Here is a 144,179-nt window from a genome sequence, read left to right on the forward strand (position 1 = left end):
ATATATGGGATTTCAAAGGTCTTTTATTTTGAAACTCCACATCAGAATGTCCTGATTTTTTCCTGGGTGAGTAGATGGGGTGTCCTTCTATCACCCTGCAGTGAGATGAGTCTTGGATCAGGGAGAGATTTCGTTTTATTCTTATCTAAACACGGGGCTGATAGCTCATATATGGGATTTCAAAGGTCTTTTATTTTGAAACTCCACATCAGAATGTCCTGATTTTTTCTGGGTGAGTAGATGGGGTGTCCTATCACCCTGCAGTGAGATGAGTCTTGGATCAGGGAGAGATTTCGTATCTAAACACAGGGCTGATAGCTCATATATGGGATTTCAAAGGTCTTTTATTTTGAAACTCCACATCAGAATGTCCTGATTTTTTCTGGGTGAGTAGATGGGGTGTCCTTCTATCACCCTGCAGTGAGATGAGTCTTGGATCAGGGAGAGATTTCGTTTTATTCTTATCTAAACACCGGGCTGATGGCTCATATATGGGATTTCAAAGGTCTTTTATTTTGAAACTCCACATCAGAATGTCCTGATTTTTTCTGGGTGAGTAGATGGGGTGTCCTTCTATCACCCTGCAGTGAGATGAGTCTTTGATCAGGGAGAGATTTCGTTTTATTCTTATCTAAACACGGGGCTGATAGCTCATATATGGGATTTCAAAGGTCTTTTATTTTGAAACTCCACATCAGAATGTCCTGATTTTTTCTGGGTGAGTAGATGGGGTGTCCTTCTATCACTCTGCAGTGAGATGAGTCTTGGATCAGGGAGAGATTTCGTTGTATTCTTATCTAAACACAGGGCTGATAGCTCATATATGGGATTTCAAAGGTCTTTTATTTTGAAACTCCACATCAGAATGTCCTGATTTTTTCTGGGTGAGTAGATGGGGTGTCCTTCTATCACTCTGCAGTGAGATGAGTCTTGGATCAGGGAGAGATTTCGTTTTATTCTTATCTAAACACAGGGCTGATAGCTCATATATGAGATTTCAATATGAGATTTCAAAGGACTTTTATTTTTGAAACTCCTTACATTTTACATTTACTCGTGGTAGTTATACGTAGTTTGTTTTAAATAATTATTGATCACATTATATAGTACATACTTCTTAATTTAATATGTTTGGTTTGTTTTTATAGATGCTTTTGTTATTGACCGAGTAAGCGCTGGGATTTTACCGTAATGCTTCTAATATTCGCGCACCCCAATATCACGTGCGGGCTGGCTTGACTGTGTTTTCCCAAGTGGAGGCTGGCTTGACCGCAGTCAGTTAGCTGTGTGATCTCGCTCAAGGCTAACTTGCTACAGCGCTAGTGAAGAGAGTGCTTCCGCTCCCCTCTCACTACACACAGTTGGTTTAATACCCGTTCCATCTCCAGTTAGCAGAGTGCTTTCGCTCAGGCTAACTTGCTACGGTGCTAGTGGAGAGAGTATTCCCGCTCTCCTCTCACAGCATATATACCACTAACTGACCACTAATTTGTTCGCACCCCAGTTAGCAGAGTGCGCAGTTGGCGCTATGTTTAACGGCTGTAACACCTGTATGGCCTCTCTGCAACCAGAGGATGGCCATGACCTTTGCCCCTCTTGTCTTGGCCTCGAGCATCTGAGGGAGGGCCTTTCGGAGGACTCTGCATGAATTGCACCATCATGCCTCGTGCGGTAAGAGCTGCTAGACTAGCCGGGGTTGAACTACTGACTGAGGGTGGCCTTCCCCCTGCACAGTCGACTACATCCCAACCTACCCGTCCTAGGCGTCGGGCAGCAGAGGCTGCGGGTGCCCCGCCCAAGAAAAGGACTAAGCCTGATAGGCTGTCCTCTAGGGTGGACCTACTCACTACTGAGCTTGCCCAGATGAAGTCACTCCTCTTGGCTCTCCATTCTGGTGTCCGTACAGAGCACACCGCTGCACCCAGTCCACCCATGGCTGAACTGATTCCAGATGACGATGTGCTCTCGATGGCAGCTTCAGCCACTCAATTTAATGAGTATGACGGAGAGGGCCCGTCCCAGGCTTCTGGGCCTGGATCCTGTACCTCAGCTCATGCATCCTCGGAGGGGGCGGATGTCGGCTCCATGAGTACCGTCATCCGCATGGCACTGGCTCGCCAGCAGCTGGATGTACAGCAGCCCGAAACGGCGCCTGCCAGTGCGTTCTTCAGGCGCACTTTGGCACCCGCCACCCTTGCAGTTCCTCCCTCTTGTGAGTATCTGAGGGAGTTACATGCATGCTGGAGGGACACTAAGACTCTTTCCCGTCTTACGTCCGATGGCCGAGCCCTAGCAACCATGCAAGATGCGGCAAAGGTCGGTCTTGATCACATGCCGGCTGTGGAGCCTACCATTGCTTCCCTCATAGTTTCCACTGACGAAGCTCTGAGGTCGGATGCCAGGTGCCCTCGACCCCAATGTCGGGTCACTGATGACCTGCTCACTAAAGCTTACGATGCAGCGGCACGCATGGGCCGTATAGGCAATTCCCTCTCTCACCTCATGCTCGCCCTCTCGGCTTCCCTGCAGCAGGAGGCTCTTAGCGCTTCAGCTACCAGCCTCAGTGACGCCTCATTACATGCGTTTGCTCTGATGTCAAGAGAGCTTGGGCGCCTGATGTCCACTCTCGTCCAGACTCGTCGCCAGGTTTGGCTGGCACAGTCACCCTTATCAGAGGCATGTAGGAGGACTCTCCTTGCTGTCCCAGTGGAGCCCGGGGAACTGTTCGGTTCAGCTGCCGTACAGGTGCTCGAACGGACTGTCCAAGCTAGTCAGACCAGGCAACAGTTCTCAGCTCTTCGCAGAGACATGCCCCCCCCCCCCCCCCCCCTCGTAGGCCTGGCCAGCCTACGATCAATGTATCTGCCCGGAGAGCAGAACCAAGTCGCAGACTCCCTCTCCCGTCACAAGCCTCCACCTTGAGTGGCGGCTTCATCCAGAGGTGGTGGCCAACATCTGGGGTCTCTTCGGCAGGGCAGAGGTAGATCTCTTTGCCTCGAAGATGTCGACCCACTGCCTCCTGTGGTTCTCCTTGAGGGAGAAAACCAGCCCTTTGGGTCAGGACGCCCTGGCTCATTCATGGCCAGGGTGTCTTCTCTATGCCTATCCACCCCTCCCTCTGATCCTACCAACACTCCTCAGAGTGCTTCATCAGGGCCACAGGCTTCTTCTGGTGGCCCCCTTCTGGCCAGCCAGGACTTGGTTCTCCCTGCTGCACAGACTCTGTTGCGGGACACCTTGGCGTCTCCCCAACAGGAAGGACCTCTTGTCTCAGCTGGAGGGTCAAATATGGCACCCCGACCCCTGCCGCCTCCAGCTGTGTGTCTGGCCACTGGAGGGCCCGACCCACTGCTGAGCGACTGCATAGAGCCTGTCAGGAGGACTATTCTCAATGCGAGGGCACCATCTACTCGTAGACAGTACGAAAACAGGTGGAAACTGTTCTCTGACTGGTGCCAAGGGCGAAATGAGGACCCAGTACATTGCTCGGTGCCTACTACCCTTGAGTTCCTACAGTCCCTCCTGGATGACGGCCGGTGTCCCGCTACCGTCAGGGTGTATGTGGCTGCTATATCAGCCCAACATGCAAGGGTTGACAACAGCACAGTGGGGAGCCATAGGCTGGTATCCCTCTTTTTAAGGGGAGCACTGAGACTTCGCCCCCCGAACATCCCAAGGGCCCCTACATGGGATCTGCCCTTGGTGCTGGATGCCCTATGCTCGCCTCCCTTTGAACCCTTGTTAGAGGCAGATCTGAGGTGGCTCTCAGCCAAGACTGCTTTCCTTCTTGCCATCACCTCAGCAAAGCGTGTAAGCGAGCTTCAGGCCTTGTCGGTGAACAGCTTGTGTCTGAGGTGGAACTCAGATGGCTCAGGTGTCACCTTATGGCCGAACACAGCGTTCCTCCCTAAGGTGCTGGCACGCTCTCACTTTAATCGGCCTATCCAGCTGGCACGGTTTGACCCCCCATCAGGAGAGGGGGAAGAGAGGTCAAGACTCCTATGCCCGGTGCGGGCCCTTAGAGCTTATGTCCAGACTACCGCAGGCATGCGTCAGTCTGACCAGCTCTTTTTGTGTTACGGTGGTCCGTGCGCTCTCAAAACAGCGCTTGTCCCACTGGATCGTGGACGTCATTGCCCAGGCATACAGGGCGAATGACCGTCCCTTGCCACCCAGAGTAAAGTGCCACTCTACCAGGAGTGTCTCCACGTCATGGGCGACCTTGAGAGGTGTGCCCCTGGAGGACATATGTGCTGCGGCCACATGGGCATCTCCGAGCACATTCGCCAGATACTACAGGGTGAATGTTGCCGCCCCTCACCCGCTGGGTGTGGTCCTCCTGCAGAGTCCGCCTAGGCCATCCATATAGGGTGAGTATTCAGACTTCCTCGTGACTCTGTTGGTATAGGTCATCCAGTGCTAAAGCACCGCCTCTGGCGGTCAGTAAGGATGAAATAGAACGATAGTTACGTATGTAACTACGGTTCTATGAATACTGGATGACCGCCAGAGTTCTTGGTCACTCGGAATTTCGTGTTTCTGCGAGAAGATTCCATAGGACTGAACTCGTTGACGGCACCGGAACTTATGCCTTCCGGGGTCATACGAGGTCACACGTGACTTTGTTGATATAAATATTCGACCTGCGCATGCGCGAGACAGAAGATATCCAGTGCTAAAGCACCGCCTCTGGCGGTCATCCAGTATTCATAGAACCGTAGTTACATACGTAACTATCGTAATATGTAATGCAGCCGAACCGTGTACTACAATGCCGTTCATTATGTGATGACTTTCAAAGAGAAAAGCAAGCACACTCGGATTAAAGTATTATTTTCTTAAAAAATATATATATTTCGAATTTCATATCGCATAAACACCATATCCCAACGTGCATTTCGGCTAAAACAATCCAATCATCTTTGCTAAAGAATACAGCTTTAGATAGAATTAGCTAAGCTAAATGTTTGCCCCTGTTTTGTAATCGTTATGCTATGCTAAGCTAGCTGGCTGCTAGCCCAAGCACAGACAGACAGGTGGTACATGTTATTATTTTTCAAGTTTTTTTTAATCAGAAATCAGCATCTCATCAGAAACCTCAACAAAACAGCTGTGTGCTTTTTTGTAGTACATTGAGTGTCTTTTAGCCCTTTCCACCAGGCTGAGCTTTCCAGAAAAGAGGATTTCCTATTCAAATGAAGGAACAGCTTCATGCTATGTGGCCATGAAAACTGATTCAGTCCAGACTTAAGTCCCACGTAGCTGTGAGGGAACTCTGACTCAGGTGCTATGATGTGTCTCCCTTTACTTCCACTAATAATGATTCACTTGAATGATCTGACAATACAAACAGCTTACTGACATCAGAGGAACACTCATAGCTGTTGAACACATTAAATCAAGTTACAAATCCAAGCTGCCACGTTGTTCCATTAATATTATAACTAGAGCAACACTATTAAATATGATTTTTCTACTAAAACATTCTTATTTTCATCAAACCTATTTAATCTATTTCACTGATCAGAAATAAGCTATTTAAATCGTCAAAAAATAAAAATGACCTTAAAGCTGGCCCTGTGTGTGAACATATTTGGCTTATGTCGTGATATTTTATGCCAATTTAGCTTGCTTTTTTATTTATTTTTATCTTAATATCGATCAGGAAGGACACTCTTGGGCTTTGATGACTCAATTAAAAGGTTGTATGTTTTCAGTTTGAAATATGTGACCAAGCTTAAAGGTGGGGTAGGTCATTTTGGAGAAACCAGCTCGAGTGCGCTAGAATTTGAAAATACACAGCCGGAAGAAATCTGCTACTTCCTTACAGAGCCCCTCCTCCAACACACACGAATGCGCACATGACCAATGAGGGCACGAGATAAGTCTGTGCACAGATGGAAGGCTGACAGGCAGGTAGGCCATCCAGTTATTTTAGCCGGGCTGGCTAAAATGATTGGTCGTGCTCTTTACAGTACTACGGCTTCCATAGATGACATTTTTTTTATGGGTTTTTTGTCAAAGCACTTAAGATATTCATTGCTATCGGGATGTTAAGAGCATTCCATGGAATATAACAACAAATGTATCTCGAGCCGGTTTCTCAAATGTACCTACCCCACCTTTAAGGGCTGTTATAAGCATTGGGACATTCCCCTCAACACCCTGAACGTAATGCTGACCTCTGACCCTCTAGCGTTAAAATGTGTCAAATTATGATTACAAATACTACAGGATATTAATGTTAGGCTGCAGCAGAACACAATAAGAATGTAAGATGGGAGACCAAAGCCACACTATAGTATGATGCTTCATCAATCTGGGTTTGCCAAACAAGTGTATGTCTCCCAAAGTTATCCTCTTCTCAGAAATAAATTCCTTTATGTCTATAGGCATTACAATCCGTTCACCTGCTGCTCTGGGTGTATTTGGGTCACTAAGGGTTAAGAAGGGATATCTTCAGGGCGAGTATGTATGGAGAGGACACAGATTACAGAGATGTACATGTGTGGGAATGCGAGTATTGTATAAAACAGACTTGCCTATTCTCTAATGCAGAAATGTACGTCACATTTTTGCGTTACATACAGAACAAACAGCTGATACTGTGCTGCTACATAAAGATTAATGCACAGTCTGCATTTTATATGTAAGCCAACATTATTAAAGCTCCAGCCTGACAGACAAACAACATATTGAAGCTGTGGTGAGGGAAGTAACCTGCGGGCCTCCGTGGTGGTTATTAAGTGGATTAACCCCTTTAGATTAGTCTCAGCCATTTCTCCCATCTGTCTACTGCTACACCACAGATCTGCCACTGTACAACCACAGGACACACACACACACACACACATGCCGAGTATGTGAGCAGCAAATCTCCCACTGGCCTACTGTAGGAATACAGTATAGAGCGTACCGTACGTACTGTGGCCTCTGCCTCACATGCAAGGAAACCCGCACACATACACTAATCTATAATTAGTCGTTGATTATTATTCTCAGTTGAGTGAACAGTACACATGAAACACATGTTGCACGAATGCATGTTCCTCATTACAAACAGATTTAGACTATGAGTATATGTGTGTCTTTTGTAGTTGTTTTTGCGTCTTTGTAGTCCTTCTGTGGGTCTCTGTTGTAGCTTTGCCACTCTTTGTTTTGTCTTTTTGTAGATTTGTTTCTCTTTGGAGTCATTTTGTGACTTTGTTGTTGTTCTTGTGTCTGTGTGAAGTTGTTTTTGTTTCTCTGACTCTTTCTTAGATTGACTTCCATAGGATTATAAAAGTTTGTAAAATTGCATTTTTTTTCAAATGAATTCAACTGGTTTTGCCTTATAAAAAAAGTTACAAAGAGATGCATTTATTGTAAAAGAAAACAGAGGACAAGAGTACACATAGTCCTCGTGATTTGCAATCTCTTGATCAGCAGCAGAGTAAACCTCTCTCACCTGAAATACTCCTTCAGTCTCTCATACACAGATTTCCTTTAAACAATATTTGGAACTCCAGCAACATGATAAGTGTTGTTCTTGAAAACAAAATAATAATTGCTATTTCCTTTGAAAGAGAACCGTGATCGTTGGCCCTATGAAAGAAAATATATATATAAATTGACACGATCATTATTATAGGTTAAGCTACCCAGTATTGTAGCGTAACCTATAATAACCCGCCATTACCAAGTACATCATTGAAGTGATGAGCACATTAATGCACCAAAAATACAAAATAAAATAACAAGATGTTTAGATGTGCCTTTCTGCATAACAAGCACTTTAACTTTTGATACTTAAAGTCTATTTTGATGGTAATACTATTATACTTTACTTAATAGGTGTTTTGAATGGAGAACTTTTACTTGTAACAAAGTATGTTTACACTGCAGGATTGCTTTTTTACTTACTTCTTTTTTTTTTTAGTACTTCTTCCACCACTGTTTATATGTTATCTGGGAAGTCTGCAAAAATGTCGGTCACATACAAACATCAAAGCATGAGCTGTTACTAAACCAAACTACTGATGACTTGTTCTTTGCCTCAGGGCTTACTCCTGCCATTAAAAAGAACAACCGCTCCAGGAAAAACAAATCATGTAAACTCATTTCAGCAGCTCCAAATAAAACCTCCTTGAGTCAGACTAATTTATATTTGGATTCCACATGATACCAGTTGACTGAATGTTGGTCCGGCTATTGATTGATTGAAACAAATGCCAAGGAAGCGGCCTGATCTGACCTCTCGCACACTGGAAGGGCAGAGGGGGACAACAAGAAACCACAAGTGAGGAAAAAGATACTCTGCTCTGCCGTCAGGGGAAAACACACGATGCCTTTACTGCAATGTCAGCTGAGGATAAATAGAGCATGTGACTAAAGTGTCTCTTAGACATCCTGCACAGGTGGTGTCTGTCAAAACTAATAGGGTTCAGCAGACACATATGGACCATGGGTATGTTTTCCATCTGGAGCATATCCTTTAAAAGGTAGGTTACCTTCTTCACAAGTGACTTTAACACCAATCGTGTCCCACTCAGCATTTAGGAATTCTCTTTGAGTTGCACTGAACAGACTTCAGGTCCTTGCAGCTTTACCCTGAGGCACAGACGGGGTTCAGAGGCGGAAGATCTACTAGATGAATGATCTTCTGTCAGAGGCAGCTGCAGAGAGCAGAGGAAACCACTCTACATGGCCTTCATTGACCTTATGAAAGCTTTTGCCGTACGTGCATCCCCTTCCGGATTATTTGACCGGATACGTTGCCCCCCAGAACTCATCTGCATCCTCCAGTCACTAAACCATCATGCTAGAGACCATCAAGTTTGATTGGCGCCCACGTTGTAGGATATATTATTTTCTCTTCGTGTGTCAAGCCTTTAAATAACCAACAGAGTGTGTCTACCAAGGACATACGGTAACTTATTCAACTTTGCGCAACTCAGGTCTAAAAATTCCTACCCTCGACTTGGAAATGCTTCTCCTTTTGGGAAAGCTAACAGCTAAAGTTTGGGACAAAGGCAAACTCGAACAGTCCACATGAAGACAAAGGTGTAGAAGGCCTATGTCATCAGCACACCTCTGTACGGTGCTTTAGCTTGGACCCAATACTCACATCAAGAGCGGAGGGTAAACAGCTCTCATCTGCGCTGCCTGAGGCGTGTACTGGGCACCACCTTGAGGGACATGATCACACACACAGCTGTCCAGCAGAGATCAAAGCCTCCCAGGATGTATCTTCAGCGACATCCAGTTGGTTGGGCCATGTCTTGCTGATGGACGAATCCCAAAGACATTCATTAGAAGGAAATGTCATCCGGCAAGAGGACGACTGGCCGCCCATAGACACACTTTCAGGATGTTTCTAAGCAATCCCTGTAAAATCAAGCCCATCAGGATCAGGCCAGACTTCATTGGCAGAAGGGACTCGTGCACAGATGAGGGAAAGAAAGCCAAGAGGAATCACAACAACTGGACATCATCTACATCTGCGACCAAGTCTGTCTCTTGGATTGATCTTAAGAGCCACTGTCTACGGTTACAAACTAGAAAACAACTGCAAAATCCATTTCCTGGAGACTTCCCTTTACCCATTACTCTCCTTGCCTTAACCTAACTTTAACCAAGTCTTCACCTTAAAATGATTTATGACATATGGACTCAAAAGAAAGTTCCAAACGATGTGACTGTAAACAGATTTGTGTCACAACAACATGAGTAACAGAGTTGGGAAGTAACACAGTACATTTACTCAAGTAGGCTACTGTACTTAAGTAAAATGTTGAGGTATTTTTACATTACTTGAGTATTTCTATTTTATGCTACTCTTTACTTCTACTCCACTGCAATTCAGTGGTAAATCGTGTACTTTTACACTTATTTAATATCTTTAGTTACTTAAAAGATTTGGATTCATAATGTGAAATATAATCAACTCTTAAATCAGACTTTAGTTCCACATGGAGTAAATTCACAAGCTACCCTGCAGTATACAAAGTCATTCAAACTAGCTGCACCTTTATCCGTGATAAACACAATAATCCATCAATAATTATTATCAAAACATATCATATAGCCTATAGGCTATTATTCTGAAATGGACCAATCTGCATAATGACTACGTTTACTTGTTGTACTTGAAGTCCTCTCCAACTGTCAGTTAGGTTAAAGCCAGTCAGTGTTAAAAATATGGAAATTCGAGCTCCGACAACATATAGCAAAACCGGCCAGACAGGTCACAACCTCCCTCCCACACACACATCTGTCACGTGACCTCTGACCTCCCACATTGTTTAATGTTTCATCAGTGTCGAGGCGGGAAAACGACCCCCATGACCCAGCTCTTCTTTCCTTGCTCTTTTCAATACATTTCTGCAGATCTTTGGTCATTAAACTTAGATCTAAAATCTAGTTAGATAAAATATAAATAAACATGAATATAAATAAACAGATTATGTTTCACCTCTTTTTCTTACTTTTGAGAAGGACGAACATGTTGTTTATATCTTTGAACTTAAATCGGTGAGCAAAGCCAGACCAAGCATTCAAAGTGTTTGAGGTTGGCTCCCCCTGGTGGTCGGACACAGCCATGATGTTTATTCTGATTTTAAATTCTCGATGTCCATCTTGGTGACATAAAGCCAGAGCTCATGTACATTTTAATAAATAATAACTAAAAACGATAACCTACAATTTCAATGAACCACAACAGGATTTGATGGATTCCAACCATTTATTTTGACTTAAGAAATGACTTGAAGCAAAAAATAAAATAAAACAATCAATAGTAAATTGGCTTTATTAATACTACTTATAAAGAGCAAGTGCTTAGATTCAACTTTAAAAATAAAGAATCTGTTAAAATAAAATATATAAGGACATGTAGGCATGAATTACACATTTCATACAATAACGTTGATAACATGTTAAACATACTAAATGAGAGCATGTACATGAATGCCTTCTAATAATAACAATACAAATAATAATACAGACAGGAAGTCACTGTGTGGACCCCTCCTTCATACTTTATATTGCAGCAGCCAGACCCTCACTCATAACAAACCACAGCAGCATTGCATCTGCACACAGATGCTAAAAACTGAGGAGACACTTCACCAGTGTGTGTTTGATTCTATGCATTTTAAACATAATGTGAACCATTATTACATTTGTCTTAACCTTCAAACTCGCTTTGAGTTTTATTATTGAAAAAGCTGCCTTAGAGTTTTGGGGAGGATTTCACATCACTGACATCAACAATTCATTCACATACAGAGACACTTCATTTTCACGTTCATGAACGATTCTTCAGATGAATCTCATTCACATGCCGAGTGAGCTTCATACCACTCGATGCTCACAAACAACGTCTTCTTCCATTTATTAAAGCAGACGGTAAGAAAAACGTCAGCTTTCTCCATTCAGAATAATGCTAACTTGGGTTGACCTTCTGAGATACCAAATCCATTTAAGTACAACTTAAAACAGAAACACATTTTCCTAACAAACTTTATTTGGAGAGTTGAGAGTATTTGTAAAGTTTAAACCGCTTAGCTTTATCTGGAGATGTTTAGCAGATTATCTTTAGTGTATATGTGATAATATATGAACAGATCTATACAAAACTAATCCTGGTTATATGTAGGTCTGTTCAAGATAATCTGTTAGACAACTCCAGATGAAGCGAAACGGTAGTATTTCAACTAACATTTAAAAAGCACTCTCAATAGGCAGACTCTCCGAATAAAGTGTTTCCCACTTTTGCTCTAGAAGCTGAATACTGACATTGCATTAAATAATTTAAGGTGATAAAATGACATTAAGTTACATTCAAACATTTAAATCCTCCACTAGGAGACGACTGAATACTTATCACTGACTCTCCGGGCAAATGAAACCTCAATGCCTGGATTTCAAACACCATTTGATTCAGTGTTCGTTAGAACTGAAATGTTTACGCTTGGACTAACAGTGAGCACTTTGCGTCACTAAAAGTATGAGAGACTCGTTGTGGCAAACAGGCTGAAGAGAATATTCCAGTCTGCAGCCCCTTTCTCTCCTGAAGAATCACCCTCCCGTCCGTATCTCCACAGCTGATCCTCATCCAAACCTGAGGCACTACTCACTTTATGATGCACAATAATCCAATCCAACCACAGGTCCTGGTTGGTTCGTTCATCTGGTTTTTAAGATGTTCCAGATGATGGAGAACAACATTTGTTTCTCAGTGTCTCACTTCTGTGGAAACTCCTTCTCTCTCAAGTCACTCTTTTAACCTTCCAGTACAATTCCCGGTATAACACGTTTTCCCGTTGCAGACTAGGTCCTCATAAAAACTCCTTTTTTAATCCAAGCTCCGTTGCGGGAGAGTCTGAGATCACTGTACAGCAGATATGATCCGCTCTGAACCAATCGGCCTCAGACGTGTTGGGCTGTTTGCAGACGAGCAGCTCCTCTGTGTTTTAGAATAACTCCTATAGTCCTACAGGCTGTTCACTTGCCGTGGCGACTCCTGGGTTGGGCCCCGGGACTGAAAGAGGAGCCCAGGCGCCTCCCGTGGCTCCTCCAGCGCTGACGCAGCACAAAGTCGTAGTTGGCGGAGGTGCACATGGCATAAAATACGTTGGCTTTCTCAGGTATCTGGAGCTCTGAGGCGGAAAGAGGAATGAAGCGTTGCAATTTATTAAATGATATTTGGAATAAATGAAAGCCTGATTGAAGGCAATGAAGTTGTATTTACTGTTTCAGATGACATTTTTTGATTTGCCTGGCAGTTTATTAAAGGCAGTGCCATTGAAGGAGCTGGTTTTTAATTCCTTTGCTAGACAAGACATTAACTGCTTTTGCACAAATATTTATTTTTTGGTGCTCTCAAATTACTCAGGGGGTTATGGCAGTTTTAGGTCTGATGCTGCTTATCTGGCTGCTTTGTAATTCAGTACATAATGAGCCATATGATTACTATTTTTCCCTTTCTTTGAGTGTGTTCGACTGTGATTCACAAATAAAATCTGTAACTAAGTGGAATGCTTTTTTTTTTTATATGATAGGCAAAATGAATTAAAGACAATAAATCTATTCGTTTAAAATCTGCCGAGAGTACCGTAGAAATTGTGCAGGCACAGGACTGTGTGGTCCTGTATAGAGTACTACGCCATTGGCCGTTTGGCTTATGACTTGTATATGACCCCAAGTAACCGACAAAAAGAGAGACTAGGTGTACAAAAGAAAAGGAGGCTTTAGAAGTAATCATGTTCTTACTGCAGTAAGAAAACATAAGATAACTAGAGAAAAAACCTAAGAAGATTTTCATATTTTCACAAAGCGAAACATTTGAATTTCAACCAAAAAGCTGCTGACATATTACAAAAAGTAGCAGACAGACTCTTCAATTTAAGTGTTGCCCACTTTTCTCTAAAAGCTGAATACGGACATTGCATTAAATTATTAAAAGAGATAACATGACATTAAATTAAATCAAACCATTGAATGTTTGACTAGAAGACGACTGAATAAGACTCTGGACAATAGAACATCTCAAGGTCAGGAATCAAAACAGCGTTTGTCACTTTGTTCGTAAGTGCGCTCGGCATGACCAACAGCGAGCAGCTGGTCAATGTTGTTTACGTAGTTAAAAAGGAGGTAGCTCCTTAGTATTATAGCTATAGCTGCACTCAGAAAACATCAGACTGCTACAGGGAAAGCCTGAGAAGAAGATATGAACCTTTGCCATTGCTGAGCATCTGGCAGAGGTTGAAGCTGCAGCAGCTGACGTCCTCCATGTTGTGTTTCTCCACAGCTCTCTGGATCACCTGAGGCGTGTGGTCCTGACTGGTCAGCTGCAGGAAAAACACAACAAATTGGAATTTGTTAATATCTATACAACATATTATTGTAGGTATTCCTGCATTTAAGATAGTGATTATATTTTCAGAGGTAGCAGTGACTATTTTAACTTAAAGTAAAAGTTTTTTATAATTATCTATTGGTTTTTCATACAAATATGGAATTTAATGTATCTTATTAATTAAAATGTTTGTATGTGTATTAAACTGAAATGTAATCAAAAAAACTGTTAGTAGCAGCCTACATGATGAATTAGGGATGGGTACCGAGCCCCGGTATTAAACGGGCCCCGGGGCTGAATTATTAAAGTCCGTGGTACCGTTAAACTCTGACGTTAGCGGTCTTTTTATCGGTACTGGAGACATGTAAAAAATATGTCATATGTATTATTGCTACACAAACATTATATTGCAGTTTTAGTGTCGCCAACTCCGTTTCTAATATGCAAAAAGAGTCTATGATTATTTTTTGTATTTTTGATCTTTCCAATCCAGATGAGAGATCTCTCTCCCCGTCTGTGTGCGAGGGGGCGGGGCAGTTTACACACACGCTAGGGGTGGGCGATACCACAAAATCTGGATTCGATCCGATACCAAGTATTTCAGGGCCAGTATCGCCGATACCGATATCGATACTGATACTTTTTTAATGAAAAGCGTCTTATGTACTTTCATATAGGGGAGAGCTGCATGACATGATTTTTGAGCTGAAATCATCATAAATAGACTAAATCTGAATTCATTTTCATGAATAAAGACAGGACAGTTTTTATAGACAAATACACGTTTTACTTTTGCAAATTTAAAGTGCAAACATGAAAAATAACAATACAAAGTGGCCAAAGTAGCGAACTGTCTTCTTGCACACATCACAGTTCGCTAAGTTTTAATTGCCAGTTGTGAAATTGCTCCACACAACGCTGCTCTTTCTCTCAGCCATCATGCGCGTGTGTGTGTTGCACTCGCGAGTCGCTGGCTGCTGCTGTCCTGCCCTGTTGGCTGCTGTCAGTCAGCTTGATAATCGGCGTTCAGGCACTGAGCCTCGAGGAGAAGAGGACAGCAGTGGAGAGAGAAGAAAAGAGCATATACTTGTGTTCGTCTGCACATAGTTTTTTGAAGAAATTGACGAGTAGAGGAGACGAGAAAAAAAGTATAACAGTATCGATCCTATTGGCTCTAGTATCGATATTTTGAAACGTAACGTAATATCGGAGGTATCGATATTTTGGGATCGATCCGCCCACCCCTAACACACGCGGCTGCTACATGCAGCAACACACGGAGGAGATGGCGGAGAGAACGCGCTCCGAGGTGTGGTTAAACTTTACCCGTCTCGATGCTCGTTACCAAAAGTGCAATAAGAGTTTAGCGTAAGGGCGGTAACACGAGCAATTTGTCTAAACATCTTGCAAAAGTGCACCACATTCAGACGGAGGAATGCACCGGGTTCGACTGTTTTTCTAGTAGCTCTGTAGCCCCATCCACGAGTAATGTTTCCACGTCAGGTGTTATGTATGCTAGCAGCAACACACGGAGTTAACTACATTATACAAACATGGGTTAATGATTAGAGGAAACTGAGTTATTTAGTTTGTTAAAATTTCAGCTATTCTGTTTACAGTCTGTCATCAGATTATTTAAGACGATTTGTTAAAACGTTGTTGTTTCTTTTGATGTGAAATATTATGTATTTCATTTAAATAAAAAGCAATGTTAGTTTTGTTCACAATTTGTTTAGTTAGTTTACCTTCTCCAAAAGAACCGATACAAGTACCGTTAAAGGACCGATAAGCGGTATTGATAAAAGTAGTAGTAAAACCTTAACGATACCCATCCCTATGTATAATGTTTTCCTTATTCATAAAAGTAGTGCTAATAACATGGTGTCCCAGGAAAATAATACAAAACAAATGTAGAATTCCGATCATGCACAAATCTTATTTTAAAATAATCTTGTTTAGGTTTTCTTTCTAAGTAATATGGTGGACACAAATGATTAAGCAATACCAAGTCCTTCCTCTTCTTCTTTTGTTTTTTCCTTCTGTTTTGCTTTTTAGAAAGCCTTAGTCGACTATAAACAGGCCGGCTGACCTCAGAAACACTCATTATGAAAGCATTGTTCCTACCAGTATGCTTTTGTAGACGTTTCCATTGCTGACAGACTCCACGCTGACCCTGACGATGCACGAGTCTGCCACCTGTTTGTTGTAGACGGGCAGCGCGGCCAGAGGAGACGACTCGGGGCTCAGCCCCAGAGAAGAAGAGCTGAGGTCAGGGTGTGAGGAGGAGCTGGACAGACTGGGGGAGGACGAGGACAAGGAGCTGGAGGAGAAATCCTCCGCCACGTTGTGGAGAGAGCCGGACAGCGTCTGAGGGGAGACAGAGGAGGGGATATGAATGTGTATGAAAACTATTCCCCCAGATTTTAAACTAACTGGGTAAACCCCTGCTAAAATATCCTTAGTTGTTTTATGTTTTGAATTAGTGAACCATCAGGCAGTTTAACACTGGTCAATGTTCAACGTTTTTGTTATTTTGATTCCATGACATGTCTTCTTTCAGACAAGAGGTAATAAAACGTCTAAAATAAAGATGTTGGTGTGCATTTTACTGACTTTTTTGTGTCAGTGGATTTCTCCTACATTCACCAAAAGTTAGCATGCCTCAATTTTAATATAATATTTCAGACAACCCGTAATCCAAAACTAAATGTTCCTATTGTAAGTAAACTACTGGATAAGTTTTATGGTGATTTTTATAGTAATTTATTTACATACATATTGAATTTTACAGAACATTTCTTAAAGGCTGTTTTCCCAAAATGTGTTTTATTTCATACTCCGAGGCAATAATCTGCCCTTCAGTAGCACTTACACTGAACAAAAATATAAATGCAACACTTTTGTTTTTGCTCCCATTTTTCTTGAGATGAACTCAAAGATCTAAAAAATGTTCTATATACACAAAATAACCATTTCTCTCAAATATTGTTCACAAATCTGAAAAAATCTGTGATAGTGAGCACTTCTCCTTTGCCGAGATAATCCATCCCACCTCACAGGTGTGGCATATCAAGATGCTGATTAGACAGCATGATTATTGCACAGGTGTGCCTTAGGCTGGCCACAATAAAAGGCCACTCTGAAACGTGCAGTTTTACTTTATTGGGGGGGTCTGGGGGGGTCCGAAAACCAGTCAGTATCTGGTGTGACCACCATTTGCCTCACGCAGTGCAACACATCTCCTTCGCATAGAGTTGATCAGGTTGTTGATTGTGGCCTGTGGAATGTTGGTCCACTCCTCTTCAATGGCTGTGCCAAGTTGCTGGATATTGGCAGGAACTGGAACACGCTGTCGTATACGCCGATCCAGAGCATCCCAAACATGCTCAATGGGTGACATGTCCGGTGAGTATGGTGGCCATGTAAGAACTGGGATGTTTTCAGCCTCCAGGAATTGTGTACAGATCCTTGCAACATGGGGCCGTGCATTATCATGCTGCAACATGAGGTGATGGTCGTGGATGAATGGCACAACAATGGGCCTCAGGATCTCGTCACGGTATCTCTGTGCATTCACAATGCCATCAATAAAATGCACCCGTGTTCGTCGTCCATAACATACGCCTGCCCATACCATAACCCCACCACCACCATGGGCCACTCAATTCACAACATGGACATCAGAAAACTGCTCACGCACACGACGCCACACACGCTGTCTGCCATCTGCCCTGAATAGTGAAAACCGGGATTCATCCGTGAAGAGAACACCTCTCCAACGTGCCAGATGCCATCGAATGTGAGCATTTGCCCACTCAAGTCGGTTACGACGACGAACCGGAGTCAGGTCGAGACCCCGATGAGGACGACGAGCATACAGATGAGCTTCCCTGAGACGGTTTCTGACAGTTTGTGCAGACATTCTTTGGTTATTTAAACCGATTGTTGCAGCAGCTGTCAGAGTGGCTGGTCTCAGACGATCTTGGAGGTGAACATGCTGGATGTGGAGGTCGTGGGCTGGTGTGGTTACACGTGGTCTGCGGTTGTGAGGCCGGTTGGATGTACTGCCAAATTCTCTGAAACGCCTTTGGAGACGGCTTATGGTAGAGAAATGAACATTCAATTCACGGGCAACAGCTCTGGTGGACATTCCTGCTGTCAGCATGCCAATTGCACGCTCCCTCAAAACTTGCGTCATCTGTGGCATTGTGCTGTGTGATCAAACTGAACATTTCAGAGTGGCCTTTTATTGTGGCCAGCCTAAGGCACACCTGTGCAATAATCATGCTGTTTAATCAGCATCTTGATATGCCACACCTGTGAGGTGGGATGGATTATCTCGGCAAAGGAGAAGTGCTCACTATCATAGATTTTTTCAGATTTGTGAACAATATTTGAGAGAAATGGTTATTTTGTGTATATAGAAAATGTTTTAGATCTTTGAGTTCATTTCTTTAAAAATGGGAGCAAAAACAAAAGTGTTGCGTTTATATTTTTGTTCAGTGTAGATAGGACACTTTCAACTTGTTATATTTTGAAGGTTTTTACAGAGCTTTTTGCTCACATATCATTAATAGCCTGATTTTTATTAAATTGTATTATTTGAGACACATGGTGATAATTGATTTTATTATGTGTGGGTATTTTCAAATTGATACAGTAATAGAGAGGCGAAGTCCCTCCCCTTCCGGTGGACCTCCATGGGACCTTATTTCGGAAAAAGTATGTATTGAAGTCAATGGAGAGAGAAAGATTATCTTTCGATCCCGTTTGAATTGTGCCACGAATTACACATATGAAGTTTGTCAATCTAAAAGATAATTTTGGAAGTCAAACAAATTAAAATGTGTCGTAAAACTGTGAAGTAACACATTTTTTTGTGTGAACCGCTCAATGAACTACATCTCTGGTCTCGCACCAACACCAAGATGGCCGTCACGTTGGCACATTTCACTTCTTTCTTTCAGAATGAAGCGAAAAGTATTAAAAGAGGTGAAAATCACTACAAGTCTGGCCATGTTGAGAACTGTACGTACACACAAGGGGAGTTAGTCGGTTCCGTGAGAGCCAGCATGCGGGACCGGCTTTACAAGGTTTCGGTGAGTAACACGAGTGTAATGTGTAACGTTAATGACATCACTGACGCGACTCTGGGATTTGTAGTCTTTCTATTTGCGTATTTTTCATAGTCTTATATTTCAACAGTTTTACGACAAACTGTGACTTTTTTTACATGGAAATAATTTTTTAAGATTGGGTAATTCATGACACAATTCAAACGGGATCGAAAGATAATCTTTCTCTCCCCATTGACTTCAATACATAATTTATTGAAATAAGGTCCCATGGGGCGGAAGTAGATGGGCGGGACTTCGCCTCTCTATAAAACAAGATACAAGTTGACCTCAAATATGTATTCTTTATATGACAACGAAATAGCAGGAGTTTAGAAACAGTCTTAATCAACTTTTCAGATTTATGTTGAGGAAATTAGCATATATTCATTAAGAGAAAGCATAATTTGCTTATTTGAACATATCATTAATTATGCCACACTATACTGGGATATCACACAGGAGTGTGTCGGTGCTCACCTTGAGTTTGAGTCTGAGGGGGGAGGGCTGAGGGGCCGAGAGGTCCTCCATGTCCGAACTGCTGGAGCCAGAGGAAGAGACGCTGATCTGGTCAGCGTGGGTCTTCCTCAGGGAGCTTTCACTGGATGTTCGCAACCTGCACAAACAATACAAACACTGTTTAGTTGGGTTTTTTTCCCCCTGAAATATCCACCTAAATAAAGTTGTAAAAATTAAGCAACATAAAGATTTAGGAATTTTAGAGGATATTTGATATTGCCTCATTAAACTGCATATGCTTATATAAAAATACAGTTGATCTCATGTGTTTCATACTGTAAATGTGTTGCATCTATTTGTTCTAACATTAACACAACAAACTCAAGTGTTGTGGTTCTGACACATCTTACAAACAATGGGATCTATATTAATGTAGTCGATGTACAGTAATAACAGGGTTTTCCAGACTTACGAGGCGAGTTTCTTGGTGAGTAGACGGCTGCTCCAGGAGTTGGGAGAGCTGGGACACGGGTCCACCGGAGGCTCCAGCTCACGAGACAGCTCATAGCTTCAGGGGACAAACAAGAGATACATTAGCAAAGGATGCAATCGTCTTCCATTTTGCCTGATTGTATTGCAAGTGTAAAAGTGTGTGTGTTTCTCACCTCTCCTGGTCTGTGAGCAGTGTGTGTGCCTGCAGCCAGGCGGCGATAAGAGGGTTTACTGGAAAGCTGTAGTGGCAGCAGGAGGCCTGAAGCTGCCGGATCTGAGAGAGAATCTCAAACTCCTATAAGAGAAATACATAATACAGAGCACAGATTAAATTATAGTACAGCAAATAACATGGCAGAACATACAAACATTGAATTTACTGTAGAATTGACTAATAAAATAGAGAAATTATAGGCATTTATGCAAGACGCCACTAGGAGGCAGCACGTACCCGTCTGCGCTTCTCAAAGTTGATTAGTCCACCCTGTGAAACAAAAACAGTGTTACAAAGTACAACAACAAGTGTGTGTCTGTGTGTGTGTGTGTGTGTGTGTGTGTGTGTGTGTGTGTGTGTGTGTGTGTGTGTTCACCTCCACAGTATCGGTCAGTGCTGTATCCAGCATGGTGAGGACGGTCAGGTAGGTGCCGAGGTACGGCACGACACCACTGCTGGAGTTCTGAGGACACAAATCATTACGTTTTATTTTTTTGATAATTTTTACATTACATTTCACCTTGCCCTAAATGTACACATTTGGTTTATAGCACTAGCAAAGTTCAGATATAAACAGTACAAGATGTCCAAAATAAATCGTTGTTTTTAGAGGTATAGGGACGAGGAAGCGTTTGTAAGACAAATATAATAAAGCTTATCGTTTCAGTTACATTTGATTGACAGTGGATATTTTGGTTGAGTATACAAGCATTACGGTAGTTGTTTGAAATGTATATAAAGGATCATTACTGACTATTTATATTGCTTATGATAAATCGTATATTAAGAGATATCTTTAGGGCTACGGTTCATTTGATTTCATTTCCTTTTTTCCCTTTTTGTTACAAAATAAATTAAAAAATACTTGTTTTAGTATTTCATTTATTAAACTAATTTGATACATAGAAAACAAAGACAAAAAAAAAATGTATTTAAAAAAACATTACAAAACAGAATCAACTAATTGCCATTATGTATGATATATTTACACACCATTTACAATAATTAATTAAAACTCCTACATTTTGCAAATGAAATGAAAATGAACCCAACATTTGGAGGACAGAATGTTGAGCTACGTCATGTTTAGGAATATAAAATAATCTACAAAGTAGAAATGTACACAGACCATCACTACGTAAACAAAGGGAATATGGGGGTATAAAACATTTGACTCGCGGCCCCACCTTCACTAAGTAAACTGTCAAACTGTGACACAGACGTCAGCTTTATGCCGTTCACTAAAAACTACAAGTGATGGGATATGGACCCGTGGAAACTTTTCCATCGAGTTAACAGATTGAAAAAGAAGAGGGAACTGAAAATGAGGAGTCTATTTTAGCAAAGCTTTTGAAACATGTGACTTTTATGGAAGTAAAATTGATGATCAAGGCAGAGAAAAAAATAAACCTCTGCATTTCCATTTAATTTAAAAGCTGCACATTTTGAGGAAGCACGTTGTTATTTTGAAACAAAATGAAGACTTACAATGTGTCTGGACACTGAGCTCGGGGTGGCACTGCCATCTGGGTGAGTCCCATCCTGCAGAAAACAAACAACATGTCCAGTCAACACGGATAAAAACACCATGAATATAATGAACGTGACAGTGCAGGGTGTGCTGCAATGCGTCACACGTTTGTTATCTTCAGGGTGGAGCACCTGCTGACAGGGTGTTGTCTCCAGTTACTAATAGTGAGTGTCCAACCAACTGATTTTATTTTAAGTTTTATTTGTGTTGGCTGCTAACAATTACCTTTTTATTATGTCCCTGATAACATTCACTGAATACACATTCATATCAAGTGTTCCACAGGGAACAAAGGACACAGAGTGGCAGGTCAACTGGACATTATTTCAGTGTTGTAATAAAGACGCAAGATTGGCCCAGTAATAGGAAAGAAGAGAAATTCCCATTTGGGATTTTAGACTTTGCAAAACATTGACATGCACAAAAACCTATAACACACTACAGGAAAGGAACCCACACATAAGGCCCCTTTAATCAACAGTAAGATGTCATGTGTAGTATTTTCCTAATTATATTAACAAGTTTGTGGGATTCAATGGTGGAAAGTACCATTTATCATGCACTGTACTTAAGTACAATTTAGATGTACTTGTACTTAACTTGAGTATTCCCATGTTCTGCTACACTATGCATCTACTCCACTACATTCCTCAAATACTGTCATTTTAACTGCTGTTCATGTTTTGACTCCTTTACTTAAAGGTGGGGTAGGTAATTTTGGAGAAACCAGCTCGAGTGCGCTAGAATTTGAAAATACACAGCCGGAACAAATCTGCCACTTCCTTACAGAGCCCCTCCTCCAACACACACGAATGCGCACATGACCAATGAGGGCACGAGATAAGTTTGTGCACAGATGGAAGGCTGACAGGCAGGTAGGCCATCCAGTTACTTTAGCCGGGCCGGCTAAAATGATTGGTCGTGCTTTTTACAGTACTACGGCTTCCACAGATGATATTTTTTATGGGTTTTTTGTCAAAGCACTTCAAAAATGTATTGCTATCGGGATGTTAAGAGCATTCCATGGAATATAACAAGTGTTTCTGAAATAAATTACATACCCCACCTTTAAGGGATTTGTTACAAATGATAATAAAACACATTATTCTGGTTAAACATTAGACATAACTGTTATCCAGCAGTGTAAAAAGTGTATAAATTAAGTTATCTACGTGATAAAGCATCAATAATTATTATCCAATGATATCATGTAAGATATTCTGAAAAAGGACATAACGCATCATGATTACTTTGAATATTTTGATACTAGTTCTTTCATACTTTTACTTCAAAAGTATTTGTACATTGTTACATTGCTACTATTATGCAAGTAAAATATCCGAATACATCTAGTACAGGTGTGTTTATCACACTTTTCATAATACGGCAAAGTGGTCATTCTGGAGATCTCTTTTGATCAATTGGATGCAACATAATGTTTGCTTAAAGAAGAAATATGAATTCACCTCCACCAGGATCTCTCTGCTGGTTAGCACACAGTTCTCGTCAGGGAACGTCTCACACAGGTGGTCAAAGGTGTTCATGCCTTCCCTGAAAATAAACAGTTTGCAGTCAGTATTCACTAAGACAGAGGCTGCATGCTCAAAAAAACAGACCATCGATTTAGGGAAGCCCACTGTGCGATTATTTTGATCTTTAAATCACGCAGTTTTCAAGTAATGAGTGACTTGTAACAGCTTGCTGACCTGCTGACAGCAGCCCAGGTCTTCTTGAGGCGATACACGGCGTTGGACTGCAGGGCGGAGAGGATGGCCCTCAAAGAGGAGAAGTTCTTCAGCTGATGGCACTCCTGCACGGAGGAAATAAAAGAAATACATATATATTATGTCTTTGTTCATTTATATTGCTTGATGTAATGAAATTATTTGAATGTTTACGCTCTGACCTGAGCAATATGGATCCACCTCTCGATGATGCGTGCCCTGAGTGCAGGACTGGTGTGAGAGCAGCGAGGTGAGCTGGGGGCCGTGGAGGGGTACGGGAAGTCAGAGGGGGGGGGAGGAGATGGGGGAGGAAGTGGAAGGGCAGGGCGAGGCCGTCCAGAGGAGCGAGGTGATGACACGGTTGGTGACAGCGTTGAACTGGGAGATGGTGGCGCGGACGCTGGGCGCCAGGTTTCGGTTTTCCTTCTTGTCGCGCTGGGACCAGACGCAGCCCAGGCAGTGGAAGGGAACCACTCGGACAAACAGCTCCTGAGGAACAGAGGGTGGAATAATCTGAATAAAGTGACCCTCACAGAGTGGGGCAGTGATGATGGATTTGTGTAAGCCATAGAAGATAGCATTGCAAAGGGTTCCTGTACAAAAAGCAATTCGATTTTTTGAATATTTCAGGAAATAAGGTTTGTGGCAAACACACGTTTATGATACTTCCACGTTTTGTTCAGCAAAAGTGAATTCCACATATTAACACCACTTTTAAAATAGTTAAAGCAAAAATGCAATCAGACCAGAAGTAAAAAGCTAACGTTAGACTATTAGCGATCTACGTCATGGTCCCATGCCTCAACTTCAACACTGCTTAGCCAAAGGTGGACTTATGTTAGCAACTATTGTTTTTATTGTGCGTAAAAGCTTCAGACGTTCATCAGTGGGGTATTTACTGACATATTTTATGTCCTAGAACTAAACGTGAACACTTGTCAGCTTGTACAGATTGACTTTGGGACGAGGGGGTTTCAAAGTGCTAAAATGCTAACTCTTCCAGGTTTAGGACTCTTTCTGCACCACTCTATTGACACAGAAACTATCTTCTCAATGAAACCTACAGCGTCCAATCGGGTCAGCTGCTCCGCCACTTCTGTCACAGGGAAGTCCATAAAGTTGTGTTTGTCCTCCTCCTTAGCGGACGTGTCTCCTGCGTCCTCCTGATCTCTGAGCTCCTGCTGCGATGATTCACTGCTGTGTTCTGACGCAGCCTTGATGCAATCTGTCAAACACGCCGAATCATAAATGACAACGAAACAGGATGCTACAGAATTGTATATGACCCACAATCTATCATAATCACTTGTCCTATTCCCTCGTACCTTGATCCTGCAGCCTCTTGAGGAGAGTCTCTGCAGACTGGGCCAGGCGTCTGAAGCAGAGGCGATGGCGCAGGTGGACACACAGCAGCCGGAGGGCCGGGTACTGGGGGGGCTCGTGGAAGTCTTCATCGTATTCCTTCAGCCACAGCCGGATCACCGGGGGTAAGGTACTGAGGGGATGATCGAGACGTCAATGTGTTAATCATAAACAATATAATGCGGGCCATCGTAAAGTTCAGCTGAATCCGGCCCGGGACCATTTGCTGCCTGTTTCAATTCTGTCTCTAGAATAAAAGGCAATTATTTATGCAATATGTGGCAATAAACTGAGCGGGCAGGTACACAAATAACAATCAAAGACTAAAAATGATTTACTCCATCACACTATATTATAAAGAAACATTAAGGCACAGATCAACATGAGGCCATGAAAACATTATTTGTAGCAAACATATAATAATGTGGGAGTACACTCCAATGAAGTAATTACTCCATTACACCAATCATCTTCAATCTCAGTTCAAACTGATGGCAGATGCAAACTAATCGTTGCTAATGGAGTGAGCGCACTCACCTGCGTGGGCAGACAGTGTTGTCCAGGTTGGCGATTGAGTCCTCTCTGTAGGAGAAGATAAACACACAATAACATGTTAGCTGAGAACATTTCAGTGACAATCATCACATTATGAAGGGACAACATGGTGACTGAAAAGCTCCTGTAAAAAATACATGTCTATATTGGTTCATTCTGTGGAAATGTCCTGCAACACACTGTGACCTTATAGAGTGATGAGTGCAAACCTTTATATATAGTCTATGGTGTAAACAGATTCAAGTCTTCCTTAGGAATCCATTATTGGATCTTAAAGAAAATATATCCCTGGACTGCATGTGTAGGAAGATGGCCAAAGTTTTACAGCATGTTATTCTCTTTCATGCTTTAGAATGTGACAAAACGAGCAAATTAGAGATTGTGAAAGTGGAAAAAACATCGATGATGAACTGTACCATATATCAAAGTTGTTAAGTGGTTGATTAATGACAGCAACACAATGGTACATCCTGCACAGAATCCTTGAAAGAGCAAAAGGTTGCCCTGAGGCTGGCCTTACGTAAAGCTCACAGGAAACCTGTTGCCACAGCAACACAGATATCAGGGCGAGTGTTTGACAAATAATATATCAACTGAACAGCACTAATGGCCACAGTTTCACACAGGCAGACATTCAGCAAAGGTGAACTGAGCACCATAAAGAAGTCCAGACAAGTTATATATGGACCTGATCTCAGTCTGCAGCTTCATTATGTACATTTCTTCAGATTATGGAAAACATGACTTCTTTTTAAAGTATTAAATCCAACCCTGAAATATAATGGCAATATAATATCAGTCTAATTCAATCTCAGTGTTTTTAACATCTGAGCTCAGTCTGGTGGAGAAGCACCTCCGCTGGGTGTGGAGGGTGTAGTCGTGACCGCTCTGGAATGGAACAAAGCTCCTGAATGCTTTGTTTCCTTCATGTCGATGAGATTTGTCAGAGAAACTCGACACACGTCAACAGAGGTTTGCCTTAGCCGCACAGAGAGGCAACAGCTGTCTTCTTTGCAATTCGATGTGTGCATCTGGAATGCAGTTAAACCTGGTTATGCCCTGCTTACATTTTCATTACAGTGATGACTTTTCTAAAAAGCAGCGCTGATACAACAAATCAAAGCTGATTCGTGGTTTAGGAAATATTAAAGAAATCAAACGTGATAAGGAGTTGCAGAGGCCAAGAAGTTAGGGATTAAATGAACTTTTCAAGAGGGGTAATGTATATAGACAACCAGTCAAAACAGGGGATATCTCCAAGTGGTTGACCGATCACAACTGAGCTGGCCAGCTAACCAATCAGAGCAGACTGGGCTCTGGTTTCAGACAGAGGGTGAAAAGAGGTGCTGCAGCACAGGCATTATGAGAAAAATAAAGAGCTTTTTGAACATTAAAGCATGGAGACATGTCCCAGTAGAGGCACAAGCATATTAGGGCCCCTTTAACTGCGTAGATTCAAATGGACAAAAGTCAGCCTCACCTCTGAAACAGCAGCTCGATGAGGGTGCTGGTGGGGGTGAAGGCCCTGTAGGTGGAGAGGAAGACGTGCATGTAGTCCGGCTCCTGGTGCTCGGGGGCCACCAGGTGTGTGATCAGACGCTCCAGGGAGGCGGCCTTCAGTCTGCGCAGCTTCACCGTGTGGTAGTGGGCGAAGCTGAAGGCCGTCGGGGGCTCCGTCGGCTCCGAGCTGGGCAGCACGGGCTCCCTGCGCAGCGTGATGCCAAACACTGCCCCCTCCTCCTCCTCCTCCCCCCACTCCTGCACCTGATCCTGCAGCAGAGAGCAAGGTCATCAAGATCTGGCAAAAAAGAAATCACCAATGCAAACGATAGAGCCTTCTGTGAAGCTACTTTAATCTGATATGCAGGATTACAATGACTCCAATCTGCTTGGAACAGAAACACATAGAATATTTATCACACACATCCTTTACAAAATGTCATCACTGGCCGTTTGAACTATTGTAACAATTGAAAATGTATACAGTAATTATAGAGCTGCAACTACCCATTATTACTTTCTCAAGTCAAAAGGTAATATCTTAAAATGTCTTGTGTCAGTCCAAAAATCCAAGATCTTGGACTGACACAAAATCATCACTTAAATATAAGATTAACATAAAATACAAATGATGCATTAAGAATACTTTAAATAAATGTTTAATCAAAAATCGAAATAGTTAGTGGAAGTGGAATTTCAATTAGTCTTACTTTTTACTATATTATTTACTTTAAATATGTTTTTAATATTGAATCTCTCATGTTGTGACAGATATATTTGCACAAACAAAAAATAACTGATAAATTATAAACCAAAATTTGAGAATTATAATACAAAATATTATATTAAAAAAAGTGATTTTTACTGTAATTTAGTGGAAGAAATTATGTAAAAATATGTCATAGCGAAATGAGGGTAAGAACTATGTGTCATTGAAAATTCAAACCAATTTTGTTCTTAGTTGTCCCATTATATTTCTCTCTAATCACAGACAATTCAAATATAATTGACTTACTTAAAATAAGGGAGGACCTGTGGCTGTCACACTCAACAGTAAGTCATTGCTTTGAAATGAGACTTGTAGAAAACATGATGGTGGTTTGTCCTCACAGGCTTTATTTTGCCCATATGCAAACACAGAAGCATAGCATGCTTCAGAAAACCTGATGCCACATGGCTGAAACTCGGATAAAAACTCAGTGTGCTACAATATTACTAAAATGAGTCACTGGTGGATCCACATGAATAAATCCATTATGTCAATATGAGACAACCAGAGAATAATGTCCTTCTGAAGTTGACTACACACGTAGATAAATAATAATAACAACGTTTCACAAAATGACATTGTACAACGACACAAGTAAATTGCCTTCACAAACAATAACGACCACATTTAACTTAACCTACCATAGATAATTGCCATTTCCCCATATTTGTTGTTGAGAGAAAAATCCCAAAATTGTGTCTGTAAACTCCTTTTGATGCAGGCGTTAAACCCGCAGAAATTAAGGAATTAGCGACGACGTCCGACGGTCCACTTGGGTCTGAATAGTATTTTTCATGTTTGAGAATTCATGGAACGAATACCGATACAATTAAACAAAGTTTAGTAGTGCCCCGACGTCGGAGAGGAACGGCCGCAGAGAGTCTGCGGATGAACCGGTCGGACGGAGGGAGGAGGACAGGGAGAGAGCACTCAGTGGGCGGAGCTTATCGTACAGGTGTGGGCGGAGCTTTAGCTACTGACCAATCAAGGTAAGGAGAATAAAAACATCAGCTTTTAATATGCGGATTTGAAATATGAGTCTATCAACCATGATACTGTTATCAAGTTATTCCAGCCTGTTTATGCAAGTGAAAGATCAAAAAGCAGATTATATTTGTGAAGAAAAAAACCCTCCAAATAACTTAATATCTTAAAAGACTTAATATGACCTTTGAGAAACAAATTCATTATTTTGAGGGCTGTGTATTGGCCAGAATCTGACAATATTATATGCATCACGTGTAGTGATCACTAATTTACTCTATGTACATAATTCACTCATGGAACTACGGGTTGGGGGTATTGTTCCTCTTGTCTTCCCGGGCTGCGACCCAACAACATTTGCATTTCAGCTGCTCAATAAAGCCAGCTTTGTACCTTCATTGCACCGCCTCCGACTCCCTATCTCTCGGCACCTCACACGATACGATTCAATTTACTGATATATACTGAGATAATACAGTAAAAGCAAGTAATATATATATAGGGTTTCTTTTTAATCTTATTCTAGGAGATGTTTTTTTTCTCCATTAGTATCAGTATTTGAACACAGCTCCATACTCAATAAAATACAATAATATGCAATAAAGAAGTTTAAATGTGTTATGGACTTACAACAGTGGGATCTGCATCGGAATGTAATCTATTGTCTTTGAATGTAAAAAAAACAATTTAGCTTTTGACGAACAATAGATATTACAAAACATATTATTGAACTATTTGATCATTTCTTACACCCACGGGATCTTTTTTCTAATCACAAGGCTTTGTTTTCATCTTATTCTTTGTCACATTTACTGGCAGAAATTGAATTTCATAACAAAAAGTGGGCTACATAAAACCTAAATTAAAGAGAGCCACCTAAAAGCTCAAACCTATTAGTTAAAATATATTAACAAATCATTTACAGTAAAGTAAAACTTATATTTGTATCTGGTTTATGGGTTTTGGATTGAAATGAGTGCGATTTACAGATCTCACAGTACTGTGACATCTGGTGGCCACAGTGCAAACATCGAAAGATGAACTTTCCATAATGTCTTCTTCCTCACGCTCTCTGTCTGGACAAAGGGGGCTCGCCAGCTTTTAAACTTTAACCCCTCATTCATCAGGAAGTGTATTTTCAGTTGCATCAAAACTACAGTGATCATTTTACAGTAAAGATATGAAGGAAATATTCTGTCTGCTAGATGCAAGAAGCTGGTTCCAGGCTGACGTCAACATGGAACAGCTCATTTCAGAGCCACTGCCTCCAAAGAATCCAGTCGGGAGAGTTATTTTCTTGACGGCCCCTCACTTATGTTCCTGCCTATGGGCCCATGGTGTCAGGAGCGTGGTGTGACATACCACATAAAACAGATCTGTTCTGCTTCTAAATATGTACTTTAATGGAGCACACAATTAGGAAATATACACTTCAAGAGCCTGTCATACTAAAACACTGAATTTCATTACATCCAGAAATAATTTGACAGGCAGCAACACATTGTGGAAACAGCTGAATCAGGGTGTCCACTGGGCTTTCAGGTCAAAGAGAATAATGAGCTTTTTGTTTCTCTAATGAGTCTCTCTTTGAGCTGAAAATCTACCATCCGTTTGCCAATGCCAGCTAACCCTGCACAGAGGCTGAACAAAAGGAAGTGCCAGCAGACATCTCAATTAGTCCTCATTAGACACATGAATGGGTGATGAGCATGGGCGGATCAGGGGACAATAGGACCCTGGGCACAGGCATGCAAAAGGCCCCACCACCTCTCCTACAAACTATGTAGTTGTTTAGCCTTTTCTGTAGTCATTTTGTGTCACTTTGTTGTTCTTTTATAGTCTGGTCATTGCATCTCTATGTGGTCCTTTTGTTTATTTTTGGAGCCATTTTGTGTGTTTTTGTGGTCCTTTTGTTCGTTGCAGTAATTGTATTCATCATTTTAGTCTCAGATGTTGCTTTGTGTCTACCTGTGGCTATTTATTTGTTATCCTTTGTGAAGTTAAGGTCTCTTTGTGGTCTAATTTGGGTTGTTATTTTCTTTCTTTGCAGTTGCCTTGCATTGATGTGTGTTTGTGGGTGTCAGTTCGGTGCTATTGGTCTATTTGCAGCTGTTTTGCTCTCTTTTTTGTCCTTTTATGTTTCTCACTGGTCCGTTTTATTCTTTCCCTGGTTCTGCCTGTTTGAATTACATTTTGGGCTCCTGTCCCTAGGTTCAATTGGTCTGTTTAATAATCCATCCATTGTAATGAAGTGACAAAAAAATGGAATGTATGTCTTTTAAACCCCCACACGGTTAAACGGCTTATTTTAGCTGAAACATGATGCACTTCCTGGAGAGTCTGATCAGGTGACTAGTCAGTGTCACTGAAAGGCTACCTGTTGATGACCTAATGAGTGACAAATTATAGGAGCTGAACAGGAATGACAGCAAAAACTCCCAGAGACGAACAATGACTGGATATGAGACGGCTGTTCCGTCTTAAGATTGTTAATAGAACAAGTTTACCTAATAACTGATGGAAGACTTGCATAACAGAGTACACTCAATATAACAGTAAATCCCATCAAAGAGAAGAATGCAGTCAATCAGAACGAATTATTTTACTATCCACACACACCCAGTCACTTCAGACACATATTAGTCGGGAAGATATGTCAATAAATCGATTACTCAGCTGACCAGTACATTTATCAAACATTATTTAGAAAAATTGATCAAAAGTTGATTATCAATCACAATGTTAAATATTTGCTTTAGGGACAACATGCATTAACGTTAACCGATTTGTTTATTGACAGAAAATGAATCACCAAAAATCCTGACAATGGATTAAGTATTAATCTCAATGAGTTAATAAAATAATGTGACCACTTATTTGCTGGCTATAGCTTTGACAAAGTAAAGATTGGCTGCTTGTCATGCTAGTTTTGTTTTTTTTCCCTTTAAATTACTGTATATCCAACATCTCTGGATGGATGGACAAAACAAGGAATGTAAAGATAATGTGCTGAGCTCTTGGAAACTGTTGTTACAAAAATAAAAACCAAACAGTTAATGAAAGAGGAATACAGTTAAATCAGCACTGAAATTACAGCCATAGGATTTGGTGATGGGGACTCGTTGCTAACGCTGATGAGAAGTACATGCAGACAGAGTCGTACAATTGGTCTTTTCCCTACAATACAACAGACAAATATAGCCTCTGGCATTTCAATCTGTTGAAATGTTTAAGGTTATATCACAACACCTCCTCGCTCTTGGTGAAATACCTCACACATTTTAATATTTCGATGGTGAATCCTCCTACATGTGAGAAACCCTCCTACGTTCACTGTGTGTGTGGGCATCCGTCCTGCTCTGCAGTGGAGACATGTATTTATGCTTTCACTTCTTTGCATGATGTCCATGCCTGACATCCATACAACAAAATAATGACATCGAGAGAAGTTGTTACAGTAAACTGCATTGAAGGAACCAAGCAGGAATCCCTCACGTCAGTCATTTTAGTTTTTTCCTCACCTCGAGCTGCCCATCCGTGTCCAGTGACTGGAAGCTGGTGAGCCACACGCCGGGCTCCGTGTCCGTGTGGATGTGTCCACTGGGCCTGGTCCACAGCAGCTTCTTCATCCTGCCCACCCTGCTGCGGAGGCCGCGGGAGTCCCCTCCATCAGCGCCTCCACCCACAGAGATAAAAGTCCTCATTTCCAGCTCTGAGTCACGCTCACGGGCCCACACACCGAGTCAGATCTCCCCCACACCTGCTGCCTCATCTGCGCCAGGGAGGAGAGCGAGAAAACATTAGTTCCTCGCTGTATCAATTTCTGGTTATTTTGTTTTTATTACAACCGTTAATGCAATCGCAGCTTAACATTTGGAACGCAGTGTTCCTAAATGTAAAATTCCAATGAAGAAAGTATAAGATGTCCAGACTGAGCTGGGGGGGGAACCCTCTTTACAATTGAATAGCAGGAAACAATCTGTGTTGCAAAAGACATGCAAAACAGATTGCGATCACTACTCTGTATTGTTTTGACTGAGATGGCCTTACAAGCCCTACAAGTATATTTACTTTATTTGAATTGTATAATCGTCATAACAAATGGTTTAAAAATGGCCACACAGAATAATTTATAAAAATATTAAGACTGTAATTATATACAGAATATAACTTTTAATCAATGCTCAAAATTACATAAAAATATGTCTTTAAAAGAAAGTTACAAAATCTACAAATTCCCTTGCAACCATCGCTTTAGAAATCTATGCATCTTCTATAGCAGCCTCAATAAACAAATCTGGCATTCAAAAAGGTACTTTGAATACAAATAAAAACATATTATCCCCAAAACAAATGTACCGTAATCTTTCTCCTCATGAATCTGCATCTCGAGTGTCGATGAAGTGTTCAGAGCCCTGTTGGTTCAGGCAGAGACAGTGTGAAACTTAGAAGTAAGAGACTGTGGCATATATCAGAGGACTGATTGTTCTCTGTGTTTGTGGGCGGATGATTCTCCGCGCGCATGTCTAACCATGCGTGAGTGTGTGTCACTGTCAGCTTGGCCTCCTTCCCTGGTTAGATCTGCACTGTGATATATAATTATATTCCATTTTGATTTCATTTCACTTCATTCCAGTTCACTAGCTTCCTCATTAGAATAAAACAAACTCATTGCCTCCATTTTTTATATTCAACATAAACAGTGTTGAATCACTACTTTTACTTGACTACTTTCACATTTCCATAGTTTGGTTAAATTACTTTTTTGCATTGTTCGTATAGTTAGCTATTCAAACTACAAAACTTAGGGTCATAAAATCTGAGAATTTCTGTTTTTGACAGTGTTCAAGATGTTCTGACCATCTAAAAGTTCAACTAGAATAGACAACAGGTCTATTTCTTTAGACCATTGCTCGGGTTAATAGGAATTAAAGGAGCTAATTAAATATTTCTTCAATGCAGTATCTAATTATTATTTGTTGGTCTATTAATGTGAACAAGTGGGAACCTTTTGAAATAAAGTCAATTGATGGTATTTTTGCTGGAATGTTTTCCATTTCATTTCCAATTTGATCTTTTTTTTACAATTTTATTTTAAATACTTTCTACTTGTCATGTTTTAAGTTAACCAAACTATTTGTAAAGTTTTAGGCCAAGGAAAAACCTGATGCACTAGTTTTCCATGAAGCTTCTCAGCAGCAGAGCCTTGAGTCTGGCATGTTAGCAGAAAAGAGGATCAGTCTCATAAGAGTTTCATGAACTACTCGTAGCTAATGGTAGCATTATTGTAGTTTAACACTGTAGTTATGTAGAGAGTGAAACAAACACTGAAGCACAGACATGGATCAATTCAATCAGCCCAAAGAAAGTGCTCAGAAATGCAGATTATTTGTGTGAGTGTAGCCAATAATTAGCTAATCTGAACTCGACTGGCTGTGATGCGTTTAAATGTTTCTTACCTGTTAGTAGTTATCAATAAATTGTTCAGACAGGGTTTGTCTGTAAAACGTGACAAATGCATCATTCAAAGCGTCTTCTACAGAGTGATGGTACTACATGTTGGATTGGAGGCCTGATGGTTCTCACACTGCTGGCGGGGATTCAAAATCTGCAGCAGCCAGCGCCCACAGACCCGCCCCCGCTCACAGATTGATCGAACAACGCACCAATGAAATCTCTTGCTACAGGTAAACACGGACATGCAGTGGTTGTGGATGTATTGGGCTGTATCACACATCCATGGTATATCAGCCAATCGGCACGTTTTAAACTTTTGAGAAAAGTTATTTATTAATCAGTGAATACTTTTAATATTTCTGAGATATTTGATTTAATAATGTATGTAATGTGTAGTGTAGCATAGATAGACAATCGTTGTCTATGTCAACATATTGGGCAGGATTACAGTTATAATGCATTTGTCAAATGTGTGATCAAATGTATTGTAGGTTATTTTGTAAAGAATATTGACCCATGTTTAATGTTTGCTTTTTGTAGTTTTGTATTCTTCTGTGTTATGTGACTGAGTCAGATCCAATTAAATATTGATTTTGTATAAATAATCTATTTTTCTGTCTTATTTTAGGAGATTGATTTTATGTGGGCATGCTGTTCATTCTTTCTTCAGGACCCCATTTTTTTATAAAAATGAATGTGATTTTGATTTATAACGTATAACTATCTGCACACAAATGCAATTCTACAGGAGCACCAAACCCTTAGAATTAAACAATAATTTATTTGATCAATCATAGTTGTCTGTCTGGTTGAATTCTGTATGCCACTCAATGGCAGATGTATCAGTTGGACAATTAAACACAGAGAACATGATTGAGTTACACACTCATGTTTTGTTTTGCTAATTATAAGAAAACAAAACAATCCACCCAACAGCAACCACAAAGTATTTGAGCAAAGAGGCACAGCCATTTCTGACATGCTGAGCAATGCATAGCAGAGATAGTTCAGGTGTTGACGCTCACATGTTACGGTATGCTGGGACAAAGCAAATGCGTCTCTAGTGTCGACGTGATTCACTTGTTAAATAAAGGCTGGATTTGTCAAAGGTGTTGGCTTTCAGGAACCTGTATCATTTCTGAAAGGTACAACCCTATCACGTTCACGATGAAAAAAAAATGACAAAAAGTAAAAGCAATATTTGTATTTTCTTTATTAGGTTACCATGCAGAGTGTGGACTTGTGCACTGGGAATAGAAGCAAAGGACCAATCGTTTGTGTAACAACAGAGAACCTTACTGTTGTCAAAACACACACTTACACAACATATTTCAAAGGTACTAACATATATTTAAACAAAAATCATCGTAGAGCTTTTTAATTGGGCTAATAATTCATTTCTAAAAATATATCATCTCATTTGTATTTGTCAAAGATTTGTAGCAACACATAATAATTTTCACTTGAGCGGTGAAACATTAATATAGCGATTTGAAACCTGAGTCCTGACACTGAAGCGATCAGAATTTGCCCTTCTTCTTCCAGGGCTTCTTCTTGGACTTGGACTCAATGATCATCTGAGACTGGCGCTTCAGTGCCTCGCGAGACATGACGTCAGCCTCGTCCTCTTCACTGTCGTCCTCTGAGACACAAACATGGGGAGTTTAGATTGTGTGCTGGAATTGTTCTGTCTGTGTGTGTGGCTTCCAACTCACCGTCATTGAAGAAGTCCAGCCTCTGGTCCTCAGGCAGCTTGACGCGGGTGTTGTACTCTGGCAGCTTTCCCTCAATCCTGACATAGAACTGCTCAGAAAAATAGCAAAAATGATGTTAAAGATGTACGTTTTATTTGAAAATGACTCCTCAAAGTTTCTCAAATAATCTGACTTTACGTTGGTCTTTTTATGACAAATGCAGAATGAAATGTGAAATCCAAAAAAACGGAAATGAATATTCATTCAACGTTAGGTTTATGAACTCTGTCGAAGACGTTATGTCTTCAGCTGGGTTGTTTGTCTGTCAGCAGTTCATATAAAAACTACAGGTCTGATTCTCATGAAATATGTAGGAAGTTGGCCAAGGAAGAACCCATAACATTTTGGAGGTGATCTAAAATCTTGTAAATGCCCCCTCAATGTTTTAACATCCAAAAGTCTGGAAACATTTTGGTACATGACATGTTGAGATGATGTCATGTCAGGCAGAAACATGGCAGTTGAATGTAAATCAAATCAAACACTTCTTTGAAGCATCTCTGTTGGTGCCAACTTTGGAAGTGGGACCGTCCGAGCAGCATGTGAATGCACCACAGCTGAGGTCTGCGCTCTCCAGGTGCCATTCTAGTTTTTCACATGAGGCTCTCTTTTTAAAAGTCTTGTCATATAAACATAATTTCACATGTATCTAAAATGTCCTATTCCATCTTTTTGAAAAAAACGTTAAAAGAGCCAGTTTGAAGTTGTAGGAGAGATTTCTTTCTTCAGATGTATATAACAAACCACTAACTTTTTGTTTGTACATTATTATACTGGTCCTTTATATATGCCTTGTATTGTTAACGTAGTTTTGTGTAGGATAAGTGGAGGAGTTTTAGAGTCATGTCTATGCCATGTAACTGATATGATGAGCAGTACAGTAGGTTTCCAGAAGGGAAAATGTACTTTGTTATGGTAGAGGTGCAACCTCTTGACCGGGACAGCCAACTAGTTTCTAACGGTAGCTTTGAATCAAACAAAACTAGACTGGAAGATATCAGCTCACAGTTATGTCAATTACAAAGAGTATGGCCTCTCAAAATGGATCTGAGGGTAAAACAGTCAATGTCATTAGCAAATGGCCTACAGACTGGTACACTCTGATATCATATGTTCTCAAACAGAGAAAGTGCCGTTGAGCGTTGGTAATCTGGAACAAACACTTCAGGTGGCTCTAACGGCTGCTTTTCCATTCAGATAAGCTATGCACGCACAGCAGCTTCCATGCTAACATGCTCAGCCATGCTGCGTTCATGTGTAGCACTGTGCACGTCAGCAACACCTCCATGCCAACATCAGATCTTTTTTTTATTCCGGTGAATTTTTGTGAACCAATTAAAAAGATTGATATGTCTTCATTTACGTCAGGGAAAACAAAAACAGTGCCTGTATTTAAAATAGTCTTGAATGAGTGTATATGATTGTGGCGTCGACTCACTTCCTCTTCCTCCATCTCCTTCATGATAGCAGACACATCCTTTCCTCGAAGCTCCTCGTGCAGCAACTTCAGCTTCAGCTCACACTGGGTCATCAGCACTAGCACAAACTCATCTGAGTCTGGAGACACTTCAGACACCGTGTCCTCTCTCTGAGAGAAACGGAAGAACGGTGGACACACATACTTATGATTGTCAACACACCTTTTGAGAGAAATGGAATAAGAACCAAAGATGGATGCGTTGGTCGGGAATACGTAAATGGACAAATAGTAAGGAAAAGACAGATTATAAAATAACCCTATAGACATACAGTGGGGCAAAAAAGTATTTAGTCAGCCACCAATTGTGCAAGTTCTCCCACTGAAAAAGATGAGAGGCCTGTAATTTTCATCCTAGGTACACTTCAACTATGAGAGACAGAATGGGGGGAAAGAATCCAGGAAATCACATTGTAGGATTTTTAATGAATTCATTGGTAAATTCCTCGGTAAAATAAGTATTTGGTCACCTACAAACAAACAAGATTTCTGGCTCTCACAGACCTGTAACTTCTTCTTTAAGAGCCTCCTCTGTCCTCCACTTGTTAACTGTATTAATGGCACCTGTTTGAACTCGTTATCAGTATAAAAGACACCTGTCCACAACCTCAAACAGTCACACTCCAAACTCCACTATGGCCAAGACCAAAGAGCTGTCAAAGGACACCAGAAACAAAATTGTAGACCTGCACCAGGCTGGGAAGACTGAATCTGCAATAGGTAAGCAGCTTGGTGTGAAGAAATCAACTGTGGGAGCAATTATTAGAAAATGGAAGACATACAAGACCACTGATAATCTCCCTCGATCTGGGTCTCCACGCAAGATCTCACCCCGTGGGGTCAAAATGATCACAAGAACGGTGAGCAAAAATCCCAGAACCACACGGGGGGACCTAGTTAATGACCTGCAGAGAGCTGGGACCAAAGTAACAAAGGCTACCATCAGTAACACACTACGCCGCGAGGGACTTAAATCCTGCAGTGCCAGACGTGTCCCCCTGCTTAAGCCAGTACATGTCCAGGCCCGTCTGAAGTTTGCTAGAGAGCATTTAGATGATCCAGAAGAGGATTGGGAGAATGTCATATGGTCAGATGAAACCAAAATAGAACTTTTTGGTAAAAACTCAACTAGACGTGTTTGGAGGAGAAAGAATGCTGAGTTGCATCCAAAGAACACCATACCTACTGTGAAACATGGGGGTGGAAACATCATGCTTTGGGGCTGTTTTTCTGCAAAGGGACCAGGACGACTGATCCGTGTAAAGGAAAGAATGAATGGGGCCATGTATCGTGATATTTTGAGTGACAACCTCCTTCCATCAGCAAGGGCATTGAAGATGAAACGTGGCTGGGTCTTTCAGCATGACAATGATCCCAAACACACCGCCCGGGCAACGAAGGAGTGGCTTCGTAAGAAGCATTTCAAGGTCCTGGAGTGGCCTAGCCAGTCTCCAGATCTCAACCCCATAGAAAATCTTTGGAGGGAGTTGAAAGTCTGTGTTGCCCAGCGACAGCCCCAACACATCACTGCTCTAGAGGAGATCTGCATGGAGGAATGGGCCAAAATACCAGCAACAGTGTGTGAAAACCTTGTGAAGACTTACAGAAAACGTTTGACCTCTGTCATTGCCAACAAAGGGTATATAACAAAGTATTGAGCTATTGACCAAATACTTATTTTCCACCATAATCTGCAAATAAATTCTTTAAAAATCAGACAATGTGATTTTCTGGATTTTTTTGTTTTCTCATTCTGTCTCTCATAGTTGAGGTGTACCTAGGATGAAAATTACAGGCCTTTCTCATCTTTTTAAGTGGGAGAACTTGCACAATTGGTGGCTGACTAAATACTTTTTTTGCCCCACTGTATTTTGTAATTGAATAAAGAGAGTAAAACATTTATTCATTCAAAACTAGATTCCCTAGTTGTTTCCCACTTTTGTTGTAGTTCCTTGTTTGTCTTAATTGGCCTTGTACTGCTACCTTTTTCTCACAATTTAGCTTCTATAGGAGCAAAAATATATGAAGAGGACCGTAAATTGCATACAAATGTAATTCCTTTAAAAATAACAAGAAACAAAAATAAGTGGCAAGAAGACCTACAGCCCTGACGCCTGAGGTGGTATTTACCAGCGTGATGTGTTGAAGTTTGTCTGCGAGGTGCTCCACTCCGGCTTGCACAGTACTGAGGGCTTTCACCAGCCACTCCAGACGCTCCTTATCTGCATCACACCTCTGCTGCTGAGCCTGCAGCTGCAGCTCACACTCCTCCAGCGACTGTCTGTCACTAAGAAAACACACACAGAGAGAAAGAGCTTGAGAACAAACACTACAGCTGCATGCAGGCTTTTGTTCCACTTCTGTTTGAGTGTCTCACCTCGAGAGTTCAGCCTCTCCCGAGTATTTCATGTCCTGGAACTGTTGGTCCAGGAGCTCCTTCTGCTCCTTCAGCTGCTGCAGCACCGTCTCGTTCTCTCCCTTCAGCTTCTCCAGATGCTGGTGTGTCTCCTTCTGTGAGATGAAGCGCTCCACTATCTCCTACACACACATGAAATAAAATGTTTTTTACAATATTAATACAGTACACAGTTCACAGGCTATCCTTCTCTTTCTCTCTTCCACACCTGTATGTCTGTGACTCCCGTGGCCTCCTTGATGCGTCGGAATGCCTCCTCAAAAGTGGAGATGACCTTCTCCTGTTCGCCTGCTATCCTGGGGCTGCTGCGCTGAGCCTCGCTGCTCAGCTCGTCGGGCTGCATTGCTGTTCTCTGAGCCTACAGGTGCCGCAGTTTAGAAAACGTATTTCATTATAAAGAATGTCTCAATTTCACTGAAAATATATATGTTGTAGCCTTTTCAATGACGTCCATACAGTAGCTTTAATTAATTGTAAGAATATTTAAAATGCATTATTTTCTGCTCACAGAACTGTGTAAATAATTATTTAGAAATGAATTAATGCTCATAAATACTTCATCATTCCTAGTCACTGACTTTTTGATATAGTTCTCATAATTGTAATACTTTAAAATCACTGTTGCAAGATAATAACTGGGTATTGTAGCGGCTGAAGTATAAGGTAATAAAACAGAACATTTTATTTGTTTGTTTTTATTTTGTTGTGATCCAATAATAATAAACAACATATAAATGCAAAAAAATGATAGTCTTACTTTGGATAATTTTTCCTGCATAAGATTCAGGATTTGGAGCGGCAGTTTTTATAAAGTTTCATTTTCAGTGTTCAGCTCCAAAGCAAAAAGCCATGCCGTCAAAGTGGATATTTCGGTCGATTTCGGGATTAACTGCGTTTGAAATGAATGATTACATTTTTACAATGAAAGACACGTCGGAGCATGGACGGACTTTCACATGAACTACATCTGCACATCTGCAGTGTGTGCACGTGTTCCCTAGCTGCTGAATAGGACAATGGCCTAACTATGGGAGTGCTAGTCATTGTTTCGCATTTGATTACTCCCATTTCACTTTTCTTTTAATAACACTACATCATTTTGATTATGACGCTTTATGATTTATGTGCTAAAAAGTTATAATAAATTGCTTTGTAATGTAGAATTGTGACAAAGCATTATGAGTGACTATCACTCTGATTAAACAGTGCTAAAAGCAGATGAAAATGCATGATAAATATGTTTGTTTTGCATTTCTGATGGTGATCAGAGAAGAGAACCATTCACTACGATAAAGTGTACAATATACACCTCCGCGTTTTCCTCACCCTTCTATCGGTTTTTTCAGCCTGGGCCTTGCGCTCCTCTACCTTCTTCCTGTAGCTTGCTATAATACGCTCTCTCTCCTTGCGCTCCTTGCAGAGACATTCCTCCAGCTGCTGCAAGTCAGCCTGCAAGGCAGAGCAAAGGGAAGAAGAGATTTAAAGAAAGTTGAATGAAAAATGCTGTTTGCACACCGCATAGCGATGAGGTAGGCTCATGTATCTGTACTTGTAAATGCATCAAAATGAAAATGATTTGTATCCGCTTCACTTGTGACTCATATAATTTATTATATTAGTGTCAGTAATTATGAGTGAATCATTTTTGTTACGCCTTTACTAGCACGCTGCAAACTCATAGGAGCAGAGGAGGGTTACAGGAACCTTAGCAGCTTCCTTGGAGAGCTGAGCGTTGCTGTTCATGATCTGCATGTCGTGAAGCTCCTCTCTGTGCTTCAGGATCTCTGCCTCCAGACTGTCCAGCTGGCCCTGGAATGTCAGACTCTCATCCTGAAGTGGAAGAGTGAGAGATAAAAAAAAGAACGGACAGGAAATGGAAAGAGTGAAAGGGGTGGGGACGAGAGGACTGTTTACAACCACTGTAGGAATGATTTACTGGCTAATCTTTAGGTTGGAACAAAATAACCTTTTAATCAACACCTGCATTAATAAGGAAAGTGATAAGAGGGTGGAGTGATTTAAGTATCTCAAAATCACCCTGGACAATAAGCTGAGCTTTGAACAGCAAAGAGCTGACATCGTACACAATTTATTGTTAAGGGATTTTTGCCCATTTCTATACATTTTTGGGTACTCAAAATAATTACATTTGGCACCGAATCTGTTTATCAAAGGGTCTCAAGACAACAAATGCGGCAACAGCTTATGAGACATAATCATACGGTTATAAGCCCTTTTTTTACACTCTAGACTTTCTTTTTGAATTGGTGCCTGATCAAAAAACTATTTTTATTTCTGATTTATTACTAGGAAAACTTGACACACAGTGCCAACCTGCATCTTAAAAAGAATATTCAGATTCACAGTTTCAAAGGATGAACACTATTTTGTATAGCACATACTGTTGACCTGCAAGCTCACCCAAAGGATACTTAAACGTGTCTATGTGGGTGTCTCACGGTTCACATGGATAACTGGCAATAGCTTGTTGAGTGTGTTTGTTGTTGTTCTGACTGGATGTTGTGGTAGATCAGCTGCTCACCAGCTAAACCACAAGAGGGGTTAACAGGTTTGCCAAATGATTTCCTACAAACCACCCCAGCTGCCCTTTATATGGAGTGGCAGCTCTACAGTATGTTTGATACACTGTGGATGTTGTGGTGAATATGAATCCCTCAATACATCTTGATGGAAAATCTCAAATGAAAGTCTAAAGGCTTGATCTATTATTTCACTCAAGTTGAACTGGATAACAACATTACCAGCATATAAGTGTGAACAGATTGATGTGCATTCTAACAGTTGGAATATTTGTAAAGTTAAGTAACAAAATGGAGGTCAAGTTGAGAGCAAACAAAGGTAAAGTGAGCGTGGGACAGGAGGTAGTGTACCACTGTGAAAGTCTCACTCAGTGTTTATTTATCACAAACACAGTACTAACGCTCTCATAAGGGTGTCTGCTAATGAGGAATGCACAGTTACAATATTTCTACTTACTACTTACATACGTTTTCTTGGGCAACTTAACTTGCTGAACAAGCTGCATACCCCTGCAAGTTAAGATGAAAACCAAACTATATGTTAACAGTGTGTGACTCACCTGCAGGTGACTTTTGAGCTTTTGATAGTTAATCATGATGTTCTCGGCCTCCTTGCACTTAAACTGAGTCTTTTCCAGACTGTTCTCCAGCGCCCGCAGTTTCTGAAGACACACACACACACACATTGTTTACTGAGCGTGTACTATTCTGTCTTATATTTCATTAAAGGGGCCCTCATTTTCTGGTTTATATTATATTTGTATTTTGTGTGCCTCTCCTGTGACATGTCTCCATGCTTGAATGTTCAAAAAGGTCTTAATCTGTTCTTATACTGCCTGTGCTGCAGCTCCTCTTTTCACCCTCTGTCTGAAACCAGAGCCCAGAACAGCATCTGTTGTATTTGGTCAACCGCTTAAAGATGTCCGACCCCTTAGCCTATCACGTAGAATAGCCAATAGAAGAGCGAGGGTTACATAGTGATGTCATTATGTTAAATAAATCAACAAAGGAGTCCAATGGAGGCGTTTCAGGCAAACTCCTTTTGAAGCTAACTTTAGGATTTTAAAATGATCAGACCGTTTACAGGCACAATAACCTATATAACACACTACAGGAAAGGGAAACCCCCCAAAAAGCACAATAGGGCCCATTTAAGAGTGAAAATTAGCATAACAGATTTTCTTTTTCAAACATTTCTGCATGAGCTTGAGAGGTATCCACCATGGCATCTTCCTCTTTTTTCCGAGCTCTAGCGTCGGCAGACACTGCTCCACTGCTGCCCTCTGGTTTACTCCTCTGGTATTCCTTCTTCAGCTCATCCAGGCGGCACTGGAAGGTCTGGGTGGTGTGTTTAAGGGCGTTGAGACGCTTCGTCTTGGACAGCACTCTCTGGTCGAGCGTGGTCAGGGCTGCCTGAGAAAAGAGTATTGTCAGGGAGAGTGTGGTAAAGCTATAATGGAATAAGACATTTTTCAGCCATGACCATGACTAAAACATTGAGTTTGCTTAAATTACATAAGGCTTGGATCATTAAGTCCACTTGGTAAGCAGGTACTGTACAAGCTATATTCATTGAGAAAAGTCCCGGACATACATACAGATGTTGGGGGAACTGTCCTTTTATCTGTGGTAAAACTTATAGTGCAAATAGTCCAACAACATATTTGTGTTTTTTAGTCATAAATAATGCTTCTTCCTCTCACCTTCCCTGACATGTTGCGGTAGGCATCCTTCTCAAACCCTCTGTTCTGAAAGGCCACTTTGATGATAGTTGCATCCCCCTGGGGGGAGCAAGACACCAAGGGGTACAAGAGTGTTATTGGCAAGAAAGTCAGTAATGGGGTTTTACTGCTCATTTGACTATAATATTGATGAAAGAAAATAAGCAAAAGAGCTGGGAAAGTTCCCTTTCTATTTTTAAAGGACTTACAGCGTTTACTTCTGCCATTTTCCTGCACAGCCTCTTGTTGTCCTGCCTCAGCTGGCGGATGGTTTCTCGGTTCTTCTTGATAGTGGACTGAGAGCTCTCATAGTACGCAGTTCTGTCGCCCTCTGGTGGACATACATAATAATTACACTAATACACACGATACATATGGAGAACTCGTGTAATTATTCACAAATTACACAGCTAATTGCTGTTTATCTGGTATTAGTGTATGTTTTACAGTGGCTAGTCACAACCATAAACGGAAGCTAACGTTAACTACCTAGCACCTGCCTTAGCTTGAACAGAAGTCGACGCTAAGAACAAACAAACTTACCAAGAAGTTGTATTTTACGCTGCATCTCCGTTATTTGGTCATGCAGCGGAGGTTTCATTGAGTCGGCACTGAACGGCATGTTGGTGCTGAGTTATTGTTGTGCAGGTAGGCAACAAATACAACCTGACAACAGTCGGCGTTAGCCTAGCTTGACCTGCACGAAGACTTCTGGTAGTCTCCAGTGTTGCCTAGCAACCTGTACACTAACGCTGAAGTCAGGCTCCTCGTTTCAAACTGAGCGTCTAGCCACGGAGGTGATAAGTAACTAATCACATTTACTCAAGTAGGCTACTGTACTTAAGTACAATTTTAAGATACTTGTACTTTACTTGAGTATTTCCATTGTATGCTACTTTGTACTCCTCAATTCAGAGGCGTGTACTTTTACTCCACTACTTTTATTTAATAACTTTATTTACATAGCCTATGTGGGTCGAACCTCAGATTGAGGAGGAACAATGCGGATTCCGTCCTGGTCGTGGAACGACGGATCAGCTTTTTACTCTCGCAAGGATCCTGGAGGGGGCCTGGGAGTACGCTTATCCGGTCTACATGTGTTTTGTAGACTTGGAGAAGGCGCAGTGGCGACTGGTCATTAGGGGCAGGTGGGGCACAGCCCCACCTAGTGTCAGCAGAATGTATTAAAAGTAATGATTACAAAAAAATGCAAAAAATAAATTAAAAAATATATAAAATATATTTTAAGATCATGTTTAATCATCTGATTCGTCTCATTGCTGTTTTAGTCTGTGTTCTTCTAATTAGTGTCTACAGTGTGGGCCTATTGAGCTGTTTAGAGCCATGTGGGACAAAACCCGATCCTGCCCCTCCCTCTCCCTGTTTAAGTCAATGGTGACTGTAAAAACTACACTGCGCATGCTCAGAGTATTTTCCTTTTTAATGTGTGTGGCAACAAAATAATGACCATAGGGGCATAGAGCTGCCATCCCCACCATACGTCATCTCACATCATTCAGAGCTGATTGGCTGTAAGTACGTGTGCCGCGAAAAGTGTGGTGTGTGAAGAGGAGACGAGAGAGCTGCAGTGAGGCGTCCTAAAACCAGGAAGTAAGCTGCGCATGGCTTCCCTCCACAAAAAAGCAATGATATTTCTCCATAGGATTTTAGAAAATAGCTCAAAATAAGATCTGTGGGAAACAAACCTGTTAGATAAATGCACGTTTTGTTCAGCCGGATAATATCCACATGTCTACCCTACTTTTATCATTTTCGAATCATAAATCTATTGATTAGATTAGATTTATTATAAATGGACTTCATCTTCAAGTCAAGGTAAGACTGCAATTTGATTGAAAATGGGATCTTACTAAGAGAGAACAATTCAATATTTAAATGATAAAATTACATTTTTTGGGTATCCTTTTGTTGAACTGTCTGTTTAAAATTAATTGAAGCATCAGACTAAAAAAGCTTTTGAAAATAATATTATATTTTGATTTAGGTCAAAATATAATATTTGTAAACCTGAAGAGCCAGTGCCTCAGCAGCCATGAACCTCACTGCAGAAGCTTATATATACTGTAGACATCTACGTTTTTTGTGCCCCACCACTTTTGTACATATAAAAACGCCACTGAGAAGGCGTATGACCGAGTTCCCAGGGAGTTACTGTGGGAGGTGCTGCGGGAGTATGGGGTGAGGGGGTCTCTACTCAGGGCCATCCAATCTCTGTACTCCCAAAGCGAGAGCTGTGTCCGGGTCCTCGGCAGTAAGTCGGACCCATTTCCGGTGAGGGTTGGCCTCCGCCAGGGCTGCGCTTTGTCACCAATCCTGTTTGTAATATACATGGATCGGATTTCGAGGCGTAGTCATGGGGGAGGGGGTCTGCAGTTCGGTGGACTAAGGATTGCACCACTGCTTTTTGCAGATGATGTGGTTCTAATGGCTTCATCGGTCTGCGACCTTCAGCACTCACTGGATCAGTTCGCAACCGAGTGTGAAGCGGCTGGGATGAGGATCAGCACCTCCAAATCTGAGGCCATGGTTCTCAGCAGGAAACCGATGGACTGTCCACTCCAGGTAGGGAATGAGTCCTTACCCCAAGTGAAGGAGTTCAAGTATCTCGGGGTCTTGTTCTCGAGTGAGGGAACAATGGAGCGTGAGATGGGCCGGAGAATCGGAGCAGCGGGAGCGGTACTGCAGTCGCTTTACCGCACCGTTGTGACGAAAAGGGAGCTGAGCCAGAAGGCAAAGCTCTCGGTCTTCCGGGCCATTTTCGTTCCTACCCTCACCTATGGTCATGAAGGATGGGTCATGACCGAAAGAACGAGATCGCGGATACAAGCGGCCGAGATGGGTTTTCTCCGCAGGGTGGCTGGTGTCTCCCTTAGGGATAAGGTGAGAAGTTCGGTCATCAGGGAGGGACTCGGAGTTGAGCCGCTCCTCCTTCGCGTCGAAAGGAGCCAGTTGAGGTGGTTCGGGCACCTAGTTAGGATGCCACCTAGGCGCCTCCCTAGGGAGGTGTTCCAGGCACGTCCAGCTGGGAAGAGACCAAGGGGTAGACCTAGGACCAGGTGGAGGGATTATATCTCTTCGCTGGCCTGGGAGCGCCTTGGGATCCCCCAGTCAGAGCTGGTTGATGTCGCCAGGGAAAAGAAAGTTTGGGGCTCTCTGCTGGAACTGCTACCCCCGCGACCCGACCACGGATAAGCGGGAGAAGATGGATGGATGGATGGATGTGGGTTAATGATGTGAAATATAATCAGACTGCTGCAGCTCCGCTGTCACAAGGACAGATACAGGGAAACCTGCCCATTGCAATAACACTGTACAATAAATCACCTCTGGCTGGCAGAGAACTCTCTGCTCCATAGCTTCTCTCTTCACTGTACATTTATATATTCAGTTTAATATTTATTATTCCACCTGTCACATAGGCCTACTTATATATAATGCCTTGCTTTATATCTTGTTATTGTTCATTTGTATATTCAACGTATATTTTCTACTTTCTTGTTTATTTCTTGTCTTTTAATTTGTATTGTACAATGCCATGTCTTAATATGTATATATATTAAAACTAGCTGCACCTTTACCAGCTTTGATAACACTTTAATAAAAACATATAATACTTCTACTTTTACTTAAGTACAAGATCTGAGTACTTCTCCCACCTCTGACTGGACCTTTAGTTTATTTTACAGTCATTTTTTTCATGTGCTAAATATAATAATGATATGTCTTTATTGATCAAAGACCATGCTTAATAATACATTAATTAATTAATTATTAAAGATCAGCTTGAATATTCTAATGTTGATGGCCGTAAAAGAGAAAGCAGATTGCATATGTAGCTTCAGTGGGATACATACACAAAGCCAATTCTTATTGTTACTAAAGATTTCCAAACTAAATGTAGTGTTTTCATATGAAATATAAAATAACCTATACGATGATCATTGTTTTAACTAATTTTGTATGCACTCTTGAGAGCTAATTATGGCACGTAGAGCAACATGTATTCATTGACACAGTCCATGCAAATAAACTGTAATGCTTTTACTGGCAATAAATAAATAAATACATTTAATAAATAATCTTCCATATGGACAAATATAGGAAGCATGAATTAATAACTTTTTAGTGCCATTTCACTGATTATTATTTGATGTCTAAAACTAAACTTCATAACTTTACATAATAAAGTTTACGTTTCAAAGTAAATACATTATGGATTAATTATATAAATATTAATAACTTATATATATATATATATATGTGTGTAAGCTATTCATATTTATATATATAAGTATGTTCTTTTATTTATTAGAAGATCAAAAATATGTAATGGTCTCATTTAACAAACAGACTTCAATAATGATTTTGTATCTAACTCTTATTTGTCAGCATTATCAAAATAAGAACAACACTGATCAAATCAAATAAAAATCCAGGTTTTTGTGTCAAAAATAAAAGAACACGTGGCCTTTCCCCCTTTGAACACTTATATGGCAACACACATTTTTATTAAGATTTTATTCATTTCTGAAGAAATTACAATTAGTTTACAACAAAATGAAAAAGAACAACTTTTACAAATTCATTACAGATATGTTTTATATGAACACAAAACAACATAGGTGCATAGAAATTAAGACTGCAAGTCCAAGTAAAATCACTTGGTTAATTTGTAATCTCTCAAGGCTTTGAGAAACATACTTAGCTTTTATCAGCCTGCGTTGAGCAACTTTGGTTTGGTGTGCTAATATCAAACAGTGCAATATACTTAGTAAGCAGAGCTTTACACATGTATCTACATGCTACCTGCCATCAACTGTATCTCAATGGACCTTTCAAAGCATCCCATCAACTTGATGACAGAATACACACAGAGTGACAAAAACAATGAACAAAATGTACAACAAAAACAGATTTTTCTTCTTTTTAAATGGACAGTTTATAGGATCTAGTGGCATCTAGCGGTGAGGTTGCAGATGGAAATAGTCTGAATACCGCTCCCCCACCCCTCCTATTACATAACATGGGGAACTACAGTTACCTGAACGGCCCTTTCTAGAGTCAGAGTTTGGTGTGTCCTTTCTGAGCTACTATAGGAACATGGTGGTGCAACATAGCTGACTCCATGAAGAGGAATCTTAGCTTCAAGTGATACACTAATGAAAACATGAAAGTGAATACTATTTCCATTCCCTCCAATAAATCCCCAACAATCCTTCACACTGGACATTAAGGCCAACTATTGCCTAAATTAACAATATTTCATCTGAAAGTGAAGTCTCATATTCCTTCTGATGTATATCCTCCTTGTTGGGCAAATGCAGGCGGGCAATTAAGGCTTTGTAACAAAATCCTAAAGGATCAATATTATCATCCATAAAACATTAATGAATCTCATTTGGCAGCAACACACAAACATACATACATAATGTGACACAGGAAATGGCACTCTTCTTTTGTTGTTATTTCCATCACACAAACAAACACACACACACACACACACACACACACACACACACACACACACACACACACACACACACACACACACACACACACACACACACACACACACACACACACACACACACACACACACACACACACACACACACACACACACACACACACACACACACACACTAACGTCACCTAGTCTACAGGTTTGACCTCTTCATTGGACTTCTTTAGGATGCTAAGCAGGTTCTGGGACATGAAGTACGGCCTCTCTGCTGATCCATCGTTGCGCTCCAGATCCTCCACTGTGACATGAGCAGAAGCAGTTGAAGAACAACATTCGGTAGAGTCATTTCACTTTTCCATGCCTCGGCTCTCTATAACCTCTTTTGCCTTTCAAGTAACTCCAGAAACATTCAGGGGTAGACATTAAGTGTCAAATTCCACTGGCCCGGAGCATTCGTCCAAAAAATCCACTAATAATGAAGAAAATTAACACATTTGTTGCAATAGTAATGTATGCACAAACTACATTACTACTTGTACTACAACATTTTAATCATCAGTTTTTCCTCAATTGTTCATATTTGGTTTATTAAAATAATTATATTGTGGTCATTGTTAAATGTCTGCTATTATCATTATTATGAGTATTATTATTATTTGTATAATGTTCTTTCTGCCTTCCTGTCATTAGGAGTTAGAAATGTAATGGCTATGTAATAGAACCTTCATTATCCTAAACTGCTGGGACATTTCCCTATAGCCAATATACCTTTTATATTTTCTACTCTTCACTTATAGGTCGGCATTGATGTACAGAGCCGACAAAAGACCTTGTTTATATTGGCATCATATTGAAGCCAACTCCATCGATCAAGCCAGTGTGGCTGAAACTTGTATGGTTCAGTGCTTCTCAAAGTGTGGTCCGCGGACCACTGGTGGTCCGTGAGTATATTGGTAAAATTTCACATTTGAAATAAATAGATAAATTAAAGTTTTCCGAACTCTCGCGGGAATATCTCCGCAATGGAGTGAGCTTAAGTCACTTTCGATTGCATGATATAGTCCAGCGCAACACCTTCATCACACATGTTACCACGTGTTTGTACCATTTTCAGGCGATTTGTAATCTGATCTAGAAAAACGATGTGTTATTGGATATTTGTGGAGTTAGGTGGTCCGCGAGTGTTTTTTTATTGATTAAGTGGTCCTTGGTATGAAAAAGTTTGAGAAACACTGCCCTCCTCCCCTCTGTCTGAACGTTGATAGTATCCTATAGCTTAGTGTAATTTTCTCTTGCTGTTTTTGTTGAAGAGTAACCTTGTTTTTTCCCAGTGTCTGCTCGAGCCAGCCTGAGTCCTGCCGCTGCCACCAGCGTGAACTAGATCCATCTTCATTTTGTGGATTGTTTTTTAGTTGCTCCCTTTTTCCTTTATTAAACTTTGTTAAAAGACTGCATCCATCTGGTCTCTGCCATTGTAGGTCCGGCACTTTTGACCCAGCCCTAACAGAAACTTTCTCTCCCTCTTCTTCTCATACTCCCTGTCACTCTCCTTTAACTCCTCCGGTGACTTTATTTTATTTGAAGATTGTTTTTTGCCCGGCGCTTGGCCGGTTACCGCTGGTATTAAAAACCTTTTGGCGAATGGTTAGGTGGCGCTAAAGTCTGTAGTGAAGGAGCGCGCTCCCGCACGGAAGCTGGGGCCCGCCCTGGTCGATGTCACAGGAGCCATCGCCGACGCCGCGCCCCTACGTCGCACGGCTGTGTCAACAGGCCTGCACCTATCAGACTCGAGCACCACATCTTCTCCAAGGGCAAATGGAGACGAGCCAGGCTGAGAGACCACCCCCGAGCATTAATCACCATCTCGATGGACATGCCAGTCGGGCTGAGGGATGGCACCAGCAACCGGGACTCGGCCGACGGAGCTCGGATATCCGCCGTCGCGGACACTAGCGTGCAGTCGGACCTTTGGTCTCTGGAGGAGTTCCTGGCCTGCGGTTTCTCGCGGGACGACCTGCGACCCGTCAGCCTCAGCCTGTCGGCCGCCAACCGCTCCCCTATAACCATCGAGGGAGCGTTCTTCGCTAGGCTCTCGACGACCTGCAGCGGGGGGCGTGTTACATCCTGCCGTTCTATGGTATACATGAGCAGCTCAGTCCGGGCCATGTACCTCTCCTACGAGTCGTTGCTCAACCTCGGCCTCTTGCCCGTGAACTTCCCGTCGGACGACGTTGCAGGGGGGCCCAAGGACAGGCGTAGCCCTGACACGGCTGACACGCCAGACCAGCCCTTGTCCGTCAATGCGACGAGGTCAGCCAACGGCGGCTGCGTGGGGCCAGGTGACCCCCGGGACGCCCAGTGCTCATGTCCTCAGCGCACGGTCCCCCCGGCGCGCCCCGCAGCACTGCCGTTCCCTTGTACGCCAGAGAACAACAACCGGATGAAAGGTTGGCTACTTGAGAGATATGCCTCGTCGACATTCAATACTTGCCCCCATCGGGCACTACCATGCATGGAGGGGCCACCTATCGAGATGCACGTGGACCCCGCAGCTACGCCTAAGGCATGCCACACCGCGGCTACAGTGCCTCTACACTGGCAGCGGAGGGTCCACGATGACCTCCTGCGGGACGAAGCCCTTGGGGTCATTGAATGCGTGCCATACGGCGAGCCAGTGGCGTGGTGCCATCGTATGGTAGTCACTCGGAAGCATGACGGTTCCCCCCGCAGGACCTCTCCCCCCTCAACAAGTTCTGCCAACGTGAGACCTTCGCCACTGAGTCCCCGTTCCACCTTGCACGCCGCGTCCCGAAGGGCACCTGGAAGACCGTCACGGACGACTGGAACGGCTACCACAGTGTCCCCCTGCGTGAGTCGGATCGCCACCTCACTACCTTCATCACACCATTCGGCCGTTGGCGCTACACCAGGGCACCACAGGGTTTCCTGTCATCAGGGGATGGCTACAACCGTCGGTTTGACGCCGTCCTCTCGGACTATGAACGCAAGGAACGTTGTGTGGATGACACCATCCACTATGACACCGACCTGGAGCAACACTGGTGGAGGACCATCGACTTCCTGACCCGGACAAGCTTCAGTTCGCGGAGAGGTGCGTCAATTTCGCTGGCTTCAGGGTGTCGGAATCTACCATCGAACCGCTCCCGAAATACTTGGACGCCATCCGGGACTTCCCCACCACTGGCTCCACGACGGACATCAGGAGTTGGTTTGGCCTTGTCAACCAGGTGGCTAACTACGCCCAGTTGCGTGACACGAGGGCTCCATTTAAGCCGTTCCTCAGCCCACGCTGTGTGTTCCTATGGTCCCCCGTTCTGGAGGAGGCCTTCTAGGCGTCCAAGCAAGCCATAATGGATGCCATCCGTGAGGGCGTGGAGATCTACGACATGCAGAAGCGTACCCGCCTCCGCCCTGACTCGCCCATGCGTGGCATTGGCTACTTCCTGCTCCAGCAATATTGTCACTATGCCTCGGGCATACCGGACTGCTGTCCAAGTGGATGGAGGATCACCCTCGCGGGTTCGCGTTTCCTGTCCCCTGCGGAGCAGCGCTATGCGGCCGTCGAGGGAGAGGCCCTAGCTGTGGCCTGGGGTCTGGAACAGACGCGGTATGCAGGGGTCCGACAACCTCGTCGTGGCCACCGACCATAAGCCGTTGGTGAAGATCTTTGGCGACCGTACGCTGGATGAGATAACAAACTCGCGTCTGTTTAGACTCAAGCAGTGCACCCTCCCATGGCGCTTTGACATTGTGCATCTGCCTGGCAAGAGCAATTATGCCGCTGATGCCACGTCGAGGCATCCTTCCCCCTCGGGCTCAGTGAACGGCCTCTCATTGGGGCTGCCGAGCGGGCCTGACGCTGTGGAGTCAGCACTCATGGCCTCCATCCGCGACGACGCACGGGAGCTCGGAGCCGTCTCTTGGCCCCTCCTCGCACGGGAGACAGCGGCTGACGGATGCCTCGGCCACCTCCTCCAACTCATCGAGCAGGAGGGTGGGATTGACGTTAATGACCCTGCCCTGGCGAGTCTATCATCGGTCTGTGAGTCCGTCTACGCACAGGACGGCGTCCTGCTCTATCGGGACCGCGTCGTGGTCCCCCCATCCCTCCGTGGGAGAGTCCTTCGGCATCTCCATGCCGCTCACCAGGGGACCTCAGCGATGGGGCAGCATGCCCGAGCCATAGTTTACTGGCCCGGGATGTCCGGGGACATTCAGGCCACCAGGGACGGGTGTGCAGACTGCAACCGCAATGCTCCGTCACAGGCAGCTACACCCCCCCGGCCTTCCTCACCCCCGTCCACGCCATTCGAGGCGGTGTTTGCTGACTTCTTCGACTATGGGGGCCGCCACTACCTAGTTGTCGGGGACCGGCTCTCGAGCTGGGTAGAGGTCCTGAGCTCTACAGCGGGTACTGCCCTGGCGGGCTCAGCTGGCCTGGTCCATCACCTCCGTTCGTTATTCGCCACCTTCGGCGTACCGGAGGAGCTCTCGAGCGACGGTGGTCCGGAATTCAAGGCGAGCCACACTGAGGACTTCCTCCGCTTATGGCACGTCAAACACCGTGTGTCTTCCGTTAGCTTTCCGCAGTCGAATGGGAGGGCGGAAGTTGCAGTTAAGACTGCTAAGCGCCTCCTGATGTCCAACACCGGCCCGTCGGGCAACCTTGATCAGGACCGCTTCCTGCGTGCTATGCTGCAGTTGCGAAACACGCCTGACCCCGACTGCAACCTCTCGCCAGCGCAGATCATCTTCGGCCGCCCCCTTCGTGGCTCGCTCTCCTTCGTGAACCGCCTCGAGAAGTTCTCGAACCCGCATATCCGCCTGCTATGGCGCAAGGCATGGGCGGCGAAGGAGGACGCCCTTCGGACCTGTATGTCCCGTACCACCGAGTCTCTGGGGATTCACTCAAGACCGCTCCGCCCATTGGCACTCGGCGAAAGGGTATTCCTCCAGAACCAGCAAGGCCCGAGCCCCCACAAATGGGACAGGTCAGGGATCGTGGTGGAGTCGCCGGGCCACGACGGTCAGGGTTGACGGTTCGGGACGTCTGACACTGCGCAACCGGCGGTTCCTCCGTGCCTACACGCCGGCCACACCCTGCGCCCGTGAGCAGTCGGCTGCGCCGTCGCCGCCGCCCTGGACCATCAGCCCCCACCTATCCACCCGGGTTGGGCGACGCCCCAGGGGATTGCTCAGCGGCTGGCTGTTGGACCCCGCGACTCGGCTATGGGCGATTCCCCACCGGCGCCTGCTGGTGAGGCGTCCTCTGACCTCACGTTCCTACGGGTGCCTTCCTGGGCGCACCGCTCCCGGTGCCGCAGTCGCCGCCTACGCTGCCCCAGCCTACTCGCGAGGAGGCCGACTGCACGTTACGAGCCCGAGTCCGGCAGCTGGATACGGGATTTAGACCGTTAATCTATTGCGGCCCATAGTTTTCCGGTCTGGGGGGGGATGAAGAGTTTATCGCCGGCCACTAGAGGGCAGCGTCACTGCTGTCACTGTTCGGATATGCCGTGCTCTGACCCGGTAGTGCCGAGCGGCCATTTTAGTTCAAACATTGTTCATTCACTCCGCCTCGAGTTGAGACGTTCATCCACTCATTCATGTAAGATTGTTTCCACTATTGTTTGGTGTGTCTATACTCTGTGTCGTGGTATATTTTTGTATTGGTCATGACATGCATGGATGTAGTACTTTGTCAGCTTATCTTGCTGCATTGCTCTGTTTCAGGGTGTCGTCATCCTTGTCATTAAACTACCGAAACTGACATTGAGGAGTGTGTTTCTTCAAGCATTAATGACGCCTATGTCGAGAAACATAATATAAATAATTATTATCTTAACATTGCACTTTACAAAGTAAGGAGACCAACGAGAGACAGTTAAAAGAGTAATTTAATATCAGTTAAGCAGTGTTTTTGCCCGCTCTATTGGACCCGCCTGTAACCACATGCTATAGTGATGTCATGGGTCAAAGTAAGAGGATAAACCAGTTATTAAGTAGTTCATAACCTGGGCCCAAATACAATTGAACTTGAAGTATTAATTTCTATTAGAAACAATATTTTTTTTATTATAATATATAATAATATTATATTATGAATATATTTCAAATCCGGCGATAAGGGGCCACAAGTAGTTTCATTTTAAAGGATCACAAGCCAAAAAGCTCTAAACCACTGCTTAGTCATTGCAGCAGAGATATCCTGATTTTAGTCCCTAATATGGATCAAGTTAAAAAAAAAAAACAGTATACTATGCGTCCCATAATGCGTCTCAATCTGATTGTTAGCAAATATTCACGGCTTTCAAATAGCTTTTCTTTATTTCTAAGGTTCATAAAAGCCTCCCCAAAGCATCAAAACCTTTTAGAAACAGTGTTACAGGCTCAGTATACTCCATGGCAAGTCAAGTACCCTTAACTGGTCAAATAGTTGGGGATCCCCTTTAAGACAAATAAAAATGTGTTCATGAAAACTCACCTACTTCCAAATGCCAAACCATTTTCAAGCTCATGATTACCCACAACAGAATGACTGACTGTGGTTAAATACAATCACCTTTAATCAAGATTTACATCCGATAAATATGGAATGTCATCAATCAGTAACTTACATCTTACACAAGGCGACAAAAGAGAAACAAAGTGTACAAAAGCATCCAGAGAGTTGAGATGCTAGTTGCGAGCATTCAGAAGGCCATGACAACACCATGCAGCAGAGAGACAGAGGAGAGAGGGACAGAGCAATGTAGGTTGGGTTAGTACACTTTTTTTGGGGGGGGGGGGGGGGTCCAAAGAGAGGCTGCGTCATGGCGACACTAACAGCACTTACATCAGTCAAAAATACCAAGGCAAGTAGGTGGCAATACAATACATCGGATCCCATCTTGGATCTCTACAAGACTGAAGCTGAAACAATTCGTAATAGAAGAACACTACTGTATATATACACGTTTCATAGGGGAAAAAAAAGATCCAATATTCATACAGTCTATCAAATATGTCTGTAACATTTTGGCTGGTCAGCTGGTATTATTGTAAACAGTGAAAGAGATTCACCATCGATTGACATGAGTGTGTTCCGGCTGTAAACACGGTACGTAGTGGTTCTGCAGTGCATCGTTTAACAGGATTAAGACAACAAATATCAGTGACAGTAATCAGGCACAGGTTCAGCACTCACAAAGTTCTACAGATCTTCACAATATATAAAAACCAACACTGTTCTAAAACCAACACGAGAGAGCGTTTTTTGTTCAAGCTACAGAGATGCAACTGGGCTTTTGACCTTCTTTGACCTCCTCCAAGCTGTCACATCGGAAATATTTAGCTTTTGTTGTATGCCGCACATTTAACATGCCCACATCACATCACGTTGTAGATACAGTACTTTTTGAGGTTAACCAAGCCTTATTTATTTGCCCTTGCATTACTGTTTACTCCTGTGGTGCAGAAGGAGGACTATCTTCCAAAGATTCCTCTTTTTTATCAGCGGTCTCCTCTTTCTCAGCCTCCGCAGCGGGAGGTGGCGCCTCCTCGGTTTTTTCCTTCTGCTTTGCCACCTCTTCTTCTTCTTTCTTTTCAGCCTCCTCAACCTGACTGACTTTTTCTTCTTCTTTGTTCTCCTGTTGTGGCTCTTCGGTATCAGTCGTGGCCTGCAGAGGCTGCTCTTCTTCGTTTTCCTGCTTGAGCACCGTCTGCTGTTTCAGTTGGATTTCTCCGTCTTGTTGCTGAAGAGGGGTCTCCTCCTCCAGTTTCACCTCATCCATTGGCTTTGCAGGATCAGCAGAATCCCCCTGTTCGACCCCATCGTGGTCTTCCTCCACCCTCTTGGCTTTGGAGAGGATCTCGTGCAGCTCGGGCGACATGAAGTAAGGCCTATCTGACGAGCCGTCGTTTCTCTCCAGGTCCTCACCTTTTTCCGTTTACGGGGATGTGTATTTCATGTTTTTTTTTATTGGGTTAATGGAAAATTAAAGAGAAAGGGAAACATGAAATAAAAGGGAGTGTATAAAAAATAAAGTAAAAGGAATGGGAGGAATGAGACAAAGAGAATAAGAGTCAGAAACATGGCAGGAAGGAGAAACAAGCATTTTAGCTCGAGGAAGCTAAAGCTATTAGTGCTTGGAATAAGGAAGAAAAGAGGAGATCTGACTGAATGCAAATGTACTCACAGAAGCAGAGGAACAGTGTGTCCACACACATGGCGTACACGCTGAAGAAGCCATGGGCGATGAGGTAGGATCCCACTATCAACGTCTAGGGGAAGGAAATCACAAATATCAATAACAAATCAAGACTTCTGCTGTGGCATTCATTCTGCCAGGCTACCTCAAAAGATTATTATACTGAGTTTAAGAACGTTTTGAATATTTTCTCTTGCCTGCCATATATTATAATTTTGTGAAAAATCTTGTACTGTCCAAGAAACTGTCAAAACACCAATGTTACTCAGTTCACATTATTTAGAAAAAGGACAAGGGTCAAATACTGTCATTGGAGAAGCTGTAACCAGCATACATTTGGCCTAAAAGCACACTCAAATCACTTTGATTTCTTCCTTAACATAGTGACATCACTATGTAACACTCGCGCTTCTATTGGCTAGCGCACACATTGTAGGTGATAGGCTACGGGGCTGGACATTTCTGGTTGACCAATCACAACAGAGCCGGTCAGCTAACCAATCAGAGCAGACTGGGCTCTGGTTTCAGACAGAGGGTGAAAAGAGGTGCTGCAGCACAGGCAGTATGAGATAAAAATAAAGAGCTTTTTGAACATAAAAACATGGAGACATGTCACAGTAGAGGCACAAAATACTAATACTAATTTAAATTGCATCTGATGTGATATTAAAAAGGTCTCAAATGGACCCTTAGCAGCTATTTGTACATGTATATGATATATCTGTGTTTCTGCAATGAGGTATCTCTGCATCTATAGTGTGTATCTGTTTCTATGAAAGAGAAATCCTGCATATTTAACTGTCTCTCACCATTATTGGCACCCAGTAGTAGTTGAGAGATGGAGCAGCCTCCTCTACGGCTTTGATTCTCCCGGAGAAGAAGAAGAAAGAGAAGATGCCTGCACAGAGAAACAAAAGTAAATTAATGGGTTTCAACAAGAAATCCTAACAGATCTCTCTCCAGGGTACACACTTTAGTTCTAAAAATAAAAAGCTCTCCTACCAACGATTCCAACGATGAGGAGCTTCCCAAGGAACAGCAGGAAGTCAGTCACTTTATCTAAAACAGCCACCCTGTGAGGAAACAGATCAGCAGAGAATATAAGAGAATATCCCATGAAACAATGATAGGTAAAGCTTAAATATGAATTAGTGTAATGCATATATCATTTAACATTGTGGATATAAATGAAATGAAATCCCACCTGACGATGTTCCTCATGAGCAGGAAAAAGGCATTCTTAGCAGAAGGGCAGAAACCTTTTCCATAGATGGCAATCTGAAAAAAAAAAAAATGTTTTACCATTTTAAACCGGGACCAGATCCAACATCTCTGACACAGCAGTATCTGACAGCGATGACTCACCATGATGTAGGCATTCCTGTTAAGGAACTTGATACATTTCTCCAGACACCAGAAGCAGCACTTCATGCAGCTCAGCAGGAATTTAGCACACTTGTTCTGAGCACCTGAGGGATGTGATAAAACATGTTACGTTTCATTCTATACATTTAAAAGAATTAAATGCATTATTCTGACCTTTACACATGCATCAATCCAAAACCAGAATCCAACCACTCTAACGACATCATCGTAAATGCATATTAATACAGTCACTGATAAGTACAACATAAAGAAGAAGACACGCAATCAACACAGTAGGGGGGTCCCGCAGTAAGGGGTCTCTTGACTACCATAAAATCGTTGACAAATCATGTGTTTTTTTTGTTGTCATTGATCACACTCTGTCTAAGCTTTAAGTATCCATAGAGCGAAAGCAAAATAACACAGTGCATCGCTGAGATACATGTGACTATAGCTTAGCTGTTGTTTCAGAACAATGGACAACACTGTTTGTTGTGTGTGCATTGTGTGTGTGTAGGTGTGGTGCTGTCCGTAGTACTGAAACGGAGCGTAGGAGAAGGAACACGCTTTCTCTTTTTAGTCTGCTTGATTTCTGTGGATGTAAATAGAAATCCCCACCCCCCTATTTGAGCAATCTTTAGACAGAAGGAAAACTACAGGGGAGCGAAGGCACAGAGGGAGAAAGAGAGAGGAATGCATCACGATTTATGGGGAGAAATCCGACATTCAACACCCTCTTATAGAAAAAGGGAAAGATCCTTTGAGTTCCAATCATTTTTTCCAGCAGATGTGAAGATTCTACTGTGAGATTGGAGGTGGAATTAAGCTCCTTACGGGCAGGCTACATTCAACACGTAACACATGTGAACCATTAGCTGAGTGGCTGCCTTCTGCAACACAATGTCTCCTCTATAATCATTGAACATGGCTGCACCAGGCATGAAAGCGGCGTGAGAGTGGTTAGTGCTGTTGCAAACATTTAAAAAAGGCAGTCTTATATATTTGTTGGTGTGAGAGCCTTTTGAAACAGAAATTACAGTCTCTGTTTTTTAATGAATCTACTGATGTATATAATAGCAGGCTAATCGGGTTAACCCCTACGACACTAATGAAGTTAGTCAGTGGTTCAATTGTCTGACCTTTCAACTTGTGATCCAGGTACTCCAGAAGGACCCTGATGGCCTGAACAAAGGAGAGGATCAGAGAGCCAAAAGCCAGAGAGCCAGTGTGGTATCTGGAGGGGAAGTGGAAACAGAAGCCAAGCATGAGCATAACATCATCACTGATAGTTGTAATGAAACCGAATATTCACAGGTGGACAGATTGCACAACAATACAATATAATTGAGTCTCTAACCGGAGAGCCCGTCCAAGCGAGGCGAAGATGGGGAAGGCGGGAATATCGTTGGGTTTCTTGAAGGCCCAGTAATAGGAGGCGAAGGCCCCTGACAGAGTGACTTGGCCCAGGGCCGTCACGAAGTTGGCGCACCAGAAGAAGAGGAAAAGGTTGTAGAACTGGAACAGGATGAGGTATTTGTGGTAGAGGGTCTCTCCACCATAGAAGGCAAACAGACACTCGGCATCAGGACACTGAGATGAAACGTTGGAGATGTTGAACGTCTGGAGAAAAAGGGAAGAGGGAAACCACAGTATTATTCAAGTGAATTTAAAATAAAATCTATGATGAAACTGGTAAACAACGAGATAAGCAAAGGTGTCAAATATAGACAGAGTATTTCTTTTTCTGACACACATCTTCAGTCAGTTAACGTCATGAGGCAGTGACATTTGAAAGTGTACCTTGGGGTCGCAGGTGTCTCGTGAGTACTCGCACTCTGAGTTGTTGAACACTTTGTACACCTGATCATTAGAGGTGGACAAAAAGCTGGTAGAGTGGTCAAGGAGATAACAGCATGTCAACAAAGGGAGGATGTCTCTGAAAAGGTCACATCAAAAGACATCTGCAGCCCTTTATATATTTATGGGAAAATGTCACTAACAAGTGATGAAGTAGGAAAGCATAGAAGGTTTCAGAACTTGGAAGTAATAGTGATTTCCTACAAACTATGACACCATTTTGTAAAGTAGTAAATGTGTTGGATTGAATGTTTAACTGTTGGATTACTTGGATAATACACATACAATTGTTGTTTATTTTTCCCTTTTCTTTAGTTATTCCTTAGCATTTATAATAATGCAAAATATATTAAATATATATAGGAATATAGAAAAGTATAGAGTTGGAATTTGTGCAAATAAAGGTGGAAACAAATATTGTGACATGTTTTTGCTTTGACTATGTTTTCTCCATATCTGGACAAAAGAAAGGATACACAGCAGTGATAGCCCAGTAGGCGATCACCACAGAGAGCAGGGCAAAGGTCAGGATGGGGTAGAACAGCGATGAAATGACCTGCCCAACAGCTCTGAAAAAGAAAACGTTATGTCAACAAGATTAGGTAATACCTTTTTGCCCAAGCATTGTCAAGTTTAAGTGTAAAATCAAAGGACCTTTCTGAATGCTAAGGTCTCTCTTCAAATGTTGTTAAGCTAAAGGTATTAGCAAACAGTTGCCTGTACACATCCAGCAGACATGCAGCAACCTAAGCAGTTTTCCTGGATTCGTGTTTCTGGCCATCTGGAGCATTGGAGTACAACATTCAAACTTGTTTTGTCTTTGTTTGGTCTCCAGAAATTGCTAATGGAAATGTTTTGCATCTAAATGCTCCCCAGAGATGTTTGTTGCTGAACAGGAACACTATACACGCTGCTCAAAAACTACTGCAGTGGCAATGAGGAAAGCTGAAAGAAGCTCAAATACCCTTAGAGTGAGCAACTTCTTTCACATTTTACGTAGTAATATAAAGCTCAACTATTATGCTATATTTGAACAATATATTATAGGGCCATATCTATACAAAACATGTCTGAAGTGTTTTGCTCAAAATACCAACCAAAATACCCTTCTATTTCAGCCCTGTAACTAAAGTGCTGATTCTGGGTCCGTAGCTTTACATTTAACGAGCTGCTGCTGGCCACGCCCCTTTGGAGCTGCTGCTGGCCACGCCCCTTTGGAGCAACCGCATGCAAGCAGTGAGCTCTGTGAAGAGAAGGCTGTCTACCAGCAGAAACTCAACTAAACGCTGCCGTGATTAAACGCCATATTATGTTCCAAACCACATCAAGCATTATTTCTGAAACATTATGGAGCTCTTTCTCTCTCGTGGGTTTACCACAAGGTGAGTACCCTTTATATCCGTCTTCTTTACACAGACTCTCTCCAGCACAGCGTTAGCTCTGAGTGTTAGCGATGCTTGCTAATGTAAACACAGACCATATTACTTCCAAAACACGTCAGGCATTGTTTATGATACAGCAACATTTCTGATAGGGGACGATAGGCTGTGGCGGAATGTTGCCAGGAGTTTAACGTAAAGCCAGCCCACATTTTAGTTATGTCGTCATGACCGCAGCAAAAAGTGAACATGGAGATGCCATTCATGGCCTTGACTGACCTGCTAGCCTCTTTGATGAGGGCGATGGCAATCATAAGTCTCGTCCTGAGGAATATGAGTAGCAGGATGATGAAGAACTCTACAATAGCCAGGATGATCACTGTAACAGATTAACAAAGCATTTGATTAACAGGATTCATGGATACCTTACACAGCAATGTATTTAAGACGGCAAGTGTGTGTGTGTGTGTGTGTGTGTGTGTGTGTGTGTGTGTGTGTGTGTATACGTACTGAAGGCCAGCCAGGTCTGTTTGATCTGCAGGTACACAGAGAAGTCTGTCTGCAGGCCCAGATCGCGGATAGTGATATTAGAGCCCGGCTCTCCCTTCAGACTCGCAAACTCCATGTAACAGTGGAAAATCCCTAAAAAAAGAGTTCAAATATTCAGATTTCCTTTGTCATTGAAGCAGATCACTTTATTATCTCAAGAGGCTGAGGACCAGAGGTTGCGCTAGACTTTTTCGCTGCCCATCATTGCATTTTGACGGACAGGATCGTACAATTTCCGAATATATATATTATCACCCGTCGGTCTGTACACAACTCTGACGGACGGACGGGGGCACACACTCGCTCGTGAACTGTTAGCGCCGTGCTATGCATGCCCACTGCACCTCGCGGGAGCGCGCACAGCGTAAAGCAAATACTCACAGACATTTCAATGATCTGTACGGCAAATGTAGGTTTGGAAACGATATCATATACTTTTGATCGGGCATGCATAACACGGCATAATACCGGAGCCCCTCTACGGGGAAACTTTGGCGCTGTTCTGATCCGTCAAAATGACGGAAGGCTCATCCGTCATTGTTATAAAAAAAAACGTCATAGACGGAAAATATTCGGTTAACTCTGCTGAGGACTTACCATATCCGATGACGAGAATAACCAAAACAATCATGACCCAGATCATGATGCCAGCCAAGAATCGCAGCAGGACGATGAAAACCAAGCTGACTAGCATGGCAATCACAAGACCGCTAGAGAGGGAGGACACATTAGAACTTGTAGAATATCAACAGAGAACAGATTTTTTGAATTTGACAGTTGCAGTCAAGTCACATTTTTGGCTTCAAAATGATAAGTTAGCTGTTGATTTTGAATACTGATGCTTTTATATATCAAGTACAAACATTTTACAGCCATGATAACTGCATCCATATTTTGAGTAAACAAAATAAATATTGGTGTTTTGTTTGCTTATATTTTGCCTTTGGTTTTTACTCCTGATGTTCTAGAATCTAGATGACACGGTTTGTTACTGTAGAGTTAAACAAAAGTAGACTTACAGCAATATCCAGTGCCAAGACTGAGTGTAGTCCTCAAAGATTCTCATGGCTACCTGGCGAGCTTCAACAACCATATTTGACTTCCTGGAAAACAAAAAAAGAGAAAAGAAAAATAAGGAAATTAAATAAAAACAAACCACATTGTAGACATCTGTTAGGAATGGAGGCATAAACATGACAACCTTTAGCCAAAAGGGGCCCTATTTTGCTCATTTTCAGGGAGTGTGTGGGAGAGAAACTCCCTCTGGAGGAAACGTTATGATTTGAGCATTTTCAGACCATTTACATGCACAAAAACCTATACAACACACTACAGGTAAGGAAAACCTTAAAATGCATCATAGGGGAGACCATAACTCAACATGTCAGCACTTCTGTTAACTATGTGTAATTATTAAACTATTGTGTAAAAATAAATATAAAGCTCAAGCTATTCCTTCAACCTTTATTATCTGTACGCTGCATATTGTTATTGGATCACGATATAAAGTAGTAAAAGCAAAAGCTGATGCTTTTTATTTCATAGTAAACCTTTATTTGAAACCTGTTCATTTTTTTTGCAGAGGCAGTTATTCATTTGTTTGCGTCGTCATGCCACATTACAAATGAAGATGAAAACCGCAGTATGACAAATAATTAGACATGTCTTTCTCCAGCTGCTGTCAGCAAGAACACAACATAACAGATGGTGACACACAGCTTGATAATTAACAAGCGCTATTCCCACTGCTTTCTGCTTTGCAACCTCCCCCATTGGGAGAAATGCTGATAGAAAACTCTGGCATAAACCCTCCATGGTGCATAAATATCTATGATCAGCATGCAGAACGGTGTATGTTGCATTTTAAGTAGCCTATCCAATCACAGCAGTGAGATTTGATAGGGATGTGCTGTCAGCTGACACAGCATAGCAGATTGTGAGTCAGGAGAGTCAAACATTCGCATTTATCTACCTAGCAGCATTTTTCCTTGAGCTAAGAAGGAAGAAGTTTTACTTATTTTTTTACCTATAAAGGGTTTCTTATATTATTTTAAACTGTCAAAGAAATGTTATGAGCATATAGTCCACATTGAGTTCAGAGAGCACAAATGATATCTTTAAACGGCAAATTTAGACTGAAACAACTCCCAACAACCCTGAGGGATGACATTTACAACTATAGAATGCTCAGAATTGTCTTTAAACTAATTATTAAAAAAAATGACTGTCCATTGCATTTGAGTGACACCGTTCTGATCACACAGCACACATGTTTCCAGCATTTGTTAATCATGTCAGGGTTGTGATATTTTGAAGTTATAACATGATTGTCATGTGATGTCATGTTTATCCAACATTTCTGTAATTGTGCAACACCGAGAGACTGATTTATGTACTCTAACACAACTTGTGTGTTGCCATACAGTGAAAAGGACTCACTTTGACGCCTCCAGCACATCCGTGGCGTTGATGTTGGTGCCCTCTCCAGCATCCAAAGAGGTCTCGTTGCCCACCACCACCACCCCGCCTTTCATCGTTCCCAAAGCAGGAAGGCAGCGCCGCGTGACTGTGGGGGGGAGCAGATGATGATTCGTTTAAGTATATAGTATAGTATTCGTTTTATTTGTCCCCGAGGGGAAAATGGGTTGCAGCACATCACAAAGGCATTTAAAAAAGATAAGACAATACATCACTGACAACAACATAGACACAGATTAAAACAAACAGACATAAGAAAACCAGATATCGGCAGACATGACAAGGGGCCTATAGGCCCTCATTTGCGAAATAGGGGGGACAGGGCCAGACCAGCTGGGTAAACAGTGCGTCCTAGCCATCATTTATTCAGGAGTTTGATGGCTTGTGGGACGAAAGACAGCCTAGATCTGTTCTTTTTTAAATAAGGGGCACGATATCTCCGCCCGGATGGCAACAGTTCAAAGTAAGAGGCAAGAGGGTGCCTCAGGTCACTCACAATATTGTGTGCCAATTTTAAAACTCTGTCCTTGTATAAGCATTCTGTAAGGGAAACTTCTGTGTAGCAGCAAATTGCAATGCAGTGGGAGTCACCGACTCAGGAAAGAGACACGGGAAGAGCAGGAGCTTTGATGTCAAACACTGATGGTTTATTTGGAGCTTCGGCCGGAGAATTCACATCACAAGTCACTGCAGCCACGATCTGACTGCACGGTAGAGTTGCCACGTCAATTCTAAAGAACTCTACCTCAGACCCGTGTATTTAGCTAGTTCCGAGAGCATCATCAACATGCTGCATAACAAGATAGAATGATAACACCTCTATCAGCTGACGCCAACAGGCAGGAACAGGGAGACAGAACACTGAGAGCACAGCAGCCATGGTTACGAGGTGCGTGTGCTCAGTCAGGACAGTTTGAACTGATAAACTGGGTCAAAGTTATGGGCCTTGGAAAATATTCCCCAACACATTCTATATTAGCAAATAAGATTCCTGTCAATTTACTGGACAATGTTATGGCACTCCTGACTGACTTTTTCTGTGCCTCAGTGTCGTTGCCGAACCAGCATATAATGCCGAAGGAGAGCACACTTTCGATAAAAGCATGATAAAACATCTTCACCATTCTGTTGCCAACATTAAAAGACAAGCATTTACATAAAAAAAACATTCTTTGTTGAGACTTAGCTTTTATTTTCTCAGACCAAACATCCCATCTGAGCTTGTGGTCAAGCACGACACCAAGATACTTGTACTCAGTGACATTGAATGGGCTCGCTATTTAAAAGAGTAGGGTTGGGCGATTGTGCTATTCTAAAATCAATTTCCATCTCCTTTGTTTTTGAGGTGTTTAGAAGCAGGTTTGACTTCTCACACCAGTTAATAAAGAAGTCAAGGACAGGCCCATGCTCCTCTTCCTCATCAAAGAGGAGGCTGACCAGGGCCGTATCATCGGCATACTTAATAAAGTGCCTATTGGGAAAAGTGCTGATGCAGGAGTTGGTGTATACAATAAATAAAAGAGAGGATAAGACACATCCCTGGGGTGAGCCTATCCAGGTAGTTATTGTGTCAGAAAGTGCCATGCCTATTTTTACCTGCTGAGTTCTATAGCTGAGGAAGTCAACGATCCAGGAGATCAGACCAGGTTCAAGTGAGAATTCTTCAGTTAAAATATTTGCTAAAATACTTGGCTTAATGGTGTTAAAAGCTGATGAGAAGTCGGCAAATAGAATCTTTACATGGGCTTTTGGCGTCTCGAGGTGAGTGTGCAGAAGATGCAAGAGGGTTGTGATAGCATCTCCCACCCCTCTAGAGGCCTGATAAGCAAACTGCATGGGATCTAAGAGGTGCTGCATTTGTGAGATTAAAATGTTGCCTCTTAACTAAACGCTCAAAACATTTCATTACCAGTGAGGTGAGTGCTATAGGCCGAAAGTCATTGGGCTCACTGGCCCTGGGGATTTTAGGCACTGGAATAATTGTGGATGTTTTCCAAAGAGAATTTAAGATATGGATATATTTGTTACAAAATACCAACACACAGCAGCTTGTAGTGTGGGCGGAAATAAGGTTTAGAAGGTGAAGACAACAAGCGTCTCACTTACAGGCTTTACTGGGCATCAGCATGGCCGGACACAAGCCTTCCCTTAGGATCTCAGGAGGACTCTGAAACATGGAAAACACCCGTCATTTTTAAAGGTCCCCTGCTCTTCTCTTTTTCATCAATATACTATTGTTCTCAGTTACAGAGAAAACATGTCTCTGAAGTGTTGGCCTCAAAATACCAAACAGATCGTGCATTGTAGCATCCCACAATCCCCTCTGTTTTAGCCCTGTTTCAAAAGTGCTGATTCTCTGTCTGTTACTTTAGATGAAAATAAGGAGCCCCTCCCCTCTGAGAGACATTTGGTTAAAGAAACCACAATAGGCGCATTCACATTGCGGTACTTTTCCCACAAAGGTTCATGTGAACTTAGTTCATGTGAACTCTTTTATCGCGTTCACACCAAAAAGAGCCGGTACTAAAATTAGTTCATGTGAACCTTTTTACCCCCTCGAATGTGGGCTCTCTTGTGAGAAAAGAGCTATATTTCTGATTGGCTGGGCGGATTGCAAACCACGCCCCGTAAAACTCCCAAAAAGTTTTGTGAAGCCGCCATTTTATTATCCTCGCATTAGCATTATTAGCATTATTAGCATTAGCCCAGCGCAGAAACGCAGAGAGACTAACTTATGGCAACACAAAATAAAACATGGGAGCGGTGGAGATGAGGAGGTGTCGGCGTTCTGGCGATTTACTCGGAAGGCTTCAGTAGAAGCTGCTGGGAGTCCCAGCAGCTTCTACTGTAGCCAGTCCCTAACTCCGGGGACTTCCGGCCGGGGACTTTGGGTGGCAGTATACGCCGTGAAGTGGTTTGCGGCCTGCCAGTAAGCCCAAAGCAGAAGAAGAACAAGTGACGTCAGCGGCTTCATTTGCCTAATCCTCCCCCAGGGACTTTTTCCAGTGTGAACGCGATCTGTACTTAGTTCATGAGAACTAAAGAGTTCTCATGAACTAAGTTCACATGAACCTTTGTGGGAAAAGTACCGCAGTGTGAAAGCGCCTAATGGTGCTCTAGGAGGAGGTTCAGGTGATAAGGTGGGGGGGTTACCTTGGTTGGTGATTGGCTAATGGTTACACAAGCCAGCAGAACATTATGACATCATAAAGTGGCCAAAATCTGATCAGCTCATTTTTCAGACAGGTTTTTATGGATCAGGACAAAAAGAGAGAGAATCTTTTTTCCTGAAACTTTCAGAATCTCTTTCCACAGAGGGGACACATGTTTATGTAGAAAATGCAGGAAAAAGTGTATTTTGCATAATAGGTGAAAGTATTTCACTGTATTACATCAAGCATGTATGAACTGTGACTGATCAAATTGTTTCAATACTTACCAATTTGCCAAAGTCCACTCCATCCTTACAGTACTTCTTGTAGTATTCATGGTCTTCTTTGTTGCCTACCTTGGCTTTCACCAACGTCATGTGGCGGTCAGGACAGGTTTCCACACATAACTGGACACAAATAGACACAACATACAATTATGACAATTAGCGTGGTTGTTAGAAAGCTGAAAAACATTGCATGGAATATAAATGATGATTATCTGACCTGCGTGGTGGGACACTGGAACTCCAGCAGCACCAGAGGGCTGGCACACTTCAGGATGTTAAAGTAAAACAGAAGAGGCTTCTTCCTGTTGTGTAAGAACAGTAAAACCAAACCATTATTAGGCCTGTATCATAAATAAATATCCCGAAAGACACAACATAGTCTGCATGTGAAGGGGCACGTATACTGTAACATCATATTCATATTGTCAGGCGACTCACTCCAGAGGAGTTCCAGCTTGCCCACAGAACTGCCCCCGGCTGTCCGTGGGATAGATCACTTTCCTGGGGTCGCCCTGAGACCAGGCTGCACAGAGAATCATTGAAAACATTTAGAACAAAAGAGGACGTTAGAGAAAGAGACAATTATTATCTAAAATCTTAAGTTATACATACTGCACTTGCGTATTACTAGATATGAATGAACCCTATGAATGCCAAAAGTATGGAGAGGGTCTGAAAAGCAGGATTTTTTTGCAAAACTTCTTGCTTGTCTTTCACATTATTTTTCAACTTTCTGCCACTCATTGAACGCAACATGTGTGACAAATGCTTTCATTAAGAAATCAAAGCTTAGGTAATAGTATTATTTCATCAAAAATAATTCTATTGGATCTAGTAAAAAATGTCTAACATCTGAGTTTGTCTTTCCGCAAGTGAGAATACATGAATGACTCAGCTGTGACTAAGAGTCATTTGACAGAAAGACAGGCTGTTACACAAAGAAGAGTTATAGGCATATCCTACATGTCATTTATTTTGAAATTCATCATGAAATACATCTGAATGAAATGTTTAAATATTTTATAGAATAACGTATCTTGCCATCACCAGGAAGGTGTCTTAGTTTTTGTTTGTATATATAATCAATTGATCAGTGATCACCACATATACTAGGTAAAGAAAACATTGTTACAATCATGGCTTTAATAGATTTTCAGAATTGAATTTATACACCTCACTGATTAAGGCAAGATAGCCAAACATGATTACTAAATAAACCATGTTCCTAAAGAAATTGAAATAAATAATGTGTGCAATATTAAAAGCAGGTTTCCTTGAAAAATGTGTCCCTAACCCTAAACACGTTCATCTCCAAGCAATGAAACAGAACATATTGTTATAAAGTATAACTTACCAACAATACCGACAGCAAAGTACCCCAACAAGGCCAGCCAACACGATGAAGAGAATACAGCAGAGGATATCTGTGCAGGCCCCTGAGAGAGGAGAGGGAGGAGAGGAGAGAGGAGACGGAAGAGGGAGGAGGGGAGAGGAGAGGAGAGAGATGAATCGGAGACGAGGAGAGGAGAGGAGAGAGAGGAGAATGGAGGCACGAGGAGGCAGAACGAGAGGAGAGGAGAGGACGAGGAGAGGAGGATGCGAGAGGAGAGGAGAGGAGAGGAGAGGAGAGGGAGGGAGGAGAGGAGAGAGAGGAGGAGAGGAGAGGAGAGGAGAGGAGAGGAGAGGAGAGGAGAGGAGATAGGAGAGGAGAAGGAGGAGAGGAGAGAGGAGGAGAGGAGAGGAGGAGACGAGAGGAGATGAGAGGAGAGGAGAGGAGGAGAAGAGAGGAGAGGAGAGGAGAGGAGAGGAGAGGAGAGGAGAGGAGGAGAAGAAGAAGAAGAAGGAGAGGAGAGGAGAGGAGAGGAGATAGCCAAACATGATTAGGAGAGGAGAGGAGAGGAGGAGAAGAAGAAGAGAAGAGAGGAGAGGAGAGGAGAGGAGAGGAGAGGAGAGGAGAGGAGAGGAGAGGAGAGGAGAGGAGAGGAGAGGAGGAGAGGCGAGGAGAGGAGAGGAGAGGAGAGGAGAGGAGAGGAGAGGAGAGGAGAGGAGAGGAGAGGAGAGGAGAGGAGAAGAGAGGAGAGGAGAGGAGAGGAGAGGAGAGGAGAGGAGATGATTGTTACTTGTGTATTGTAAAACATAAAGTAAATAATGACCAGCTTATGAAAGAGACGTCTCACCTGTTGTGGATCGGTCCTTTGAAGTTTGGGTCAAACTTCCTGGACTCCCCTGTGGACACAAGAGACGACAGGCTTGTTAGTTTATCATTCTATGACTTCACTTTCAGTCTGATTAAAGTCAAAACACTTGCATGAAGAAGACTAATAATCCAAGCGTCTGGTTTCACCTCTGGGACCACAAACCACTTTGAATTGTAACGTCTCAATGTAGATCTAAATCAAAACTCCCAAACCAAAAACTGCTGTTAAAAAATGTTGGGTCATTAATTGAAATAAGTTATAATACAACGGCAATTTCACTTTCAGACAATATTGAAATCCCTTGGCTGTTGATACTGACATCGGGTGTATCAATCCATCATGATATGATTCCACTGAATGGTAATAATAATATGAAATAGTAGTCAAGCCATTGCTAGTAAGTCCTTGTTGGCCAGTATACTCCCTTTACTAAACATGAATATTGTATTAAAGTAAGCATACTTTGACTGAATCTTTATGGCTAAATCATATGAATCTGCAGCTGTAATGTTTAGTCTTATAAATAGCCTTGTGGCTTTCAGTTTTATATTTAGTAAAGCTCTATGGCTAATTTGTATACCACCAATCTGTGCAAAGCATTGTTTACTGACACAGATCACACACTTAAAAACACAATTTCTTCCAATACCCAATTTGAAATGATTGATAGGTCTACTCAATAGGTACATGTGATGTATGGACTTTGTGAACGACAGATACACACAAGTACGAGACATATGTGAAAGCCTGTGCTTTGACAGAGACAGGACATTCTCCCAAACAAAAGGATTCTTCTGCCCGACTGCCATGCCTAGCAACCCACAAAATGTCTTCCCCGGTGATGTTGAGATCCCCATGGACACCAGCAGCCGCCATGGAAACACCTCAGACACTTCAGGGAGGAGGGGGGAGAAACATAAACCAAGCCCAGTCTGCCTCCAGTGAGGTCACCATGAGCTAACACAGCGTTCAACAATATAAAACCAACGTGCTCGTCACTCATTTTCTGAAGAAATATGTTTTACACAGGAAATCAGCCAGAGGAGCTCAGTGGACACAATGTTTTCAACTGATAACCAGATTGTGAGATATAACACATCCTGTCACAGAACTGTACGCGTGTGCTGTAAACTAAATGATCATTCACATGATGGAGCTAACTGTCATTTCTTCATTAAGCGCACAAAGTGGGAGTAAGAGGCGAGGGTAGCTACTTGTTGCCACTCCGTAGTGCTTACATACTCTGCTACATCACACACACACACACACACACACACACACACTCTTCCCACACATCACAGAGACGAAACTGGCATTAATACCACTACAAAGGCTCCACAGACCTTAGTCATTTAGGTAAAGTGTGTCTTAAACCATTAGAATGAAGGATCTAAACAAGAGCCATTCGTCAATGCAGTCTGACGAGCATGAATGATTTTCTAAAAGACATTCAAAGCATATAAGCCACCCGTTCATCATCCGGCTGACGGTCACAGTACCTTTTCCATCGTATTTTCTCATTTTCTCGTTATTTCTGTCTAGATTTCTCGCAGTGTCGTGCTGTTTGGCAGTTCTTTCTTTATGTCGTCTTCCTGTATGAGGGTTTTGTCCTCTAAACTCTAACTTGTCACTTCCTACTTTCTGCGTTTTCTAAGCAATGCCGTCACCACGTGCTCCCTCTTTCTCTCGGCTAGCTCATCAGGTCATGTGAACCTGATGTTGCCAACATTGCTACACATCTGACTGAAATCAAAACAGTATTTTACTATGGCAAAATAAGTTATTTTAGGCTTTAACTCAATCAACTGACTCAATGTGAATAACTGTGTTCACCGTTTCCTTCTGTTTAACAGTTTGCAACAGCAAGCGGAGCAGCTGCACTCATCTTGCAGGAGTTATGGACCGTGAAATATCATGCTCATCACACAGTCTGTGTTCTCAGCTTCCTCTTTCTTCTTTAAGCTGTGTTTCCCAGCTGCCACCACATCCCCCAATAAGTGTCGCATATTTAAATGTTACATCACTAACTTTGTAAACAATGGACAAAGATTTCTTGAAATGGTTTCTTGCATTGTTAACACAATGATGTGGGTACGATTATGATGCATTGTGTGTATCTGAGGCTAGATCAGAGATAAGGGCATCCTACGTGTTATTTGCTGGCACATGACTCTGCCCACTTACTCTGCCATGTGACAACAGCATGCCATAGGATGAAATATTACTGAGTATTGACCACATTCAAGTGGCTGTTACAAACACAGTGCCATGTGTCTGCCCAAACACCCTGAACTTACTAAAGCCGTATTCAAGCCCAACAGATACAGGTTTTTTAGGCTCATATAAACATTTAGAGCGTCTTCAACGTTTTAACCTGAAAAAGAAACGAATCAGGGGCCCTCTATTTACTACATATGTATAAAATTGAGTTGCAGATTAAGCTGGGCCTACAATAATGTGTCGGGTGGCCAAAGAGACATTTAGGAACATACATTTGTACAATGCATATAATGCTAAGCTATTCAAATAATGACTTGTAGCTGAGGCTTACAAGTTGTACGTTATGAAGGGGTGACGCACAGTGATTTAGCATGGGTTAAATAGCTCACATGGTTACAAGAGTATTCATGGGTAACAGTTAGACTATCATCCCATTGCGCTAAAAAGCGACTTACAAGCTCTCAATACTGTGGACAACACCCTGAGGAGCGAGGGGTGAAGTGTCTTGCCCAAGGACACAGCGACATGCTGACTGCAGTGGGTGTCACGTTGGGATTGAACCAGAACCACTGATCTGAAGATGAGTGCACTAATCCACCGAACCACAGCCGCCCCATATGTTGCATTTGTGTTACTAAAATGGGAATTTTCCAACATCTTGATACCATTTTTTTTTTATATTCACAACCTGAATTAACTGTAGTAAAACAAAAGAATATAAAGTTCTGACATTCTGAGAGAATGTTTGTTAGCAAGGAGAAGTCACCAAAACACTTTCGGTTTCATATGGATTATACAAACAAAAAATAACATTTAAATAGTGACTTTTAAAGATGCTGGTAGGTGGATTCTGTTTCATTAAAGGTCCCTATTATACTGTTTTTCATCAATATATTATAGGTCTCAGTTATATACAACACATGTCTCTGAAGTGTTTGCCTTGAAATACCAAACAGATCATGCATTGGAGCATCCCATAATCCCCTATTGGGGCTATTGGTGATTGGCTAATGGGTACACAAGTCAAAACATCGTTATGACTTCATAAAGTGGCCAAAATCTGATCAGCTCCTTTTCAGACAGGTTTTTATAGAAATGGATCAGGACTAAAAGAGAGAGAATCTTTTTTCCTGAAACTTTCAGAATCTCTTTACACAGAGGGGACACATGCTGATGTAGAAAAGAGGATTTTGAATAATAGGTGACCTGTAAGACAGTGGTCACCAATCGCGAGTGTGGTGCGGGTAGATCGCGGGCCGTTAAAAAAAAAAGTAACAAAAGAAAGAAAAATAAAATAAAAATAATAATGTTTGAAAAATACGTTTTTAGATTCACCACCCCGTTAGCAGGTGCCACTTGATTGACGTATATTTGAGACACCTCAATAATATAATACATTAACCGTGCTTTACATGTACCTCATCATGACACATGAGAGGAGCATCCCCCCGGACCCCCCTAGAGGAGGTGAGGTCCGCCCCCCGCTCATACAAAATAGCACTTTACCCCTGCCTAATGCCTATATGCCGTGAGCTGATTATGGAGCCTTCATTGTAACAGTAATTCAGATGCAATTAGCCTATATAAAAGGCCTCAAATTGGAAGCACTGTCTGGGCCGTCTTTTTCACTCAATTCTGCAATAGGTAGATCTCGCCTTTCACCTAGGCCGAGGTCGGTGATCTTGGGCTTAAAAAGGTTGGTGACCACTGCTTTAAGACATAGGAGGCTACCTGGTATAAGCTGTTTCCAACTAGTAATGGACAATCTGTTTTCTTTCTTTACTACATTGCCTGTGTACATCTTATAAGCTAGAATGAAAGATACCAATATGTATGTGTTGACCAGACAAAAGCTGTATGTTGTCTTTCAAAAACAGGCCAAAAATACTGCCTTTTCTTTTTCAATGAATGAGATATTATTGTTATGACAAAAGGTGTACATTTGCACTAGAGTAGCGAGTGACATAAAATAACAGGGACTGTGGAGGTGTTAAGTGCTGTGTGTACAGTATTTATATAAAAGTTGAAAGGGATTCCTGCTGCCATCACTTTGTCTGAATACATTTGCTTTTTCTCTTCACTTTAGAGGATAAACATTGAAAGCGAATTTTCCATTGACCTTTGATTTGCAGAAGCGTCTGTTAAAGTGAGACAGACAGCTCCATTAGAGCAGGAGGAACAGGCGTCTCTTTGCCTGCTTTGTGCCATAAAACAATCTCTGATTGTGCGAAAAGCATTCCGGCGCATTTCTCTGGTAAAAGCCTACCAAATGTCCCGGAAATACACCGATTGTTTATAGTTTTCTAATGTCAGTCTCAGTAGTTTTAGCCACCTCAAAAAGAGAGGCCCTGATGATGGAAACCCACAGAGCCTGCCAGCCCATGTTAGTCTGCATCCTGGTCCATGTGGATATTCAATATCTGACAAACCTTACTTAACCAAACCGCAAAGGTCTTACATTTCCCCAAAACAAAAATATATAACTTTCCTCTCACCTGTAGTGCTGTGTATCGACCTATTGTGTGTGGCACATGAGATTCTCTCCAAAATAATGCAGGCTCGATGGCACTCAGCTTGTGATGCTCAAAAGATCAATCTAAAAAAATTGAACAGCAATGTCACTTTCCATAAATCATGAGCCAAGATATTCTACAGACCTTGTTGTTAGCATTTCTTGGAGGAACTATTTTCTTTCCAGCAAATACCACCAACAATCATATCACCATGCAGAAAGTGTGCATCTACCCATGGACAACGGGCTCTCCTGATAATTAACGTTAAAGCTGAGCTGAGGCGTACATCTCATCAGGATTGGTGATAAGTGACATTGCTGTTGAGTCTTTAATGTGTGTAAGCCAAGTGCCAGCCAGTTCCAAATCTCTATCACTCTGCAACTCACACTACAACTGTTTAAATAGCACTACACGTTAGAGGAAATATATGTTTTTTTGATATATATTCCGTCCCTTTAACACTATTTACGTAAAATATTTATAATATGTTAAGTTAAAAAAGTGATTGCTAAAAAAAAGTGAAGTAATTTGGTATCGGCTTCTGTAGACAATATGATTTTCAAGTCACGATTTTGTGCTGTGTGTGCGTTTAAAGGAAGTGATGCTGTCATTACTAATGTGATTCACTAATGGGCCCGGAGGGGTTATCAGATGATCTATCCCCTCCCCGGCTACCTTAATGGGTATGTGGCCACTGAGGGTGTGTGTGTGTGTGTGTGTGTGTGTGTGTGTGTGTGTGTGTGTGTGTGTGTGTGTGTGTGTGTGTGTGTGTGTGTGTCATTATGAGAACATTCGATCTCCTTTGCTCTGATTCCTGACACTTCTATCTTTCTATTTAGAGCGTGTAGATAAGATGTATAATATATGGGACTCACATAAATGACTGTATGTTCTCCTGCTATCAGCTGTTGGAGCTTCAGCACTGACTTTGACATCTACTATAATTTGACCTACAGTACATACTTATAAAAAGAAATGAGGAAACACATTTAAGTCTCTGTTTGTAGGTATGCTTGTAACTGGTATCCACTGTCTCAGATCACTGACTCTGTACCCCTCACAGAAACTGATTACATCAAACAGCAACGGTGGGTCTTACTTTTTAAACTAAATGTGAAGGGATAATTGTAAAACATAAATGTGTGTCTGCATGGGCTCAGTCATGTGTGTGTGGCAATGCATCTGAGAGTTTGCCAGCTTAATATTGACTGGAAGCCTCTTGAGTGTCTGCTGAGCCAGGCGAGGCTGAACACAGTCGAGGCCTTGCAGGCTGCAGCATGCCTGTATGCACACATCAGCCTAGACAGAAGGGAAATGAAGTATCAACAGTAGTAGACAAACGTCACAAAGATCCCACTCTGAAAATAAAAACGGTTTGAATGTGTTCTGTGTTGTGTTTGAATCGTATACACTTGTATCCCCGGTGTAAAAGGGCTGCGTTTTTTTACCTTTCACCCCTCATGGGGGAGAAAAAAGAGTTGACGTGGTGAAAAGGAAAGCAACAAGGAAATGCTCCACAGTGGGAGCTCCATGGATTGACTGGAGAGGATGTGCGCGCTTAGCATTTTGGATGTGGACTGTTGGGAGTATCTTGCATTGTGAAAGAAGGAATACTTTAACCACCACACAGCATTGGTGTCATCTTCCCAATCAAATTACAGTGTGGAGGCTGTGGTTTGCATTTGAGCTATGGCTACCCTCCTATACTGACAAGGGGTATTAAAGCAAAGAAGACACTGGTTGGGAGAACTTCATGACTCAACAGTTCATAAGAGATGCTAAGTTGAGAAAATGCCTGGGTGACACATAATAGTGGGCAATGAGTCATGTCTTTGGCTGGTATAGAGGATGCATTTTCCATAATATGTGCATGCGAACAAATGAGTGTGAAAAAAATCTTTAAACATATGTGGGTGTGTTTTTACATGTGTGCAATAATCTGTGTCTATCTATAGAAATGAACATGAATCTATAAAACAGCAAAAAAAACAAAAATGGCCTGTTTTGTTTATGTGTTATTGTTTAAACCCATAGGTGTGCAGTTGTGGTTTCACTGGAAGCAGTATCTGGTTTGGAGTGCCGGGTGGAAAAATATAACATCCCATTAACGGCATGTTTCTTTCATTCATAATGTATTGTGAAATGAAATATTAAAGGCTAAAGATAAGAACTCTTGTGAAAAATAACCCGATTTAGGATGACTCCAGATCTGCATGAGGTCCACACCCATCCATCCCTTGCAGTCATTGTTTCCATTTCTTCGTCGGTTTAGAGAAAATCAAAGATCGGTTAGAAAGCAGTTACAAAAACGTTTTCTTACCGTATTTAGGGTCCGGGTTTTTTTCCTCAGTCTCCATTCTCATACACTTCTCGGCTCCTCGGTGCTGATTAGACGTTTGACAGGACAGTTACCATAGAAATGTCGAGGAAAAAAACATCAATAACAGTAGAAGACCGCTACACAGAGACCATCCCAAACCAAACTGAAGCACACGGCGCATTCCCGGGTAACGGGAGGAGAGGCAGCCAATCAGAAAGCAGTGCCTTCTGACTGACAGCTGCTTCAACTAATCAGCGCGCACCTGAGTGGAACAAAATCCGTTGGTTTGCCGTTACTTAGTGGAATGTGTGGAGAGTGTAGATTAATGTTTAGTAGGACGTGTTTTTTTTATTGACATTCTTGTTTCGTTTTTAGTGTGTAAGAGAAAAAACACCCAATAAATAAAAGACCACAGCAGTCCTGAAAAGGATTATAGGACTATTACATTTACTAAGCTTGCTTCATGCCTGAATTATTTTTACCTTATCTCTACTCCACTGTAGCCTATTTACTTTTGGCCTTTTTAGTTTCAGTTGCTGTGCCACTTAAGGTTTTCCAATATAACCATGATGTTTCATTGTATAGACTACTCAGTAGTATTCAAAGTGGTCAAAATAGTTCCTGCAATAAACTTTAAAATGTTGTTCACAAGTAAACATTCTAATAATTCTGCATCACCAGTACTATTTGTGTGATAGCCTATTTAGCTGATAATTCAGTAGAGAAACTTAAATGTCTGTTTTTTAAAGGACCTTTTATAATTTGGTAGTGTATACATTTACTTACCAGTAGGCTATGTATAGGAGTATATCTTCCAGAGCAGCACTCCGAGGAAACACTACTTTTTCTATATAACTCAAGAAATGCTTATCAATAACTACTTACATAAGATAAATTAATAGAAGAAAACAGTTACCATCATGTGAAAACACTTTTATGAGAAGTTAAACTGGTCATAGCAGATAAATGACCGACACTCGGCTCTTGTAGACAAACTACAGCAAATCTGTGATGTAGTCTACAAAGATAATAATAATAATAATAATAATAATAATAATAATAATAATAATAATAATACATCAGACTTGTATAATGCTTTTCAGGAAACTCAAAGACGCTTTGACAGAGAATTAAAAAAAAAATACGAAAAAATACAAAAACAGATAAACAAAACAGAAAATGGGGGGGGGGGGGGTCAGTGGTTGAATGCAGTGTTGAACAGGTGGGTTTTGAGTGATGTTTTGAATGCTGTGAGGGAGGAAGAATCTCTGATGGATTGGGGTAGTGAGTTCCAGAGGGTGGGAAGAAGAAGGCTCTGCCGCCCCAGGACTTGAGATACAACAACAAATACAGTCTCCAACATAACTACAACCATAAAAAAAGAAATTATCACATGTTTTATTCATTTGAAGGTGACAGGTGACTGGTCTGGCCACAAAAGTGTCATGTGTATGTGTGCCGGTAAAGTAATGAATAATTGAAAAGGTACAACGTATTATCATGGGCCCTTAAGAAAATCACCATGAGTATACACAGTATTAAATAACAAACAAATAAATACATTTGCCCAAAGTTCCTTTTCATTGTTATTTCATGTTAAAAGCCCACTTGATTTAGATATAGGCTGGGGATTTAACCACTAACCTTCCCATTGCTAACAAGCAGCTTGACATACTGTAATTAATACATTGACTGTTCCAATGGAAAACTGCTGAACTTTCATTAAAATATGTTTTAAAAGCTATAAATGACTAAAAGCCAAATACAGAGATGTGTCTTACTTGTCGAGTGTACCACAATGCTGCGTTGATGTGGAATCACTTGTTCACGATATAGAAGCTGTTGAAAAAGAAACACGAAAAATATCAGAAATTTCAAAAATAACATGAATGGCAAACAAACTAAATTCCAATTGAAATAGGTGTGTCCTACTCGTCCATTGAGCATTATAATCAGGGCTGCACATAACTGGTGCGCAGGTGCGCATGCGCACCTCCGCCAAAAAAAGAGCACCGGGTCATTTGAAACAAAGCGCATTTGCGTACCAACATTGAGAGGGAGAGAGAGAAGAGAAAAGAGAAAATAGAGGAGATAGGAGAGATGAGAGAGAGAGAGAAGAGAGAAGAGAAAGAGAGAAAGATATTTGCGAGTTGCATATGAACCATGATATGAACTCAGGGCCGGCCCGTAGCTCTGGCTAGATGTTCGCCTAGGGCGCCAGATCTGTGGAGGTGCTGCGCTGGCAGTTCTGGGAGGGAAAAAAACATTTTGACCGTTGGGGCTCATCCTAATTTTCGGCCTTGATGTAACAATATTCACAATTAAGTAAATGTAACACCCTTTTCACCCCGGTTCCACCTTTCATTTGCCACGATGGGCGCTGATGAAAATGGGGGATGTTGGCTTATCTGGCGCCCGCAGCTCACAGACAAAATGCGAGTGAGCGAGGGAGAGAGGGAGGGTGGTACCAGCGCTGTTGTTATTAGAATCTGGTGCCGTGCTAGCTGCTCTAACGGAGATAAGAAGAAGATGTTTCTACAATAATGTGGAGGGAGAGTCCTCTCCAGTCAGACTGAGAGGCTGGTAAGTTAACTACAGCTCAGTGAGGTAAAGGACTCTTAGTCTAAGTGCAAACGGGTTGGTCGCAATTTATGTAAACACATATTTCCAAGGCACTCCTTTATAATTATTGGGATAAACAGGTTTTAAATCATTCCAATGTATACTTTAGGACAGTAACCAAAAAATATCCTTTAAAACTGGAGAGATACAAAAAAAAAGCATAAATAAATAAATGTTAAGGTAAAATAAGATATGAATGAACAACACAAATAAAATAAGTTACATTAATTTGTTATTGGCTATGGTAGGCTATTGGTTATGTTCACATACTTATTTGATTACATCCACTTGTCTAAGATGACAACAGAGACTTTCGACCCAAAACCAGCTGTTGACTTGTGGGTGCAAGCATCTAATCGCAGACTCAACCAGAGAGAAAGTAGTAGGCCTACATCATCAGCTACCATGTCTGACAGAGAGGAAGACAGTGAGGAGAACAGTCAGGAGGGTAGTGATGACAGCTTGTAGGATTACTGGTCGTGCTAATGTTGTCTTGTGTTCACCTCTGCATGTGTGTTCAGTGTTCACCTCTGCATGTGGGTTCAGTGCCGTGTGTCTGGCAAATAAAGTCAAGACCCCCTCAAAAGTTACGGTTTATTTCCTTCTAAGGATGAGCACCAAGCAACATCTCCAGGTGCTCCTTTGAGAACCAGGGCAAAAAAGTTATGTGCACCCCTGATTATAATGCTGCTTTTATGTGCGGTGACTTGGTCAAATGACAATTTCAATAAAAAAATGCTATATTTTAAATAAATATATAATAAAACTTAAATCCAATTGAAAGGAAGTGTCCAACTCATCTGGCATATTTTGAAATGCTGCATTGTTATCTGGTAACATTTCATGGAATCTTTTGAAAAAAGTGTTTTGTCTTACGTGTCCAGTGTATTTCTAATGCTGCTCAGGGTTTGAGTTTTGTGTGTCTAGTTTTGGGTTTATTTTGCTGTATAAAGCGCATACGGGGGACCCCTGTGTATATCTATACTTTATATAATCTATAATGGACTTTTGTTTATTCTTTAATTTTTCAAATGTATTCATTTAATATGGGTGACATCTGGGGGGAGAGTTGAATAGTTAAATATTTACTTTTATGATAAGTATTTGGTATGCTTAAAGTAAAAAATGTAAATCCTACTTACTATAATGAAAGAAAAGTATATACAAACCTTTTGGATTTTAAATGTCATACAACATTTCTGCATATAATTCATATTTGTAATTCACATTACAAATATGGAAAAAGGTATTAATGAAATATGTGTTTATTGTATGCCATGCCTGCCTGTGAATACCTAGTCCAAATTTGGTGACATTATTATTATTTCCAGAGATACATGCTAATGTTCTATATTATAGTTCTTTTAAACAACAATCCTCTCAACTAGAAATATATGTAAGCAACGGCCAAACATGGTTTTGCTTTGTTCTGCATCGCAAGGGGTATCCCAACTTTTAGGGGCCTTGGCTCTACAAGTGCACCTATAAAAAAACAGAAAATCCAACTACTTACATCATAATGTGTGATTATGCTCTTTTTGCATTGACCTGTTGTCAGCTGCAGAGTCACTTACTGATGTTTGGGACAGGCCCTCTGTACATTGCTTCTTATTTGACCAGCCAATGGACTGGAGGCGGTGGGCCAACACCCTCTACACAGCATCCCGGCCACACAGCACTGCATATCCTCCTGGGACCACCCGAGAAAAAAAAGTGTCTTCCAATTTCCTTTTTTTGTGATTTCCTACCTATTTAGGGTTGAAAATAAATCTTGCAATTTAGACTTTTTTAATTTAATTTAATTTTTAAATGTTACAGTATGTCCACTGAGGACGTCGGGACCATTTTAGTTTGAAAAGACAGCCAAAATGAACAGATAGACTATGTAACGTATGATGGTAGAGTGATATTAATGGAAGAATACATTCACCTTTATTTAAAACATATTAAATAAGTAATTGATCTGAACATTGCTGTTTATTTGGTCACTAAAAAACTAGTTTGGTTTTTGGTGAATCTTTCCAGATCTTCAAAGACTTTGTCGTCAATGTCCTGGGAAAAGTACCTCATTGACTCCAGTCGGCATGGGCTGTAGAGTCATATTGACTAGTTTTATGGATGTGGTCTCCATTTGACCATGCTCATAGAAACAAAGCTTGCATTCCTGAGACAATTCTCATTTTTCATGGCTCCACTTAAAATAAAAACAACAATAAGACATACGTGCTACTCTGGGCCCACAGAGGGCCATGTCTTTCCAGCTCGTCCCTATCTGTCTCTGTCTGTATCTGTGCGCTCATGGAGCCTCCTGCATCTTTCCCCCCTTTCTTCTTGACCCTCTTCTATCCCAGGTGTGAAAGCCTCATCTCTCTCATCACCTGAGAGCTCTAAATCTGAATCTCCCTGAACTATCTGGTGCAGAAAATATCTGCTTCAGTTCCGTCTCCTGCAACAATATTGAGTCATAAAGTCCATGAAGATGGTCCTGACGTCCACTAGGATGGACATTTATAAAAGAGCTGTTATTTCAAAACTTGAATTATTTAATTGCTTTCAGAACTAATGATAGAGTTCCTCACATGTTAATAAACAAGAACATATATGATTTTCATGGTAAAAATTACAATTATTCAACAATATTTGACTTCTCCTCCTGCTTCTATAAAATGTTGTTGTTGGTATGCCAGCCATTTTGGATGAAAAGAAAGAGGAACTTCCCAGCATGCAATTTTAACCAATGACATATCACTGGAAAGACCAGGATGTCCTCTGTACAGCACATCAGGGATTGATAGAGTAGCTCAAAAGAGTAAAAGGAGATGCATGTTAACAAAATGTCCACTACAGTGGACATTTTCAATGGGCTGGGTCCCCCTTTGGATTTTAAATGTCATACTACATTTCTGCATATAATTCACGTGTGTATAAATTACAAATATGGAAAAAGGTATTATTGAAGTGTTTATTGTATGCCATGCCTGCCTGTGAACACCTAGTCCAAATTTGGTGACATTTTTATTATTATTAGATACATGCTAATGTTCTATATTATAGTTTTTTTAAAGAACAATCCTCTCAACTAGAAATATGTAAGCAATGGCCAAACATGGTTTTGCTTTGTTCTGCATCTCAAGGGGTATCACAACTTTTAGGGGCCTCCTTGGCTCTACAATACCACCTATAAAAAAAAGATTTTCCTTACAGACAATCCAACTATTACATCATAATGTGTGATTATGCTCTTTTTGCATTGACCTGTTGTCAGCTGCAGAGTCACTTACTGATGTTTGGGACAGGCCCTCTGTACATTGCTTCTTATTTTACCAGCCAATGGAATGGAGGCGGTGGGCCAACACCCTCTACACATCCCGGCCACACAGCACTGCATATACGCCATTTTGAGTGTGGCAACACGCCTCCTGGACCTTTAAACCGTTCGCTAAGCACGGTACAGGAAGCAGCATGAAACACTCACAACAGATAAACCTCTCCAATGTATTTAATATCATTATTTCCCCACTGCTATTGGCTGGTTGAGCAACTTCCACGCCTCCAGTGTCTCCTGCCTCACCTGTCATGGAGGACAGCATGCGTCATATTACGTCTCGCTGTGACGTTGCTACCGGCGAGATGTTACTTAAGCAACTTTTATAACTCACCGCTGAGAAGTCATAGGATCTCGAGAAAACTCACCGTGAGAATTAAGGTACAGTTTAGACAAATCTTTCTTACAAAAAAGTCACAGAGTTGTTATTATTATTGCATGTAGCCTACGTTGCTCACAAAGTAACAGCATGCTAGTTTGTTCTGATTAACATTGTAAACAGACTAAAGTTGGATTTTCTTTTAACTTTTTTAACCGTATTGTAACTGTAACCAAGGGTCTATTCTATACTCAACCATCTATTTTAAGTGATATTAATGCAATAATATCAATTAATACTCAAACAGAAAGTGATTTTATGAACCAATTAAACTCACTATAGGCTACTGTTCAGAGCTAATTAAGGACATTATATTATATTATGTTCTGACAATCTGGTTTTCTCTCACCTGGGAACTCAACCTACTTGACATGTGCTTTCATTTTGAAATGTAATACCATTTTAATAAATATTTCATCTTGTTTCCACTTTATTCAGAAAACAAATGGCTCTCAGAGGTGCTGTCACCCGTCTGCTCTGCAACAGCCCGAAATGTGCTGCTGTTGCTGCTTCCAGAGCCCAGGGCACAGCTGCAACAGCAATCAAAGGTACAATTATTATCATAGTTATTTTAATATATGTATATTATATTTATATATATAAGTTTAGAGTGATTGTTTTGAGAGACATATCAAACTTCTTCACCTTTGTCCAAAATGAAAAGAACTCACAGGAAGGCAAAACAGATAAACAGTACGTTTTTTAAATGTCTCTAAGGTAAGCACATTTTAATTTTTCTTCCTTTTTAGATGTTGAAGAAATCAAAAAACCGGCGAAAGCACGTGAGTGAAGTTATTTTTTAAAAGTCCATCCTGAACTGTCCAGATTACTTCACACAACCTGTTGTCACATGACATAGTGACATAACCAGTGTGTTTATGTGTATGACCGACCCTCAGCCAAGGTGGCGTTTGACTGGCGGGACGCTCTGAATATTGAGAGTCAGCTTACAGAGGAGGAGATCATGATCCGAGACACCTTCCGTGATTACTGCCAGGAAAAGCTCATGCCCCGCATCGTCATGGCCAACAGACATGAACGTAAGCAAAGCATACAGAGGAATTATGTTTTGTTTTTTTACTCACTTTTCGAGTTGCAACTGTTAGAATATCTAAGTTGTGCAAAAAGTGTTTGGTTTCTGATTAATATTTGACTGTCAGTTTTTATTTTCCCAACATGCTACAGATTTTCACCGTGAAATTGTCTCAGAGATGGGAGAGTTGGGCGTCTTAGGCCCAACTATTAAAGGTAAAATGAAACAAAGCCTCACCTTCACAATTTCGTACTACGGAATACAAAAATTACTGAAACAAATGTTTAAATAACAATATCTTCCAAACATGTTTAAACTTGTAAAATATGCACCTACATTGTTATAAAACTCAACACCAATAATAGTTTTGCCCTCAGAAATGTTAAGTGTGCAAGTATACAACATTTATAATACTATTATTATACATTATATTGTGTCATGTTACATGTCATTGATTTCATGTATTCAAGCACAACATAAATGAATAATGTAAGATGTTATTACACCATCAATCAGTACATTTCATTACAATATTGGGTTTTATTATTTTTCGATTAGGTCAGGTGCAATTTTTACAAAATCTTTAGGTCTTTTTAAAATTAAAGGAAATTATTTCACCAGTGTGTGCTTCAAGGTCTTTACATTTGTTTTCTATATGTTTGTATAAGAATTACTCATAGCTCATTACTTGGTGTTTTATTCACCCTGCAGGGTACGGCTGTGCAGGAACGAGTTATGTGGCGTACGGCTTGATAGCCAGAGAGGTGGAGAGAGTGGACAGCGCGTATCGATCGGTCATGAGTGTCCAGTCTTCCCTGGTCATGCACCCGATCTATGCTTACGGCACGGACGCCCAGAAGGAGAAGTACCTGCCCCGACTCGGTGAGAAACAAATGTTCTGCATTTGGTATGCTTGAATAAAAGGCAAAAGGACGTACTTACGATCGTGCCTCATGTTTTTATTTTCCTCGCAGCTCGTGGAGAAATCCTTGGATGCTTTGGCTTGACAGAGCCCAACCACGGCAGTGATCCCAGCAGCATGGAGACCAAGGCCAAATACAACCCCTCCAGTGGTACCTTCAGCGTCAGCGGAGCCAAGACCTGGTGGGTAGTCACATACAAGGAGCGTTGGCTTTCTTGAGTGCTATCTCAAAGCAGAATGGGAGAAATTGAAGATACAGAGTTGTTTAGAGACCAACAATGTGAAAATAACTTATACTATATGCTAGTATGTATGAAATCTTAACAAATGCTGTAAATCACACTCGTGGGTTAGCTTGTTATTTGAGGTCCAAAACGTTAAATTAAACTTTGGTCCATTCCAAGCGTCAAGCCCTTTGTGAAATACTTACATATACAGTCATGCAGTTCATGTTTTTCTCGTTCTTCACTCTTCTCTATCTGCTAGGATTACAAACTCCCCCGAGGCAGACATCGCAGTTGTGTGGGCCAAGTGTGAAGATGACAAGATTCGGGGTTTCATTCTGGAGCGTGGAATGAAGGGTTTTGCCACCCCCAAGATTGAAGGAAAGTTCTCGCTGAGGGCGTCTGCAACCGGCATGATCCTGATGGATGAGGTGGAGGTTCCCCAGGAGAACCTGCTGCCAAATGTCTCCGGTCTGGCTGTAAGTGGCTGCTCTCTTAGTCCAAGTTCTCTTACATCTTTGAGATCAAGTGCTGTATCTTAAAATCTAATATTTCTTTGGTTATTGACCTTTGTGATCAGGGTCCCTTTGGCTGTCTGAACAACGCTCGGTACGGCATTGCATGGGGAGCTCTGGGAGCTGCTGAATTCTGCTTCCACGCTGCCCGACAGTACACTCTGGACAGGTACATGACCTTCTGTTAACAGTTTTTGTGTTCAGTTAAGGTAAAGGGATAGTTTGGATTGTTTATAGTCTGGTTGTATGAGGTCCTTATCCATAGTTGGTGTATTACCAGTCCTGCAGCCGGAAAACTTGATTTAGCCACCTTCAAAAATCAATATCAGTTGATTTGTGTACGCCCGTATTTGAAATATCTTCACCATTATGTGTAATCGGTTGCCATTGTTGAATACAAACATTAAGATTTTTAAAGTTACACAACACAAACAAAGTAAACCAAACGAAAGGGCTGTCTGATGGCAAGGTTAACCAGTGAAAATGTTACAAATAAAGTTGACAACTGATACTATTTCAAGCAAGGTTTTTTACGAGACTAAAATATGTTTTGCTGCTGCCCCTGTACTGGGGCCTCATTTACAAAGGGATATACGCTCAAAAGATGGCGTACGCCAGTTTCTACGCAATGTTTGCGATTTATAAAATACTAACTTGATGGGAAAATGTGCGGTCCTCCACGCAAACTCTAACCCATACGTACGCACTAAGCATAACAACGGGAGAGACGAGAAACTGCGACACCGTTGGCAGAAGGAAGAATGGAGAGAAATATGTGGAAATAATAGAATGATAGGCTACCTCTCATTTATCATATATGAAGAATTCATTTTTAAACATTGATTAAAGCCAATCTTAAAATGATTAAACAAACGCCTGTTTGAGACTCCTCAGTGCACACAAAAACATAACTTGGAGAAATAAATAAATACGGATATGTTATTTAAAACCACCTCGAATATGTTGTGTTAATGTTATGAAATGTTTTCTCATAAATGATGCGGTAAGCAGGAGGATAGAATTACGTCTAAACTGACGCCATTTTGCATTTCTATAGGTTGTTGATACGAGCATGGTTTTATATACTATCATGTTTAATCGTGTTTTATGCCGTTTGCCAAGACTTGATAAGTCGCTCGTAAAACACAGGAGGTATGGAAACTAAGAACACCATATGTGGTAAATTGTACAGCTGATATAACACAACACATTAGTTGTATTTCCTTTAACTGGTGGATATAGAGTTGCTGCGGGGGGGGGTTGAGATGCACAGGCTGCAGCGGAGACGCTGCGCACAGCTGATCGACAGCTGGGACACAAACCACCAAATACAAACAAATAATTCAGATCCAGTCGTCATGACTCCACACCGGGGGGATTCCCCATTCACTTCTTAGAGTTTCTCATCAAGGGGGGTCTCCTGTCCCCGGTACAAACACACTGCCTGAGGAAGGCTATGTGTATTGTTTTTGTCATGAACCTTTTTCGGGCCATTTATTTATTTATTTTGGTGACGATCCGACCTCCATGCTGCTGCTCTGGTTCAAACGGCATCCACCAAACAATATGATTTATCTCGACCTCCCCAAAATAACCCACATCTGACACGGTGTGAGATGTCTTTTTTAGCTTGTCTGTCGTCATTTCCTGCGATCTTCTTCATAAAGTCAGTCAGAATGAATGAATGAATGAATGGGCGTTTCTTTGACTATTTATAGGCAAATATGGGCGTTACGGGAAGCCCGCAAAAGCTGCACCGCATTTCGAGTCGATTGTGATTTATAAAGGGAAACCGGCGTAGGAAGTGCTGTACGCACTTTCCTCGCCGGTGCGCAATGTTTGGTGAATCGGAAAATGTCGGAACATTTCTGTACCTATTTTTTGGATTTCTACTACGTAAGCAACCTTCCCACGTGAATCCTACGCACGGCGTTATAAATGAGGCTCCTGAGCAGTACATTATACTCCCGACTTCAGATAAGAACCTCATTCTGCAACACTACAAATAATCACAACTATCCCTTTAAAGCCGAACGACCTAACAGACATAACAAAGTCCAACCTCAGGGAAAAAGTTTAAACATTACCATACTGTGTTTGAATCCAGTTCTCCTTCTGTTATGCCAGCCTCATCTTTTTTTGTAATGGATTGGTTTTCATATCTTTCTTTCCTCCAATCAGAATCCAGTTCGGGGTGCCACTGGCCAGGAACCAGCTGATGCAGAAGAAAATGGCTGACATGCTGACAGAGATCACCATTGGGCTGCAGTCATGTCTGACCCTTGGAAGACTTATTGATGACAAGAAGTGAGTCTTCTCTTACTATCATTACATTGTTAGCGTCTTTTCTAGCTATCTCAGCGGTTGATGCTGTCTTCTAGGAAAAAAAAGTTTGTTTTAATGTGTTCTTATCCTAATAGAGCGGCACCAGATATGATCTCCATGCTGAAGAGGAATAGCTGTGGCAAGGCTTTGGATATTGCCAGACAAGCCAGAGACATGCTTGGAGGAAACGGCATCTCAGATGAGTACCACATCATCCGTCACGTCATGAACCTGGAAGCAGTCAACACATACGAGGGTAAGCACACACCCAGATACATCTAGTATGCATTTTTTAAATACCGACATAAGTCATTATTGTAGTGAAAAAGATGTGAAACGTAGCTGCAATTATTTACCTCAACCACCAGAGGTCAGAGCAGTGCAGAGATTATGAGAGGTTGATTAAGAAATGCACTTTTTAGAACACTGTCCAATAATAAATCAAGTTTATACATAGCAAACTTTAAATAAAAAATAGAAATCAAACGATCCTGTTGTAATTTGGCAGAACTATTATTCAAAACAATGTGTATTCTCTTATCTAAAGAGGACTGAGGAAAGTTTGGAGACTACTACTCACAAGAGAAGTATTTCCTCATCTATGTGAAAACCACTTGTTGATAAAGGTTTCTCATTGTTCTTTCTTTTATAGGAACTCATGACATTCATGCCTTGATCCTGGGCAGAGCCATCACTGGACTGCAGTCGTTTTCTGTTGAAAAGTAAAATGTTGAAATGGAATGATCTGGATTTATACTGTGCTTCCTGTTTCTCATCTGGTAAACCCATATGAGTAAAACATAAATCCTGGTGCATGTTAAGTTGCGGCAATATGAGTTTTTGTGACAATTAAATATGTAAATAAATGGCTTTAAATTAATGGTAAGATGTGACTGTAGCTGTGATTCAGAATGTAAAAATATCTTAATAGACATTAATAGGTCAATTGATAATTGTGTTCTGCTGTCATTTTACATTATCATGTTAGTAACTTATGATTAAAGATCACACTATCTTTGCTGACTTATTTAAGATATGGTGCAAACATCTAAGAACAAAAATATTGTGGTTTATTCCGCTTGTAAGCTATACTTTTTTAATTGACTCAAAGTTCTGAAATTGAACATACATAAACATGGGTTCAGCTTTTGTTTTAGTCTTCTTTTAATGCAATCATTAGCACACATAAAAAGCAATACAATGTTTACCTGGGCATGTTTGATTAAGAAGCCATGTATGAACTGCACACCAGAAATAGGTAGACATTCACATTAGATGTTTGTGGTACTGAAAATGTAAATAATTGCAATTAATAATAATGTTCTATAAGCAAAGACACAATGTACCGTGTATTCATGGAAAAATAGGAAGAAAAAGGCAACTTTTCAGAATACTCAACATAGTAAACCAAAGAGCACATTAACAAACTCAGAACAATTTAACAAATAATGCGGACATCGGAACAATTACTAGTTTTTAGGGTTCTGATGTCTGGCTAATAGCCAAGGCCCCTCTGAGACCTGCCAGTGCATGACTGGCCTCCAGGAGCTCACTGTTGAGCTTAGTGCAGCTCTCCAGCACCTCCGACAACTCCAGCAACTTCAGCTGCATCTCATTGCTGTTCTCTTCATACACCGTGAACAAGTGCTCCTTCATCTGCTGACACATCTCTGTCACCTAGGGGATTAAATGTAAGGGATCAAATAAAATAGAACAGCTGTGGGCAGAGTAAAGGCACTCATTCATAATGTGCCATTTACATTCAAGTAGACCAAAACAGTAGATAGAAAAAAGCTCACTTATAAATATAATTTACGAATGACAGATTCAAGGTGTATTCAGGGCCTAAGTGAAGTTCACAAAAGAGTATTTTTTAAGTATGTATAAAGATGTAGACTAAATTATGATTAAAAATACCTTTGCGACTAACTTGTCCTGGAAGCTGTCCATCACTTTCTGGTCACTAGTGCGGCTGTTGTTAATATTTTCCACCAGCTCCTGAACTCTCCTGCTGATGTCAGTTACTTTCGAGCTAAGAAAGATATTGACAATAGAGAATTCATCATCCTAGAGCAAGTGGACCAAACTGCTACACGAAATATCACTTGAAGTTGATGCAATGGACTGTACTAAACCTGGTATCCTGCTCTTGAATATCAGTCATGCTCAGGCTTGAGGACTTTCCTCTTGGTGACTCGTTGTCTGTGTCTTCTGTCTGTATCACCCAGGACAATGAAAAAATTACAATGAGTGTATTATTACAAGGTGGCTTGCTTACAGTAAACATTTACTGTACAATAATGGTTTCATAGATCACCTAACAGTCCACATCAAATCGGTTTTAAATATATTGACGAACATTTTTAACTTATGGAAAACTTAAGCAGTTGGGACTATTTAAAAAAACGTTGTGACTCCTGGGTCTTTAGATAAATGTGATAATCGGTTACCATTTGGGAATCTTCATGTCCGCTTTTGGGAGTGGACTGTGAGGTGGATGGTAGGTCGTCAAAGTAAAAATCCATGTTGGTTTGTTTGACTCTGCAAATCTAAAATAAACAAAACAAAACACACCTGCTAAAAATACACAAATAGTGTTGGTAACAACAATAACCTAGTGTTCTGTGCAATGTAACGTTAGTCAAAGAGGATGGCTCAAGTCTAATGAACTACAGCTAACGTTAGCTAACTGCCTCCTTTAGCTTAAGCATCCCCCTCTAGGCTGTTAAGTGTAACATTACATTTACGAATACAAACCACATTATGAATATAGTTATATTAATGTGATATTACAAACTTTGCTTATAATATACTTGTCAGAAGACCAGTGCTGTTTGTGTGACGTATAAGTTTAACTAACTATCTGCACTTTTAGCTGCCACAGCTAAATGCTAATGTATGTCCCGCTAAGGTAACGTTTATCCCCTGGATTCGTTTTTATGTTGATGTTGTCAAATACACATTGAAACTAAAAATAATAAGATACAAATATATATAATACATTTATAAAGCTACAGTTTGAAAGGAGGAGATGGTCTCACCTTGTTAGCAGAGGTAGAAAGTAGCAACAGCACACTGTACAAATAATTTACTACATAAAGATGTAAACACCTTGTAAAAAAAACTAAAAACGCATGAAACCCCGTTATGTTCTTTAGAGAGAGTTGTATTGTAAATAATATTAGGAGGTTAGGATTAGGTATGAAGGTATTAGGTGAACAGTGCCAAAGAAAATGGAAACAAGTAGGCTATACCTAAACATTGTCAGGTCAGATACTTTCCACCATAGACTGTAGCTTTCCAGCCAGTTCCACCAATGTTTTCACCAATGTAACACTCTTCAGTTAAAAATATGGACAGAAAACCGTATTTATCATTAATCAGAGAAACCGTTGAGAGATTATCAGAAGTTATATAAAAAAGAGAATTCCGGAAATGGGGCATGATTGAATTTAAACCTTTCCAGTCAGGAAGTCAGAAGGATGTATTTATGACCTTAAATAATTTTAAATGTCTTAGAAAGGATTTATTATGTACTTTGTGTGTGTGTGTGTGTGTGTGTGTGTGTGTGTGTGTGTGTGTGTGTGTGTGTGTGTGTGTGTGTGTGTGTGTGTGTGTGTGGGCACTCAATCAGATTGTCGTGGATTTGGTCATCTGTGTGAGGGATGGGGATGGGATGAGAGACTGATTGGAAGTGTAATCCCTGTTTCCTCTCTCTCTCCCTGTGTCAACGCCCACAGTGTGGATTATTTCAGTTGAGAGGAGGACACGGCACACAGCACAGAGGCACAAACCCTGCCAACAATGTCCTGATGTCTGGTGTGGAGGGACAAACTGATGGAAACAACATGATATTACTCATTAAAATCCTCTGGATGTTGGTGAAATGACAAGCAAAAATCCATATGTGACTAATATGGAATCTGCAAAAACGTTGACAGGTGGGTAAATGTATTCACTGGTCTATTTCTATTCTTTGTTATTATATTTTGCCTTATATTTGAATCAAATATATTTATTTTATTTTTAAGTAGTAGTGTTTGACTCTGCCTCTGCATTTTAGGGAGTGACACGTACCTGGGCAAGTGGATGAGTCAAATTGGGAACCTTTCCGCTTTGCACGTGATGAATAAACTACTTTTGTAGGAGAACTGGTATCTTATACTGTGGGAATATGGCCAACTTAAACCACACAGAAGAAGGACTTTCATTTCAGTATTTGGTTCAAAACATGAAGCCTCTGTACACTGAGTACAAGCCTCCTTCCAGGGACGTCATCCAGCTACCGAAGTCTGTCCTCTACCTCCTGGTCGCCGTACTGGTCATAGTTGCTGTGGCTTACGCCATCGTTGGTCACCTCATCAAGGACCTCATGCTGGATATAACAGGTACTCATTTCTATAAGTGGAGCTGACTCGTTTTAAACTAACATTAGTTGGATAAAAGAACTCTTGTTGATCTAATTAACAGTAAGTTATCTTGTGCTGTTTGTCCTGATACATTTATACGGCTTACAATCTAGTATCAAACTGTATATATAAATTCATGCTTAATGAAGCCAGTGATGGCAAAACTAAACCGTTTTTATTTGCTTTTTGAACTTGAGTTGCTCCACCATGTATTACAGCTTGAGTCTCAACTCACATGTTTTTCTAGTATAAAGACAGGATCAGAAAATGTCTAAGACATCTGTTCTCCTAACTTGGCTCAATTAGCTAGTATCAGGGATTACCTGAACATTCAATCCAAAACTCTCAGTTCAATTGTTAGTTCCACATATTTTTTCAAAGCTTGGGGTTATAAGTGTATATCTTTAAAGAAGAAATTCCACACATCATCCAGTAAAGGTTCCTGTCGTAGCAGCTACGGTCTTTAAAACAAATATTTCTGTGATAATTTAAAGGCTCAAATTAGACCAAATTAACTTTTGTCTCTTGAGTACTTTGAGTACTTGCTCTGTGCTATCGTAACAATACAGTGAGGACAGTTTTGTAAGGATGTTGGAGGAGGTTATTATGTAATATTATTCTGAATCCTTTCTTTCTGTCCACAGATTGTTTGCTGGGCCCAGTCGAAGATGACATAAAAAAAGACGGAGAAGGGGAGGGGTATAACAGCCCTCTGCACCTACCACCTTCCCTTAACCACTCCCACCCGAATGCCTTCCACGTGTGGGACACGGATCATGTCATCATCCCCATGTCTGCCCCAAATGAGAGCCCGTTGTCCCCATCTCTAATGGCCGTGATCCCTTACATGCCTTCTTTTTTCCCAAACTCCTTCAGCAACGTCAACAGCCCGCCGTGCAATCACCAAATCCCAAAGGAGAGTGATGCGTGAGGCAGCACGAAGGATCCAGAGACGGTTTTCAGACAATCTTTAGCTCCATGTTTCACCTCTGAAACACAAAGGAAATAAGTAACTGGGAAGTTCACATGAAAATCAATGATTGTCACAAATCCAATAACATCGTATGGCCGGCAGAGACTTGCAAACTATGCATTGAGACTTTTCCTGAATGGATTTATTTCTGTCGGACTAACTGATGAGTCTATTTAAGACAAAAGACAAACAGAACAGTTTTTCAGGATCAGAGCCAGGGACAGTCAGTGGGATGGCTTTCACTTTTCTCGTGGATGTGTGCCAAGTCAGTATCGTGACTATTAACCTTCTCCTAACAGACTCACGTCTTACACCTGTTTTTATGTTTGTAGAGTTTCTACTATCATTGACAAACTTCAGATGGAGTTAAGTTGTGACTGTATTCAAGATAAAACAATCCTCATTTATAATGAATTGATATTTGGCCATGAACAGGGGGTTTGTCTTTAGTGAAAGAGCCAAAATCACGTTTAAAAGTTGCGTTATATATTTTTGGAATATCCTGTCTACTGTATATTACATGTTACTTGTTAGACGCTTTTATCCAAAGCGACTTACACCTATATACCTGAAGAGACATGATGAAGAGAGCACATTACAGGAGAGCCAAGTGAGCTGCTGTGTGTCAAATAAAGCTGAGTACTAAGATAAGATCACTTGTGCGTCAATCTTATTCTGACACTTAATATATTTCTGGCCCAGGAGGATCGGATACTCCCTAATAGGGTGTAGTGTATTCAGTTAGTGGAGGTGAGTGTGGTAATATGACTGTGTGAGGCCATTTAAGGATAGGCACAGTAAGCAGAAGATTCATTCAATATAAAAAGGAAGATTTTGAAATACAGTGATCTTGTCTACTAATAATTTTGCATCATCTGGGTATTTGTAGTGAATGGGGTTGAAAAGTGTGACATGCATTAAACGATGGCCTTGATATGAAGTTATATGATTCAAAGAAGTCATATCTAATGCTACAGAAGTACACATACAATGGACATAAAGGCAATAACATTATATGATAAGACATGTTGGAAATAAAATGATCGACTCACATGAAAAAAATGTAAAGACACAATTTGGGTATCGATGTAAAATACGTTTTTGATTTTGCAGATCTCAGATCTTTAAGTACAGTCAGTTTAGGTCGTAACAGCAGCAGTTATGAAGCTATATCTTTTAGCTTGTTGGCATCCAAAAACAGACAGATGTTGGGGTTTATTTTAAGCATTTAATAGCACATGAAGCTGCAACATCACACACACGGTAAACATCAGCATTTTCAATAATTCCCTGTGTTTGTGCCCATAACTAAAAAAGGGATTATTCCACCGTCACTGTCTCTCTCTGGACAAACATCAAAGTTAAAAAAAAAAACAGAGTGCCCTTATTCAGTGAGGGATTGAGATTAGGCAGAGAAGATTAGATGAGCAGCTTAGCCTTTAATACAGCATCCTTTTATTACTTTTGAATTAGATAATCGGACAGCCGCAGCCTAATCTCAGTGGAACAATTTCTAAAGCTTACATTGTTTATTCTGCTTGTATGACAGGGGTGCAAGCATGCAGTGTAAAACTAGTGAAAGAGATACAATATTTGTTTGGATTTCTGCTTCTACTTATAGTTTTTATTAGTTTTTATTAAAGTTCTCAACACCTACATCTTTAATTTAGGATATCAACCACTAAATCGCAACTTTCTGAATGTGGGTTTTTCAGTTCTGACTTGGGGGAAGTTTTTCTAATCCTATTTCGTCAGAGAAGAGATCTCAGTGCTCTAAAGTCGTCACTGACCCTGCAGAGTAGCTCTTCAAGGGCTGCCGGGGGTTAGGGCTTAAGGTGGAGCCGATAAAGAAAGAAGGTCAATCTGAGGAAGTGAGATGCCGGAAGGTTTCAGACCATAACATCACAGTTCACACTGTTTTAATTTAATTTCTATAGGCTAGTGTCGTTTCTGGCCCTGGGTATTTCTGTTGCAGGGTTCAACACTGTGCTAGATGACCCCAGTTTTAATGTTCCACTGTCTATATCCGACCTACACTATAGAATAAATAATGAGCTTTCTGATCAACGAACATCTGATAACATAACATTAACACATAGACACATTTTTGGATTAGCTGTTATCTGGAACATGTGAGCGCAGGATGAATGTGCTGCAGTCCTGGATATTGGGTGACAGTTGGGGAAACATACATATGTAGCTATTTAACAAATCAACACCTGTGACCAACAAGGACTCAAAATGTGTACAGTTGTGAACAGAATTCAAGAAATGTAACATTGATTAACATAATATAAAGGGTAAACGAAAAACATGGAATTAAATTAATAACATTACATTATGAGCATGGCTTCCATTCGGTTACATGCTAATTAGCAGTTGTATTTAGCAGTCATCTCTATCCAGTATTCTTCTTTTGTGCATATGTATCCAAAATTGAGCATGTTCCTCTTTGTCATTGCAGTTTGATAGGTTTCACAAGTGCTAAAATGTGGTCATAGTTATTTGACCTTATACAAGCTTTTTCATTCTTCATTTCTTATGGCCAGCACTGGGTGCGTCCATTGTTTGCCAGAAGAAGTCAGATTGCATAGAAGAGTATAAGATAATTGCTTTTTACTTGATTTATTATCTTAGTAAACATGTTTCAATGAGTTCATGGTCTCAATTGCTAGTTTCCATTTGTCTGCGATATGGCATTGCTTCATACAATTAGCAATTAACATCAAAGTTAACATGTTTTACGGATGCAACATACTAATCAGGCTAGCTAGCACGCACTAGCATCAGCTGACAATTCCATATAGGTTTATAACAGGGAGGAGCAACCATTTTCACATTGTGACTGTCATTTGAGCTGTTTTTATTACAAACATAATTTGTTTTAGGGGCTTTAGTCATACATTTAAACTGTTTCTTGTTGCAAACCACACAGGGCACCTACTGAGGTCGCCTGTAGGTGAAAGATCAACGTTTGTATATACTTACTGTAAATCAGTCTGTCTCACGGGCAATTAAGCTTTCTTTTGCTCTGCTGTCAGTATACGCAAGTCATGGTTTAGCGATCATTACTTGTCCTTTAGCCTAAGGTGACGGCTTAACCTCAGAGGATTTCTTTCTGGCATTGACTTAGTTCTCAGTTCCAGCTCTCAGTCTGATATGGACACCAGCGGACTGCAACTCATCCTGATTGGATCAGGACAACACACTTGAAGAGTCAGCAATGCTATATTCAGACTGTGGTCAAGACTAAATAAAGACAATGACAACAATGATTACTGCATTTAACTACATTATGCAATAAGCCATCTTGGCACATCCTCCTCTGTTTGGAGATGTTTAAAGCCATTAACCAGCATGGTCATTTACATTAACTGTATGCATTTCTTTTGAACTATTAAGGGCAGTAGATCTAAACAACTCAACATTGGAGAAGGGAGAACAAACAGAAATCCTGCTGTTCTGATGCCCCCAGGTTAATGTTTATCCTGGTTGCCTTCACTCCCTGCCAATCTGCTGTCATTCAGCCTAATCCTCTGCTGGCAGGCCAGGTGTCTCTGTTACGGACAGAAGAACACTGACTGTGGAAGTATTGGCCTTTTAGTACCTTCAGCAGCAGGCTCATGTCAGTATTTAAAACACAGGCTTTTGATGGCCCATATTAAAAAAAGGCTGAGTGATGTCCCAAATACAACTTTCTATTTGGGACATTTGCGCATTTAATTTTGCAAATGAAAGCAACCAAAAGGTTGCCTGCACATTAAGGTGCACTGTGAGATTCTTGTATGCCTTCTGATCCCTGCGTTAGAGGGAAATATTCAGTCAAAGCCTCTAAACAGGTGAATGGCTTAGAAAAAGTTGTTTTGTTCTCAGCACGGTATCCACAAGCAAACATGTTATGCCAACCAGTCTAGTACCTAAAATGTGGGAATGTTTTAGTGATGCGATTCTGTCTATTCTCAACAAATTAATTACCAGACCGAGGTATTTGACAGATTTATGACCGCGATAGAGCCGCAACCTTAGAAGCAGTCAGGGAACGTTACAGATGTGTAAAGTAGGGGGCAGGGAGTGGGCATGTGGCCAATGCTCCACCCCCACTTGGCATCACAGCTGGTGTAATCTCATGGCAAGATTGTCTCTAGTTTGAGTCTGTCCAACCCTACTAAAACATCTTATCCTTCCAGATTGTATGTTAGCAGGCAAGCTTAAGGGAATAAAGTACTTGTTTTAATGGCTTGGATGTACATACCTGCAAGTTTATGGTGGCTCATAAAGAGAACAAAAGCACCTACTGTGTTACTCGGTCATATTTAGCTACTGTTTATGAATAGAGAGCAAACAGTTACATTCCTACCCAGTCTCCTCCTGTTAGCAGGAAGTCATCTGAGCACAGGAAGACTAAGTATTTGGATGTACAAGTTTACATAAGTGCAAACTTGGAGCAGTTACCAGAGGTATAACATTGAGGTGTAATTTCTTCCGACACATGTACCAGACCTGACAAGAAAGGGATTGAGCAGTCTTACTGTAAAAGACATTCATTCATAAAAAAAAAGCCTCAGAACTCTTTCAAGTCAAAACTAAAACTGCTTACTCATTCAGACCAACATATCTGATCATGGTTGCATTTGCAGATGACACCAAGCACTTCTATGAACCACAGTCTTCTGAACTCTTTGTCTTCATAAGAAAATATATTCATCTTGCAAATTCACACACTGACAAATTCTCTACCAAAAAACATTTATTATTTTCTTTTAACAATAGATTCACATGTACAACTAGTTGATTCTCTTTTAAAATACACATTATGAATTGCATCGAAATATTAATGCCAACGATTAAAACGCAGGGTTATGAATCATTTCTGTGATCTGAAGCTACACTACTCGTACTGTATGAGCTAGTCTACTCAAAGTTCCTTTGGCTGAGGACCGTGCGGTAGAGAGACGTGCCTATAGCCTGGAAGAAGGTCAGGATCATCTTGTTCTTGGTGACTTCTGCATGGACGAATCCTCCCATAGTTGAAGCTTGGCCCGTGAAGAACTTCACCGAACCTTTGGGAACATGCTTCCAGTGGCGGATATCATGATCCAGGAAGTTTCCAGCCCCACTCACCACATAGCCCACACCAGACTCTTCAATATACTGTACGGGGTACAAAAACAAGAAGGTGAATGTGAAGAAAGTCATGCAGATTAATACCAACAGAGCTTACATGAACCTACCTGCAGATTGTGGTCATGCCCGCAGAAGTAAGCAGTGGCGTTGTATTTTTTGAGGAGAGGATGGAGCCTCTGCAGCAGACACTTTGTGGGCCCGTGTTCAGACACGGACCACACAGGGTAGTGGCCAGCCAGCAACAGGAAGTCTGCCGTGGAGCGAGCCAGTCGCCCCTGTAACCACGTCAGCTGGCGGTTGGCATCCACCACACGTAGAGGGCCGCGAGGCTTCTCGTCCAGGAAGTCGTCAGAGTTGCCGCACAGCATTATGGTGTCGAGCATGATGATGGTTAGGGTCTTCCCAGTGTTGGGAATCCGGAAGTTCAGCTCGTAATAGTAAGAGGGGAACCTCCTGAGAAGGTTATGGATAGCAGGGTTGTGACAACAATAGGTTGATGAAATTATCATTTGTATGTCAATTACTAACGCTCTATTTTTTAACGTTTTGAAACTTGTCATCTTGTTCGCAAACGTAACATGGTCAAGTAATTGATATTAAAAGGGTCATTTTGGAAGTTAAGTATTCCTTTGATTTTTTTCTTTTATTAGACTAAAGGCAAGTTATTTATTATATAAATGTTTAGGTTCATCCTTACCATCGGTCCGATTTCTTACTGTACTCAATCTGAGCTTTGACGTTCCCTGCATGGTCATGATTGCCAGCAAGCACATACCAGGGGACTTTGAGAGACTTGGCCGTGTACACAGTCTCAAACGTCTCCTGATAGAAGATTAAGATGAGACACAAGATCTTTGTTTTTAACCCACCTTACACAATATTGCTTCACATTTAAAATTGCCCCATATTTTCAGTTTACTCAACTGACCTGAAACCGAGGAGAGTCCACGCTGTCCACACCTCTGTAGTAGAAGTTATCGCCAAGGGACAGAACAAAGTCAGCTCCCATCTGCTCTGCTATTTTACTCATCTCCCGAGCAGTAGCCTTCTGTACAGCGGTGATGTAGGGCGGATAGGGCACACCACCCCAGTCTCCCACAGCCAGGAACTTAATTGAGGTTCGGTTTTCTGTGAGGGAACGAAAAATAAACTCTTAAAAAGCCGACAGCAACACATCCCTCTGATATAACTAACAAGAAATCATGAAAAAGCTGTGTAAAGTTATACTTACTACCAGTTGCCTCCAAGTTCTCGAAGGCAGTAGGATAGCAGTAGGCCACATGAATGGCAGCAATTAAGATGTAAACCAGTGAAAGTGCCATCTTTGAAAAAAAACAATCAGATCAACAGTAAGCAGCCAAACCAAATGCAGCTCAAATAAGAGATTTAGACCAAAGCAGCAAAAATGAAACCAACACATGCACAAGAGGAACAGACCACTAACCGCAGCAGCAGCAACATCATCATCATCATCATCATCATACCATCTAGCTAACGCTTCCTCTCCCCTTCCTACAGTACATCTCTCAACAAAAGTAGCTTGCTTTTGTGCCTTCAGGTGACTTGTGATTGGCTACAGCCTGACATGTCCAAGATGTAGCTAATGGAAGCTAATCACAGCAGCCATGTCTGTGATGCAATGAGGGTCAAAGGTCACAACTTCATGCTTGTTAAAGCATGAAGTTGCACCTCTGCTTCTCTTAATTAAGAGCTCCTTATGAAACACACAGATGTACACACATTAACTCCATTAGTGTCAGCAGTGACACTAGAAAAGCTAAATAAAGTATCTAATGCCTCATTCCTCTCATAGAAAAAAATAAACTGGCTGACAAGAAAAACAACTTGCAGTCTGGAGAGATAATGTCAGAGACCAAGATAAAAAACACTCACAGCTGATAAGTGGTGAGCTCAGGACGAGCTGAGGGACACTCTTCCTGCCCGTCCTTTTATCAGCATTCCTGGAGAGGAGGCGTCCCGCCCCGGGACACGGAGCAGGGCCTGATCATTGCTCACCCTGACTCATCTGAGATACATGTGATCCACAACGGTTATAATAGCCGGTGTCCAGACTCCACCTCAGTGTTAATCACAGTTTTTCCTTCAGTCTGCTTCCACTTTTTAAGATCATTTATAAATAAGATAAATAAATATCTCACTGAGTTTATTTCCCTAGCTTAATGCGTAAACTTAAAGCACAACGAATGCTGACAGCAAGGTGAAACTGTAGTCTTAAGTAATGCAGTTTTGTATCATTTAACTTCTGAAACAAACGATTTTCACAAATAGTACAATAAACAACTATATAGTGCGTTCTTCTCACTTTGAAACCATGATATTGCGTTAAACAGCTAAAAGGCCATCAGTTCATTATAAACTGTTTTTGCCTGACAAAATCAAACTGTCAATAGAAGGCATAATAGAAGAAATATTTCTACATTGACAGTTGAGCAACTAGCGTTGATCATTTCAGATTCTATTCACATACGTGGGCCTGAACAAATAAGCACCACTAACTTTAATTTAAAAAAAGAAACCTTGCCAGGTGGTAAATTCTCAGCAATGCAATACAGTCGTGTCATTTATTATTTGGCTCTGTAGGAGGCTTTCAGAAGTAAATGTCAACTCTGATGTCCGAGTTTGAAAGATGTGCTTGTTTATAAGGCAGGAAAGTGTAATACAAGAAGCCATGCGAGTAGCATTGTGGGAAATGTATTAAGTGTTTTCTCAAACTGAGACTAATAGTTCAGATATGTAAGCCTCCTATACTTTGATATTTAATTTTAAACCTATTTCAATGTCATTGTAATGGCAACATTCAATTTGTGGTGTGCCCCTTAATAAAGTAATTACAAATCTGAATTCAGGATTGCAAGGTTAGGGCTATATTGTAACCTTGTACTTGTCTATTAAATAATTAAACAGATTGGAAGTAAAACATTTTTCAAAATAAGAGTCATTTATTTAAGAAAGAAGAAACTAAAAGACATGTTCAGGTCAAAAGTACAAGCAGAAATCAAAACCATATGTACTGATACAGAACAAGGTTACTAGATGGAAAAAACATAACCGTACAGAGAAGACATAATGATAGAGCAGGTATGTTTCTTTTACATTCATGTCAACACGGACATTAGGGAGGTTGGAGTGGAACCCTCTGATCAGAAGAGGAGCCTGCATCCGTCACCTACAACCGGTCTACAACAGAAGCCTGTACTAAGAAGAGGATTTGGGGTCAGTGAGGTCACTTCAGGGTTAAATCTGTATTTTCAGTGCTACAACGCTGGTTCACTATTTACCCAGGTAAATCCCCATGGTAACTTATGCTCCGAAGCAGGTAATGTTCGAGATAAGAGATTCGAGTGTAAGCACCGCCTGCTGACCAATCAGAGCTCTGTGTGGGGAGTTTATAGCAAGAGTTATATTCCAGGCTGAAGGAAACTGCAGTATATGCAGGCAAGACGGGCGGCAATACAACGCCAACTGTGTGAACATGTAAATTAACAGAATATCCCCGCCCATCTTCAGAAAGACCTGACTAACACCTGCGGTAAACACACTTAGATGAACGTTTAATAAACCACAGCTGCCTTTAATATATAAAAATAACCCTGTTTACTGCGGTAACATTTTTTTAAATTATTATTTGTGGGGATGTATAATATCTTCTTTTCTATTCCACAAAAAAATATTTTAAAAACACATTCAGTTGACGAAACACTCAAAGGTCATTCAAGTGTCGGATCCACTTGTGTCTTAAATGGGGCAGTGATATTATAAAGCTGTTTAAATACGCATTCAAACAGTCAGTCGTTTTTTTTGCCGTCCCTCCTTTATCCTGGATTATGTGTTTAACTCACGGATGCATAAAGTTTAAATTCTTCATACTTGTCTAATATTACAGATGACTCTTCATTCATTGACGTATGACGCTGCGCTGTCTGTACGCTTGTGCAGGTTTGTTATTGGTCAATGTTGTTAACCCCGCCCCTTTTACTTGAACCGCCGGACAGAGAAACCCTGGGTTGATTTACCGAGTTGTTAACCAGCGTCGTAGGACCACTTAGCGAGATCACCATTGTTATGGCTAGTAAAGTAAGATAACTCAAATGTCCAAGAGCTATTGATGTGAGAACGCAACAAAAACACGACATAGTGAGGTGAGAAGGTTGTACACTGATGATTAGTAATGCATGTTGTTCTGGTTCTGTCCTCCGGAGCCCTGGTACCCCCAATCTGTGGACAAACCAGAAGGTGTTATATGATGGGTCTGATACATTATTATGCTTTTGGGGGTTTTCTCCTGTAGTGTGTTTTGTGCATGTAAATGGTCTACAAAGAATAACATCTGTGTGGTCCCTCATGAGGGAGTTTCTCTCCCTCACACTCCCCCCCTGCCTGAAACACCACCATTGGACTCCTGTTTACTTTTGTAACATAGTGACATCACTATGTAACACTCACACTTCTTTTGGCCAGTGCCCCAACACATTGTACGTGATAAGCTAAGGGACGGGACATCTCTAAGCAGTTGACCAAACAGAGCAGACTGGGCTCTGGTTTTAGACAGAGGGTGAAAAGGCTTTTTGAACATAGACTAGAGGCACAGAAAACAATGAGACCTGAAAACATGCTAAATAGGGCCCTTTTAAAGCAGGATGTGGATTAAGTCCAGTTGCAGTTTATAACCAACACGTCATAACTTTATTTTTATTAGACCTTTGAGTGAAATTGTCATAATCGGCCTATGAGTTGATAAGTTATATCTAGAAAAAACGTTGTTGTGAGCCCTTTAACGTCAATATTGTAATTAGACTAAGTCTAAGTAGTGATCTGTGCCTGTGTTGAACTGATTTCCAGACGTTTTTTGAGATATGGCAATGAATGGAATCAGTTACCTTGGTTAGTACAGTGACGTTTCATCAAAGTTAAGTTTATGCTCAAGGAGGGTTTCTCCTGAGAAATCACGTGTACACCAAAAACATTTGATTGATTCTTAAAAACCTTTAGCAGGAAGAACATTTGTATTTGATTGTATCAGTTAAATTCAACTCCATCCTCCCTCACCGTGAGTGTTATACATCTGTCCGCCCGTCACTGAGCTGGGGTAAGCCGTGCTGTACATGGAGTAGTTTCCTCCCGGGTTCTGCGTCTGACTCTGGGTCAGCATCTTCTTCTTCTCGTCTCCGTAGCCGTAGCTGTAGGGGCTCTCCTGGTCGGTGGGCGGAGGCATGGACTGGTAGCTTTCTCCCTGTGTGGTGCCGGTGTCGGAGCTGGAGACGGGCGGGGAGACATATGTGCTGGTGCTACTGCCTTCTGGATAAAAGGTGCCGTAGCCAACACTGCTGCTTGATGCGGGGGGGTCTGTGGCTGTGGTGCTGGCTGCATAGCTTCCATACGGTTTCTCTGAAGGACAGACACTTTTACAAACAGGCATTTCAATGACTCCTTTTTATCCTATTAAAGTTGAATGGACCTTTGTTTAATGCATATTTGTTCATTTCTGTGTGTAGTTATATATTCAGGTCACTCTTGGAAAATATATTTTTACCTGGTTAAATTAAGGATATTTAAAAAAAAAATATTATTTTCTTTAAAAATGTTTTATGTAAAGCAATTTGTTGTTATTGTTTTTTAAATGTGCTATACAAATAACGATTATTATTAACATTATTATTTTCTTAAATCAGTTTCAAACAATGTCTATTTTTTAATTCAGTGATGATATAAATAAACAAAAACAAGCATGGAAACACGTCTATCAAGGGAAACAAATGTCGCCTTTCACTAGTTATGTTAGGGGGACTGCAAAGACTTTTCGGTTAGTAGTAAATACTTACGATAGCTTCCGCCAGCCCCGCCCTCATAACTGTAGTTAGCTTTTTAAATAAAGGAAAGAAATGAACATTTAGTTGGTTTCTTTACAGACGTATGAAGTGTATTCAAAAGGACCTTGGAAGGATTGTCTTTGCAAGACCAAGCTGAAATCAAGTGAGTGCAAAATCTTTACTCTTGTTATAGCTCGGTCCTGAGGAAAACTGCTTTCCTCGGCCCCTGCCTCGACCTCTGTTGGGACCCCAGCCCCGAGACCCCGAGTCTGAAGGAATGCCGCGGATAGTGCCGAACCCCGGGATGTGCTGTTGAACAGGAAATGGACGAATAATTGATGTTAATAGCTAATGCTTGTGTAACAATTTTGATATTCAACCAAGGAACTAAAAGTTTTATTAAACATTTATACAGAAACAAAACCTTAAAGCCACAATGATGATTAATGGTACTACAGATCATTTTCATAATGAGAAGCGGTAGTCTTTACAGAAGCTCACACACAACATGAATGAGTCAAAACTTCATTTCATTGGCCATCATTTTTTTCACTCAAATTCACACACTTTTAAGGATCGTGGGAACTTTTGGTTTGGGACTACAAGTTCAGCAAAACTAACAAGATAAACAATATATCATATCATGAACTAGATGAGTTACCATGTCAGTGTAGGTGACTTTCTTCTTGGGAGCATTTCTGTCCGTGTTTGACACGCCACACTCCTCCGGGAACAGCTTCTCCAGAGCAGCCAGGGCAGCGTACGACTTCGCCTCCTTCTTATTAGAGCCTCTCCCTTTGAACTTCTCTCCATCAACCGCCACCTGATGGACAGGAAAAAGATAAAGCATCAAAGTGTTTGTGCTTTTTGAACTGACATACATTACAGTGTGTCATCTTATTTGATTCTGCCACTTAGAGTTCGCAGACGCTAAACCCTCCAAAAGAACCCAACAGTAAACCTTTGTGTTTTTCTTGTATGTGATAACGCTGACTCACCTCCATGACAAAGCACTTTTCATGGGAGCCCCCAGTCTCTGCAGACAGCTCGTATTTCAGGCTGCGGCGCTTCTCATTCAGCTCCATCACAGGGTTCTTCCCATGTTTGGTTAAGATAGGACCCTGACCGCTCTGAAGCAATTAACAAACATTGGCCGGTAAACACACATGACGATCTTTTTAAAGAGAATTCTCAGAGGGAGGAACTGAGGAACATACTTCGTCCGATGCATTAGAGGCCGTGCTAGCAGCTTTCACTACTTCCTTGGTTCCTTCCACTTCAACAATGGGCTCCACTTTAGATTCTGCGCCAGTCGGAAGGCCGAGATCCTGCAGGGCCTGTCAATTACAAAAGTCAAATTATTAACAACTCTTGCTTTATTCAAATACCATGTGTCAACCATCAGGAAAATGCTTCAGATGTTTTGCCATTAAAAGACGTCATTGTCGAGATAAAGCGACAAATGCCTTTTTAACCCTTTTAAATCTCAATATATGCCAAAAGAAAATTACAAAATAAATACATTTCTTTGTATTTTTACATTAAATCCAATCATCTTTCCTTACATACCTTTCATTATTACAAACCTGCAAACAAAAAGGGTTGCACAGTAGCTCTGTATCACACTACACCCTAACCCCGCCCCCTCGATAGAGGTACAATCAAATTCATAGGTTTATTTCAAATGACTAACTACTAATACTATTATAACTGGACACGGATCAAATATGTATTTCACTGTGGAGAAGATTTTTTTTGTGAAGGCCAACTCGATAATCTTAAATAAGAAATACAGGAGTCTTGCCTTGGTGGCTACGTTAAGCTTGGCCGCTCGTTTGGATGGTCCCGTTGACTCGTAGGTCTTCCCGTTCACGTCCACAGCCATGGTGAAGACCGGCTCGTGGACCGGACCAGTCTGAGACGTGAGTCGGTACTCCAGGCCCGGTCTGTACTGGTTCAGACGCATCACAGCATTCATGCTAAAATCATCCGTAACTACGGAGAAAAGGAAAATAAACTCATTAGACATGAGCAGTTTCCTTGAGAGATATCCAGAACTATGAATTCATGCAGCTCTGCAATCATTTCACCCAGCTTTTATATACGTCATGTTGTCATTTTATTAGGGGGCACCCTAAAAGACGACCATCTAATCTTAGGAGCCTGACTGGTGATAAAGTGTTTGTGGAAACAAAGGATAATTTCACTTGGGCAATATTGGGGCACGATTTGTCTGATTCTACAATTCATTTATTGGTTCCTTTCTTTTTTGGTATAAATATCACTCTTTTAATAATTCTGTTTTCATAACTAATAACTCATTTTAATTTACAATTAATCTCCTTATTTTGCATTAAGACATCATGTAGATCAGGGGTGTCAAAATTAATTTCATCGCGGGCCACATTAGAATTATGGTTGCACTCAAAGGGCCGGTGGTAACTTCAAGATTATATAATATACATGGATAAATATCTATAATATATATAAAATAATGTATTATTTTACAATATTTCCTCTGCATTGGATTATTATCTAGGTAATAACTTCATAATTAACTACGTCTGAAAGCAGAAGTCTAGGGCAAATAATTGCAAGTCTCTTCAGTGCATCTCACAAAATGAGATGCATTGTGGGACATGTAGTTTATGGGCAACGTGCTCCTGTAAAGCGGCACGTAACCTTATAAACTGATTATATTCTTTGCAAGCTCTTGTGGGCCACATCAAATGAAGTAGCGGGCCGGGTTTGGCCCCCGGGCCTTGAGTTTGACACCCCTGATGTAGATGAAGTTGCACCATACAAACTCGCTGGTCCTATCCAAGGAGCATCTTGCTGATTTCTAATTTAGCTAAATAAGAACAAAATGTGTCTGCTAACTTGTATAAAAAATGTTATTATTTAGAGCACTCACGTAGAAATATAGCACTACCAGAATGCTAAATATATTTATTTTTTGAACGCGTCTTTGTCGGAATCAGAAGCAGGAGGCTCTCTGTGTGGCCTTCCTTCTGTCTGTTGCTACAATGGGGCGAATTGAATTAGGGCCGAAAGTTACATTTATAACCACAAAACAAAAGCAGCCCAAAACACGTGTTCTGTCTTTCTATCAGTCTCTCTTTCAAAATGACTAAAACTGCTCCACCCACACCGGCCTATACAAACAACTAATAACGTCACTTAATGACGGAAAAACAACAATTAAATTAGTTAAAAGTCTGACTATTAGTAGGCAAGACTTTGTACATTCTTAGTCGGGCAAACCCCTACAATTAATTAGGTACAGACATTAGAAGGCAAGAGATCTAGCTACATTTACATAATAAAATCTCCACTCGATACATGTATAATATGGATTTTTTCAAACAGTCATATAAAGAGAATTGAAAATAGAAACAAAAAATATTGTACAAGTTTATGTTGTGTTATGGCGTTGAAGGCGAACATTTCAGTCATATTTAAACAGCTCATTCAACAGTAAAAAGGCTCAGATTACAGCAGGTCTGCTGACACTCATTACTAACATGATTTCCTCTGAAAGCGCTTCTGGAACTTCAGAAACTTCCTCTGCTTGCTGTTGAGTTGGGGCTCCCCTTCAGTTTTCTCTACCTGTGTGTAGGGTCTCTTAGCTGGCAGGCTGAAGTGTCCAGCGGGCGGTATCTGGGCTGCAGGACGCAGCAGAAACAAGCATGAGAACAGACTCTTCCATGACAAATCATGACAAACAACACAGGAAATAAAAGAGATCGATAGGTACCTGTGCCTTCTTTGCCGGCTCCCCCTATTCTCCGAGGCTTTGTAGGTTTGAAGTCCATCCCCAACACTTTGTGCATTTGTCCAAATGCACAGAGCCTCAAGGCAAACTATGGAGAATGTCAAAGTGAGCCACTAAATCCAAACATATTAGTGAGTCATGCATTAGCATCCTGCTCTTACCTGAGCACTCTGCGTGATGTCTTCCCGCTGCTGCGGAGTCAGATTTGCAGCGGCGTCGAATGTGTCCTTCTCACATGGATCTTTTATTCCAGGGCCTCCTATGCACAGATACAGCTACATTAGTATATGGTAATGGTAGTGTATAAACATCAATGCTGGTGTGACAATTAGTACAAACGTTAACCTTCCAAGAGGATTCCAGATGCAACGCACTCCAAAACCCTGCGAAGCGACTCGCCCGCTCCCATCGTTCTCTCAGACGTTCCTATAGCTTTTTCTACTAGCAGCTCCAGAGGCTATGAGGAGATCAGAGGAGAGAAAATTAGAGTGGTGCGGGAATGAGTCCCAGAAATTAGTAAACATTTTAGTTTTGGTTAGATGGTGGAAAGAAGGTCTGTGGTGAATACAAGCTAACAAGTTTTTCATGTCTTGTTCTACTACATAAAATACAAGTAAATACACGCCGACCATCAGTCACCTTTAGTTTCGCAATGGTGACATGAAGTCACGCGACTGTCATGTAGCTCGTTTATTAGCATTAAGTTAGCTATTTACTTATGGAAATTGCATATACGCTATTACTATAATTAAATCGGTGTTAATGTGTAACCCTTTTATCCCACTGGGAAACTTTTTTAAGTATCACCAACGTTTGTTTGCCACAGATCTCTGCTTTCGCGACATTCGAAAATCCCATTGTTTTTTGTCTATGTAGCTTATGATGCTAACTTCTGGCAAACAAAAACACTTCCTCACTTCACACACAAACATTATCAACATCCAAGCTCCATTTGTGCACAAATACGACCACGGTTTCCTCACCCATCCTGACAGTGGCGTCCAGGTAGGAACGCGGTTACACAAGTCCCTCATGATCCTGACCACGAGGATGGCAGAACCCAGGTTGTTGACTTTAGCCTGGAGACACAAACAAAAGCTAGTTCAGTGGGAGGAGCTAATGTTTCCTTAACCCTGCGTTTTGAGGTTTCACAAAACAACCCAAAAACAAAGCACAGACAGGTCGGAACAACTGAGCCGTCTCCAAATCAACAAGACTTCAATGTACGAACACACAAAGTGAATATAGAGAGAGCTGAAGTCTGAAAGATTAATTTTCTGATAAAGAAAATGATATGCTGTTGTCAATACCAATGATACAATCAAATGTGTCATTGGTATGGATCAACAGATCACTCTTTATGAGTTAATAAACATTGTGAAGGGTTACTGTCTCTAATTGGATAGACAGGAAACACTACTCAAAGAAACAGTTCAACCTTACGTACAAATAAGGACGTGAATGCAAACCTGGAACCACTTGGCGTGGCGGAGAGACGCCAAGGCAGTAAGGCATTTCTGCATGTCCAGAACGTCCGGCGGATCGTTGTCTGTTCGCGTAGCTATTGACGAGGTGGGGTAAGAAGAAAAGGTACAGTTTGACCAAGGGGGTGGGCTCTGTCTCGCAGCTCAGGGAGTAGCAGCTTTCCCCAAACCAGCAGCAGGGAAAGGGGGTGTAAATCTTTGGTCCCAGCAAGAATAAATCTCACAATTCCCGGCCCACGTTTCCACAGTGTGTTAAAATGGAAGTAAACAATGTAGTATCATTAAAAACATTGCATAGCATGTTGTGAACTACATTGAACACCCCCTTCCCTCAGCCACACGGCTTGGGTTTGCTGCTCCCCCCCTCCTGAGACAGTGTGTCCAGTTGGTCAAAGGTCCAGCGTTCCTAAAAAATGCACAAACTAAAAGGCAGTAAATTGAAAATCACAAGCATTTAGAGTCTTCACGTCTGCCCCAAACTGCAGCAAAACTGATGGAGGCCCTGATCTAAAAGTGCCTTATTAAAAGATTGGAAACACAAAGGGCCATACCAGCTGTGTGCAAGTTTAAGCTCATCCTCTACACCGGGGGGGGGGGGGGGGGGGGGGGGGGGCCTGGATACGGCGTGCAAGACCATTTGATCAGTGCTCGAGGTAATTCATAATCACACGTGAAAAAACAACTCTAAAAATGTTGAAACAAAATCTCGACAGCGTGTAGAACTGACTACCTACAGTCGTAACATAACTGGCTACTGACTGTTTTTCCTGTATTTATTCTCTGTACCGTGTCCTGCTGAGAGGCGTTTATATTATTCATTTAGTTATTTGCTGATATCCCTCATTTTGAATTCATAAAAGAATAATCTAGGATATGATTATGGTGATTTTTTAACATGGCCTATTTCTGTCAGGATAAATTACAATAACTTGAAACAGTAGGCTGTTAAACCCAACACGCAAAAATTGTCATCCTGATTGAAAATGACGGGGCGGGGGGGGGGGGAAGAGAGACTTTGGGATTTGGACCCAATGGACTAAAACTGCACTACGGCCGGTATGGTTCTGTATGCCTCCCCTTAACACCTTCTTGAAACATTGGGCAACTATGTAAATACAGCTTGATCAACGCAGAAGCTCCATAAAAACTCCACTAACCAGGACAAGCATCGAAAAAATAGACTGCTTCTGTTTTTTTACACCTTTTCCCTGCTACATTTAAAGGATATTGATAGAAGCCACATCATTACCCTCATGCCATTTTCATTTGAATGTATCAGTTTTGCTGCAGCTGGTGCCAAATGTACATATTCAGGATCAAGTAAGTACATGCAATACGCGCTTTAACTTGTTATTCTTGAAAAGCCTTCAGTTTAAAACATGAAAACATGAAAACAAGAATAAACAGAGTTGTTTTTATAACTGTAGCATTGTTATCACCAACATGAATCAGCGAGGCAAACACCAGTTTGTCCCAAAACGACGACGGGACCCCCGAGCAGGTGAAGAGCCAACAATGATTGGTTGTTCCCCGGCGTCGGTGTAAGACAGTCACTGTGACCGCTCCACTGAGGGTTAAGAAGATGATGATGATGGACAACCATGTGAGTTACAGGTCAGTGGAGCGGCACAGTGTCTGCACACTGAGCACACACAGATCAGAGCAGCTGTGGAAGCTGATGCTGGAGACTCAACCAACATACGTACCTTCTTCTCCTTCATTTTTTTCTTCTGCGATTTCAGTTTCTTGATTTGTCCTGACCAGAGGTGAAGTCAGGTGGATAGTGAGCGTCAGGATCGACTGCTTGGTAGTCGTCACAACAAGACTGGCATCCTCCGGACACTGGCTCACTGTATATGTCCCAGCTGAACTTGCCTGTTAAAAAAGGAAAAACAACTCTTAATATCTAAGAAAGGACCACATTTAACCTCAATTTGTGAAATGTATTTAAAGAGAACGACTGTAGGTAGTCAGTTCTACCTCTAGCTGTTCAGATAATTTCTCAGCCACTTGATTGAGCAGAGTGACGGTGGGCATGTTGGAGCAGAGCAGCACCAGCTCCAGGTCCTTGTCTCCGGTCAGCAGGAGGCCCTTGGCCACCAGGCCGACCCTCATGACCCCCCGCAGGACACGCTCTTGTGAATCAACACTTGCACTGTGATGAGGGAAAAGCAATACAAATAATAATGGAAGCATTTCTCTTAAGAGGAAAAACTGTCAGGTTAAAAGTCTAATTTTGATCTGCATTTAATTAGGGATTTTAAAATTAGAGTAGTTAAGATGTTTTGATAATGATACTTATCGATTTACCCTTATTAGGTCGGTTATTTATCGAATATATTATTTTAAGATATGATTTATAAAAAGAATAAACTCGGAATGTATGTATATTCTAAATATAAATGCATTGTGAACATATATATATGTAGTCTAAATAGACCTAAATGTTGTATCTAGTGCAGTAAGGTGTTCAACCAGATATAATAACCAATAAACAAACACAGTCACTATATGAAGTTATATAAAAACAATAAAATAACTGGTACTGTATGTATACTTTTCAACTCATTGGCAGAGAGCATTTGGAAATGCTGCTCACCTCATTGTATTTCCTGTGTTATCCTTCGGAATATCCATCTTGTCAGACACAGTCTTTAGGGCACACTCCACCCGCGAGACGATCGTCTGCACCGCCTCCAGCTCCTCAGGGGAAGGGTACACTTCAGAGTGTTTGGCCATCACGTGGCGGTCATAAGGCCCTGTGCGCGCCCGGGGGGTTGGAGCCTCCTTTATTGGGAAATCAGAAAACGTAAGGTTTAGGTAAGAGAAAAAAAGACGGCATAGTGTAGATGAGAGCGGATATACATTTAGTTGTTTTTATTATAGGAGTATTCATTAGAAGTAGTTTTTGCATTTCTTATCCAGTTTATTGCTACTTCGATGCATTCTAGTGAAAAAGCACTTGTATACAATATGTGAAGTAAAAATAAAGTTGGGAAGTAAAAACATTAATAGTAATAGTTGGGAAGTGCCTGACTTTATACAAAATAAACACGCACCAGAAATAGCCTTTATGAAAGAGGAAGAACAATCTTTTTAAAGCATAACAGCAACCGGAAAACATTAGATGTTCAGTCTTAATTTGGAGGCAGGTTAAATGAGTGAAATTATAAAGCCTGTGGATTATTAAGTCTTTGATGGGTGATTCAGAAGGAGAAATAAGGACCTCATGGTGCCTTGGGTGGTGTTCAATCTCCTCTATAGCTGCGACGTAATCGTGGTATCGCCTCAGCTCCTCCTCGTAGCACAGGCTGTCATACCAGTAGCGCAGATCTTCATATCTGGAAAGAGGAAAAGAAAATGTATGGGAAGCTCTGACAGAAAAGCACCAAAGCAGACACTACAACAATACAGTAACATTCAAATCGGAATGTTTTGTTGTCACTTTGAAGAGATAGCAAAAGACCCTTAGAATTATTGATCTACCCACTGTGCTTGAATATTTCATTATATATGAAATGCAACAGATTGATAGAATAAAAGTCATTTCTGCGCGAAACAAAGAAATGTTTCATTTTCTTATCAACTCAGTGGCAAACTTACCAGAAATGTCCCAATTTGAGATCAATTTAGTGAATCTACTCTAACTGTGCCCACATTCAAAAGCAAATGGATGTCTATTATGTGAGTTTTATTATTCATTTCTGTGTGAGTCTGTTTACAGGTTTCTAGACCGCTAACTGAGTTTTATTTTATTGAGTTATATCTTGTTTTTGAATTATTGAAAAATAAATGTTGCTTAATGTTTGGTATTTATGAAAAATAAATACCATTAATTGTGTTATACAATTTGAATTGCCTTACTTCATCTAAGGATAACTTGTGGGTTATCTGTCAACACTTTTTTATAGCGGGTAGCTGGCTCCTCCACATTAACTTTTTAATTTCTCAAAATAACAAACATTAATCCTAGAGTTAAGGTTATCAAGAGTCTGAAAAACAAAAAAGTGGCGACAGATAACCCACAAGTACTGATCAGGTTATGTTAAATGTACATTTAAATGTCTATTTAACCATGTTCACATATCTGTTGAATCTGTAAATTCACCTGATCAGAGTCAAGTCATTTGTTTTAGTTCTATTCATACAGTTTAAACATGTTTATTCTATTTGTTTGTATTCTTAATATACCTGTGTATATCCTCATCCTGTGTTTCTCTCTCTTATTCTGTTGCTGCTATAACACCTGCATTTCTCGACGAGGATCAATAAAGGTACATCTTATCTTAAGAACACTTCTTATTACATTGCTTTGCTGTGTGCATGCAGTGCGTGCTTGTGTACCTATCAAAGTCGTGCGGAAGGAGGCGGTGGCCCTCCTGGATCAGGGCGTCCCAGTACAGCAGCTCCTCATACGCCTGGTGCTCATCCCACTGCTCTGCAGCGGCCATGCTGTCACGACTTTCAGGAAGCTACCACCTCTTTCAGTAGAAAAACAAACGTTTCTAGTCAGGGCACAGCGGCCACTGTAAAATGTACTGAATTATGGTAGAAAAGTTATCCGAATGCATATTTTGCTAACATCTAACAAGCTAACCTTAGCTAATGTCAACGGTGTAGCATTGGCATCTCACTTGATGATAGCAAGCTAGCTAACGCTTTCCAGAATAACAGTACCATGTTTGTGAACGTGTAATCATTGGGTTTATTTTGCACAGTACCACTACCTTCAAGAGAAGTTACGCCTTTGCAGTTAGAGCTTACCTTTGACAAAAAGCGAATACAAATGCGTGTAGACCTTTTCGCGGTAACGTAGTTAGGAGGACTTCTTCTACTTCCTGCTCCTCTTCTTCTACGCTTTAACTGGTGCACTATGAACCATCATAAAAGGTGCCGCCCCACTCTCTACGGTGATAAAAGCCACTACAGGTCGAAGGGCTTTATTTAGAGATATTTAAATAAAACATAGGCCTACTGTACATATTTGTATACTGTCTTATTTGATATATCTATATCAGTAGGTTGGCTGTATGTTTTATTTCCCCTATATGGGGCATTCTACTGAATTAGTACAAAGTGCGGTCCCACAACAAGAAAAACTATTTAACAAGACAATTAAGTATTCATATATAGATATTTACTAAGAATATGTTATGGTCTATTTAAACACAAGGCATTACATTAGATAGTGATACGCTTAATATGTAGAAATACATAATTTATAGCCAGTGTACTTACTACTTTCTATTGGGAAGTAGGTGTCCCCAACCCTGACATCAACATTTCAATGTAAATAACACTTAAAACATTTTTTTTTAAATTGTGTTCAATGCTGTATTTAGAAGATCTTTATGATTACATTCAAACAGAAGTTGGAATATTTAGATTTATTGTGGGTATCAGTTTTTAATAAAAAAAACTATACTCAAAAAATCATGTCCCCAGTTTTCATGTCACTACCGAAACACAAGAGCCTCATCCCAATAAGCGCTTTCACACTGCGGTACTTTTCCCACAAAGGTTCATGTGAACTTAGTTCATGTGAACTCTTTTATCGCGTTCACAACAAAAAGAGCCGTTACTAAAATTAGTTCATGTGAACCTTTTTACCCCCTCGAAAGTCCCTGCTAGAGAGCAGGGACTTTCGAACGGCTCTTTTGTGAGAAAAGAGCTACATTTCTGATTGGCTGGAAGGATTGCAAACCACGCCCCGTAAAACTCCCAAAAAGTTTTGTGAAGCCGCCATTTTATTATCCTCGCATTAGCATTATTAGCATTAGCCCAGCGCAGAAACGCAGAGAGACTAATTTATGGCAACACAAAATAAAACATGGGAGTGGTGGAGATGAGGAGGTGTCGGCATTCTGGCGATTTACTCGGAAGGCTTCAGTAGAAGCTGCTGGGAGTCCCAGCAGCTTCTACTGAAGCCAGTCCCTAACTCCGGGGACTTCCGGCCGGGGACTTTGGGCGGCAGTATACGCCGGGAAGTGGTTTGCGGCCTGCCAGTAAACCCAAAGCAGAAGAAGAACAAGTGACGTCAGCGGCTTAATTTGCCTAATCCACCCCCAGGGACTTTTTCCAGTGTGAACGCGATCTGTACTTAGTTCATGAGAACTAAAGAGTTCTCATGAACTAAATTCACATGAACCTTTGTGGGAAAAGTACCGCAGTGTGAAAGCGCCTTTTGTGGGAAAAGTACCGCAGTGTGAAAGCGCCTAAGGAGGATACACGAGAGCAGACTACGCGGAAGTGTTTTCACTACTCGCGTATAAAAGCCCCGCCCCCACCTTCACAACTGTTCGATTTCAACACAGGAAAACGGAGAACTAGAAGAATGAGTTGAAAAGCGTCACATAAATGTATAAGTGCTCACAGCTCCATGGGAATTATTATGTGCAATTCATTTCTTAAGGTTATACTAACAATTTAAGTCATGTTTAATGATCTTGAACGTCACTAAAACATAGCTATTAAGAAAGTTATTTCATAGATGGCTAGATCTTGATAAATAACAATTATTTGTATTGTTTTGTGTTAAGATATTCAGGAGTTAAATTATTTAAAATTCACAGTCCTGAATGTGGGTTTGTGGTGAATGTGGGGATCTACAGGACACACATTTTCAGAGTAAAGGCTTTCACATTACTATAATTATATTTTTATTTAAATGTAGGCTACATTTTACACAAACGGAACACAAAAACAGGACCAACCATCATACATTGAATTCCTTGACTAACAAGAGAAAGATTCATTAATTTAAATAAATATTTAACAACAAATGGGCCGGTTCTAGGGTTATTTAAGCCCGATGAGAGGGGATACAGCTGTGCACATGTCATCATTAACAGACGTCGTTTAAAAGTGACGTTTGAGTGAACGAGGACATCCCAATTAATACCTGAGGACTCCTCTGTCCTCGCGTCACCTCCTCGTGTCTCTCGCTCGCATACGGAGGCGGAGCTAAGACGCGTGCAAGGGACGCGAGTGAGGGAAAGAAGGAGTCGAGGAGGGGTATTGGGATGAGGCTAAGGGGTTTTAGTCTTGGTTTTTAGCCACACCCGTGCATTTTAGACAAGTAAGTGGCCGTTTCTCAATCTCGAGGATACTGGCTTCCAAGCCAATATTTCAAGGATGCTATCGAGTGCCGCCGAAGGACTGTTCCAATCCAGCATACTGGGGGCCCTTCTCACTTCGGTTAAATGGATTCCTTGCGTCAAGAAGCATCAGATCAGTTCATGCACTGCATCGTCCAATCAGTGAGCGATACACAGTAAGGGGGCGGGGCGAGTGTTTGAGGATTTCATCGAAGGATGGTCTGGTGGTTCCTCGGTTATAGCTCCTCCATTATCACTCCTCGATCCTCGGTCCTCCGGCAAAAATAAGGCCATTGGGACGCTACTCAAGATGGCGCAGACAAATCAACTTCCGGTGAGACCGAGACCGAGGAGCGAGGAAATGAAAAATAATGGAGGACCCTATACAAATTAAATATATATGTAAATATATATATAAAATACAAAAATACAAAATAAAAAGTAGTGCAAAAAGTTTACATACATATAATATAATAGAATATGATATTTACAAGAACAGAATATGAAATTAAATAATGTAAATTAATTTTTTTTTTAAATACGGTGTATTGCGTGGATAATATACCTAATCACAGTGAATGTTCAAAACTAAATTTGATACATTTTTCTTTTTCATCTCACAGTGCACATATTTAAGTAATCATAACACAAAGCTAAAAGTGAATCTGTTTTTCCTTTCTCTTTTCAAGAGTGCTTCAGAGGATGGCTGAATTCACAAAACGTAGAGAAGACCGAGAGAGAGAAGTTGGCCGGTTACTACATTTCACAAAAAATACAGGACCTTGTGAAAAACGGAAGGAAACTGCTTAAAATTATGAAGTATGGGTGTTTTGAAAATGTTTTCAAATGTGTGTTAATGTTCATTGTGTGTTATAAATTATTTTCCTGCTTCTAATCATTTGATGTATGAGTATTTACAGACATTCTGGTACTTTTCTGGTAAGGTAGGTGCTCTGAAATGATAGATGTTCATTGAGCTACTGCAATTGGGTGAGAGTGTTTCATCATCATATATGACCAGCTTAACCACCAAGTAATCCCAGTTAAAGTTATACTCAAGATCATACCAGTCTGACCAGCTAATGGTGACCAGCTAGAACACTGTGACCACCAGCGTTTACCAGCTATCCCGACCAGCTAGTGGTGACCAGCTAGACCACTGTGATCAAACCAGCTCTCCTGACCAGCTAAAGTGTCCAAAACCCCTCTTAACCAGCAAACTAATCCAGCCTAATATTGACCAGCCAGACCAGCCTTGTTGGTCTAAGATGTGTAACAGGACTGGGCAGATAAAGAGGAAAGTGGTAGTGCAGCAATCACGACAGAGGCAGAGTTCAAATCCAAAAAAAGGCTTTATTGCTATCAAACTCCAAAAATACCTTCCATTAAACAAAGGCTAACGTAGCCGGGCCGCTAACCGACTTACCAGCTTACAAAAAAACGTTTCCTTACACTGGGAGCCTCCTGCTCCCTCCATGTGCCACACACAACTGAGCAACTCTGTGTGCTTTGTCTCCCTTGAGGGAGTGATTAGCACCAGGTGTGAGGTCTCCACATCTGCTCCCAATACTGCTAATTGGAAGAGGGTGGAGCCACCTGTTGGGAATGTAGGTGCCTCCCACTACCCTGCCTCTCAGCCCCTTACAGCTGTTTTTTTCAGCAGGGAAGCAGGTAAATCCCACCATTTTGAAAGAAATGTGTTTTAAAGTCTGAAAATCAGTGTGTTACTTTAAAGGTCTCTTATTATACTGTTGTTAGGCATATATTATAGGTCTCAGATATATAAAAAACATGTCTATGAAGTGTTTTGCTCAAAATACCAAACAGATCATGCATTCTAGCCTCATTCCCCTCTATTTCTGCCTGTTACTAAAGTGCTGATCCTGGGTCAGTAGCTTCAAACATTCACACTCATAAGGCATGTTATGAGTAAAGATTAAGCAATAAGGTTGAGGGAATATGATACAACCTGGAGAACAAAATCTGTGGTCACTACCGAAACAGTGGATGTTTTGTAAAAAATAAAGTATATTGATTTATCAACTAAAATTATATGATACTGATTGGTTTTAATCTTTATATATACAGTCTATGGTTTTAATGTATGTTCAATTTCAACAATCATCAACTCTGGAATAAATATGATCAGTATTATGCATTTTACAAAGAAAGTTTGCATTATGATTTTTATGAATTGTATAAATTGAACTTTGAAATGTGATTAAAAATGTAATTGCATTGATTTAATTGTGAAAACCCTCAAGACATATTTGTTAAAATACTATTTAGAGAAGGGAAGGTAAAACAATCCTAACAGGTTAATATAATTTTTACTACAGTGTATATGTACTATGTTTCGGTAGTGACCATTTTTGGTAGAGGAAGAACATTCCAATACAGTCTGAAAATCCGATATAAAAATGTACGGTTCTTTTACTGTGAGTTTACTTTTTACTGTGATATGTGTATTTTAGATATGGTACAAAATATATATGGACAACGTTTTGGGGAAAAAACATACACAATTTCAAAACTGTTCCAACCTGACTTTGCACCAATTCGGTAGAATGGCCCATATATGTTTATTGGATAGATAAATCACCTATGAATTAATTGCTTCTGACTTATCTTTAAATAGTTCTTCATTGAATTTGTGCACAGTTAAGATAACATTCTCCAGGTGGTTAACATAATGCAGGATGTGCCAGTTATAATTCAGCACTTCAAAGTGAGTCACATGAATTAATGAACAAGTATGTCAGAAAGGCTTTATTTTCTATCCGGCAGACGGTGATGCAGAAAGGAAACTAATAAAATACCAAGCTGGTGATAATGGTATTTCATTGAAGCACTGAAGCGTGTCTCAAGTTTACATCCTCAACTAAATCAAATATATTTGCTCAACAATATTCTGGATTTATTATGTTATTACCCGCATGACCTTAGTGGATAATTTGTTTTGGTCCTTTTTTATTGTCATCACTGGAATGTGAAGTCCAGAAGGAATCGGCAGGAAATTACTGCTGCAGATCATACTGTCAATAAAGATGTATTTTATCATTAATACTCAGGACAGTAGAGAGAATACTTAAGTACTAAATTCAATTCAGAGTAAGGTCACATTGCATTCTTTTATTTACATTCAATTATAATGTCTTTACATATCTTCTGTAAAATCGAGGGTAAAATTCAAGTTTTAACTTACAAAAAAATACATTACATCATTACATTATACATTACTGTATAAAAAAATGGAAAGCATATTAAAACGTAAACTTACAGTACATACACTCCACAATACTTGAATATTTACATTCCTTCATGAAATACATTCAGCAGAATATTAGCATTGAACACAATCCAAGTACTTCTGCTTTACTCTGGAGGTTATATTGGTGCAGCTCAATTCTTCCACATAAATGTAAGAGCAAGAGACGTGCAATTTATTTTTTTACTTCCAATGATGGTTAAAATGAAGTTATGAAATAAAACATTACTCATTCCCTTTATGAGTGGCGCAGCATCACACTTCTGTGTTCATATTCTGTGGCCCTTCATGTTTCCAAATGGGAATACAAAATGACTAAGGAATGTTCACTTATTACAAGAAAACTATAAAAGGTTTATGTGCAAAACAATAGCATTAGCTAGCTTCCATTTGTTAGGGTCAGACAATGAACTCAAGGGTACACTTTGATGGAGTTTGAGAGAGGTACTTTTGATTATATTAAGCATTTCCAGCCCAAAAGATATTCTATGTTGGTCTCTCTTCTTTATTCTCAGGGTTCTGTAATAGTTCACCTGAGGACAAAGTACTTATCAGCTTCCCTCAGCTCAAACTTGGTTGACTTGATGCTTCTCTGAGCTGGGGAAAGAGGTGGGCTCCCAGCGGCCGATGATAGTCCCCCTCAGTCCTGCCTGGCACTTAGCGATGAGGTAGATTTTGCGGAGAACGGTGCGCCGCAGCAGGATGTAGACCCAGGGGTCCAGAATCTGGTTCCATGTGGCCAGCCTCACGGCCATCACCATCAGGGTTTTATAGCTGGATAGGTCCTCTGCTATGGATCCTGTGTAGGAGCGGATCGCCGACATCAGGCTAAAGATCTGCAGGGGTGAACATCTTGTATTACAACATGATGAGAGGGTAAAACTACTGCATAAGTTACAAATAATTTATATAATTTTGTTGTATTATCACATCCAACACATTATGTTATTTTTCGCACCCGTATCAGCATGATACATGAAACATGTTAGAAAAATCTCTTCATCAGTAGTGGAATACGTTTTCAGATGTATAAACACTCTATTACAAAAAAGTCTCACATTCAAAATGTTACTTAATGAGTGTTATGTACTATCAATTTAAACCTGCAAAGTTAGTAAAGCTCTAAAGTTAATGTAGTGGAGCAAAAAAGTAGAATATTTACATCCGAGATGTACAAAAGTACAAATATTGAGTAAATCCGCTTGATTACATTCCACTACTGCTCTTTAGACTACTTCATTTAGTGATTTGTTACAAATATGATATATATAATATATTCTTCTGCCTGCCCCAATTTGAAGGATAATTCATGCAGCAGATTTTACATTCAGTGTTTGTTTGTAGAATCTCTTCCTCTTGACACAAAGTTGTCTGAATTTGGTTTGAGTGGTTTTCCTATTGAATTGACATTCAGTTTTTCCTTTAGTTACTTCAGGCCTATTTGACTTCGTTAAACTGTAGGAAGGTCAAGTGGATAGTGAGCATCCATAAAAAGAAAAACGCTCAATATTTGTATGGTCTACACCAGTGTCTTATTTTAAAAAATATTTTTAATCTGTTGCTATTTTCCTACTTGTATTCAGCAAGTAGTCTTAAAAGATAATGCTTTCTGGGTAGTAAAAATACCTAAAGGAGCCCTATGATGCTTTTTGGTTCTCCCTTTCCTGTAGTATGTTATAGATTTGCTGCATGTAAACGGTCTGCAAAGGATCAAATTCAAAAGCTCCCTTTCAGAGTGAGTTTCTCTCCCACAAGGGTGAAAAGAGATGCTGCAGCACAGGCAATATGAGAACAATAAAGAGAGCTAACAAGTCACAGTGGAGGAACAACATACTAATATGAAACCTGAACATGAGCATAATAGCTCTTTAATTTGCAATGGGCAAAAGTTTGTTTTAAAACTTTCTATCAACACTGTAAAACAGTTAAATAAATAAATATGTATTACAGTATGTTGCAGAGATAGCCACTGAAAAATAACCTGCATCATACATACATTGTTCCAGCTGTGTGAAAATGACATGCTGTTATCGAACTACAGGCATCATAAGAAAGGGACAACAAATCCAAAGACCTTTACTTATACAATAGCACTTTTTCTAAATGAGTGCTCTGAGTGCCAGTGCATACCTAGCAGAAAGGTGAAGTGATCTCATTATCGCCCAACCTTGTGTGCTCATCCCCTCTCATTGTACCTTCTATGACTCACCAGCAGAGGGCTCCAGCAAATGCAGGAGGTGACCATGATGCCGACCAGCTGCACCACCATCTCTATATCATGAGACTTTGCTGAGTGATGCGAGCCGGGCTTCCTCCTGAGCCTCGCCAGCACCAGGGTCAGTCCACTGATGGTGTTACACACCAGCGCCACAGCCAGTGAGGCCATCCCCAGCCCAGAGAACAGCACCACGAATGTCACGTCCACCTCCTGAGTGTCACTGAGCACTTTGATGAAACACCAGGTCCCTGGGTCCTGGTAGGCGTAGGAGCCCAGCTGAAAGCAAGGCAGCAGGGCCACACACAGAGCCGCCAGCCAGATGGCAGACAGGCAGATCTTTGCACGTGTTTTGGTGACTAGAGAGGAGTGCAGTAGAGGCTTCGTGACACCCAGGCAGCGCTCAGCAGCCATGGCACAGCCCATGAAGAGTGGGCACAGGCCGAAGAACACCATGCTGCCACCCAGGAACTGACACATCCCATCGGAGGAGTTGAAGTCATCAGGGTGAACGCCTCCAGAGAGGTAGAGTCTGAGCACCAGGGCACCAGGGATCACGTGCCCAATGAAGTCTGTAAACACCAGAGAAGAGGCAAAGAGAAGGAATATGGCTTTGTTGCGCCGGCGCTGCTGGGAGTAGGCATTGGCCAGGATGAAGAGGGCCACGATGTTGGAGATGATGCCCAGTGTCATGGACAGTATGACCACAATGACTCCACTGGTGGTGGGCTGCAGCAGGGTGAGGTTTCCCTGCTGAGACAGCCCTTCAACTGCTACCCTGGCCTCCACTTTCCCCCCGCTGTCATTAGAGGACCGAGGGAGGAGCGGGGAGGATGAGGAGTTGTAATGGCTCAAAGCTAACATCACTGAACTGTGAACGGAAGGAGGTCCATAGTTAAGGGAGGCTGCAAGACAAAGAAGAAAGACCAAATGAGCTGTGGATCTTAAGAGAACACTGTAAAGCATACAAATAAAAATAAGTGAACATTTATGTCAAAAACTGAAACTGTAAACAGATTTGAAACTAAATGGACATTTTGGAATGACATGTTAGTCAGTGTTTTCCACCACATCAATAACGCACCATATAATTGAATTTATATGATATAATTGTGTTGTATTCCTTCCCACACTTAGGAATACAACACAATGATATCATATAAATTCAATGATATGGTGCCTTATTGATGTGGTGGAAAACACTGACTAACATGTCACTCCAAAATGTCCCATAGATGTCCATTTAGAAGTATCAAAGCTGTGTAACTTCAAATAAGGAAACTTTAAATAGGCCTTAGATATGTTAATATTTGTTCCGTGCCGGTTGAGGGACTTCTAATAATAAACAATACTTAGTTAAATACTTGAACACATTTTTCTTCGTAATGCTCTTTCAAACATGACTTGACAGCTGTTTACCCTGTGAATAGTGTCCAGCTATCATGAAAAATCACAAGGTAAGTGTCAGAGATGCAGTGTAGCATGATTGTGAGTGGAGACTGGATCACTTAGGTTGCGTTTGGCTGGAGGTCAAACACAGGTCACGAACAGGACAATGACACACTCCTGCATATTAAAAAATTAAAATTAAAACACGGCTAAGCAATGTAGGCATACATGAATGAGAATGAGTAAATAAATATATATCCGATTTTTCATAAATGTCCCTTATGATAAATATAGCTATATCTCATCTTACCATTATCTTATTTTGTCTAAAGGAGTCCAATGTGATGTAAAGAAAAATAAACCTATAAGCTGATGTTCTGTACTTAACTGTATATAGAAACAGACATTTATTCAGAAAACATTTGTTCACCTTTTTTTTACCTATATGTGCAAAATGCAAATACATGTAAGTGAACCATTATACTTGCTAACTTCTATATATTTTTTACTGAAGCATTGTAGGAATGCTATAAGTGTATAAATAACATATTGTGTAAGCAAATGTATATTTATGTTGACTCAATGAATTAAGAGAAATAAATAAACAGTCTAAATATTCAGATTTGCTCTTGGTTGCACCTCTTTGCAGAATGTTGCAGTTTGTAAGAAAGTACAGAGATACAATGCTCACTGTGATAATACAAACGCTATGTGTCGAGTTATAGTCAGACATTTAAAAACATGCAATCTATCCGATTTAGTTAGCCACATTTTGCTTTAGGAACAAATTCACTTAAGGCCTGTTATTTTTGCTTTAAAATAAAGAAATATCTTACCACTACATAGATATCCTTCCCAGTCCAGCTGAACAACATGAAGATAGTTTTCACTGTCCAACAGATATCATCCAGAAACAAACACTTTCAGCAAATTCCACAGATGTCTTTTTCCTTTAGATCAGAAATCCTGTTTCCCCTTCATAAAGTCCGATGCACCTCCTTAGCGGAGTATTTCCCGAGACTGTATCCGTCTGGGTCCTTCATGGCGGCTTGACGGTTGTAAAATATCCCCACTGACACTCAAATACCGAGCCACGTTTTTATAGCGCCTCTTTCTGCCCCCTGTGAGTACGTGTATGTGTGTGTGTGTGTGTGTGTGTGTGTGTGTGTGTGTGTGTGTGTGTGTGTGTGTGTGTGTGTGTGTGTGTCTGTGGGGCGTCTCTGTGCACAGTCAAGTTCACGTATCTGCTGTCGCTTCTCTGTATACATTCACACAGTAAGCGCACTTTAATGCGTTTACTCACTTTATGCGTGTCACGTCCATTCCTAAGAAATTATCTCAAATTGGCGTCTTTTACCTCGAGGCAGAACAGCGTGTACAGCAAAGCTTTATATTACAGTTATAAGTCATCTTTTAACGTCACCAAGATGTGCAGACTTCACAGGGTTAAGATTGTATCGACCAGTTATTAGGTGAAGACATTGTTAAGCATTTTGTTTTCTGGAGTCTAGATCTATTTGGTTTCATCGACTACATCATTTTGTAGATGTTTGATGCGCAATCCTGTGCTCAAAATAACATCGGAGGTATCAGTTATCCAGAGAGATCGAGTTCATGGTGGATGTGCTGTTTATCAGTTTGCTGTTGGAGACGTTTTCTATTTCACCTCCCTGAAAAAAAGACATCATAGAAAATGATGCTGGACTGTTATTTAGAAAAAATATTAGATAAAGTTCAACTATGAGGTATTTTTATCTTTTTCCAAACTTTATTAAAGGACTTTTGCATTCATAGGAATGATGTAAACATATACTTTTCAAACCTACCAAACTTGTAAGGACTTAATCGACCCCTATCCATTCCTTCTGGGATCCACTCACGAAGTAAGTACAATACAATTTTGCAATTGACCAAACACTAATATTGGGGAAAAGACAAAAATAAGCCACATACAAATATATTTAAAAAAAGATGCAACAATAATCACAATACATTATATTTGTATAGCACTTTTCTCGGACTCAAAGACACTTTACAGTGTGACGGAGGGTAGACAAACAAGGACAGGCAAAAACAAACAACAACAACAAATAAAAAAATGTTTATCAGGCAGCTAGGCGTATCACATACATTGCTTTACATATTCAATTAATGGAGCTCACACAATGTTCATTTTACGTTCTTGAGCTGGAGCAATGATAAAACTTCCTGTGCCCATTTTTTGAAGCTAGGAAGTTTTTTAGATTTCCAATTCAAAATATTTAGCATCCATGTTATGAGGTTATTTAATGTTATTGCTTTCTTTACGCATTTGTAGTATAAGTTTATATAGTTGATATTTCCAAGATGTTCGTGACTGGGTTGGGTCTAAAAGTATTACAAAGACCCGAAAGGCATTCAAATTGGGAGGACCAGAAATACGAAGAGACAGGAAGGCGTTAATAGAGGGGTATATTCTAGCTAGTCTTTCATTGCAGTAATGTACCCTGTGGAACTTGCATTGGTATTGTTGATCCAAATACCTACATGTTATGGAAACTCATAGTAAAAGTATGGAAATGTAATATTGGCCCTCATGAAGGCTCCAGATGTTCCTCAAGGACTGTGATCTTCCTAAAGGTTTTTGCAGCTGTATTCAGGGTAACATGTCCTTTTTCTTCTCTTTGATTGACACTGTAAGAGGGGAAACCACGAGAAAGCATAATGTATTTCTGATTTTGGTCCTCTCGCTAAACACTCGGGACAGGTGGTCATGTTTTAATTTTACAAGGACCTGGCAAGCAGCTGGATCACATTCTTAGACACGCTGAGGTTTGGAAAAAGGGTAAAAGCAACAACTCAAATTAGCTTCAGGTTCACAGGAGAGAGGCTGGAGAACGGCACTGACATATTAATTGGTTTAATTGGTATAATAATTTGCTGGACAATTCTACTGATTGGCAACTATGTATTGAATCTGTGAACTGACAGCTGTCATTTAACAGTGTATTGCATTTAGGCCTTAAACATGAAAAATGTCTATTAGAAAAAAAAAGTTCAGTAAGTTGAACTGTTGAAAGAGAGGTTTAAGGAGTGAAATATACAAACACATTTCACAGCTGCAGAGAATGAGCAGGAAAACATTTGGTTTGGACATAGAACCACTTCCTTGTTAACTTTAAAAGAGACAGTTAACAGACCTGCTAGCATGCTAGGAGGCTACACTTAGGTACGGCATTGTGTTTAAACTAAATGCTAATGTTGGCATGTTAACATACTCACATGTACAATGATAATGATATTAATCAGGTATAACATATTTGCCATGTTAGCATGCTAACTTGCTAATTAGCATTAAAGCGATACAAGGCCGATGGGTATGATACAGTTCTGACAATGGTCCCTCATAAAAAGTAAGGGAATACAAGTCATCCTGAGGGACATTAATGTTTGTATAGGCCTGGTTGTTGGAAAAAAGTATTCTCAATAGGCTACTCAATCATCATTAATGTACATGCTGTGCCCCCTTGTTTGGTCAGAAACGTTTCTAGTTGGGGTCCCCATTGGGTAATTAGAAATATTTTCGAGCGTCCTAACCTGGTTCCCACCGAGATGGGTAGGATTAATCTGATAATAAGGACAAAATACAAAGCTCTAACTATAATTGCATATGTCATTATGGATTGAACATGAAAAAAGTGCTTGTATGTGCCAATGATCCTGTGCCACTGTGAAACAAGTAGGCCTACTTTTTTTAATACAAATATATTAATCAACATTAACTACTATTTGTACAGCAGGTTGCAAATAATCACATCACTATTCCATTCCTATTCCACACATAGCCTATCAATGACTTGTGTGTAGGGATGGCTATCGGTACGATTTTAACGGTACTACTCTTACCGATACTGCTTATTGATCCGGTACTTTAACCATATTTGTATTGGTTATTTTTGTTATTTTTTAAAGGGAAAAACGAAACATATTGGAAACAGAATTAACATCGCTTTATTTAATCTATAGTGTGGATTATGGGCTGCAAGCACACATGACATACCTGCAGTTGTGGTAGTAGCAAGTTGATTTACTCAGGTACTGTACTTATTTTTTAAGTACTTAACTTAAGTATTTTAACTTTTGCGTCTTTGTACGTCTACTCCACTACAATTCAGAGGTAAATGGGAACCATGAATGTCAGTTTATGTTAAAACTATTTTGAAGAATTTCACTCCACAACATTTGTTTTCATGTCGTTCCCATTGTCTATCTTCCCTCGTTTGCTGTCAAATCTCCAATGCAGACATACAATAGAAGGAACATCCTGGTAGCACTATAGGAAAGTCAGGGGATCACCAGAGTCTCTGGAGACCACACATTTCTGTTCTACATAAAAGAGCAATCCATCAAATACATTTTGACATATCACTGTAAAAACACACAGTCAGAAAAGGAAGCAATTTTATTCACATTTAGTTCTGACCAGACCAGTGGTTGCGTTAGACTTTTTCGTTGTCCGTCATTTTGACGGACAGGATCGTAACATTTCCGTCATAATGCATTATTACCCGTCATTTTATTTTTCATGTTTTAATGATGAGATGAGACATATTTAATATTTATGTTTGGGTACTGAGCAGCAAATGCTCATTCATTCATTTTTTTTAATGATTCATACAGAACTTTTAAGGGCATGGAGAAAGAAAAGATGAACAGAGTGTGGTCACTTTTCATGTCAACACGAACATGAATGATTTATTTGTTCCTGCACTGACAGCACAGCAGAGGGGAGCAGAGGCCGCTTAAAACACCGCTTAAAACACCGCTTAAAACACCGCGACCATTGTGCCTAAACAGGCAAATATGAACAATGCCATCGTTTTAAATGAGACAATTACAATCAGAATATGAACAAAATATTTACAAGAACAACTCAATTGACCTGCTGTAGCCTGAACGCTGATTTCTGCATCGTCGTGCACCCTCAGGCGAATCCGTTACTCATCTTAGCTTCTCTACAGATGTCGCAGAACATTTTGCCATCTTGCCTCCTCCGCCACTTAAACTCTTGCTCCCACTGAACCCAGTACTCCCGTACTCAGTACTCAGTACTGCCACTTGCTTGCCCCTCTGCCGCTGGCTGAACGTTGTCAGTTTTAGTCTTACTGGCTTGTCCTTCATCCTCCACCGCATCAATCTCTCTTTTTTCACCTCGTTTATCCACACCATCACAATTACTGGGCTTATTAAAAAAGCTTCGGACGATCAGCTGCCGTGACATTTTGCGATTGCTAAAACCGGTTAAACAACGAGGTCAAAAACAAGACCAGACATATGCACACACTCGCCACCAACTGGACAGGGGTGTGAATGACTAAATAATAGTTACAGACTACAGTAGAGTAGATCGCCCTCAGTCGACCTGGCCACTAAGGATGTAATATAATGTGGGCCGCTGGTGGACATTTTGGCGCTGTTCCGAGTTGTGTTCTAATCTGTCAAAATGACGGACTGCTTTCAGATTTTTCCGTCATTGTTAGAAAAAATCTGTCATTGACGGAAAATATTCGGTTAACGCGACCTCTGGACATTACATTATATTGCATTTAGCTGACGCTTTTATCCAAAGCGACTTACAATAAGTACATTCGACCAGGAAGACACAACCTTGAAGAAAACAGAATCATATAAGTACATCAGGTTTCATAGAGCCAAACATTTCAAGTGCTACTCAACTGGCTTTAGGTAAGCCAGTCCTTTATTAGTATAAAAGTGCTTCGTTAATAGTTCTAACGCTCGAAGTGGAGTCGAAAGAGATGAGTTTTCAGTTTGCGCCGGAAGATGTGCAAGCTATCTGCCGTCCTGATGTCAATGGGGAGCTCATTCCACCATCTTGGAGCCAGGATAGCAAACCCACGTGTTTTCGCCGATGGGAACTTGGGTCCCCCTCGCAGCGAGGGCGCAACGAGTCGTTTGGCTGATGCAGAGCGTAGTGCACGCGCTGGGGTGTACGGTTTAACCATGTCCTGGATGTAGGAAGGGCCAGATCCATTCGCAGCATGGTACGCAAGTACCAGTGTCTTGAAGTGGATTCTAGCAGTTACCGGAAGCCAGTGAAGGGAGCGGAGGAGCGGAGTGGTGTGGGAGAATTTAGGAAGGTTGAAGACCAGACGAGCCGCTGCATTCTGGATGAGCTGCAGAGGTCGGATGGCACATGCAGGTAGACCAGCCAGGAGGGAGTTGCAGTAGTCTAGGCGTGAGATGACGAGAGCCTGGACCAGAACCTGAGTCGCTTTCTGAGTCAGCTGGGGACGTATCTTCCTGATGTTGTAAAGCGTGTATCTGCAGCAACGTCCAGACCGTCATTGATTTCAAAGCCTACAAAAAAGAAATTTAATAGAATAGACATGGCATGTTGGGAGGTAAATGCTGAACTACATTGCTTTTGCTTGTATTGGCTTCATTTATCTTATCAGCACATCAGAATAGACATGTTTCAATGTGTGCTGCTTATGGACTAAAGAGATATGTCTGATTGTCTTCCTTTCCTGGTTCCCATTGAGACTCAACAATCAAGCGTTTGGCAGCCGTGTGTGTTTTTACTCCGTCTCTGAAAGCAGACCCTGTTGCCCCCATTTACCTCATCAATTGCTCTTATAAATGGAACCATTGGCCTCTCCAGCCTGCTGGCTCTTCCAATACTAAGTCTGGGGTTTATGGGTTTGAGGCTCCTTCTACACCCTTTCCCCTTCCACTGACCACAAAGTGAAAACCTCAGACTGCATACCTGATGATCTTTGAAGCTCTCGGAGATGGAGAAGAGAAGCTATACAATTTGGAAACGTTAAGAGCAAGATATCTTGTTTTGACATTTTAAAGGTCCCATGTCATGCTTTTCCGGTTATTACCCGTCCCCTTGTGTGTTATGAAGGTTTTTCTGCATGTAAACGGTCTGCAAAGTCACAAACCCTCAAAGTACACCCTGCAGTGAGTAAAACTCTAACACAGAAAAGACCTGTCCCAGAACGCCTCGTTGGAGATATTTATTTTTCCATTTTATTCTTCCTGAGTATATTGACGTGACCATACCCAGGTCCAAATGGACCAATCCGTGGAGCTCCTCACACACACACACTCACTCACTCAGCCTTATCTTTTCTCAGCCACGGCTCCGTGGATCTCCACTCACAGTTGTGCTCAGGCTGAGTTCCTCGGTGTCTCGCTGTCTCGCAGACCCCACGCAGCAACCAGGAAACGACACCAGTAATCCAGCTCACACTGTCCGCCCTCACAGCAGCGAGTCCCGCAACGTCCCGCCAACACGGCACCCAGACCCCACGCAGCATTCTCATCTGTTTGTCATTACTGGTGTCCTTTTCTGGCTGCTAACAATCGCCATTGTAACACATAAACACACATCAGAGCACAGTGGACTCATAAGGAGGGAGGGGGCAGGAGCTCCAACAAGCCATGTAGGACAGAGAGTGAATACACATAATATACAGAGATGCTGTATGAGAAACCAATGTGATTTTGGAACATTGAACAATGCAAATCAATTCTAGTAGACCTCAACAATGGCATTATGATCAGTAGAAATGGCCATGTCATGGGACCTTTAAATAAAATATGGAAGAAAAAGCATCAAGAGTTGCATGTTCACAGTATTCCACCTTGGCCTCAAGACACAACACACCTTGACCACAAATGTTGAGTGGTTTCTCTCATCGCCCATTTTGCCAACACTTTCTGCCGAGCACATACCTGTAAGTAAGAAAGATTGAGTGTTCTTAGCATTTTAAGCTAACATGAGTTTTGTTTGCTCTGTAATACTTGAAATATTTTTTGGAAGAAAATGTAGTCATATGATGGTAATTTTCACAATTGCAAGGTGCTGGTATCAATCAGGCAAAGTGACACCATGTAAATGTGTTCAGGTGGTCTTGTGCTTGTGAATTCCCCGCTGACATTTTAAGGAGATGCTGGCTATCATGAGTGGAAAGCCACAAAAGCTATCTGTCTGGACGCCTCACAAACTACGGGCCAGAAATGAAACAGTGGAATGTTTGCACGAGAATATTCAGCCGAGAGTGGAGAACACAAACATGCTGTCAAAGGCAGAAACAAGTTCAGCTACTTTTCTCTGATGAAACGCACACTCCTCGAAGTGCAAATTGTTTAAAAATGGCTGTCTGTCTGGCTGGCTGAAACCCAAAGGTCATTTATAATATTTGGTTACTGTTTTGCCTACTATGTGTCTCAAATTCTGTGAATAAGGGAGGGAGAGCTCGCTGTTCCGAGAGAGATAGCCACAATATGGCGAAACCACAAATACTCTATAGCTATCATTCATTCTGCAAAACATGAAGATCTTACCAGCGGATTTTCTTGTGTACAGCAGGAAGTGTAAATGAACACTTAAACAGTTATGAAAGAGCAGATTCACAAGGGATAGAAATAAATAATAGCAGAACAATGTATTTGCTGAGGCGCAAAGAAGACGCAGGGAGAAAATCTTTCGTCTTTTTTTGGACAGAAACTTGGCATATTTACAACACTTTTATAATAGTTTAAGCATAAATGCAATTTTCAGGAGTCAATAGCTAATGTAATACTATAAAAAAAAACACATGGCTATGGCTTCATGTCTATCACCTCTAAGCAAAAGGCAGCAACAGTTTAGACACATAAAAGCTTTAGACGGGCACTAGCCGGGCGTTATCTTACATATTCTAGGTTGTAGAACTAATTTACTGCTATATTACTCATCCGGCCTGCACCGATCTATTGAGCTCAGAGTACCAGTTCATACAGCCTCTCAAGCTGCTAGTGTGGCTGTCGACTTGTATCTTGTTGTTTACTGTGCAATAATCTCTCGTTCACATGAGTCAATATTCACAGATGCTGTACAAATTCCTCCCAACAAACAAGTGTTATTAGTCTTCTGTTATCGGTATTTAGCTTTCATATGAGGTCAAATTAAATATCTTACTGGGTGACGTCTCTTCTGGAGGACATCTTTCTCCCTCTGCTATACATATATCACCATGTTAAGTCTACTGGGTGTCCTTGAACATTTTCAAACCGACGACAGTCAGCGTGTGTAATTGTGTGTCCTGGTGACTTTCTTTTGCTCTCTGACCATTACACAAGCGTATTATTAAAGCGTATTATCTTTGTATTTTCACCACATCAATGGTTTGGCCTGTAAAGTCAGACAGGACAGCAAAGACATCACAGGGCTTCAGCACTTTCTGCCTCCAGAGCGTATGGAACTGGTAAGCGCCTCGTAAATGAAGCAGTATGTCACAGTAACTGAAATCTGATGAGCCAGTTTGGTAACAATTTATGATCTGTGTCAGGATTTAATTGTTTGGGGTTTAGGGAAGAGAACACTTAGGACAGCAGAACAACGTTCTGGTTATGAATTGTACAAAGACAAAAAGAGAAGAAAACCACTGCAGCGATTAGGAGCAGCCTCTGTTGCTATCCGTTCACACACATGCACGCTGTTTTAGCAGTAGTCTGCCATGCCAAGTACAGGAACTGTCTTCCTGCTTGGCTTAATTCAGACATTCATTTTCTCATGCAAATATTTTCCATTCACTTTTCTGATCTTCTAAAATGTCATCAGACACAGGCTAGTTTGTGATAGTAGTTTTTGCAAAATCTGGAAAATATGCTTAATTATTTTGTATTTGTAAACAACCATATTAAAAAACATCAGCCTTTAAAAAAACAAAAGGATAGTGATTATTTATGCACAGAACAGTCTGAGCTCTCTAGGTTTTTATTTGGGAGATGTTCATGCAGTATATTCTCCCAGATGACTAGAAGAACACTGTGATCTTTTTGTAAAACACAGAAAATATGTTTCCTGTAACAGTTCACCTTCAATAGGCGCATTCACACTGCGGTACTTTTCCCACAAAGGTTCATGTGAACTTAGTTCATGTGAACTCTTTAGTTCGCATGAACTAAGTACAGATCGTGTTCACACCGGAATAAGTCCCTGGGGGTGGATTAGGCAAATGAAGCCGCTGACGTCACTTGTTCTTCTTCTGCTTTGGGCTTTTGGGCAGAGATGGGGTCATTACTAAAAAAAAGTAATATATTACATATTACTTTAAAAAAAAAGTAATATATTACACTACTTCGTTACTCTCTAGATAAAGTAACTCGTTACTTTACTCGCAGGGCCGGCCCGCCCCTACAGGCAGATCACGCAGACTGCGGCGCACCTACAGTGTAAGCACGCCACAGTTTTGCCTCTGCGAGACTCCACTTGCACCCCCAATTACTATTGCATTAAGGAAGACATAACACAAGTCTTTCTTTTTATATGCTCTAAAATAGGCTACCAGCCACACAACAAGCTCACAGTCTGTGAAACGTCAAGACACTAATTAATTAAACCAGTTCAATACGCATTATTCTTATCATTCTTTATGAGCGCAGTAACGGTAAGGTATCTAATTACTTATTTATTTAGTATTCCATAACTTAGTAACAGAGATGGTCAAACTAAAGTGGTAGAGACATGGCAGAATTCCTGCAATGAAGCCGGGCATTGAACTGTTCACCCGTGAGAGGGCGATCAACAAAAGAGAGCGAGCGGCCCGTTGAGGGAGTTTACAGATGAAAAGACTCAGCCATGTTTATGCAGCACTGCACGTGGAGATGTGGTCTCGCAAGTCGCGCAGATTACATAGGCCTACATGTATATAAACCGATATAAACCTGCGGCGGAAACCCCTCTTGTCTGTCAGTGAGTGTGATTATTTTATAAAAGTAACGAAGTAACGCGTGTCGGGGCAATGTTAGTAACTATAGTGTGATTACTGAATTATAAAAGTAACGCGTTACACTCCCCCGTTACCGAAAAGGAGTAGAATTATTACAGTAACGCGTTACACCCTACTCTGCTGGCAGGCCGCAAACCACTTCACGGCGTATACTGCCGCCCAAAGTCCCCGGCCGGAAGTCCCCGGAGTTGGGGACTGGCTTCAGTAGAAGCTGCTGGGAGTCCCTGCAGCTTCTACTGAAGCCTTCCGAGTAAATCGCCAGAACGCCGACACCTCCTCATCTCCACCGCTCCCATGTTTTATTTTGTGTTGCCATAAGTTAGTCTCTCTGCGTTTCTGCGCTGGGCTAATGCTAATGCTAATAATGCTAATGCGAGGATAATAAAATGGCGGCTTCACAAAACTTTTTGGGAGTTTTATGGGGCATGGTTTGCAATCCGCCCAGCCAATCAGAAATATAGCTCTTTTCTCACAAGAGAGCCGCACGAAAGTCCCTGCTCTCTTTTTGGTGTGAACGAGATAAAAGAGTTCACATGAACCTTTGTGGGAAAAGTACCGCAGTGTGAATGCGCCTAATATGATTCAGCTGCTTGAATGTCTGCAGGTGCCATGAATTCCATCCAGTCTTGGATCTCCCAACTGTTTCTTAACCAAAGGATTTATGGGAAGAGGATTTTTCCAAACTTCCTTCCTATTGTCTTTGCAAATTGCAAAAAACCGTGACATTTCTGTGGCTTTTCTCCTTATAAAAGTTTTTTTTTCATGGTGAAAACCAGCAACAGTTTTCCAAATCAGTGTTAATGATTTACATGAGATCAAATTTTCCCTTCACTGCCTCGGCCAAACTAAACCAGTGTTTAGTCAATATTTTAGTAAATCCATAATGGGGCTCCCAGCTGCACGCTGATGTGCTTGGCTTGTGGTATGGTTTGAATTGGACGGTTATTTGCATAAACATCAAATTTAAATGCATGAAGGGCAATGATTCATACATCTTGAGTTGAAGGACATTTTCGTATGGTCTTTCCCGTCAAATGTGATTTCCACATTCCCAATGCCCCCAAAATGTCCCATTTTCAATGCAACTTGGCAGATAAATAATAACAAACTTTGCATAGAGATGCTACATACCGGAGCACGGTGAACAATCTGATCCCATCGTACCACATGGGTCGTGCGCTTTGTTGCTCTCCTGATGTCTGCGGTGATAGAAGTGAAAAGCTCACCTCTGTGTAGTGACTCATGAGAGGTCCTGTCAGTAGGAATAAAAGAGGGCCAGTGGTAATTAAAGTGGGTCTGCAGCAGAGCAAGATTTAAGAACCACAGCCTGCTAATCAAGTCAGCACACATGCTATTAATAGTAGATGGTGACACAAGCACCCAACCACCTATCAAGTCCCCCCACACTCAAGCAAACAATTACCCCATCACATATTCAGTCAGGCACACATGTTAACTCCTACCTGCAGGGTTTTACCTGTCACAAGAAACAATGTGTTAATCTGCAAATACTGATCAAATTGAAAGCTATTTGCAGGGGCACTTAGCAACGTTATATGGGCTATATGCAACGAGAATGCTTTACATTTATTTGGATTGGATTAAATCATCCTGCTCTTTTATTGGAGCTCAGATGGTCATGAAAGTAATGTGCATGCTTATTGCACATTTTTGTCAGTTTTAGAGTTATTTTCCGTCTGTCCCTTCTTCTTGAATATCTATATAATGCCAGGAGGGCTTTATTGAAATTGGGTACAAATATCCAATTTGTTCTGTTCTGTTACACCTGTTTTTAGTCTTAATGCTAAGATAATCTAACCAACCGGCTGCTGTCTCTACTTATTCAATTTACAGACTGTAGAGCTACTCTCTGCAAGAAAGTGCATAAGCATATTTCCTAAATGTTCAACTGTTCCTTTAAATGCCAGAGGTTTTTTCATCACTTTGCTCAGTGAAGTTATTAATCACGGTCAGGTTTTCATGCTATTTATGAATTGAGGGCTCAAATGTACCGAGTGATCAGCAAAGAGGCTCAGAGGACATGAAACACAATCTAATGAAGACAAACTGAACCCAGCCCAAAACAATGAAACCATTATTCGATCCACAGAGCCGTATGGTGGTGAGCCATCCCATTGGTCTCAGTTTTCTTCTTCGTACCTTTCATTTCTGACTTGCGCCACCTAATCACGAGAGAAACATTTAACTCCCATCAACAAAATGCTCAATGGCATTAAATAGCACGCACAGATGTTCTTCCTTGTCTGGCTAAACAGCAAGTCATGCTCTCACACACCATATCTCTTATCTGTCAAAAACAAACCGTGGAAAATATGTGAGCAGACTCATACAGAAATCATTTCCACAACCCTCATTTAATTTGGAACAATACTGCGGCAATTTACACCAGACAGTTTTAATTTTTCTTCTTGATTCTTAATATAAATTCATTTTTCCGTCTGTTTTGCTATGTTTTGTTTGAAATTGTGATTGTAATGATCCCAGGTTATACAGGCAACTATTAAAGCTATTCAATAAATAATTGTGCCACTATATATAAAATCGCCCTATCACCTTTCCTGTAATGGGTTATAGGTTTTTGTGAATGTAAACGGTCTTCTAAGGTTTCTCTCCCACACACTCCTTTGTTTACTTCTGTAACATAACGACATCGTTACGTACTGTAACACTCCCGCTTCTATTGGCTAGCGCTCCAACACATTAAACGTGATAGGCTAAGGGTGGGACAACTATAAGTGGTTGATCAATCCCACCAGAGCTGGCCAGCTAACCAATCAGAGCAGACTGGGCTCTGGTTTCAGACAGAGGGTGAAAAGAGGTGCTGCAGCACAGGCAGTATGAGAAAAATAAAGAGCTTTTTGTACATGAAAGCATGGAGACATGTCACAGCAGAGACACTAAATACTAATATTTAATAAACCATTTAGTGCAGGTTAGATCAATCAATCAATCAATATTTATTTATATAGCCCAATATCACAAATGTTACATTTGTCTCAGTGGACTTCACAGTTTGTACAGAATATCAGTATGACAATACGACACCCTCTGTCCTTAGACCCTCACATCGTACAACAATAATAATAATAATAATAACTTGAATTTATATAGCTCCTTTCATAACCTCAAGGTCGCTTTACAAAGAAACATACAAGGAGAAGACATAAACATAAACATAAAAAGAAAAAAACATAAACATAAAAAGGGGGCAGAAATGGAAGTGTGGTGGTGGAGTGAGTTATTGTTGGAAGGCGATGTTGAACAGATGAGTTTTAAGGGGAACAAGAAAAAACTTCCAGAGAAAAACCCCACAGTTTAAAGGGGAAAATGGGAGAAACCTCAGGGAGAGCAACAGAGGAGGGATCCCTCTCCCAGACGTGCAATAGATGCTGTGTGTAAATCGAAGAGATAATAAGTTAGATGAATGTTAATGGCAGGTCACTTTAAGCATACATAAAACGGATACGTTTGGAGACAGGACAATAGTTATTGATCAAGTGGCAATAAACCTTGGAGGCTGAGGGAGCAAAATGATATGTCGTTGTGAATTCGTTAAAATCAGACGCTCTGCACACAAACAGATTTACAGTCGAAAAAATAATAAAAGCATTTATAGCTGTGGGTTAAAGGCATTCATCTCTTCAGACCTTCCTCCATTTCATTTCATTTCCATTTCATCATCAGTCTCACAGATGTGATGAAAGGTCAGTGGCAGTACGCTGCGGTGGAAAGGGATTGATCATAGTTTAAAATGTCCTTTCTGAATGAAGATATAAATCTTAAACATTTTCCTCATATTAAGTAGTAAATAGCCTTATTGGGAACAGGTTTGGATAAGAAGCTTGCCTCCGGTAACTTCCCCCCTGTTTATCTTCCCATAAACCTTTATGGAGAGATGAGTGTACTAGCATATAACAGATTTAGTGCGGGCTGCTCTCAGCTGTGACTCTACGGGGCTCAGGCAGACGGACAGATAACTCACAGTCTTAACATTAGAATTTCTGCTGCGTAACCACACCGAAACTCGCTCAGCATAGTTCTCCTCTCAAAGGTACAAACAGTACTGTGGTGACAAAGCAAAGCAACATGCCAGCTCACTGGTTTTGGTGACAAAGATGAAAGTAATCACGCTGTTTACCTCCAGTCTGGCCTTCTCTGTTCACAGATAGATTTTTCTCTAGTCATTTGTCAGAGGTGTTGAAAACTTTGATGACTCGTATAGGCTAAACAGCAACATTTATTTGTGAAAGTAAATCATCTGCCAAAAAAAGCTATTTATTCTTAATTGCACCTCTATTTAGTGTTTATTACCGCCACCAAGAAGGTATTCAGGTGGGTTTGTTTGTCTGTAGGATTAGGGAAAAAGTCCTGGCCCAATTTACAGGAAACTTGGCAGAAGGGTACGACATGGGCCAAATAAGAAAACCATTACAACTGATTTACACTTTTTTCTTTTAACCAAAATAAATGGCCTTGGCTGAGGTTGGAGATCTCTATATGCCTTTTAGTTTGCAGTATGTAAGCAATTAATTCAATGTTCATATTACCCTACAGCACAGTTTAAATTGAAGCATCTATAAGAAGTGTATATAACAACAGCTAATGAATGATAACACTGTATAACATAGCCGTAAACGCTTGAAACTAAATTAAACTAGTGTGTTATAGACACATGTAAATAATTTATTGAACGTTTATTACTGCCTATAAATGCATACAGTGTGTGGTGGTATCTACATGAATGACTACTACTACCGCACGAGGAGCTTTTATGACCCCTGATGTTGTAAATCACCTTGTGGTGGTGGTAGTGCAGGTAATGTAAAACATCTGGAGCATGAATGCAGGGCATTACATTACAAACTGAATCAGCACCCACATTCAAATGAGACATTTGAACAGAAATCCATTTCAATTTACCACTTTTCCTTTGATTGGATTTCTTCTGAGGGATTCATATATCATAATTGGTATGGGCAGTGGTTCCAAACCATTTTTCTCAGACTCAAACAGCTATATCAGGTGAACCGGACACTAATCATAATTTTGATAAGTGTGCCTAACCTGTTAGACCCCAAGCCTGTTTTTCAGGTCTCAGGCTCGAAAATGACATTTCCAGAACAAATGACCATAACTACACTTCTAAAAGGGTTACATTTATAATCTTTTTTCTCAAAGTAATTATAAACCTGTGAGTTGGATGTAGAAAAGTCAGAATCAATATAGATGTTTTTTTATTTTAAAGACAATCCAGATTGAACATAGTAAAAAACTGTAAATTATAGTGTCCGTCCAAAAATAATTTTTTACTTATAGTGAAAACTACCCTTGGATGATGGGTTAGTGACTAAAAGCTTTAGGAATCAAAGTACAACATATAATAAGTACCCTGTATCAAGATTGATGCAAAACAAGTGACATTTGACATCTTTAGAGAGGTTTAGCAAAATAAACTCCACCTCTGGGGCATTGGGTGGAAATGGGCGTTTTTGCTGTTTCTCTGGAACCCATTGGTCGATTTTGATGATTGACATCTCTTTTTAACCACTAGAGCCAATGGAATCGAGGGAAATTTCCACATACACACCAATGTTACCAAATAAGGAGTGAGAGTGATGCATAGTGTTGGAGATTTAAAGGGCAAACTGGTCCGCTTTTCAAATCTCCGCGCGTTCCTATGAAGCTGGTTATAATACAGGAAGGAATCCATATCTACAAAGTAACCGTTAACAATAATCTACTTTAATGGCAATATGACAATGCAATACAATCATTACAATACAACATGATATATTACAGTTATATTGTAATGCTTAAGGAGTAATGCCGGCTTACTCCTGCCCTGGTTCGCGTGCTGCGGACATCCTTTCGCTCGAGGCAGCATGTGAAGAGAGACCGAACGCCAGGGATCCTCCGGATATATACCAGAGTAAGAAGGAGGGGTTTGGTGTTAGGTCAGCTGGTCATCTTTTCAGGTCATCTCATTGGGAGACGCAACGCTGGCCAGCAGGAAACCAAACAGGCTCACTTTACAACAAAAGGTCTCAAGGCCTGCATACCTACACCTCCCCCACAGAGCAATAAAACCCTGTTTACTCCAACCAGCCCAGAATGTTTATAGCCATTTGTAGTCCTTACATTTATGAAAGGATAAAACAGAGAAATCAATATAAACACAAACACAGGTATTGTTTGAACAGTATTCACTTAACTGCTACTATTGATAACCACCAGAGAAACCCAAGGGACCTCTCTTAATATCACAACCACTGTAGCTCGTTCTAAGTTGAATGCAAATCAGGACATGCTCTCACCTTCCCCCATCTTCCTTTGTCCTCAAAAACACATGTCAACAGGCCCCAAATGCAGCTCACAGTTTTACCCAAATTATTCCCATTTTAAGCTTATCCATAGTTTGCTAACATGAATAAATACAAATATAACTCTACAAATCCCCCTTTTTATCTCCTTCTCCAGAGATAAACTTAGACAAGGCATTTTGAAATATACCCACTGTCATTCTTTTCTACTGTGTCCGTAAATCCATCCGAAGCTGGTATTTAGAGTACTTGAAACCTTCATGGAGACAGAACACCACTTTCCATGGCAGTGAAGGAACCATGAGGGGGTAGCTGAGTGCTAGAATCATCAGCCCCCCCCCCCCTCGGAGGAATAGCCCACAAGGACAGCTAATAGGGAGGGGGAGATGCAGCTTTCCCTTCACGGGCGGAACCGATCAGAGAGAAGTAGACTCCTCTGCTGCCTCGACAAGTCCCCTGTGCCGTCCTGGCTTGCCGTGTCTTTGTCCCCCCCGATCCGCTGACAGCAGCTTCTGGGCTGCCTGCTAGAGAGATGTCTTCCTCCTCCTCGTCCTCCGGCCCGCTGATGGCGGCTTCCGGGTCGATGCTGGAGAGACTTCTTCCCGATCCTCCTTCTCCGGCCCGCTGATGATGCCTCCCGGGTCGTCTGCTGTAAGGATGCCTCCAGGGTCCTGCTCCTCCAGTCCGCTGCTTCCGAGTAGTCCACGTCTGCCAGGGCCACGTCCGTCCTGATGTCGTCCCCTGGTCCTAGCAGGTGGTTCCCCGACGCACACTGGCTCCCGTGGTACGAGCTGTCCCCCTTTTCTCCCAGGCAGACGGCATAAGAGGTCCGCTGGGTCACTCGGTCGGGGTCGGAGAGCCTGGGGTTGAGCCACTTTGTCCTCGTGCTTCTCGGGTCCCCCTTTTGGCGCCAGCGACCTGTGTGGAGAAATCTGATACAACTCCCTCAAGCCTACGCTCAGCTGTTTTGACCCACTTGGAGCCTGTTGGTGGGGTGTCTTGAAACAACAGCCGTCTGTGAACAGGTTTTCCAAAATTAATTGTAGACCTCCTATCTGCCAGTGCAGCTTCAGAATCTTAATACTTGGATTGTGCCAACTAAATAAGAACCCCAACATCTTTAGGTAAACTAAATAACATATTTCAATAGCCCTGAATTTCTGACAAGCATCCGTGTTTATTTTTAAATGAAATCCTATTTAAAATCCAAATATAATATGAACTGCTAATGTTTCTGGTAAAGAAACACACTAATGTTATGGATTCAAAAACAACCAAAATCACGATACTAACAAAGTGAATGATTTCCTGGTGATTCTGCTTCTACCTGTCAGTGCTTAGATATTATCACGCTGAAAAAATGAATACAGAATTCCAACAAACTGTCATCAAATGTCTTTCTATTATAAATTTAGATTAAATGTATATCCTCATAGTGACCTAAACAATAAAGTCTATGGCTTTTACTTCTTTACCAGGCTAGTTACATGATGTTGTCTAAATTAAATTCTGTCTCAATACACTACTATGTTTTAGCTTTAACTGTAATATGTTCTTTCTACATTTCAAACCTCAGTTACTCTAATGTCTGTTAAAATATTAAAAAATTGTTTCATTATCACAGGTCAACTTCTTCGGTTTCACAGTAGCCCCTTGGCCACTACTTCTTTGTTACCTGTTATAATTCAAATCAATATTTAGAAACATCTCAACATTCATCAGTATTCAACAGTATCTTATCCCCAGATATGGAGCAGGTTAATTACATTCAATGCTCAATCCTTAAAAGAAAAATTTAAATTGTGAATTTTACAGCCATGTTGACATTTATACCTTATACTCACTCCCCCTTTTTACACATGAAATCATGTGTAACAAAACCCTGTAATGGGAGGGGAACAAAAACTGTCAGGTAATTGGTTAGGGACATAACGAACATTATTTTCAATTTGACATCCATTATCATTATTTCCACAGTGAACACTTCAGTGAAAAGAAGTGTTCCTCTCCGTCCTTCAGGCCTAAAAGAAACAGAATCTTCAGATTTTAGTTTTACATTTGCAAACCGCCAACTCATGTGAGAGGAAAATATCACATGTGCGGTTTCCCCGTTTTGTGGAATTTTTAGGAAACCTCTCGTTTCCCTTGGAGCTCCAAAATAATATGTTAGTCCAAAAACATGCTTGGTTAGTTATTGTTTTAGAATCATGCAGTTACACTGATCA

The 144,179-nt window shown here is 41.2% G+C and overlaps 8 protein-coding genes across 12 annotated transcripts; 1 reads left to right on the top strand and 7 right to left on the bottom strand.

The window, feature by feature from the left end:
* Nucleotides 1–10,722: 10,722 nt before the first annotated feature.
* Nucleotides 10,723–33,036, bottom strand: rgl3a (ral guanine nucleotide dissociation stimulator-like 3a). The gene is given in 19 exon segments (XM_034202499.1): nucleotides 10,723–12,641; nucleotides 13,718–13,832; nucleotides 15,965–16,207; nucleotides 19,435–19,570; nucleotides 19,886–19,981; nucleotides 20,079–20,200; nucleotides 20,357–20,389; nucleotides 20,496–20,582; nucleotides 21,608–21,661; nucleotides 23,117–23,201; nucleotides 23,357–23,460; nucleotides 23,557–23,665; nucleotides 23,667–23,863; nucleotides 24,439–24,599; nucleotides 24,700–24,869; nucleotides 25,274–25,318; nucleotides 26,772–27,061; nucleotides 32,066–32,316; nucleotides 32,904–33,036. Coding segments are annotated over 18 exon segments (2,385 nt in total). The 5' UTR covers nucleotides 32,249–32,316; nucleotides 32,904–33,036; the 3' UTR covers nucleotides 10,723–12,486.
* Nucleotides 33,037–35,196: 2,160 nt separating this feature from the next.
* On the bottom strand, nucleotides 35,197–44,619 carry ccdc151 (coiled-coil domain containing 151). The gene is made up of 13 exons (XM_034202475.1): nucleotides 44,453–44,619; nucleotides 44,119–44,240; nucleotides 43,892–43,969; nucleotides 43,410–43,601; nucleotides 42,749–42,850; nucleotides 41,353–41,478; nucleotides 40,975–41,097; nucleotides 39,857–40,006; nucleotides 39,610–39,770; nucleotides 39,363–39,519; nucleotides 37,194–37,343; nucleotides 35,717–35,804; nucleotides 35,197–35,643 (listed from the first exon to the last, which is right to left on the bottom strand). The coding sequence occupies exons 1-13, from the start codon at nucleotides 44,529–44,531 to the stop codon at nucleotides 35,522–35,524; spliced, it is 1,650 nt and encodes a 549-aa protein (XP_034058366.1). The 5' UTR covers nucleotides 44,532–44,619; the 3' UTR covers nucleotides 35,197–35,521.
* Nucleotides 44,620–55,294: 10,675 nt separating this feature from the next.
* Nucleotides 55,295–78,075, bottom strand: slc44a2 (solute carrier family 44 member 2). The gene is given in 23 exon segments (XM_034202419.1): nucleotides 55,295–57,333; nucleotides 57,593–57,677; nucleotides 58,414–58,502; nucleotides 58,607–58,677; nucleotides 58,809–58,882; nucleotides 58,970–59,073; nucleotides 60,109–60,203; nucleotides 60,327–60,589; nucleotides 60,770–60,854; nucleotides 61,303–61,395; nucleotides 62,485–62,584; nucleotides 62,716–62,847; nucleotides 63,352–63,464; nucleotides 63,774–63,857; nucleotides 65,194–65,320; nucleotides 67,339–67,399; nucleotides 68,672–68,791; nucleotides 68,889–68,973; nucleotides 69,110–69,194; nucleotides 70,026–70,062; nucleotides 70,064–70,107; nucleotides 70,850–70,897; nucleotides 77,923–78,075. Coding segments are annotated over 23 exon segments (2,517 nt in total). The 5' UTR covers nucleotides 77,966–78,075; the 3' UTR covers nucleotides 55,295–56,854.
* Nucleotides 78,076–84,131: 6,056 nt separating this feature from the next.
* Nucleotides 84,132–90,328, top strand: gcdha (glutaryl-CoA dehydrogenase a). Its single transcript, XM_034202445.1, has 12 exons — nucleotides 84,132–84,250; nucleotides 84,687–84,796; nucleotides 84,998–85,030; nucleotides 85,148–85,288; nucleotides 85,434–85,496; nucleotides 85,993–86,163; nucleotides 86,256–86,385; nucleotides 86,690–86,906; nucleotides 87,008–87,111; nucleotides 89,124–89,249; nucleotides 89,363–89,523; nucleotides 89,920–90,328. The coding sequence occupies exons 2-12, from the start codon at nucleotides 84,694–84,696 to the stop codon at nucleotides 89,991–89,993; spliced, it is 1,323 nt and encodes a 440-aa protein (XP_034058336.1). The 5' UTR covers nucleotides 84,132–84,250; nucleotides 84,687–84,693; the 3' UTR covers nucleotides 89,994–90,328.
* An 85-nt stretch (nucleotides 90,329–90,413) lies between these two features.
* Nucleotides 90,414–92,562, bottom strand: syce2 (synaptonemal complex central element protein 2). 2 transcript variants are annotated; one of them, XM_034202446.1, is made up of 5 exons: nucleotides 92,309–92,562; nucleotides 91,718–91,816; nucleotides 91,403–91,482; nucleotides 91,185–91,299; nucleotides 90,414–90,944 (listed from the first exon to the last, which is right to left on the bottom strand). In XM_034202446.1, the coding sequence occupies exons 2-5, from the start codon at nucleotides 91,790–91,792 to the stop codon at nucleotides 90,744–90,746; spliced, it is 471 nt and encodes a 156-aa protein (XP_034058337.1). In that variant the 5' UTR covers nucleotides 91,793–91,816; nucleotides 92,309–92,562; the 3' UTR covers nucleotides 90,414–90,743. The 2 variants fall into 2 exon arrangements, with proteins under 2 accessions (XP_034058337.1, XP_034058338.1); XM_034202447.1 differs by having other exon boundaries at nucleotides 91,718–92,562.
* Nucleotides 92,563–99,378: 6,816 nt separating this feature from the next.
* On the bottom strand, nucleotides 99,379–101,704 carry acp5a (acid phosphatase 5a, tartrate resistant). 4 transcript variants are annotated; one of them, XM_034202424.1, is made up of 6 exons: nucleotides 101,667–101,704; nucleotides 101,005–101,095; nucleotides 100,702–100,901; nucleotides 100,471–100,595; nucleotides 99,881–100,226; nucleotides 99,379–99,800 (listed from the first exon to the last, which is right to left on the bottom strand). In XM_034202424.1, the coding sequence occupies exons 2-6, from the start codon at nucleotides 101,093–101,095 to the stop codon at nucleotides 99,561–99,563; spliced, it is 1,002 nt and encodes a 333-aa protein (XP_034058315.1). In that variant the 5' UTR covers nucleotides 101,667–101,704; the 3' UTR covers nucleotides 99,379–99,560. The 4 variants fall into 4 exon arrangements, with proteins under 4 accessions (XP_034058315.1, XP_034058312.1, XP_034058313.1 ...); XM_034202421.1 differs by lacking the exon at nucleotides 101,667–101,704 and adding an exon at nucleotides 101,258–101,614; XM_034202422.1 differs by lacking the exon at nucleotides 101,667–101,704 and adding an exon at nucleotides 101,218–101,613.
* A 1,007-nt stretch (nucleotides 101,705–102,711) lies between these two features.
* Nucleotides 102,712–115,733, bottom strand: LOC117537256 (interleukin enhancer-binding factor 3-like). Its single transcript, XM_034202420.1, has 20 exons — nucleotides 115,625–115,733; nucleotides 115,205–115,341; nucleotides 114,087–114,201; nucleotides 113,460–113,647; nucleotides 112,841–113,015; nucleotides 112,567–112,735; nucleotides 110,846–110,937; nucleotides 110,360–110,455; nucleotides 109,722–109,833; nucleotides 109,538–109,635; nucleotides 109,359–109,464; nucleotides 109,126–109,266; nucleotides 107,406–107,596; nucleotides 106,819–106,938; nucleotides 106,600–106,731; nucleotides 106,263–106,424; nucleotides 105,784–105,910; nucleotides 105,614–105,652; nucleotides 104,841–105,179; nucleotides 102,712–104,009 (listed from the first exon to the last, which is right to left on the bottom strand). The coding sequence occupies exons 2-20, from the start codon at nucleotides 115,309–115,311 to the stop codon at nucleotides 103,957–103,959; spliced, it is 2,562 nt and encodes an 853-aa protein (XP_034058311.1). The 5' UTR covers nucleotides 115,312–115,341; nucleotides 115,625–115,733; the 3' UTR covers nucleotides 102,712–103,956.
* A 5,295-nt stretch (nucleotides 115,734–121,028) lies between these two features.
* Nucleotides 121,029–125,947, bottom strand: ptger1a (prostaglandin E receptor 1a (subtype EP1)). Its single transcript, XM_034202471.1, has 3 exons — nucleotides 125,666–125,947; nucleotides 123,435–124,345; nucleotides 121,029–122,061 (listed from the first exon to the last, which is right to left on the bottom strand). The coding sequence occupies exons 2-3, from the start codon at nucleotides 124,302–124,304 to the stop codon at nucleotides 121,792–121,794; spliced, it is 1,140 nt and encodes a 379-aa protein (XP_034058362.1). The 5' UTR covers nucleotides 124,305–124,345; nucleotides 125,666–125,947; the 3' UTR covers nucleotides 121,029–121,791.
* Nucleotides 125,948–144,179: the final 18,232 nt, after the last annotated feature.

The sequence above is a fragment of the Gymnodraco acuticeps genome, unplaced genomic scaffold (genome assembly GCF_902827175.1).
Source record: "Gymnodraco acuticeps unplaced genomic scaffold, fGymAcu1.1, whole genome shotgun sequence".
Lineage (NCBI taxonomy): Eukaryota > Metazoa > Chordata > Actinopteri > Perciformes > Bathydraconidae > Gymnodraco > Gymnodraco acuticeps.

Bases quoted from the DNA above. Each gene is read 5' to 3' on its own strand.
- LOC117537256 (XM_034202420.1), bottom strand. From the start codon at position 115,311: ATGGCCGCTGCAGAGCAGTGGGATGAGCACCAGGCGTATGAGGAGCTG. The intron at 107,597-109,125 runs GTTAGTAATGAG...TTTTCTCCGTAG, and splicing joins GCGCTTTCAGAGGAAATCAT to TTACGGATGATTTTAGCATG. The intron at 106,939-107,405 runs GCAAGACTCCTG...TGTAATTGACAG, and splicing joins AGCTTAACGTAGCCACCAAG to GCCCTGCAGGATCTCGGCCT.
- ccdc151 (XM_034202475.1), bottom strand. From the start codon at position 44,531: ATGCCGTTCAGTGCCGACTCAATGAAACCTCCGCTGCATGACCAAATA. The intron at 40,007-40,974 runs GTGAGGAAAACG...CGGCACCTGTAG, and splicing joins CTGAAAAAACCGATAGAAGG to GCTCAGAGAACAGCAATGCA. The intron at 39,771-39,856 runs GTGTGGAAGAGA...ATGTGTGTGTAG, and splicing joins CGGGAGTCACAGACATACAG to GAGATAGTGGAGCGCTTCAT.
- ptger1a (XM_034202471.1), bottom strand. From the start codon at position 124,304: ATGTTAGCTTTGAGCCATTACAACTCCTCATCCTCCCCGCTCCTCCCT. The intron at 122,062-123,434 runs GTGAGTCATAGA...TCACCCCTGCAG, and splicing joins TTTGCTGGAGCCCTCTGCTG to ATCTTTAGCCTGATGTCGGC.
- syce2 (XM_034202446.1), bottom strand. From the start codon at position 91,792: ATGGATTTTTACTTTGACGACCTACCATCCACCTCACAGTCCACTCCC. The intron at 91,483-91,717 runs GTAACCGATTAT...TGGGTGATACAG, and splicing joins GACATGAAGATTCCCAAATG to ACAGAAGACACAGACAACGA. The intron at 91,300-91,402 runs GTTTAGTACAGT...TATCTTTCTTAG, and splicing joins ATTCAAGAGCAGGATACCAG to CTCGAAAGTAACTGACATCA.
- acp5a (XM_034202421.1), bottom strand. The intron at 100,902-101,004 runs GTAAGTATAACT...GTTCCCTCACAG, and splicing joins GAACTTGGAGGCAACTGGTA to AAAACCGAACCTCAATTAAG. The intron at 100,596-100,701 runs GTCAGTTGAGTA...ATCTTCTATCAG, and splicing joins TGGACTCTCCTCGGTTTCAG to GAGACGTTTGAGACTGTGTA.
- gcdha (XM_034202445.1), top strand. From the start codon at position 84,694: ATGGCTCTCAGAGGTGCTGTCACCCGTCTGCTCTGCAACAGCCCGAAA. The intron at 86,386-86,689 runs GTGGGTAGTCAC...TCTATCTGCTAG, and splicing joins GTCAGCGGAGCCAAGACCTG to GATTACAAACTCCCCCGAGG. The intron at 86,907-87,007 runs GTAAGTGGCTGC...CTTTGTGATCAG, and splicing joins CAAATGTCTCCGGTCTGGCT to GGTCCCTTTGGCTGTCTGAA.